This window comes from Pyrgilauda ruficollis, unplaced genomic scaffold, assembly GCF_017590135.1.
Source record: "Pyrgilauda ruficollis isolate IOZ18807 unplaced genomic scaffold, ASM1759013v1 scaffold83, whole genome shotgun sequence".
NCBI classification, from domain to species: domain Eukaryota; kingdom Metazoa; phylum Chordata; class Aves; order Passeriformes; family Passeridae; genus Pyrgilauda; species Pyrgilauda ruficollis.
The window spans coordinates 1,209,030-1,351,935 of NW_024530266.1; the positions used below are offsets into that span (position 1 = coordinate 1,209,030).

Here is a 142,906-nt window from a genome sequence, read left to right on the forward strand (position 1 = left end):
GGGACGCCGGGGATGCCATGGCCCTGGACTTGTCTTGGATCCTGGTGTCTGCATGGGGCCGTGGCGGTGTGTGTTGCATGGGACATCTCCATGCTGACCTTAGCATGTGGACTGCTGCCTCTGCCAGGGAAGGGTGCTGTGCCGGTGCTGCAGAGCCTCTGCTTGCTGTTGAACCTCTTCTAAACATTCCTTTTCTAAGGTTTTTTCCAGGTATGTTCTCCATCCCCAGATGGAGAGTGAAGTGCCTTTTCAGACCATTTTGAAGATCAGATGAAGCTGCCGAGCTGTGTTGTATTCCACATTTGGACAGACTCTCATCCTGAGTTGCAAGGCTGCATTTATTGTCACAGGCTGTCTGTCTATACCAAGAGTGTGGGATTTGGGTCTCCCCTGTGCCCACCATTGGGGGTTGGGGGGCACTGTATAATCCCTGCTGAGCTGACCTCTGTACTGTGGGTGCCAGTGATGGCCTTTGAGTTACTCGCTCTACTCTGGAGCCTGTGCTGGGAGGGGAAGGACACCTGTCTTCCCCCAGATGTGTGAGAAAAGGAGTGCTTTGCTTAATTCTCTTATTCTGTCCCCCAGCTGGTGGCATCTAGCTTCCACAAGTGAAGTCACCACCAGCCCTTGGAAAAGGGGCAGCTGAAGCAGAAAGCTGTGAGGTGGTTGGCATCATGGCACAGCCTGAGCCCCAGGGCTCCATGTTTCCCCCAACTCAGACCATGGTGCCATGGGGCATTCACAGGTCATTGTCAGAACTGGAAGTCAGATGGGATAATAAACTGCTAAGGGTGATGCAAGAGGAACTTCACTGTGTTCTCCTTTCTGTCTGCTAGTGTGTGTCCCAGGCAGAGGGGAGCTGGCACAGCAGTCTCATGTCACATGGCTTGGGTTGCCTGTCCCCAGACATGTGAGCACCATATCCACCAAACCAAGCTGGGAGCCTGTGCCTCCTCTAATGCATTTAGCCACAGAAAAATGTAATCAAGGAAGCAGCTCACTGAAGGGGAATGATCACTTCCCTCATCCTGCTGCTTACGTTTATGCAGATATGCAAGACAGAAAAAACTTATTTATTTAAGAATATTCAACTTAGGCTGTCTCAACTCAGCCCTGTTTGCCTTTTCCAAATTACGGACATCTTTACACCTGTCTGTGATATTACTCTGCATTTAAATTTCGTCTTGCTGAAACTGAATTATTCAAGTGTTGTGCGGTGATGTGTCTTGAGAGGACACGGCTGTGTGGATTTTGTTAAAATCTGCTCCAAGCTGCAATTTTGGATTAAGCACATGCAGAAGGGATCAAGTAGATACAGGATATATTCAGTACAATAATTGTTTGATAGAAACTGCTTCTTCCAGGAGTCCTCTGACACTCTTCCCAGGGATCTTCTAGAATGTTTTGATCTCTGATTTCAGAGATCCCAGGTGTCAGTCCTAGACTACTTCCAGGATGTTACCTGAGGTGATTTTTCTCCTTTGGAGAAACTCTCAGCTCTGTAATCTATTCAAGATTCATCCCAGGCATCTGGTGTCTTTTGATCTATGGTTTTGGGTCCTAACATCCTGCATGGCAAGCCCAGACCCCTCCAAGAAAACTTTCTGAGATTATTTTTCTGTTTTGGAGGAAATCTGTTTCTCAGGAGTTGCAGCACATGAAAAGAGAGATACAAATGCAGACTGTTTTTTCACATGCAATAAAAAGAGATCCCAGATTTAGCCATGACCATGGTGATCCTAAGCACTGTCTCTTGACATGATGCCACCCACTTTGTCCCACATGGACTTCCAGGGTCATGGTACACTTAGGAGAAGGCAAGTGACCCTCAGGGTCTGTACAGGGATCAGTACTGTGTAATATTTTTATGAATGACGTGGATGAAAGGATTGAGTGCAGATGACGCCAAGCTGAGGGTGCAGTGCCACACCTGAAGAACTAAATGATGCAGAGGGACCTGGACAAGCTCAAGAAGTGGCTCATGGAAGCATCATGAGGTTCAACAAGGCCAAGTGCTGATGCTGCACCTGAGTGAGGGCAACCTCCAGCATCAATCCAGCTTGGGGGAATGAAGGGATTGAGAGCAGCCCTGCCAAGGAGGACCTGCGAGTACCAGTGGGTGGGAGCTGGACGTGCCTCGGCCACGTGCACTCACCCCCGGAAACCAACCATGTTCTGGGCTGATCCCACAGCATGGGCAGAAGGACAGGGGGTTCTGCCCCTCTGCCCTGCTCAGGTGAGACCTGAACACCTGCAAAGCTTTAGGCACACAGTTTGTGGTGATTGGGAGTGGGGCTGGCCCAGCCTCATCCCCAGTGGGTGCAGCTGTGAGCAGCAGGTGAGCAGCACTGACAGCAATGAGCCATGGAGTGCCCAGGGCACTGAGCAACCACCAAAGGGAGCAGAGGGCACACAGGGGCAGGGCATCAACAGGAGGGGATAAAAGGCTGGGCTGAGGAACAAGAAGGGCAGATGCTTGCAGCCTTCTGAAGTAGTGAGGTGTTGCTCTCTATGGGCTGAAGCTTTCTGAAATTGTGTGCTGACACTGTGTATCATGGCCATCTCAACTGCAATAGCTGCCTCCAGCCTGGGGTGTCAGTACAGGAAAGACATGGAGCTTTTTGAGCAAATCCAGAGATGGCCACAGAGATATTCCAAGGCATGGAGCTCTCTTCTATGAGGAAAAGGTAAGAGCTGAGGGTGTTCAGCTTGGAGAAGGAAAGGCTCTAGAGAGACCTTAGAGCCTCTTCGAGTGCCTAAAGGGCTTCCAAGAGAGACTGAGAAGGACTTTGGACAGGCGTCTGGAGGGCCAGGACAACCGGGGAATGGCTTCACACTGCCAGAGGGCAAGGTTAGATGGGATATTAGGAAGAAATTTTTCCCTATTGGGGTGCTGAGGCACTGGCACAGGCTGCCTAGAGAAGCTGTGGCTGCCCTGGATCTCTGGAAGTGTCCAAGGCTGGGTTGGATGGGGCTTGGAGCAGCCTGCTCTGGTGGAAGGTGTCCTTGTCTGTGGCAGGAGCGTGCAATGACTCTATGACTTTACAACCTACCTGCTGCTGAGCATGCAGCACTGCCAAGCAATGGGAGACCAGTGAGGAAGCAATGGCATGAGGAGGGGGATGTGCATCATACAGGTTTCAGTTCTCTGAGGGGGAAGATGAGGAAGGAACGTGCTGACTGCTCACATCTACACTACACTAACCTCTCTGAGCAGAAAGGCACCCCCCAGGACAGAAGGAGGCTCCTGGCTGTCCACCCCTATATCCTATCCAATCCACCCAACAGCATCCCCTCTGGGACAAAGGCTTCTCTCAGGATGGAAGGAAACTGCTAATCACCTCTTTGACTCTACAGAAACCCTGCTGGCCAGGAAGGCTCCTGACCCTCCAGAACAGGCACTGAGATTTTGGGCAGGAAGGAGCAGAAGGCTGTAGCATCCCAGGTGGGTGAGGGGGAAACCAGGACGCCATGGGAGAACACCCTTCTTTGAATGACACCCCTAGACTCTTCCCCACAGTCCTCTGCTTTCCTCTGGTTCTGTATGTTAATGACCCCAGTGACATCATCCCTATTCTCCTCCCCAGTTCTGGAAAGTTCACTGTTTCTAGTTTCCCCATTGGCTTACCTTTGTAGACACTCCGCCACTGTATCCCCGTTGGTTGTTTCCTCCTTGCCCCGCCTTCATTCCACTCCTAGTCCCTTTACCCATTGGCCCTCAGACTGTGATACCCCACCCACTCCTGGCTGTTTATAACCCCTGCACCCGCCGCTGTTCGGGGCTCTGCTGTCCCTGAATGCTTTCAAGGAGCGTGTTATTAAACTGCCATTGGAACTTCATACAAAGAGCCTCTCTTGCTTTCTCTGTCAGCCTGTGTTTATCAACTGACTCTGTGAGCATGTGGTGCCTGCCTGAGCTGTCCACCTTCTCCAGAGAAAGACACTCTAGGGAGGGTGGCTGTCTCAGCATCATCTGTTGTGTGGTCACAGCTAACTACCCTTGCTACCCAGGAGGATCCCTTCCAGGCAGAAAGGCTCTTGCTGCCCCAGGACAGGAGCTGTGGTTTTGGGCAGAGCAGTAGTCATAGTACACTGTCAGCCTGTACCAGCTGCTGGACTCTGCTGTGGAGGGCGAGGCTGACATCAACTTTGCAGTCTTGTGAAAACCTGCAGGCCATGGTGGAGCAGCAGGAGCTCCCCCACCAGACTCCCCCTACTCATTGTCTCCTCACTTCCTTAGCAGTGCTTGCCTCTGTCCTCCCTGCGCAGTCAGTGGTTGAACCTGTGGGAGCAGGTCTTTGCCATTCAGATGTGATTCCACGATCCAGCACTGACCCTGGCTTGGGCAGGGGGTGCTGGATCCATCCCTGCTGACCTGGCTGTGTGATGGGCTCCACAGGGAAGGGTGAGGAGTCCTAGGCCATGGGTTTGTGCCAGGGTCTCCACAAGGAGGTAGACAAGGTGAAGACAGAACCGTCCACCATGAAGCAGCACATAAATATGAAGAAGTAAGCACATGGCCAGCTCAGCTGCCACCAGTTACCCCAGGAGGGAGCTAAATGCCCACCCCCTCCTCAGAGATTCTGCCACACCTCCTGATATCAGTGCTCCCCAGGGGTCAGAGCAGCATTCATGCTGGTGCCTATGTCACACCCCTGCGTGTGTGACATCCACCAAGCACTGAGACTGTTCCCAAAGAGGCTGTGGCATGTTCTGTGGAAGGCCCAGGTGCCCTTCCTGCTCAGCTCCATTGGTAGCTGTGGGGGCTCATTCTGCTGCCCTGAGCAGGCAGAGCAGAGGAGCAGCTGCTTGTTGTTTGAGCCGTTCCCAAAGTTCCTGCTGGGCTGTGTCTTCACCACTGGGGGGAAGGTCTTCCTTGCAAGCTGGGGCAGGTTGGGTGGGGTGGGGGTGTCCCCAGGGCACGTGGAGGTGTGTCCTAGGGCTCTTTGTGACACAGGGCACCGTGATCACCGTGGGATGGGAAGGGACAGAGTGTACAAGGGCGACCCTTTGTGACACGTCGTGACATAGGTGCTGGCGGTGACGCGGCCACGCCACAGTGCTCGGTGCACGCAACGGGCCAGGACAGGACAGAGCAGTGCTGTGAGGAGCCCCCACACAGCAACTCGTTCTTTGGTGACCTGGGGCTTTTCCAGTGTGTTCCCTGTGGAGGTGACCTTGAGGCCAGGCTGTGGGACTTGGTGATCCATAACCTTCCCATGGTTTCTCTGTTGCAGGTGCCCTCAAGGGCTGTCTGTTGGACTTGCTGAGCCAGAGCCTTTACAAAATGTCTCCTGTCACTGTGGCAGGAGGCCTTCAGACTAGACTGCAGGACTTACTGTCCTGTAGCCGTCCCAAGCCATCTGTAGTTTAGGTCCCTTCCAGCCACAGCTAGAGCACTTGCTGTCCTGCGGGTTTTCCGAGGTGTCTCTCCTGCACCTAGCCGTAAATCCAGATATTGACATGGCAGAGAGACCTCCCAGCCTACCGAAGAAGGTGGAAAAGTGCCCTAGTAGTGTCCTGCCACAGCAACGTACTGACTTGGAGCAGTTCCAGCTGCTGAAGAAGGGTGAGTGAAAGAGCTGGGCCACAGGGCTGGTGCCTGCAGCCAGCTTGGCCCTGCCACATCCCGTCCCTTCCCTGTGGACATGCCCATGGATAGGACAGTGGAGGCTCTGGGGCTGGAGGTCCTGCTGGGCTGGGGCTGGAGACCCTGCTATCCTGGGGCATCCCGGGGCTGTCCCTGCCTGTGGATTACAGGACTGGGCTGTCTTCTCTGGCTTCTCCTGCAACCTCTCAGCTCTGGCATTCCTTGCTCTTTGCCAGATTCAGCCAAGGTCCAGACACAAGGGCCAGACTCTTCCCGTAGCTGGTGGCAGTCTGTAGGCCAGGTACTGAGAGCCATCTCCACCTTCTCAGCCGAGCATCACCCTTGGAGCACTCAATGGATCATCTCTCTCTTCCCTATTGTTCATTCTTTTGCAGATGTTTACAAACTTCACTTGGTGTCGAGAGATGATCACCACGTTTACCAAGGGTGCACCAGAACCTGGCCCCACAGCCACTCAGAGCATAGCTGCTGCTCCCAGCCTGGATCTTTTTGGGGAGAGAGTTGTCTCCAATCCCAGTCAAGTAAGTGGCCTGTGACTAGGGCTGGGTGTCCCCAGGAATTGCGTGGCATCTCAAGCCAGTTCCACTGGGCCTCCTCAGCCTTTGAGGCCCAGCCCAATGTGGTGGGAAGGGAAGCACTTTTCAGGGAAGCTGGGGAAGTTGCTGCTCTGGCAGCTCTCCAAGTCTCCCCATGCCTTCTGCAGGTGCCAGGCTTTGTTAGGAACATGCACCAGAAGCTCGCGTCCAACGGGCCTCCAGACGACAGGCTGTTCATGGACATCCTGCGGCTGACTGAGGCCCACCCCACCGATGTCGCAGTGACCCTCCTGCGCTGTGCCCCATCATGTGACAGGTACAGAGCCCACCTGCCTTGAGGGCTCAGGTCTAACCAGTCTGTCAGACTGTACATCACCCTGTACAGCCAGTCCAATGGGGTCTGCTTGACAGGCAGAGAGTTCCAGGAGCCACTGGATTCTCCATTTCCCAGCCCTGGCTTGTCAGCACATAAGCCTCCTGACATGTTCCCTCCCTATGCCTCAGGGCACTGCGGTTCTGTCATCTGGGCCCTTGTGGCTGCCCAGGCCACAGTGCTCTGGCGGAGACCCCCCTGACACACAGTTCTGGTCCTGCAGAGGTGCTGCAAGCATGTGGAAGACCATAGCCTCATCAGGAACAACAGTGGAAAAGGTGCTGCCAACACTGCTTTGTGTGATGGATGGCTGGCCACTGCAAAAAATGTACACCTCTGATGGGGACAACAAGGATGTATTTGCCCTGGCTGTGAGTTTTTGTAACTGGCCTTTGCTTGTACACAGGTTGCTTCTCCAGAGCCTCTCCATCCTCTCCCCCACTGCAATGCATCTCCCTGCCTCAGGCACTGGGCTGAAACCTGGCTTAGGGGCAGGTTCAAGGGCACTAGCCAGATGCTCCCCCTGTGTCTCCCCTGGCCTCTCCCTCATATGCTCAGGTCTTCCTACTCGGTACTGAGTGCTGTCTCTAGATGGTTTATCCTTTGCAGGCAACCAGGGTGATTTGGGAGATTCTCCGCCTGCCCTGGTGCCCAGAGCCATTTGTGGAATATTCCCCCAATCTTGTTGTGTCTCTGCTCTGCCAAGTTCTCATCACTACAGAGCAGATGTCAGAGGACGTAAATACTTTCTGGAAGAGATGTCAGGAGGAAAATGGCCTTCCTACCAATCCCAACAGGTGCTCCACCCCAGTCCTCCTGTCACTCCCACATCCCCAGGGCTAAAGCCTGGGGTCCCAGCATAACCTGGCCTTTGCTCTGCACACAGCTTTGTAGTGAACACTTTGAAGGCATTGTTCCACCATCTGCAGTGTGTGGATTTACTGATGGCAATGGAACGCAAGTGTGCCTGGGACACGCTGCTCTGTGCCGACACCCACCACTATGCAGTGGGTCTGCTGGCCAGGTGAGACCTCGTTCTCCCCACCGCCCCTCTCCTCTGTGCCCGGAACAGCCCGCACAGTCCCCGTGGTCACGGGCGGCAGCGCCCTGTCACCAAGGGAGGGAGGAGCAGACTGGAAAAGGCTGGGAGAGGAGGCTGCCCGGCGAGAGCCGCCTCGCAAAGCGCCCTCGGGGCGGGGTGGGGGTGCTCGGGAGAAGCCCAGACCTCTGTGAGCCAGCCCTGGGAGAGGTTTGCCCACCCGGCTCGGGGCTGATGGTGCCTTTTTCTCCCCACCAGGGAGATTCGCCGTGCCTCCATACCCTTCTGTTCCTGCATTGCGCTGCGCCTGCTCACACGGCTCAGCAGAGAGGAGCCACGCTGGGAACTGCCTGCCCTGGCCTTCCTCGTGGAGGTGAGCCCGATGGCCAGCGCTGCTGAGCTGAGCTGCCTCCCAGCCCCCTGCCCTCTCGTAGCCGCAGCTGCCTGGCACGGTGCCCGCGCCCTGTGCTGCTGCCTTGGCTCAGCCCTGTGCACTTCTGAGCCTCCTGCCAGCTGGGCACCCCTGTCACCGCTCTGTGCCTTTCAGGTGCTGGGTTGCCTGGACTTGAATGAATGGGGTAACAGCATCCTGGAGATCTTGACGAGGCACCTACAGAGCGAGTCCATGGAGAGGTGTCGCCTGGCACTCAAAGGCCTTGTGGTGCTCAGCAGGGACCCCTCAATGGTGAGGAAGTGGCAGCTGAAGCCGTGCTGGCAGCGTGGGGCTGGGGCAAGCAGCCCCTTGGCCTTGGCTGGCCTTTGGGAGCTGTGGCAGCTGCTCCCAGCTCTCCAGGCTCGCTGTTCAGCTGCCTGAGCGCTTTGGGACAGGCCTTTGGCTTCTGCACTCCCTGGCAGGCGGGTTGGGTTGCATCACTGGAGCAGTGTTGGTGGTGAAGTTTTTCATGCATTCACAGCAGAGCCTTGTGTTCCACATAGGCCAAAAAAATGTGCAGCCTGTCTGAATGCCTTGTGGAGCTACTGAAGAATGAAGACACAGAAGTGGTCGAGATGAGTCTCTCTGTGTTCACAAATTTACTCCAGCACAAAGATATCCACACATCCAGCCCCACAGCCCCGAAACTGGCTGAGGCGCTCCGGCCCCTCTTTGACAATGTAAGGCTCTGCGCCCCCAGCCACGGGCACTTGGGTGCTGCCCAGAAGTGTGGTGCCCTGTGGATTGCTGGGCCGGTGCACAGGAGGGCCTGGAGAATCCAGTGCTGAGTTTTTCCTTTCCAACAGGACAACAGCCTTGTGCAGCTGCTCTCCCTTCGCCTCTACCAAAAGGTGATGGAATCGGTAGTGGAAAAGGGGAAAAAGGCCCTGAAGATTCATGTGAGCCAGAGCCTGCTCCCGCTCTTCTTCCACTGCCACGATGAGAACCGGCGTGTGGCACAGGTGAGGCCTCCTGGGCGCTGCTGTCCCCATGGCAGGGGGCTCAGCTGGCTCCCCACACTCTGGCACCTCAGGGGCTCCAGCCTCCTCCTGGCCTTGGCCCAGAGACGCAGGTCCTGTGCCCTGGGCTGTGTTTCCACCTCTGGGTCTCTGCTGCTCTGCAGGCCTCTCGGGAAACGCTGCTTTCTGCAGTGAGGTTCCTGAAGAGGAAGGACCTCAAGCAGCTGCTGAAGACAGACGACCCGTGGAGTTTTGCTGAGCGTGTGGTAAGGACAGCCTGGAATGTCCAGTGCAGCAGCTGGCAGAGGACAGGAGCCGAGCGGCCGAGCACCTGCGCCTGGCCCTGCCGTATATGGAGAGCCCACAGGAGCCCCTGCGAGAGGCGGCCATCAGGTCCATTGGTGAGCCACAAACCCGGGGTCTCGGTTCCTCCCTTCCCCATTGCATCAGGATCCGGGCGCGGGCCATGGCAGGCTCTCTGTTCCTAGGGATTGCCGGGATGCTCATGAGGGGACAGCCAGAGGAGCTGCAGCTCATCTGTGAGGGTGAGTGAGGCCGGCGGGGTGTCAGTAGGAGCTAATAGGAGAAGCTGCAATCTCTGCCCCAGCTGGGGCTGGCTCCGCTCCTTGTGTGGGCAAGGGGCAGCATCAGAGAGGACAGAGCCATTTGAGAGGTCTGTGGGGGGATTTGTGGCTAGCACTTTTAGCTGATGTTTGTTGTGTCCTGCTTCCTCCAGGCCATGGCAAGAGCTGGGTGGGCTGGGTCCCTTCAGGGGGTTTCCTCACTCTGACTGTGGGTCTGTTTGTTTCAGCCCTTCAAGCCCTTAGCACAGATGACAGCCCCTCCAGCACAAACCTGATAGTTCGAGTCATGTTAGATGAAAGAGCTACAGCACTAAATTCATCTTCTGGATCGAGACAACCAGGACAGCACCAGATCCCATGCAAGAGGAAACAACCTGGAGATCAGAGGAGAGCAGCTGGAGCTCCAGGCACTGCTGATGCTGGACATACCTGAGCTTGCCTTCCCTCTACTGCTCCCTACCTGCAGCCCTCAGACCCTGCTTGTTCCCTTCTCCTTCTCCCGAGCTCATCCCTCTGCTTTGCTTGCCATTAATAAACATTTCAGCTTCTTCACCTTGTTTGTATCTTTGTGGAGCTGAAGTGGAGCCAAACCTGAGCCCTGGAGCATAGAGGCCCCATCCTGCCGTTTTTTTCTCTGCTGTGTTTTGTGCAGAGAAACAAGGTAGATCATGCTGGAAAATCTGGTTTCACAACACTGTGGACCTAAGGGTCTTGCTGAGCACACTGAATGTCACCAGTAGGACAAAGACCGTGGATTTTAGAAGAGTCAACTTCAGGATTTTCTGAACCCAGCTGTGAGGGTTTCCATGGCAAGCATCCACTGAAGGCAAAGGAGCTTGGAATGCTGGAAGTTATTCAAGAATAGCTTCCTTGAAAGCACAGCAGTGGTCCTTCCCTACAAAGGGAGAGGAAGAGAGCAGAACCAGAGACCACCCTGATTTCCAGTGACCTTTGGGTGTACTAAAAATGAAGGAAATGAAGCAGCAGTACAGGGGCTGACACATGACAATGTCACTGTACTGAGCGCTGTCAGGCAGTGCTGGCTGCAGTTCTGGTCCCCACAACTGAGCAATCACAGCTCCTGCCTCACACACTGTCAGAAACCCAAACAAGTGAGACCAGAGGGAGGAGACTCTTCCAGTCTCCCTTGGGCATGGCTGCAAAACAGCTGCTGCTTCTTCCTCCTCCTGTATTTGGGGTTTGCTGTTCCCAGAGCCAGGTTGTGCTCTATTTTCCAGACTGTTCAGGGCAGGCATGAAAAGTGCTCCGTGCAGTGGAGAGTCCTGGAAGGTGCTTACAAGAGCATCTAACCCAAATCTACCCTTTTGCAGTTTAAATATGTGGTTTTCTCTAGCAAGAAAGAGCTTCTCTGGCTCTGTCAGTGCCTGTTCTGCTCCCTTTCGGCTACCTAATGTTGGGATAAGGAACTTGCACCAATTCCAGAGTCTGCAGTGACAACCAAGTTGCTGAATTTGAGATTGGTAAATTGGTATGGTGACTATATAAGGCTAAGCTGGAGTCCTAAAGCTCCTTTGATGCTGTGATGTTTTCTCAGCAGTTGAGAACTTGAGTACAATTGTAGTTTTGCTCTCAGCTCTGGGAATCACAGAATCCCCCAGCAGTTTGTATTGGAAAGTATTTTAAAGATCCTGTAGTTCCAGTTGACTGGCTATGGGCAGGGACACCTTCCATTACAATTGGACTAATCCATCTTTACGTTCCCTCCTCTGGATTTTGATTTAATGTGAATACATCAGCTGGTTAGATTGTGTAGCTCACAGAAACAGGAACAGGAGTTTCCCAATATCCCATCTAAACCCACCCTCTGGCTGTGAGAAGCCGTTCCCCCTGTTACTGAAGGCTCTTGCCCAAAGTTCCTTTCCAGCTCTCTTGGAGCCCCTTTAGGCACTGGGAAGGGCTCTGAGGGCTCCCTGGAGCCATCTTCAGGCTGAACATTCCCAGCTCTCCCAGCCTAGCAGTGTAATGCTCCAGTTCTTGGATCGCTTCCTGGTCCTTGCTGGCCTCCTCTGGACTTCCTTGAGGTCCTCTCCATCCATCCGAAAGCCACCACAGCTTGCACAGACAGAAGCTGCCCTCAGCTGCCTCAAGGGAAGAGCACACACAAACCTCCCGCTGTTGGAAACACGGAGCTGGGGAAGGGCAGCCTGACCTCCCAGCACTGCTAGGAAACTTTTCAGCTGAGGAAGGAGTTTTGTTTCACTGGAGACAGCAGCTCCCCCTTTGGCTTTAAATACAACCAAAGGCAAAGTCATTGATTAGAGTCTGAATAAAATTATGTATTCCTGTCTTGCTCACCTCTCCCTCAGGAAACTGACAGGCCACTGAGTTCAGACAACTTTTCTTAATGAGACAGAATTTTTTCACAATCATGCCATCAGAGAACAAACAGGGATAAAGCACTTTTATTTACACTTAGTCTGTAAAACCATGTGTACACCGCCATCATTTAAAGTGCAGGCTACACGTCTTCTGAATAAACTGAAGGCATAACAGGTGCTGTGTAAGATAAAATACTGCCACCAGTAGTTATACAACTAACTACAAATGCCAGTAGCATAGTTCAAACCCTGTCCAGCTTAGTGTGTTACTTCCTCTTGTATATTACCAGCCAAAAACATATTCCATTGCTTTAGATACAATACTTTCATCTTTCCTTGGAGTTTGTCTGTCAGAAACCACCTAGAAGGCAGGGAGAAAAACAAAAAGAGAAAATACAGAGAATCAGTCAACATGTAGGTAATAGTTTTTACACTAACCATTTATTTCCTCTTTTCCTAAGTGCTACTACATTTTGACAAAATATGTTTGAAATATCTTCAAAACAAGCCCTTATTCCCTGGAAAAGTGACAACTCTTTAATTTAGTATTTTTTTATTATTATTTTAGAGACTGAACAGACTGAGCTTGTACGTGAACCACATCATTAAAGAACTGACCGCAAAAGGTAAGGTCACATTGAAGTTAATGTCCGCACAGCCTCGCAGAGCTAAGGGGAGGTAACACAAAAACACATGTTCCTATTTCCTTCAAAATACCTGATAGTCACTAGTGGAAGCCTTATATGCTGTTGCAAGAGGTCTCATGGTAGAAATCCTTGCAGTATTATTTGCAGGTTGTGTTGGTGTGCTGGCAGATTTTGTAGGTGGAGTGAAAATCGAAGACATTGAGGACGTAGAGCTTCTTTCAAAGTTTTCCATCACACTCTTAAATAGAGGGTTAATATAATGTAAACAAATACTGAAAAGTATTACAACCTTTATCATCTAAAATTATCAACTATTTGATTTTTTTTTTGATAAATCATATTTGAATCCCAAAAGATAAAAGGTGTGTCAGTACGGAACATATAGGTACACATGACCACCAAGAATTTTCGTCACTGCAATCATTTACATGTGGAATTATGCCATTGTAGTGGAAGGCTGGAATCTGTTCGCTGTCTGTACTAAATGTACATGTAAATGTAGAGAATACAATACAATAGGAAATGCAATCAAACCTCAAGGCTCCATTTCGTAAGTTTGTGTTTAGAAAGAAATGCATGTAGAATGGAAGAGGTAGGAGGTGACTTGATGGGAACCACAAGTTCCACAACAAACTAGAGAAAACAGGATGGTAAATAACATGATTTAGTGCATTCAGACTCAGTAGAGCACAGGATTCCACCAGCCTAAAGACAGCAGAAATTCAGCAGCACATTTGGTAGAAAAGCACTTTCCAAAACAAAGAATAGGATTGGTTTACGTGGTGGGTGGGCAGCTGACTGCTCAGCGCAAGGGGAACCCATGGAATTAACTAATACTTTTAAATCAGAAGCCTAAGTGCTGATGTCAAATCCATCATATCTAGTTTTCAATTGTAGGAAAGTCTTACCAAAATCAATCCTTCAATGGATTAGTCTCCTGAAATCTTTTGCCTCCAAAAATACAAATTAATGACTATAGGTTTATTTATGGTATATGAAAGTGGATACTATTCACAAAAGACAAAATGAGGATTCAAAAGCAATGAAGATCAGATGCCTGGCAATTCTATGTCTTAGATCATTTCTCCTAGAGCTTCAGCTTACAGACAATTCATTCATCGATACAAAGTGGACACCAAAAGAGTAAAAATGCATGGACAGACCATCAGCAGAAGCCCACAGAGAAAAGGGCCATAGAAGTACTTGTTTCTGAATTTTACTGAGTATAAGAAATGTTTCAGACTGTGAAAACTTTAGTAATTGCAAGTTCAGTTTCTAAGCTGCCATCTCACAATGATTTACGTTGGAAAGCTTACATTACTCTTTAGTACCATATATCCTTGAAGGAGACCAAAAAAAAAAAAAAATCTGTGTAGAATGACTGAAGAATGACTGTTATTTGCTTAAGCTAATGTACAGTACCCAGTGCAAAGGGCTGCAAGTATTAAAGGTTAGGATATTGCCAATACCTAGACACTAACAGCTCATGTTACTATTAAGACTACAAGACGGCCACGTCTACCCCCAACTACTACTTACAAGAGAGTGACATGTTTTTATAGGGGCAGGTGGGAGAACAGGATTGGGATTTTCTTGCTAACAAATTTTCAGTCCAAAGTACTAAGAGAAATTCAAGAGCCAGAAGTACATAGTCACATAAAAAATAGAGAGGTACAATTAGGAGCAGCAATAGTCTTAATCTGCCATTAGGTATCTGTTGCATTCCAGTCAGGAAACTTGTCTCAATTGTGTCTTACATTATGGTTTCACTTGCTTGTCTCATACAGCAATATAATTGCATGCATTGTAACTTCCAAGGAGCACAGAGATTGCTCATAATGATCCTTCTCAGCAGGAAATGTTGACAAATATTTAAGAAAAAAACTTATGTAAATGTGTAACAGACTATATCTATATAGATGAACTACCTACAATGTCCAATTCCAAAAGAAAAAAAATCAAAAAGGTCAGGGAAAATAAAAAGAAAGACCAAAAGCAGAGTGCCTTTGAACTAAAAGCAACTATTAACTTACTTTATCTATACAAGGCTTGACACCAATCATGATAGATTCACCAAAAATTCTTCCATCTTTGCTTAAGGCTTTCCGGGCTTGAAGCTTGGACTGATATCGAATATGCATCCAGTTTCCTGTGTTGGACATCTGAATGAGACAAAGTGAAAATTGTGAAATGTAGTTTTTAAAATGCTTAATTCACAACGTTTTCTGACATAAGTGTCAAACTAAGACATACCACATGCTTTAATATGTTTCCATACTGAGCAAACTGTAGTAGAATATAGGAAGCTGATGCTTGAGGAAATCTGAAAGACAGAAAAAAATACTCAAAAAATTATGAGTAGTTTAAAAATTCAGGTGTCAAGATATAACCCTATGAAGCATTTACAGAAATCCAGAAGAGACCACTATAATATCAGAAGCAGTGACTTGAGAAATGCCACCACCTTCTAGGCACTTTACCACACACCCCAACAGCAGAATGGTGCCTTTCTAATTAGAAAAAATAATGTGTAGCTCAATTTAAGATGCCTCACTGAAATGCAGGTGTTTGCTTGCTTTAACCATAGCTGTATTTGCAACACATACCAATGCCAGACAACATCAAGGCTCAAGTATTTTTCTCCTATGCTGTAAAGACTTAACCCATGTTTTTCCAATACTTTGGAAATCAACTTACCCAAATACAGTTACCCATGTGTCATCAAGTTGATCTTCTGAAGTAAGGGAATCACCTTGAGTATAAAAAGGATCCAGCTGAGCAGGAGATAGAGTAGTCTTCTTAGGCTGCCCAATACTTGCAGGACTGAACATGCTTGAAGCTGTTAAATTGAAATGGTATTGCTGAACAAATTTCTTTTGCAAGACAGAGGTTTATAAATAATAAATTCAGTGTCAAGCATTTCACTTGTATGTGGAAGAGTTTGATGGGGATTTACTCACAGACAGAACAAGTAAGTCAATCATAACTTCATATCTGCAAACACACTAGTAAGTTTTTATGACCAGCAACCTAGTGCTCTCTTTGACTTCAAAACACCAACAGCTAATACAGTTGCCAAATAGGAACTGGTTAACAGAATAAAGCTTAGCAAGAAACCACTGGTTCATACACAAGATATCAAACCTTGTGAAGATGGAAGGCAATCCATCAATCTCAGCTCCTTCATTTAATTACAACCACCTCTGTGCTCAGTCCAACACCACATTTGGAACAAGGAAAGTTGCTTGAAACTCAGTCTCAGAATGAATGATCATTTCCTACTCATACCCACACACCGTTTGAAAAGCTAACAAATGCACCACCTCCTCATAAATTAGCAAGGAACTGATGTAGCTTGAACAGTGATGATTTTTCTGTATTAAAGAAAGTAGTATGAAAAGGGAATAGAAATTTTGACAGGACATTTACCTGCTCCCGGAGTTGATGGCAGAATTCCAACTGATGGGCTTTGTGTTAAAGTAAAGCTGGCCTGCATTAATATACAGAAAGTAACAAATTATTCTTATAGGTATACTGCTCAGATCAAGAGAGACAGTTTTCAAGTGATTTAAACATTCAGGTAACAATATTAACTGTTTACCTTAAGTTATTCCTTACTTTTTAGAAAACAGATATTTGCAAGTATATTTAACAAAAGATTGCCAAGAGCTATTAATGAAAAGTTATCTGACTACATATTTGACATATGCTTTGTGAAACAAAGTAGCTTTAAGTATCAATACTCAGAAACCCTTTGGTTTACCTTCTTAAAACAGTCCTGTCACTATTGCTGCACTGTAGTAAGTCACACATTCATGTGCATCCCAATGGGAATGATATTAGTATCCTAAGTTTATCAGCATTTTCACTGCCTAAAGGGTTCAGAAATCACGGAAACATAACCTTCCCTTGTATGGAGACTATTACTAGACTTACTTTCCTGCTCAACTATTTAGTGCATAGAAGGAAAGTATACTTTGAGTTTTAGATGGTAGCAGTTGTTTTCTTTTTAACACAGGATTTCAACACCCCAAACAATTTTAGTCTATTTTTAGCCTGAATCATGGCATTTCTTAGATACAAGATGGAATAGCCTGAAGTACCTGTAGACCTAGCAACAAAGGTTCTGATAGCTGCTCAACATTTTTTTAAATTTAATATCCAGTCCTTTAAGACACTATAGGGTTCTGTCCTTCATGGAGAACCTCAGCTTTCAGAATAGTTTTGAGAAGGCAACACTCAACACAAAGACTGCTCATTTAGTTTAAAATGTTCTCCTTGCATCAAGAGTTCAGTGAAAAAGGACCTAGTAGTGCTTCATTAGTCAGTTAAGCAGCAGAGCTTATTATAAAATTTATCTCATAGAAATTTCAGTGTTTCTCTTTCAAAATTAACCCCAACTGTCTACCCAAACTTTGATTAGATATTTTATTCAGAAAAAATTCCTTCTGTTTCCATAAGTGCCTCCATTGCCTTCTAAAAGGTAATCACAGAAACCTGGAATTATTAAGGTTGGAAAAGACCTCTGAGATCACTGAGTCCAACTGTTAACCTAATATTGCCATCCTGCCCCCTAAACCATGTCCCCAAGTGCCACTTCCATGCATTTTTGAACACTTTCAAGGATGGCGATTCTAACACTTCCCTGGGTGGCCTGTTCCAGTGCCTGACCACCCTTTCAGTGAAGAAATTTTTCCTGATATCCAATCTAAACGTCTTCTGGTCCAACCTGAGGCCATTTTCTCTTGTCCTATTACCTGTTTTACAGGGGAAGAGACCAGCCTCCACTTTGCTACACTTCCTTTCAAGCTGTGGAAGGGTCCTTCTGGCAATCAGCAGCCCAATAAACTCACAAGAAAGTGAAAAGCTGACAACAAAGCTGAATTTGAGAACATAACCGAGTCATGGCTTGCATAACTGAGGATGACTTGCATTTTTCATTTCCCACCGAACTGAAAATTGGCAATAACAGGAATTTGCTTCATGACCACAGCTCCTGTTTAAACAGGAACAGGTACACAGAACAACCCATACTAAGCAACAGCATGATCTGAAGGGTCACCACTCATTTTGCTAAAGCAGTTTATACAAATAAATTTGAGAATCCACTGAGGCAGTAAGCTGCCTCACATCTTCTGCTAAGATCAGGCCAGTACAGAAGACACTTACTGTTCTTCTTGAGGACAGAGGTGTTGATCCAAGCCCAGGACTAGATAACTCATCATATATGCTTCTAACTGGTGGAGCACCACCTTTGTCCTTATGTGAAGGGACTACTGGTTGTGGTGGAGACCCTCCTGCGAGGCAAAGGAACAAAAGTAGAGCATAAGAAAACGTGTCATTTTGCTTTGGTGCTACTTGTTCTTGAAACCTCAGTAATACATTCAGCCATGCTCTCGTGTTGATTGTTGTTGAGACTTGATTGTTTCACTGGAGGTTTGCAGAGCCATCTGTCCTACCAAACTGTTCAGGTTTGAATGTTCTAGGTAGGAACATCACAGGTGTCTCAAACAGCATCCTACAGAAGTATTATTTAGAACTTTCAGACCTCTTATTAACCCATTATATTCACTGTTTACATGTTCTTTCTCTGAAGTCCTGAGCATGGCTTTATCTTTCAATTTTAAGCCAGGCTAGAAATCTATTTTAATTGTTTCAGAGACTAACTTGCCTGTAGTACAGACGAAAAAGCAAGATTTTTTTAAAAATGAGATATCCTACATGTTAAAGAACCACACCCAAATGCACAGAGACATTGCACATTACTGTCACATTCCCACGGTCCCAATTCCTTGGCTTCTCATCTAATTTCATATTAAATAAAAATGTAAACTCTTGAGAGCAGCGACTAGAGCTTGCATATAGACAGGATGAAGTTAAACCAGCTGCCCTCCCATTCTGTAAACTTTGGGACTTCCAGTATAACAGAGAATTAAACTCCTTGAAAAGGCTTGACTTAACCCTTCATGTGGATTTACCCTAGGGAAAAAAAAAAAAAAAGTAGTTTGCATCAAGTTTTCCCTTGCAAAGCATTTGCAAACCAAGCTTTTCCAATCCTAAATTCTGAGCCTCAAGACTCCGCTCTGAACTGTTTAACACGTACAAGAACTGCTACTGTTACATGGAATAATGTGCATTATGTAAAGCACTCTCCCATCAAGGTTTGCAGTTTAAGTGATGTACTTGATCACTCCCTTTGGGAAGTCTGTGCTAGAATCTTACTGGCTCCCCTTTTCCTAAAATTGATACTCTGAGGCTATAATAAACCCTTTAAAAACCATTTGGTGAAATTCACATGATTACTTTCAATTTCATAAATATTTTCATAAGAGGTTTGTTCCCAGATGTGCAAGGGCAGGCAAACAAGAGCAAGAAGCAGAAGACAAACAAACCTCCAATTATGGAACATTTTAAGTTGGAAGGGACCTGGAAAGATCATTGAGTCCAATCTGGTCTGACATTCAAAGAAGAGAATATTTTATTAAGAGAAATTATTGGAGTACTTTAATCCTCAATTTTTCCTTCAAAATGACTAGCATATTAACACCATCAGACATTAAATTATGCCAACTGATTTAGTACAAAAGCCAAGATCACGCATGGCATGTCAATTACCCATTCTTCTCAGAGAAGAAAACAGATGTACAATACTAACATGGGGTAAGAACTTGTAATTTGATTAATTGGGTGGTTAAAGAGAAATGAGCATTCTACTAGCTAGGAAAACTGCTCCAGTCCAATGACAGCAGACATCAAGACTTTAGCTATAACCACTAGATACTAATTAAGAAGTTTATTTTCAGTTTTTCACCACCCAGTTTTTGTAAGTTTGACAACCTGTGACCTTTTAGAATTCAAAGAAATAGAAAAAATTCTGCAAAGAAATCAACAGTTTGCACAAGTTGCATTTAGTTTGCCAGCAGATATCTCTGTTTTCAATATCAATGTATGTGCAATTGACTTGTAAAGAGTCATATAATTTGATTCTGTATTGAGAGGTTTATTACCTTCCCTGCAAAACAAACTTTTCCTGATACCAAAACTGTCACATTTAAAACATTTATTATAATTGAATACACTGAGTTCACCACTTACTCAATCAGTAGAGCTTGCTTATGGAAAGATATAAAACTATAAGGATTGAAGTCTGCAACAGTCATGCAGAACAGAGACAAAACTTTTTTTTTTTTTTCTTTCAGGACAATTTTCCAACGTTTAACAAATTCTGACCTGCAAGTAGTGGAGACCTTGTTTCCATGACACCGACTGAAGGGCCGTATAAAGCACGTGGCTGCGGAGTCACTGGTGCAGGTAAGTCACCCATCAAAAACCCAGGGAGAAATTGAGCACTAGTTCCTTGTTTTGGAGATGTCGGGGAGCCAAGAGTCATTGGTTCAGCTCCTGAAAACAAAATTTTACAATATGAAAGAGACAAGAGAAAGACAAAGGCAGCTTTTTCTATTGTGGGCTCTATGAAAGAAACATAACACAAGAAACAGGAAGTGATTAAATCACAGAATCCCAGAATCGTTAGGGTTGGAAGGGACCGCTGGAGATCATCTACTCCAAACCCTCTGCCAAGGCAGGGTCACCCAGAGCAGGGACACAGAAACGTCTCCAGGCGAGTTTGGAATGTCTCCAGAAAGGGAGACTCCACAGCCTTCCTGGGCAGTCTGAGCCTCTTCCAGTGCTCGGCCACCCTCAGTGTAAAGAAGTTCCTCCTCACGCTGAGACAGAACTCCTTCTTGTTTTGGTTTATGGCCATTACTCCTCTCTCTGTGGCTGGGCATCACCGAAAAGAGCGTGGCACCATCCTCTCGGCACCCGCCTCGGAGATATTTGCATGTATCGATGAGATCAAAAGCGGTTCAATCTTCATTTTACAGGTAAGCCGAGTTTATCACAACCTTGCATTTGTCGCAATTACAAGTGGCGGCCGACGGATCTAACCCCGCTCCCCTTTCGCACCAGCCCAGCGCGAACCGCCCCTTCCCGGCGCCGTCTCGCACTCGGCTCAGCAGCACCCACTCCCCGCCTAGCGCAGGGGGTCGGTCCCGGCCCCACTCCCCTCACAGGAGCGCCGGGGAGCCCGCCGGGCGCCCCCGGCCGGGCAGCGCAGCCCCCCGAAGCGGGCCCAGCACGGCCGAAGCGCGGCGCGGCCGGCGGGAGCCGCGGGCCCCGTTCACCTGCGGGCGGCAGCTCCATGGCGAAGGCGGCCATGTCGGCCCGGAGGGCGGGAAAGAGGCGGCGGCCGCGGCTCCGCCGGGCGCTTTCAAACGGGACGGAGCTTCCTGCCGCCGTCACTTCCGACCCACCCCATGGCATGTTGGGACGAAATGGGGCGGGCGGAGCCCCGTCCGGCCGGGGGTGAGGGTGGCGGCCGGTCCGCTCCCGGCTCCTCGGCAAACGGTCCCTCAGGGAGGAGCGGGTCGCGAACAGAGCTGAGGGAACGCCGTCACCGTTACCAAGGGCTGCTCCCGGGCTGCTCCCGCGGGCTGGGAACTCGGAGCGGCCTCCCCACAGTGCCTTCCCCAGGGGAAGGGTGTCAGTCAGTGCCCGGCTGCGGCACCGCGGCCACCCGGGACAAGGCGGGGAGCTGTTCCCCGCGGACACGGGGTCAGTGACCGCGGACAGCGATCAGATACCGCGGGGTTGCCTGATCCCCGCATTAACGTTTGGCGTGGAATCATGGAATGGGTTGGCTTGGAAGGGATCTTAAAGCTCAACCAGCTCCACCCCGTGCCACAGGCAAAAAGACTTCCCGCTATCCCAATTCGCCCTGTCCGACCTGGCCTTGGACACTCCCAGGGATGGGGCGGCCACAGCTTCTCCGGGCAGCCTGTGCCAGGGCCTCCCCACCCTCAGGGTAAATAATCTAATCTCTACCTACAGCCTCTCCCGGAATGCATTCCCCCTTGCCCTGTCACTACACACTCTTGAGCGATTCACGCTGAGAACGAGAGAGGTCGTGGTTCAAACACAACCCTGTGGTACAGCTCAAACTGCTGTACCAGGACAGAACGCCAATCCTGAAACCAAACCTTTAGCACACAATTAATCCAAACACAGTGTTCTCTTTATTTTGTTGCATATTAATATATCAAATAATGAAGGCCACAAAATACTATTAAAATCTTGTCAAATTTTTTTTAAAGCATAATAGTAATTTCAGCCTGGGATCTCTCAGGAGGATGAAAATTACACATCCTATCATGTCTGTTCTTTACATATGATGTGGAATGGAGTGAGGGGACAGCACCAGATGTGACGAAGACAGTAGCATGAGCAGAGACAGATCATTATCAACATTTTTTATATCTCTACTGAAATTATGTACAGGGAAAAAAAACCCTGCTAGTTCCAAGACTGTACTCATCATGTTAGTGCACTTCAAACTACTACTAGATGAGAAACAACAGAAATACACAAAGCATTAAAGCATCCTATGCATTTTGAGCATCCTCAAAAGACCATAGTTTTAATTAAAAAAAAAAAATTAATGGCTAGCTAGCCCACAAAATTCAGTATCATCATCTATAGTTGCAATATAATTTTAAAATCCATTATATGAACATTTTATTATCTCGATTTTACAACCAACTAGGAAGGCACAGATTTGGAAAGAAAGCAACTTACCTACCTCAGTTATTTTACTTCCTTTCTCTATTGCCTGCATTTTCTGATGGTTCAGTAAGCAAATCATCATTCTACTGTTTTCTAATATTTCAAGGAAAACTGAGCTGTATCTTTTTATTAGTGCTCTGGTTTTAGGCAAAACTTCTCTGAAGTCAGTACAACACCATTTGGCCTTTTGATGACATGCTAGAAAAAACAGGGTCAAAGGAGGGTAAGAAAAAAATACATAAAGACTTGAAAATGCAAATGTGAAAGGGGATTTCAAAATGACAGATTAAAGTACATCCAACATCTCTTCCTGTATAGTCAAAACAGATAATTTCACTTCTCCCTTTAGATCAGTCATGATTGTTTATGCTTCCATTTGTGTTTAAAATCTGTTCTTGGTACTTGTGGAGCTGCTCCATGAAGCCAGGATTTGGACAAGCTGCAGGCCTTGCATTTTTCACCAAGGAAAAGGCTCTGGCAAAGCTCAGTCTTTCTGAATTCATTAGAAAACCAATGACTACAGCTGCTGCACGGGAGACTCCTGCATTACAGTGAACCAGTACCACGCCATCCTCCAAGAAAGAAATGAAACATAAGTTATTAACATAAGGATATTCATTAGGCAGATTACAAGTGTAAGAAACTTTACATAAAATTCTTGTAAGACTTATTGAAAGCTCCTTGCTGAGCTCAAAGCAAATATTTACATATATCAGTAAGTCCAAATAAAAATATAAGCATGATATAAGCATGAAATTAAGTATTTTTCTACTCAAAATGTTTTATTATTACCAAATTTGTCAAACCTAATTCAAACCACAGAACTAAAACACATCCTCTGTCTTTCTTCCTGAGGCTTTACAGCAGCCTGTCAATGTAAAAACCAAATCACAGACACCTGGGATACTGAAGTATCTGATCTATTTGGGTGCCAATTTTGAAATAGATTTTATTTGCAATGTGGAAAGGAACTCAACTGTGGATGGGTGGAATGTAGGAAAACAGAGATAGTGGTGAAGGTAATCTCACCCCTAAGGAGTTACAGCTGTGCTAATTATCAAGAATTAGGAACAGGCCACCCTTAATAGGCCACAGCTGGATCCACTTAGGATGGGCATTGTAAAAGAGTAGGTTGGCTGGTCGAGCAGTTGGATGGAGTTTGTTGGCTGTGCTGAGAAGAAGGAGTCAGTGCTGAGAGGAGCTGCCCATGAGAAATCACCAAGGTACAAAACCTTTGCAATAAGATAGCAACACTCAATGGTATCTTGTTAAAGGTTAAAAACATAGCAAGGCAGCAAACAGCTGGGCACAGAGGCAGATTTTAGAACATCTTGTAGCCCCAGTTGTGTGTTTCTTTGTGTATTCTGCAGGGAAGATTCTGGGTAAGAGGGATCATGCACAGGAACAGAAAAATTAGAAAAGACATCGTGTGATTTGCAACAGATCTCTCCCTTCCCACCCCACCACCGGTACAGCTAAGGCCGCTTAACTGGGAACTAGGGTGCAAAATCCAGAACTACTCAACCTCCCATAAACTCACAAATGCTTCTTCTGGGGTTTGAATTTAGGCTTATCCTGAATTGTATATAAAATTAATGGGTTTTATGTTACTTAAACATTTCCCACGCAACCTTTGAGACACGTGAATGTCTCTTTTTAGACACTGCAAGTTTTGTTAAGAAATAACAAGCCCAAATTAATGCAAAGACAACTAGACAATCTAGCATGTCGTAAGCAACGTTTGCAAGGCCCAGGCTTTGTGATGCTGTCGTGTCTGTACATCAGACTATGACCTGGAAAAGCCCCTCTGACACAAAAAGAAACCACCAAACCCTCAGCACTTCCATATTCTGAATGAAAATACTGAAACATGACATGATGTGCTCAGATACTTGAGGCTAAACAAAACTGATCTAGCTATAAACAGCCTCTTCTGTTTGCCCTTAACAGATACAAGTTACTTAATAGGGATTTTACCCAGAGACAAAAAGGTCCCTCTTTTAAGCACCAGGGTTCCTTTCCAGGAACTTAATAGTTTATGTTACAGAATTGGGAGCTACAATTATCTGGTATTTTAAAAAACACACAGATCAGAAAATGGTTCCTGCTCCAAAAATCTTCCAGTTTAAATAAAAAGACAAAGGTCTGAAATGGAGTATTATTATCCTCACTGGAGAAATTCCAAGCTGAGACTAGAAGAATGAGGCACAACATCATGACAGAGCTAGGAACAGTGTAAGCTCCTGCATCCCAGCACAGCAAATAACACCCCCAGCCTTCCTTGCAAGGGAAATCACACCTTCTGTGCACTGCCTGCTGGAAACTGGTCTCTAATTTTTTTTTCTTTGTATAGTTCATGGTTTATTTCCCTCTTTCACATTTAAGTCTGATGTGTCTTTTTAAGTAACTGGTTTGTTTCACACAGCCAAAAATTATATAGTGATACCCATTAATCCTGGAAATTATTGAACAGAAATTAATTTGGGCCATAATATGAAACCAACTTTAATACTGAGAATGTTTATTTTTTCTTGCTGAAGTCCATTGTTTACAGTTCATACAAAAATGAATTTGGTATGTCATTCTTAACTAATTTTGCATTAGCTGTGAATACAGAATAAAAGTAAGAAATAGACAGCAAACAGGAAATTAACCTCTATTTACCAAGAACTCCTTGCTCTGATCCTGACACCCTAAGTTTTCTTGCCCAGAAATGGTCTGTGGACTTGCAAGAACCATGTAAGATTATAAGATTCAAGACCAAGTTGGTTTTTTTTTTTTAATTTTTATGGAGAGAAAAACAAAATCATCTTCCACCAAGAGAAAAGGTGATTATACAATGGTTCTACACAGTGAGCAAAAAGTCTCATCAAGGAAAGAAATTTAAAAGAAGCATAAAGCTTTTTGTGAAGTTGAAGGTTAATGTAACTCCTTATAGATTAATTTTATTTTGCAGTGAAACTGAGGCTTTTTCCTTAGGAAAGATGGAAGAGCAATAAGGAGTGATGTTCATGAATAAGCAAAGATTTTCTCTTTGGAAACACAAGATTTCAGAAGTTTTATTATTAGATATTCAACATACAACAAAAGGATCCCTCATTCACAGTATTATGACTTGATATGGGTCACTGAACAGGTCATGGAAAACCTGCCTGCCAAGTTGGAGCTTAGAAGAAAAGTTGAGCTCTGATCAGTATCAGAATTTGTACCATGGTGTCTAGAGCCATTACAGTTTTAGAAAAGTGAACCCTGTTACAAGTAGCCAGCTGGCAGTGACTTACAGAACCGTGCAGGCTTCACTTGCATCCTCAAATTCACATGCTCTCATACCTCCTTTAGGGGGTTAAACCATGTTCTAGAAATAATTTCTCATATATCATGTTCTCTTACCAGTGAATATCTCTTCCTCCCCCATTTTAGGAGATGAAACAGTAGTGTCTCTGTGGTTACTTCAACAGAAGAGCACTTCATGACACAATTTATCATAAGCTCTTTTAACACTATTTTGACAAAGAAAATAAAGTAATTCAAGCCACCCAGAGATCTATCTCTGTATACCACTATCATGTGCTTTTTGAACTGATCCTGGAGAACAACTACTCCACCAGTCACCTTCTCTTTCATCCACCTCTTCCATCAGAAAACTACTAATGTTGTTGTGTAAGTTTTCCTGTAAACTCCTTACCTACAAAATAGTAACTGAGATATAAACACCAGAGACAGAAAGCAAAATTGTGCAGTTGTGAATGGCAACTTTCATTTAGAAATGAACTGGAAACTGTAATTAGAAACCTTGAAAAGGTCATTTAGTGATAATACGTTATCACATAGCTTGTAAATTATAAATGAGAGAAGGAAAGAACACTGCGAGACAAAGAAAACTGGGGCAAGATCATCTTTTATCCCAGTCTACATAAACAATGAGCCTGATAGATATGGTAGAATAACACCCTATAATATTTGGTTGTTGAGTTATAGTTTAGATACCAAAACAATGGTTGCTGTAAATTACACACTAAACCTGAATTTATCAGCTCTGAGTTGGGCTACAGATAACTCTGCCAAGCACCCCAGAAGGGTTTTTCAGCCTGTTTTCTACATCACATCCTTTCAGGATTTTGTGAGCAGTTAAATCACTTTTGGCCCCAAGACTACTAACACATTCTCTGGTATTCTTGGTATGTATGTGGATTCAGAGCATCTTCTTTGAGCAACCTGGTCTAGAGGGAGGTGTCCCTGCCCATGGCAGGGGATTGCAGCTAGATAATCTTTAAGTTCCCTTCCAACCCAAACCATTCAATGATGCTATAATGAAATGCACAAGGATGGTGAACAGCTGATGATAAACCACACAGCTGTTTTTTAATGATTTTAAACATAAAAATCCTGTTTCTTGCTATTAATCCAGACCAGTTTCTAATCCAAAACAACATTCCCAATGGAGAAATAATTTTTCTTCATTTCCTTCTGTCAGGGGTAGTGACTTGGATTTAAGATGCAATGGTGTCATCTAAAGTCAATCCCTGGTCCAACTGTTTTAAAGATGCATTTCCCTAAAACGCAAGATAGTCATTCTGAAAAAGCAATGCTGGAGGGAATGAAGGTTAAAAGCAGTGCCATGCCTCTAGGAATGCTTAGAAATTACTTGGATTTTCTATTTAAAATTTAAAAAGACAATGGCAAAACAACTTATTTGGTACCATATTTTCTTTTAACAAAAGAAGCTGCTTTAGTTCTTACGTAGAGTTATAAATAATCTACACAGGATAACTACTAACATCAATTATTGATAGACCGTACCTGGATCTTGGCTTGCTCAATAAACTCAAAACATTCAGGGAAATAGGAGGTAATATCAGTTTCTGGGAGGTCCAGAATGGAAATGGTCTTGTAAATAAAGTCATTGAGGAAGGCATTTTCGACTCCATATGCCACATTTAGAACGTGAGTGACCTAAGTTAAAAAAAAATAAAAAACAGGCATTTTCTGAAGATAGCAAGCAAAACGAGCAGTAACAAAGGTGCATTAATCTTTAGGCATACACAGACTCTACCTTACACTGATGCAATGTTCAGTTTTACATACATACATTGTCTGTGGTATGCTTTTCTCCAAGCAAAGTTTTGAAGCGTGCTAAAACATGCTGTGATAAATCTCAGGGTTTTTCTGAGAGGAAATGAAAAGATCAGTGCTGAAACACAGACTAAAAAATGGATTTTCTACAGATAAGGGAGTTTTCATCACATGGTTGGAAAAGAAGAGGAAGCAATAGGAATGAGAGCACAGACCACCCAACAATCACCCAAATTTCAAGCCTGCTCTAACCCATCAGCCTCATGTTCCTTCTGGTGAGTGACCAGAAACATCTGCTGAAGCAGGAGGATTTCAGAGTAAACTACACCTGTTCCTGGCAGGAGACACCACTCTGGCCTCCTGCCATCTCTGCTCTGTCCAGGCTATAACCAGGTTGTGAGTTATTTAAAGTTACAGTAAAATGACATTTAGATGGCACCAGATGCCAACCTGGTGCATGCTCTGTCCTGCAGAACCACCAGTGTCCAAAGGCCTTACCACCCCATTACTGCAACAGAGAAGAGTAAAAAGACAAAAATTTGAGACAGACTTAGAGAAGCTGCTTTGTTTTTCTAGTTTCATCAGTCCACCTAAGGCAAGGGGGAATGGTGCTGCTTAGTGTCTAAAGTGGAAATGCCTACGGCAGTGTAGGAATCTGTTCCATTAAACAGCTCTAAACAATTATCACTCTTGCAGGGAAGCAAGATTCTTTTCAGTGGTACCTAGCAACAGGATGATGAGCAATTGCCATAGATCAAAACATAAGAAGTTCCACCTCAGCATGAGGAATAACTTTAGATTGAGGATGGCCAAGCACTGGAACAGGTGCCCAGGAAGGTCACAGAGTCCCCCTGTCTGGAGACATTCCAAACCCACCTGGACACGTTCCTGTCTCACGTGCTCTGGGTGACCCTGCCTTGGCAGGGGGTTTGGACTAGATAATCTCGAGAAGTCCCTTGGAAGATTCTGGGATGCTCTGAAAGCATTTCAGCTTCTCGTGAAGCCAACAGAAACCCATCCACCTGCAAACGGAGCAGCCTTTTGAAAATGCAAGTGGAATACATTTCCCCCTCAGATTCGCTAGAGGATATTTCAGAATTTTTAGTTTGCAGGAGAAACGCATTGCGCGCATTACGCGAGATGCCTTTGTACGCCCACGAAACGTTACCTTGTGCTTCCTCATCGTCTCCAGGTCGTGAGCAGCATCCTGCGACCCTGCGGAGAGAGACAGAGCGTGCCCGCAGCTGCGCCGAGCCCCTGCCCGGCCTCTGCCGCCCGCCTCTCGCACCCCACTCACCCAGCAGCAGCCAGGGCTTCACCACGCCGACCTGCAGGTCCGCGCTCAGGTCCTGCACGAAGCCGCCGCCCGGCGCCGCCTCCTCCTCCTCCTCCATGTGCAGGCAGGCGCCGCGCCACGTCTCCACGATCCTGCGGCCGGTCAGCGTCGTGACGCGGGTGCGCTGCTTCCGCAGGTTGGCCCTGGAGAAGCTGCGGATCTCCTGGGCGAGGGAGTGCATGGCGCGACTGCCGGCAGCGCTGCGCCCCGCTCCGCGCCGCCCCGCGCCCGCCGCTGACGCGGGCCGGAGGCGGAACCGCGGGGCGCGGCCCCCCCGGCCCGTCCTGCCGTAACTCAAGGAGCCTGGGAATGGAAAAGGCATCTTTCCGGGGGCCTGCGGTTTGGAGAGCAGGCCGTGTGTGGCTCTAGTTGGGACCTGCTTGTCGGGAAGCGTGGGAAAACATTGGAAAGAGCTAAATGGAAAATTTTAGAATTAAATATATTTTTTTTGTTTATTTTTTTTTAATTTGACTAGTGACCAAAGACTAAACAAAATCGGTTTCTTATGTTTACCAAAGAGGCAAAATGAAGAAAAGGGAGACAAAGCAAGGCTGTTTCCCCCTTATTCCCAAACTTAATGCCCATGTTTTCGTGTATTCTCTGTCATGTGCCATTTGGGATGTTCCACAGCTGGTCATAGAATCACAGCCTGGTTTGGGTTGGAAGGGACCTTAAAGACCATCTCATTCCAAGCCCCCTGCCATGTGCATGGACACCTTCTGTTAGACCAGGTTGTTCCAAGCCCCATCCTGGCTTCCAGCGCTTCCGGAGATGGGGAATCCCCAGCTTCTCTGGGCAACCTGTTCCAGTGGCTCACCACCCCCACAGTAAAGAATTTCTTCCAGATATCTATTTCCCCTCTTTCATTTTGAACCTGTTCTTTCTTGTCCTGTCACTGAGGTTCCCGATGAAGAATCCCTCTTCCTTGTAGGTCCCTTCAGATAATGGAAGCCTATGTAAGTGTGTGAAATGTTTGTTTGTGAAGTGAGATAGTAATACTCTTAAATTCTGCCAGAAAAAATACATTTCAGTTTGCTAACAATCCTCTGTGCTGGTTTATAGAACAAGGAGGTATTACTACAGTATTTCTTCTCTTGTACTGTTCCTCAAACTTGTGCTGGAGGGATATGATGACTTTGAGAAGATTCTCCTGATAGTCCCCCAGAATGCAGCACAGACCAAAGGCAATCATGTAAAGAGGTCTACAAATGCCTTGGCAATTCAGGAAGCAGAGAATACTGTTAGGAAATGCAATTATTAACTGCAATTAACTGTTTATTATTTCTGGGAATGCCAGAGGCAGTTTTCTAACAGGAATGAGATATAAAATCAAGGTAATCTAAAAAAGGCAGAGTACCCCACACACTATCTGCAGCTGATGGGGTGGTAGGACGTGTGGACAGCAGCACTGCAGCTGAGCCACCAATGTGTCCCCTCTTTATGTTCTGTTAGGCCTTGGTTTGGTTTGGGTTGTGTCTGGTGGAAATTAAGGGTATAAAGAGGGGTTGATTTCTGACAATAAAGGGATCTTCTTCAGAGATATAGGGAGGTCTGTGAGTCTTTGTTCCCCATGGCTACAAGTGGACTGTGCTTCATAGCAGTTATCTTCAAGCTATAATGATGCAGAAGTTGATTAATTTGTTTTTTGTTAAGGCCTTATCAGTTATTTTGATGAAGTTGACAAGAAAGGAAGTGATGGGGAGCTTTAGTTCTGTGGCCCAAGCCAGCAATTACATAGAATTTCATGGCTGTTTTCAAGCTGTACTGGCTCACTGTAGCTGCCTCTGTGAAAGACAAGGCTATTAGGGTATCTTGCAAGAATGCAGAGAGCCTTGAAAGGGTTAAAAGCATTGTGCCTAGGTGTACTTGGGCAAGAATAAGAAGCATTGTAACCAGTGTAGAAGCTAGATGAGACTTGGCAATAAATAGAGAACAAAACTTGCAAAAAATGAAGGACAAAGCTTGCTAAAACCAGTGAGGAAATCAATAAAACAGCTAACAACAGACTGTACATGCCTAAAGGAGAAAGGTGAAAAGGACACGGTGATGAAGACGTCCAGCTTTCATCAGGAGACCACCGAGGAAGACCTGGAGCCTTCCTCAGTGCCACCATCAGGATGCGCTGTGCCTCGTGTATGCTAATGATAGTGATGAGTTTTAGGAAATAACTTCCATAACTGTGGAAAATGGATGTATAGAAAATTCTCAAAGCCTGACAGAAAGCTCACATAGTGTGCATCTGTATGCAAACCTTGAGATAAGGAATGCTGGCTTAGAAATGCCATGGAATAGGACAGACATTGTTGAGAGAGAAATGGAACTAGAAACAAGTTGCAAAGGGTGGCCTTACAAATAAGACTGGATACCTTGGAGAAACAGAACTGTGAATGCATTGCAGTGAGACCCACGAGGGGTAATTTCAGATGGTTAACTTTAAGGCACTTACAACATAGTGTAGCAAAAGCTGATAGACCAAGAAACGCTTATTCTGTATTGTAATTGAGAAATAATTTTAATTAAGAAATATTGTAATTAAGAATAGTTTTTCCTTAGAAAACCCTTCTCTAAGGAAAACTATGAATGTGCCTGAATGTAGCCATGTATTTTGATTTGCTGTGTGTGTGGTTGTGTGCCGTTAGAAGCAGTGATCCCCGCTCTGAATAGAGCAAATGCCCATTTCTTGGACTTTGTCTCAGAAGTGTCTCTTGGCCTGTTTTGGGGTGATTCAGCCTCGTGTTAGGAAATTTGCAAGCCTTAGCAAAATTTGCTTGCAGACAAGGCCCAGCATCCTCCCCTTAGAGTAACCAGGTGCTTTGCAGCCAGCTTCTGGCCCGTGTGAGTGCTGTGTAAGCATTTGCAAGGCTAAGACAAATCTGCAAGACACTCGCAATTAAACTTAATAATACAGCTAGGTGTTGTTCCTTGATCTCAGAGGAGGAAGATGCAATAGGCACGGATGCAGAAAGGCTGACTCACAGTAATTCATTTTCTGCTAGGGATGTTGATCTTTGTTATAGCTGCCTTAAACACCAGGGGTCCCTACTGGACAAAAAAAAATAAATAATCTGTGTGGCTCTTTTCTCTCGGAAATCCAAACACACTGCAGATGTTTATATGCAGAATTATTATCTTATTATTTAGTGTGTCCATTTGTGTCATAAACATTAGATCTAGCTTGAATATTCATAGACACTATTTCTTATAAAGCAGGCATTTCCATGATGATAAGTTGTTAATACTGTTCATTACAGGAGAGAAGATAATTGTGAATTAGAGTTTTAAACTGGGATTTCAGTTCACAGATGATTTCCTGTATTCATCTTGCATGCTTTGCTGAGAGTAGAAGACTTCTTTAAAGGTGTGGCAGGAGCTGAATGCTTTCTTTACTTCCTTGGCTGAATGTATTTATGGTATTTCTGGATCTTCAGGTTTTGAATAAGCTACATATCAATGCAAATGCAGTAAAGTAATTTTTAATGTTATGATTTGTCTGTTTTGTCTCTCAAGAAATTCAGCAGAACTTGTTCTATGGGTGTAAACTAAGAAATGTGTACTGTAATTACTAATTATTACAAAAAAGCAGCTTGTACATATTCAGAGAGCTCATATGGCAGTGCATCATCTCTCTGCTGTATCTATTTCCTTCACTATTATTTTCAACTAGGTACTGCCTGTACTTATTGATGCAAAAGAGCTGGCTCCCATCTGAAAAGTGATAACCAGACATTCCCGATAGCTGACTTTGAAAAACCAGCCTTGCACTCTGAAAGATGCATATGTTAGAGGGTTGAGCTAGATTGTAAAATGCACTGAAAATTGAGAGTTGATTCTTAGGTTGGTAATTTAACTGAAGTGGAGAACTGAATCCTAATTAGTACACTAATTACATCATATTTCAACCTGCATTTACCAGATGACTTTGCAGAGTAAGAGAAATGGGGGAGAAAATCAAACTATTGTCAGCTAATATCTAATAATGCCATAATGCCTCTGCTTCAGACTCTGTTCTGTGGTTGAAAATAACAGAGAAGTTGAAAATAACTCTGCACCAGTTGGTGACTGGATGACTGTGAATCATGAATGTAGCGTGGTGATGAGAAATGCAAGTGTGACAGTGAAATGCATGAGGAGGAATTTAAAACAGAGAGAGGGAAATAATAATGCCATTGTATGAAGTTCTCATAAACCTTTTTGGAAGTGCATTGTGCTATTTGGGGACCTTGGTATTCAGGAGAGTTGATGTCATACTTGAAACCAGTGCAAAGAATAGTTTAAATCTTAAATTGCACTGCATATGTCAGACTCTTATCAAAGCATTCTGTGGTACACAGACCCCTTGGGACAGGCAGCTCCTGTCCACGGTGACTTGGGAGAGAATAGCCTCCTGAAGGGGGAACTATTTCACCACCATTTGTGCCAAAACACATAAACTCTTCTGAGTGTACGTGCTTCGTGCATTCCAGGATGCTGTCTCCTACACAACCTGGAGGCTCTTAGCTGGAGCAGAGTCTTGGTTTCATCTTTGCAAATCTGTCAAGACACGATGCCTACTCCTGTAGGCACACAGTTTGTGGTGATTGGGAGTGGGGCTGGCCCAGCCTCATCCCCAGTGGCACAGCTGTGAGCAGCAGGTGAGCAGCACTGACAGCAATGAGCCATGGAGTGCCCTGGGGCACTGAGCAACCACCAAAGGGAGCAGAGGGCACACAGGGGCAGGGCATCAACAGGAGGGGATAAAAGGCTGGGCTGAGGAACAAGAAGGGCAGATGCTTGCAGCCTTCTGCAGTGGTGAGGTGTTGTTCTGTATGGGCTGAAGCTTTCTGAAATTGTGTGGTGACACTCTGTGTATTGTGGCTGTCTCAACTGTGACATGTGCTGTGATAAACTCCTGCTGGCCTTTCCCTTTCTGAAGCAGTTAGGAGTCACAAACTCAGGATAATTCACACCCTGAGCAACAGGGTAAGATAATACATGGGAGGATGGCTGGAGTATGACCTGTTCTCATTTCCCTTCAGTAGCATATATCTGTGCTCCATGCCATTACCTTCACATGGAGAGGTTTTGGCTGAGGGACAACCACTCCTTTGTTCTCATCAGTTTGTTTTTCCTCCTTTAGACTTGCCAGTATCTTGTAGGGAAGGAATATTCTGGAAGAAAACTAGAGTCTCAGCAGTGCTGATGGAGAGTGATTGGTCCTCTTTTCCAGCCTGGTTGTGTATCTTTGTCCCACATCCTGAATAAGGATGGAAGTATTAACTCCTTTGCTCTCATACCCAGTAACATGCCTGGAAAATCTGTCATAAGTGGAGTCCTGACTGGAAAGTGAGATTTCAAAAAGCTAGTGAAGTATAGACAAAATCTTGAAATGTTATTTTATGAGGAAAAATTAATTTCTAGCAAGCCTTCTTCCAGAACTTAATATAGTGGAGAGTGAGAAGTCCACAAGGATTCTCATTTTTGTGTACTGAGTTAATTGCTCTGGTCAGCTGTGAAGGCCTAAGGAATGTTAAGTTTGCCAATTACTGTGGGTTTTGGGGGTTTTCCCTAGGATGGCAGGAATAAGGGGTGAAGGCAGGAGCAGATTAAGTATATAGCATTTTAAATGTGTTGCTGTTGTAGTTGAACTAAATAAGAAGCAGGACCATGCTGAAGGCTGCGTACAGAAAGTTAACAGGGCATTCCTGCACAACGTGCTGCAGTTACACACAGGCTGTGACCTGGTTGTTAGAGAGCCAATCTTTGCTGGAAGGTGTTAGTTTGTTCTGAATTTCTGCATCTGCCAGTTTGTAACACTTTGGAAGTGCTAGACCCTATTGGCTAAACAAAGTGCAGTCACTTGTGTGTGGGAGTAGGGTGAAGCCAGAGGTGTTGGGAGTCATCTGTACATGTTTTTGTGCTTTGTTTCTTCATAACTGTGGTACTTCATAACTGTACTGCTGCAGAGGACTTTCCACTGTAAGGGGAAGGTATATATCCTAAGCACACATTTACATATCCTCTCCTCCTGTGTTCCTTTTGCATACAAATCAAAGCATCCATTAAAGCCATGCTGTATCCTTCTTGACCAGCTTTATCTATGCAGGTGTTAGGTAAGAGTAGATGATGCATCTTGGTCAAGCCCAGAAACACAGCCAGTCCTCAGCTCTCTGGAGTTTGGGGGACTGAGTTGGTGATCTAACTCTGATAAATTACAATATGGAAGCCCAGTCTGCTAAAGACTGTGAACAGAGGCCAAATGGTTGCTCCTAATAATATTATTAAGTCTGTGAGCCTTCTTCAAATGCTGCCTTTTATCCCTGGCCTGAAGGGTAGGCAGCTGCTTTGTTTAATATTTTATTTCAAGCAGCATAATTTGCTGTTTTTTATAAAGCTGTCCCGACCCAGTGGTGTTTCCACTGGCATATCTTGTTATATTGCTGCAGGGAAATCTCCCCAGAAGCAAAAGTCATGCCCAAGACCGAGGGCATGGCCCTGCAACCACCAGGGCATTCCTCTCTGCTCTCACCACACTTGGAGCAATCCATATAAATGAGCAGACAGGTTCACTATCTAAAGATGTGTGCTTTTATAGTGTGTCAGGGATTGTGCTTAATGAAGAGCGCTGAGGAACAGGGTAGGATGCCAAGCTAAAATATTTAGTAGCCAAAGGGAGTACCCCTGGGGACTGGTAAGAGGAAAATCTGGCAGTACTTGTGTCTGTGTTACATAAGTAGGATTTGAATTTTACTCCCATTTGTGCCCAATTTTCTGTTCTCCAGGTGGACTTGAACTTGCTTCTCTGCAGTTGTGTGTTAGCAAAAGCAGACCAAGATATCTATATACGTATGCACACATATATATACACACACATATATATGTGTGTCGTTCATGTAGCTTGGTGTAAAACCAAGTACGTCAGCTCAGTAGGAGTTAGACAAAGTTAATCAGGGAAAGAAACAATATCAAGAGACTACAAGAACTTTTTAACAAAAATTCATATGTATGAAACACCTTCCATTCAGGCTGGCTGCTCTGCAAAGGAGTGATGAATAACTCTGCAGTTAGCACAGACCATCAGTCACCAAGGCAGTTTTTCTCCACTACTTGTGTGTTATTTCCTTTTAAGTATACCTTCACTTCAGAAAAACCAACCTAAGGGAGTTAACCTTGCAGTAAAAACTGAAAAAAGCCTGTAAGGGTCAGGACTCTCAAAAAGAAATAAGAAAATCTGAGCTCTTCTTTGAGAGATGATGTTAATGTAAGTGAGTTTCTTTAATGCTTTCAAGTCCTTTGAAACCTGAAATGTGGCTTTCTTTCTCTATTTTAGGTGGCAGATGTGAAGTAAAAGGTTATAATTTTCAGTGGTTATTATGACTGCTCTTAGTTTGTTGGGGTGTTTTTTGTCAGAATACACAAATATGCGTTTTGACCTCAGCTTTTAACAGTCTACTGCAAAAATGAAATTAATCTGTCTCACAACCTTTCTCTACAGGTTTTTTTCAGTGGTCATTCCAAGACAGGAGAGCTACTTTAAAAAAATCCACAAAAATTTCTTTTGCTGCAAACACTGAGCCTACAGCCTCAAAAATAAAATCAAAGAAGGTAAAAATCAATTTTTATTTCAGAGTTCTTGTAGCATCTTATGTATAGCTTGTGTCATTTCCACAGGCATAATAAAATATTAATGTTACCATTTGTGCCAGGAAGCACAGCAAGGGTTTTTTTGTTTCACAGAGTTCAGGAAGGAAACCATTATAACTTCTAGTCAGGATCATAAAACAGCAAATAGAGTAGGAAAATTATTTTATAGATTAGTGTAGTTAGGCTTGTAAGTAGTACCTCTTCTTACTGTTCATCATGAAGAGATGCCTTCTATAAGTAGGGTAAAGATGAAGTGGAACATGCATAAATACAGCATTCCACATCCTGAAAAAGAAATACTGGAAAATGCCGTTCCTCTTCATACCTTTTTGTTGCCTTTCCATATCACTAACATTGCTTTGTGCTTGATATTTGTGTGCTGGAAGCAGTTCCTTGAAGGAAGGGAAGGAAAATTAAGCTGTCCAAGCCCTGTCTCTTTCTATGTCTATAGTTTGATCCAGCCAGCACAGTGCTGCCTGATAACTTCCATTCCACTCACAAGGAGAGACTTAACTTTCCCTTTTCTCTCAAAATATTAGACAGGACATGACCTATGTTATTTCTTTAAATTCCTGTATACAAGACACAGTTAAGCTAAGTGAGCCTCTGCTACAGGCCCTAGAAGTTTGCATAGGTTCATATTTCTGACACATTCATAAAAGAGAAGTAGACCAACAAGTATTAAATGCAAGACAGTGTCTCTGGCTCATAAAATCCCTGAGCTGCAATCTGCTGGAGTCTGAGAGTACACTGCAGAAACAGTGATATGTGATCATCCTCATGTTCTTCCTCAGCACTCCATTCTTTGGCCACAGGATAGAGAGAGACAGGATACTGGCTTTTAATCTGCTCAGGTTCTTAGGTTTTTATTTTCCTTCTGGTCAAGTGAATAATAAAAATTAGTAAGATCAGCCTGATGAAATTTAAAAATTCCATAAAATCATATTTTATTTACATAAAGCACTCACTCCAGAGGCTACATCTGTGACGTGGGAGAGAATGCAAATTGCAGGTGACAGAGTAAAGTGAACTTGTAAATAGTGTTGATGGGGAAAAAAACCTATGTTATCTAAATTTGTAATGAGATATTACATGTGTCAGCAAAGAAAATGGTACTTTTGGGATTTTTTTTTTTTGCTGTGAGGACTGAGACAGAGGCATCAACATTTGAAGGATAGCTGAAATTATTTGAAAACCAGGGCTTCAAAAAGAAGAAAACTGGTAACTTAAAAGAAAGACTTGCCTAGAAAAAGATGTGACATGCTGAAATATACCCACATAGGCACACTCAGAGAAAAACCTGATTTTTTTTTTGTGGAATACTCCAGAGTCAAAGAATGACCCAGATTGACCTAAACTGTCTCTTAGTGTTTCTTTCTTTTATTTTTTTCTTCAATAATGAGATAGACTGAAGGGTCAGGATTTTTAATAATGCTTTCTCTTTAGGTATTTCAGTAAAAAATGTACAGAAGCATTTTGCTTGAACTCAAAAGCTGTTCCTAAGCTTTTAGTGCTCCTTTATCACTACTTTTAAAGTAGCCAAAATTTTCCATCCTGATTACCTATTAAAGTAATTGATTCATTATTTTAATTAATATGAAATTAATTTCTGTAGAAATGTAGAATGTAGACCATAAATGAGGTTCAGGATAATGTAGCCATGTTTTCTGATTGACTTTAGAAAAAACTTGTATATCATTTAGACTTAAACTAATGGTTGAAAACTAGATTTGGATGTCATTATGAATAGATTTGATGTAATTCGTTTACTATCTTGATAACACCTTTATTAGGAGGGTTTCTTTCCTTTGGGACTGTCTTGTAAAAACAAATCCTTTCTTCCTTTTCCCTCCCACATTCTTAACCACAATTTCAAAATCACCTAAAGCACTGAGGAACAGTTCTCAAGTGTTGAAGATTTCCATTCAAGTTTGATTGACAGGATGAATGTCCTACCAAAAAGGCCATCTAGTGTTTGGAGTACCAGTCAATGACTCTTTGTGACCAGCACTGAGTGTTCTTGGCTTCATCTTAATATTAAAACTTCACAATTTTTTATAAGATGTAATGGCTGTTTTCTGTCCAACTCTAAACAATGAGCTTCATTAATTGAAGCAGATAAAATCTCTGATGCTACTTTGCTAATGGCATTCCTTGTTAATTCCTTGTTAATTCAGCAAGATAAACAAGAGACTATTTTTGACATGAACACTGTGAAGGGAAAAGATTTTTCTGGATTAGACATGATTATTTTGTGTGAGTAACACTTGCTTGATCATTAACAATTTCATTATCAACATCAAAAAAATATTGCAGGGAAAACAAACCAAAACAAACCTGCAAGATAGATACATAATATATAATGAGTTATACCTATAAGCCAAACTTTTTTCAACCATGTTAAAATGTATTTATGCTGCTACCATCCTTAAAAAAAATAAAATAGCTAAACATTACAATAACAACTTCAACACCAAGAAAACCCTAAATATATTATCACTAAAGCAATGTATGTGGAAAGCTATAAATGCAGTAGAACTAATCTGTGTAAGGAAATCCACTGGTAATGATTGATATAGATTTCTGATTAATGGTTTTATTACCTGTTAGAAATCCTTAAAATTGTGATTTTATTTCACATTCTGCTTTATAACTCTTATGTTGAAAAAAATTGTAAATACACAAAATACAAGTTGCTTGACTCATCTATACGAGGAAATTCTTTGATATCTAGTCCTCTGCTTCAGAAAGGAAGTCATGCACTGTTTACCTAGAGAGCAAATCATTAGGAAATAAATACTTTTTAAGTACTCATGCTTCCTGTAGGAAAATTACTCTGCCAGGTTTCCCCAAAAGCAAAATTTTCTGCATTTTATTTCAAAGAAGAACTCAAACTAGGCTACTTAAACAGCTCAAGTTAAGATGCACATCCCACATGAATGAGATGAATTTTTTTTTTTGTTTGTGTGTCATGTAAGTTTGATAGCTGCACATAGTTTTTTATTGTGGCAATCTTAATAACGACTGAACTTCAGTTCTCAGCTGCAGTTATTTGAACACTCCTTAGTGTTCACAGCCTTATCCTCTCTTACCTTTCCCCACACACAGCATATTGGCATAGACTTTTGTCATATCATATTCCATCTCTGGTCTAAGTTGTGTATTTCTGTGCTGTGTGAAACAACTGGGTGCTTTTACACCCTCAAAAAATTCATATTTCTTTGTTAAGTGGAAAAAAAATTACAGATGGAAAATGTGGAAGAAAACTAGTGGTTTTTCAAACTTTTTCCCCAGTTTGATCACAGGTGTGACAATTTGGGTAGTACTCATGTAATTCTTCTCCACTAGCTTGCTTTTTGACACACATTTTATCTACAAAAATCTACCATTGCACTCTTGTCACATGTTAAACCTCTAACTTATATTAATATCTTGTATTAAAGATCCCCACAGACTGGTAAATGTGATTCCTAGAATGGGGGTAATCCCCTTCATTCTTTGGATATTCCTTGATTCGAATTTTCCTCTCTTAAATGTAAGGTAAGTTTGGGCAGGGATTTTTTTTTTTTTTTTAAGTCTTTGATGGATGGATTGTAAAAGCTATTGTATTTAAGGAGGGAGGTGCTATTCCACTGGGTTCTCATGAAGAAAGGGAAAAGACAAAGTAACCTCTAATAGGTTATTTTTGTACAACAGTAGCCACTCGTGCTACCCCATTTATCTAGGACAGAAGTGTAACACAGGCTGAAGAAAGTGGATCAGAGCCCTGGAGCTGGTACATGCCTGCCAAAAAAGGCTCTGGAGGTACACAAAGATAGTTAAACTTGTAAGCCAAACAGAAGCCCTACGGAAGCTGTCTTGGATTGAACAGACAGGTGTCTGCCAAGGAAGGCAGGAGCCTCCCTTGAAATGGAAAATGTAAACCCCCTCCCTCTGAATTATTATAATTTTGAAACTAAGGGGCTCTCAGGCAAAGATATGGGAGTAGGAATAACAGGTTTTTTACTAGGAAAATTAAAAATACAAATGCAATAGTACAGGCTGCCCCAAGAAGCTGTGGCTGCCCCATCCCTAGGGTGTTCAAGGCCAGGTTGGATGGAGCTCTGAGCAACCTTGTCCAGTGGAAGGTGTTTCCTGCCCATGGCAGGGGTTTGGAACATGATCTTTAGGGTCCCTTCCAACCCAAATAATATTATGATTTTCATTCCTGTCTGAAATCCCTATAGTGATTAGCAAATTAAACTCTGTCCTGAACAGAGAATTGACTTTAAAAGAACCAGAGCTGAGCTTGACCCAAATCTGAAGTGCTGTTTCTTGCCCTAAGCTTGTATTTTGGAATAAATATAGAAAGCTGTTTAAATCTCAATCATTAATAAATCATTGAGCAAATTGAAGTTGTGTGTTTTTAAAATAATTCTTAGCCTTACTCTCTTGTTCATTTCATTTTACCACACCTGTAAGAGCTGTGCTGTTACTGACAAAACTTGAATTTCCATGTTATTGTTATGCTTGCTGTTAGACTGATGAATACAGATTGTGTGGTGCAGGCATTTTTGTAATCTAATGTGCAATAAATCTTTCTGTTGGAAAATCTACCTGTATTCCTGAAGTTTCTGTATAAAGTTGCAGGAAAAGTAGTATGACAACAGGGGCTTAATACTGCTGTCATTAAAATTGGTGACAAAACTGTGGGGTGCTTAAGTTCATACATTGACATTGACCTAGAGCTTTGTTAGAAGTCTGTGTGTAACCACATTACAGTGATAATTCAGATAACACACATCTACAACACACAAAAATTCACAAATTGGCTCAGTGACATCATGCCACTTGCTTGGCTATACACAAATTACAAATTTAGTGGTTGCTATTGTTTGAAACTTCTAGAATATCTAATATGGCTAAAATAATTGAACATGAAATTAAAAATAGGATGCTTTTGTGTTGGCTGTAGGTGTGTAGGTGAGGAAGAAAAAAAGTAGAAGTATTGGTTCTTAAACAGCTTTAAGCTGAAGGAGGATAAGTTTAGATCAGATTTTAGGGGGAAATTCTTGACTGTAGTTCTTTCCATTACAGTGGAAGTGGTGAGGCACTGGAACAAGCTCTTCAGAGAGGCTGTGGATTCCCCATCCCTGGAAGTGTTCAAGGCCAGGTTGAACAAGTTCCTGGTCTAGTGGAAGGTGTCCCTGCCCATGGCAGGGGTTTGGAATGAGAGCATCTTTTAGGTCCCTTCCAACACAAACCATTCTATGATTCTTATTTTGCAGTGCAACTGCATGAGAAACATCTTTGTTTCAAGTAGAAATATTACATTTGGTACTTAAAAAAATAATTTTTAAGGGAAGGCAGATGCTTTGTGTAAAATATTACTATAGATATATAATTAAATCACATAGCATTTTATGCTTTATAAATTTAAATTGCAATTTGAATATTTCTGATGTTTTGCATAGACTCCAGTAATAAAGAGTCAGGTCTAACAGGTCTAACCTAATTAATCTTTACAACATTGTTGCTAGGTACTCCTGACTTTTGGACACAAAGCTAAGAAATTGAATCATCTGATAAAGGCCAATGGATGAATCAATAGCAGACTTCAGATTGGAACTCTAGGTTCTTGCTTCCTAGTTCTATTCTGAATCATAGATTGTTCTGTAGTTGCTAAAGTGAAGAGAGAGGTCAGTAATAATTTAACTACATTCAGGCTTCTCATATTCATTTCTATGCTTTCTAAAATAGATTGCTTTAAAATCTCTGCAAGACAGAGTCTGATTCCGATTTCTAATGCAAAAAATGTGAACTGAAAATTAAATACAAGTATTAATATGCAAAAATAGGCACAGATGGTGGTGCCACTATAAAAAAAAAATTCGATTAGAAGGTTAATTCTTAAGCCTGTCTCTCATTCCGTAGTCTGGGGATCCCTGCATCCCAGCTGGTTGTGCTGGCCTCTCAGTGCTGAAATCATCTCCCTAAGACATCACAACAAGGGATGGTTTCCTGGAGGTCTGTTGTTGACATTCACAGCACAGAAATCTCACCATTCCTTAAAAATATATGCTTTTAATTCCTGTGCTTCAAGTGAAAAAGAAAATCCAGCAGTGATGTGACTCATCTAGCTGGTGATATGCTGTTTCTCAGAATTTGCTGTACGTTGGTCTAGAGCAGCAGCTTAGGGGGATGGTGTCAGCCCTGTGAGTGGGGCAGAGGGGCTGCAGGCAGCAGCTCCAGGGGTATCCCTGGGTTCTTCCCACTTCCCAGGGCTGGTCTGATGCTCTGGTGCTGGTGGAAGTGCCCTCAGAAAGCAAGGGATAGCAGCAGTGACAGTTGTCAGTATTACTCCATTCAGTGTTCTGCTGGGCCCCAGTTCTTAATTTCAGTTAGTTAAGTTAGAAAAAAAAAATAAAACCATAGAGTCATCCAGGTTGGAATAGACCTTTAATGTGATCCAGTCCAGCACTGCCACTGTAACTCCGAAACCACGTCATCCAGTGCCAGCTCCAGATGCCTCTTAAGCGTCTCTAGGCGTGGTGATTCCACCACCTCCATAAGAAACCTATTCCAATGCCTGACCACCTGAACAGTGAAAAAAGTTTTCTAATGTCTAATCTGAATATCCCCTGTCTCAGCTTCGGGCCATTTCCTCTCATCCTCTCGCTGGCATGGCAGAAGAGACTGGCTCCCACCTCACTCCACCCTTTTGTCAGGGAGTCCTAGAGGGTGTTCAGGTCCCCTTGGAGTCTCTTCTTCTCCAGGACAGACTAAACAACTCCCTCAGCTGCTCCTCATAGGAACGTGAGCAAGAAGCTCCACCAGCTTCCTCGCCCTTCCCTGGCCGTGTTTGAGCCCCTCGATATCTTTCCTGAGCTGAGGGGCAGGACCGGGCGCAGCGCTTGAGATGTAAAGTAAAAGTTTCGTTAAGTAAAAATAATTGAGTTGATTCAATAATCAAGTGAAGTTGTTTAAGTAAAAAAAAAAAAAAAAAATGTGGCTTTCATAGCCTCACAGAATGGTTTGGTTTGGAAGGGACTATAAAGACCATTTCATTCCAACTCCCTGCCAGGGACAGAGACAGCTTCCACTAGACCAGCTTGCTCAAAGCTCCATCCAGCCAGCACCTCCATGGATGGAGCATCCATAACTTTATTCGGGGTGAACCTTCGGAAGAATGGGCCTTCTTCCCCGTTTCGCAGCGCACCTCGGGGCCCGGCCCGAGCCCCCTCACGGCCCCTCGGCGGGCAGAGCTCTGCGCTGCCGCCGCCCGCCCGCCGGGGGCGCCCGAGCGCCGCCCCACGTGACCCGTGCCCACGCCCCGCGGAGGCTCCGAGCGCCGGGCCGGGCGGAGAGAGAGGGAGCGCCGGGCCGGGCCAGGCCGGCGGCCGCGGGGCTGTGAGCGGCGGTGCGGGCACCGGAGCGCCAGGATGTCGCGGTCCGTTCTGCAGCCCAGCCAGCAGAAGCTGGCGGAGAAGCTCACCATCCTTAACGACCGCGGCGTCGGCATGCTCACCCGGCTCTACAACATCAAGAAGGTGCGGGGGGCCCCGGCCGAGAGGGGGGGGTGAACGGGGAGCCGCCCCGGCGCGATCCTCAGCGCCGCTCGGGCTGGCGCTCCGCTGGGCTTGCGGCTGTGCCGGTGCGCCGCGGCCTAGCGGCGGGGCCCGGGAGGCTGGGCGGGAGCCGCCCGGCCCGGCAAGGGGGGCCCGGGGCTTTGGTGCGGCCGCCGCATCGATACCGGGAGAGAAGGATGAAGGAATGGAGGAGGCCGGGCCGATGGTGGCGGCGCGGGCAGGAGCGGGGCCTGGGCCCGGCGCAGCCCCCGGAGCCGCTGCCGCCCCGCTGCCGTGCGTGACTCACACGAGCCGCGAGTGGGCAGCGCCGCGGGGCTTTTCCCACGCCGAAACCTGTCGGTACCGAAGGGAAAAAGGGGCTTGGGGTAAAATTAGTAAGTTTAATTTCGATAAGTTCCAGGCGCGCGGTTGCTTAGCAGCTCTCGGCGTGAGGTGGAGCGGTGCGTGGAGCTGCCGGGGGCGCTGGAGCCGCTCCGGCTGCCGAGGGGAGTGGGTCGGTGCTGGCCTGGCTGAGGTGGCTCGGCCGCGCAGGAAGCTCCAGGTCTGGGTGTTGAGAGAAGGGTGGGTCACGCCTTCGGGTAATTTCTCGGTTAATTTCTTCGGTGCTCTGTTAATTTCTCTTCTGGAGGTATATCGTTGTGCTTTGCTGTAGGAAAGAATGTAGTTCATGGCCGCAGAATCATGAAATTATTTGGGTTGGAAGGGGACCTTGAAGATCAGCTAGTTCCGACCCCTGCGCTGGGTGCTTGTATCCTTCCCAGCTTCATTTTCCTAATGAGTGATAGACCGTCTGAAAGTGTATGGCCCCTCAACCCACTTCCAGTAATGAATACTAGTCAGGATTTTATTGCTTTGCCTTGAACACAATTATTTGAGAAGTTTTTCTTATTTCAAAGAAAATGCTGGTCATTACCTTTGGGCAGTGAGTATACCTTTGTGGGTTCAGCCCATTAAAATTTCAGTGCTTTTCCATGCTGGGTTTGCTGCAATGGCAAAGGGAGTTTGAGAATTCGAAGTGCTTACTTGGTCCTCTGACTTCTGAACCCAGGTTTCTGTCAGGAGTGACCCTGCCTGACTGATCCGAGGTAAAGGATGTGTTTTGTCAAAAGTTTTTTTCTCATATGGGAAGAAGTAAGAACTACCAGAAGTAAGGACTACCAAGTGCAATGTTGATTTTAATTAAGGTGTTTTTTCAGGGGAAAAAAGCCCCCAACAAACCAAGTGGTTGAAGTATTTAAAAGTCAGCGTTCATCTAAAGCCATTTCACTATTTGATATGCACTTGAGTGTATCTAGAAATCTTCACTGACATAAATAAGGCATTCTGACTTGATGATTGCAAATTCCTATCTTTCTGAAAGGCTCCTTTTAGTCTGTAGTTTTGTACATTGGAAAATCCCTTCAGTTAAATAATGGTAGCGATATAATTACACTTCTAACAAACAGAAATTTACGGGAAAATTTACGGGAAAAACCATCAAAATGAGGAAGTTGTTTGTGTGTGTGCTTTGAGATAAATATCCCAGATAAAAAATGAGGCAAGGGGAATCTTTCCTGAGCACAGCCCTGCTTAGCAGGGCAGGAAGGAGTACTGGAGAAATTAAACCTCACCTTGATGGCTCTGCCTTAGCCATTGTGAGCGTGGGCTCTGTTTTCATTCCCAGTGTTCTGATACAGGGACATTTGCCTCTGTTAAATGCTCCAGTGCCCACAGACGTGTTTCTGCTTGGCATGTGTGGATGGCAGAGTCCTGAGCCTGTTGGCCCATATGGTGGTAGCTCTGCTGTTCTCACGTTTAGGAAGTGATGCAGATGGACAGGCTCACTGTAGGGGAGCATCAGCACTGGGGGTGACACCACTTTTTCCTGCAAATGCCAGGAACCCGGTCCAGAATTGCTAGGTCTTGCATACAGAGAGAGTGGGCATGACCAAGTAGCTTGATTATTGTAGTTTTGCAAATGTGGAGATGTCCCAGGCACAACTTTAGTATATTCACGTAGAGATTTGTGAATTCAAATAGAAGTTTCCTTCAGCTGTAGTCAGTACTGCTTGACAGGGGGAACTGGCCAGCTCAGAGGGTGAGCCCAGAAATCTTGGGATTGATAATTGTATTTTATTGTGAGTCTCTCTTCAGCCCAGCTGCAGCATCGCTGACTGCTTGGAACACTTTAGTTTTGCTTATTTCTTTTTTTCCCTCTCTTTAAGCTGTCATTTCCAAAACTGCTCTTTAAGATTCTGTCATAGCTCTGCTGAAGATGATACCGAAACTGAAGTTATTAGAAAACCACACAATATGTGGGTTTGCGGTTAAAGGAAATGGTTAAGACTTTTTTTAAGATGAGGAAGTGAGAGATTTAAATGTGTGTAGCAGCAATAGAGATTGCTGTAGATGCTGAGTGGACAGTTCAGATCTTCAAGGATTAAGAATTTTCTCAAATGTTAGAAAAAAAGCAAGAATATTTTACTTCCCAAAGAATCACAGAAGTTGTTAAAAGCAGTTAGTAACAATGATTCTTTGTTTCATCTTCCTATACAAAGTTCAGTTTTGTTGTTGTTGTGCTTATAGCTGATAATTGTTCATAGTTTCCTGTTTACTGACCTTCTGTGCCACTGTTGTCTTTTGAAACAGTCAAAAGTTTGTTGTTTTTAAAACAGACTATCTGACTGTATGGTTTTTTTTGCCTCTGAAAGTGACATGGAAATTAGGAAAAGTGAAGTTACTAAGGTAATAGTGGATGATGAGACAGAACTTATATTTGCAGCCTATAAGGAAGTGGATTTTTTGTTGCTGTTGTTACTTTGAAGGATGGCTCTTTGCTTGCTGCTTTCAGCTGTCTTTTGCATTGGGACCAGTATTAGTAATGAACTTGGAACTTTTACCCTTGTGGTTTCTCTCTTGATTTATTCCTTCTGTTTTTTATTTATCCGTGGTTATCTAGGTTATTTTCTACTCTATAACTTTTGTCATTACTTGCCTACAACAAATCAAAGGCAGTAGGGTTTTTTCATGGCATCCTGGCTCAGGTGAACCTTGGATTTCATGATTACCTTCCAGAGCAGACCAAGTCTCACGTTGGTAAGCTTTGTGCAAACGCTGCCATTACTGTTGACTGTTTTGTTTGAGAGTGCTGGCAGCAGAGAATAATCTTTTTTGTGGGCCTGTCTTTTGTTTGTTTATAAAACCCTTGGATACCAGGATATGTTTACAGTAAGAGATTTGATCTTGAAATACCTGAAGTAGAGATTTAGGCACAGCCAATCAAGGGGGTGTGATTTTGATGAATGTTGTGGTACTACAGTCAACAGAACTGCCAGGGATGGAAGTTAAGGTTTTGAATTATTTAGACTATATGTTAATCAAACCTGATGAGTCTGTTATTTAGCATGAGTTGCTTTGCTAGCAGTGTTCTGTTGTTCTTCATAGTATAGGTTTTACCTTTGTTCACAAGACGCTTTTAAAATGTTATTAACAAAACTAATTCTTTTGAGTTTCCCAACTTGATTACATAGTATCTGAAAAATGAGGATCTTAAACCAGCTCTTGGATGTGAACTGCATCATCAAACTGATGTCACAGATGAGGAACTTAACTGTTTGCAGAGGCTTTAGCGGACTTTATATTTTCTTTAATGGTGTAGTAGTGGAAATACTGGATTTTTACTTATTTTGAGGATGTTACTACTTGAATTTCGAAGTTTTAGAAGCTAGTTGATTGTCTTATTAATAGAACCAGTGGATAAAGTATACAGTTTTGCTCGGGCACTAGAGCAGTTCTTCAGGAAACAGTGGAAGAGATTTTAGGTGATTTTAGGAAGACCGTGGGGAAGTTTCCAATCTGCAGAGATCTGAAGTTTGGAATGGTGTAGGATTAGATCACCCTTTGGACACAGAGCTGTGTGCTGGAGTGCAGACCTTTGAGCTAAGAGGAAAAGCTCACCAATAATTTAGTTTTGAATTGTAAGGTTGGTGTTGAACAGATCATGTCAGGTAATGTCTTCAGGTCACTGGGAAGTGTCCCAGGGTGGGGCAGTATTGCTTCCACAGATGTCAGCAGTTCTTTAAAGGTTATGGCAGTATATGTTTGTGTCTGTGATCTTGGAGGAATGGCTTGTAACAGAAGAGTAAGCCCCAAACTCACAGTGCTGGCAATTAAAAAAAAATTCCTTTGCTCAGGAAGCAAACAGTAACTGGTGATACCATATCATACAATTTTTTTTTTCACTCAGAAAAACAATAAAATTTGTAAAGAAACAGACTTTGTAATAAAATAAAAATGTCCCAAAAATATACAGAGTGGATTTTCCCTTTTGCATCAAGAGTAGATGCCCAGAATTATCTTGTTTCTTGGCTTACAAATACAAGTTACCTTGCCCCCTGCAATCACTGCTCATTTTGTGTTAATGCAAAACCAAATCCAGTTTTAGTTGAAAGAGATTTTTAAAGTATGCAGAGGAGACAGACCTAAAAAGTAATAACAGTTCCCCTTTGAGATTCAGAATAGACTTTCCCATTGCCTTGCTTCTTTTTATTAAGATGTTATTTTATAAACTACATTGAGGAAAAGTTTTGTGGCAGTGAAACTTCTCTTACTTTTTTTTATCCTTTGCGTTTCACCTGCCCCATATTTGATTAATAGAACCAAGACCTTAGACAGGTGCTACAAACACAAGAGGACAGTGTGAATTTATCACTGTACAGACAGTGTCAAACCCAGTATATTTCATTCATTCACAAGGTGATGGCTCACTCTGGTATGGACAGCTCAGAAGATACTTTACATACTGACTTTAGCAAGGCTGCTGACGTGACCTCATCTGATTGTTCTCATGAACAATCTAAGGAAGTGCACTCTGGATGAAGTTGTGATGGTGAAAGCAGATGGATCACCATATTAGGGAATGATTGTGAAGATCTCATTGTTGATGGGGATCACCGGGGTCTTGTTGGGGTTACCTCTGGTTCCAGTCACTCTTTGATTCAACAACCTAGATGATCCCTACAGTGTGCTTAATAAATTTATATGTAGGAAACTGGGACGAGCTACAGAATCTAATTGAAATTCAGCTTGAGCTTAGAAGTTGTAGGTATGGTCTAACAGGCTTGGAGGTGGCTGAGCAAGTATGATTGTAAGCTATTTTGTGCTTAGTGGAATTTAAAGGATAAAATGAGAAGTAATGAGATATCAAGTCTGGAGAAAATAGCTGGGAAAGGTTGGGGACATCTCAGGGCAAACAAGAGCCAGGTAAGTTCACTGCAAAAAATCAGGGATGACATGAGGTTATGCAAATGTGAGCAAGATAATCTGAAGGAAAATTAAGTAGTCTTTTTGCTCTACATCTCCTTCATTGAGATTCATTGAAAACATATCTGATTGACCATTCCTTTTAAGGAAGATGTGGAGAAAATGGAGAAAGTTCAGGGCAAAATAATAAAGACAAGTGGTGCAGAAAATTGCACCCATTAAAAAAATGGGAATGTTTTTTCAAGTCAGCTTATAAGTAATACAAATTTGTAAAAATTCAGGACTGCAGTAGAGAGATGGGGAATAGTTTATGCCATCTGGTATGACCACCAGAGATCAAGAACTGATGGATTGAATTAAATGTTGGAAAGCCAAACTGAATATTGGAAAAGACTGTGAGAATGTTTTTGAATGTAGCCTATTTGAGACCTGTAAATAAAGATTTGGCAGACATATCCCAGCAGCAGCACAGATACAGTTGATCCTACCTTGGAACAGGAGAGGTAGGTAGGCAAGTTCTTGTGGTCCTTTCTAGGCTTTTCTTCTGATTTCACATGAATTTACACTTTATTTCATTGGATTTCTGAGTAGTGATCCACTAGGATTTAAAGTAAGATGTATACTTGGGGTTCAACACAGGGAAGATATCTTGCTAACATCTGGGAAACACTGGGCTGACTGTAACACCTTCAGTTGTAATTTTGAATTGATATGAAGGTACAGTATCTTTCAAATTTGGAACCCTAGTAAATATAAAGTGCAACAGCTGTTAAACTTCTAATAATTTTGTGCCATATTTTGGATATGTCCAAGGCCTTTAGAGACTCTTCATAAAATAGTTACATGGAGATTTTCTTCTGCTTCCAGATGTTGGTTGAAACTATTAGCATTATGTGTATCAAAATGCAGGTTTACCTTTCATCATTTATGTAACTACAAGCATAAGTAATGTAATTTTCTTAGTACAAGGTCACCCTAGCTATGCTTGTTTAGGACAGTTAAATTTTAGCCATTAAAAGTATTAAACTATAATAATTTGTCAACTAATTCTTGCATCTTTTGGATAGACTTTAAAAGGGACAAGGCTTTATTCACAAAACTCATCTGAGACCAGCCTGTTTAATAAAGAACTTAGGCTTCCACAACCTAAAATACAAGCAAGCAGTTGTGGTAGGCTTAATCAGAGATATTAAAACAAATGTAGTGTGAACCACTATTCAAAGCAGCTCTTTATTGTTTCTTCCCCTCTTTCCTTCTCAGTAGTTTTGCTTTTTCAGAATTAGAGATTGTGAGTTCATAATACTCATTGTTTTAAATGTGTGGCAGAAACAAACTGTATATAATAAGTTTTATCCTACAAAAATATAATTAATGGTGAAAACATTTCTTTGACTGTTATACTTAGCTTCATTTACAAGCTGCACAGCTGGAAACCAGGCATGCAAACTTAGGGATATTTCTTAGCATGAAGTCTTTAATGCCAGCAGCTCTTCCAAGGGAAGAACAATTTTACTGTGCTGCCTTTCTGGCCTTTCAAAAGAAACTGCTGTAGTAAACTGCAAATGGGACATACAGGAGCTTTTCCTGGTTTTGGGTCTGAGCCATCCTGAATTTCTGTTTACTAATCCAAGTTACTAACTTGGGGAATGGCATAGTTTTTACTGTCTTTGAAATACCATCAATTTCCTTGTTAAATTCACAGAGTTTTGTAGTGCAGATTCATTGTAAATGAAATTTAAAGGTGATTTGTTGACTGAGATTATTTTGGAGTATCTTGTCACAGTCAAGTGGAACTGTGCTTAGCAGTGTTTTATCTCAACTCTGCAGTTACAGCAAATCTCTTGAAGTAATAAATACATTAAATTGCTGCAAAGTATGGTTTATGATAATCTGCTGGTGTAGGAGGTTTGGGGGATGAAAATACAAAATTTTTAATTCAAATGGCCTTGTTTCTCTTTCATTGGGAGACAGCCCTGCTGCTAATTTAGAATAGTTTGGTTTAGCAACAACAAAAGAAAATAAACAATAGGTTTTTCCATAATACAGTAAATATTTAGGCTTTATTTTTTTACCATCCTAAGCCATGTAGTTCAGGTGATACTTCCCAGTGTTCTTATTCAAGGGCAGGTAACAGGTTGATGTGACTGAGAGGCATGAGTGAAGTTCAGGGGTTTTAAATGCAAGTTTGGGACACTGACTACTGACAGTGATTGTACCTGAACATAAACTTCCTTTTTTTCATGCCACTTCAGCTGCATGTATATAGTCATTTTGTTGATTGCTGGTTTTTTCTTCTTCAACATCCTCTCCCCTCAAGTAGGAAGTAAAATGTTAAACTTAGATTTTTGCAGTGAGAGCTGTAACAGTATTGGGGCAAAAGGTCTCTTTGCTGTATATTAGTGTTGCTTTATTCTGTGCCAAAGGCAGTTGAACTGGATTCTGTTTTCCTGTTTAGAGGCTACTTATCTTAGATGTAGGCCTTAAGCAGATTTGTGTAGTTCATTGTTTTCTTGTTGGCTGCTTCTGAATGAGTACAACATAGAAAATATAGATCTATGTAGTATTCTTAATTTTCAAAGTGAAATGAGTATAGAAGAGCCTAATCACATCAAGTGAGGAAGAGAATCTGAATTTTGTGTAATAATAATATAATTACTTACCTCATTAGGGTAGGTAGGAAAATGCTGCTTTAATTCAAAACATATGGCCTGAACTTGTGCAAACAGTGCAGGTAGTCTGACCTCTCTGAAGCTTGAGAACTGTGCATATGATAGCAAATCACTATTGTGAATAGTGAACTTCACTACAGAAATCATATTGTTCTTGTTGGTAGAGCCACAGAATGACTTCACTTAGTTGAGAGCTTATAGCAGGGTACCATTCTAAAGATCTGTGGAAAGAAATGCTGTATAACTTGAAGAAATCCAGCATCTGAATCCATTATTTTTTTTTAAAGAATTATGTAGATTAGTTTCTAACCATAACTTTGCATGATCTTTTTCAGCATAGCTGCTTATCAGCTGTTCAGTAATATACAAAGGAATTGAGAGTTGACTGCTGGGAGATTCTTTAAGTATAATATTTTGGGGCTGAAGCAGCTGGAATCTCATAACTTCAAAACTGTATTCAGTGAATGCTGCACTAGTAAGAACATTTTTAATTGGTGAATTTCTTTTAAATGCTCAAAATTGTAGTAATTCTGGGTTGTGGGGTTTTTCCTAATAAGAAATTAATTGAGGAATGGTTATTGCAACCCACATACTGGTAAAAAGTGCTGTCTGAGGCTGAGAAAGGGCTACTGGTTTTGGCTGGTGCTCGGAATTCTGTGTGATTACTGGAGAACTGAATATGGGCAAATGACCTTTGTATGTTCTACCACAATGTTCCCACCCATTAAAGTACTCACAAAAGATTTTGTATTGATTAATTCAACTATTAAAAGAAAAAACTACATTTCTTATCTACATTCTAAGGCTGTTGCCCTCAATGCCTTTGTTCTTTTTAGAGCAAAAATCTGTTTATGTCTTACCACACTTTCATGCTTGTGCAAAAGTGCTAGGATTGGAGTTTGCCTATTAATTCTTTTATGCTTTATAGAGTAAACTCTGGGGAGTTTGAAGTCTCTTCACCATTTTGGGAGAGGTTTAACTTATGGAGACTGTTTTACCTGTGATGCTGAATGCAGGTAACTGTATGGATGAAAACTATTGATGCAACAACAGGTTAGATCTGTTAATACCAGTTCTTAGAAAGGAGTTGAGCTGCTGCTGTGGAACATGGGAGAGCGAAGGAAAAAGCATTTACCCCCTCGTTCAGTGACATCTGTTGGTGGCATCTGGTGCCCTCTTTCTATTCAGTCTAGGTAGGCTGGTACAGCTTCCTAGAAGCTGGAATTGTGGTGTGTGTGAGGGATGCTTCTAACATCTTGCAGGAATTTTCTTATTTATTGATCGGTCTAGTGTAGTTCACTAGTAGGAGGAGTTACAGTTGCTTCAAGTATGATGTCAGCTAACAGATGATGGGGAGAAGCAGAGAAGGAGCATATTCCCATATATTGAGAGGATTGCCAGTTAGACTGGGGAGAACACTTGTCTTTCCTGGCGGCTGAGTTCGTCTTTCCTGGGGGCTGAGTTCCTGAAGCCACAGGAGGATGTGCGTGTTGATGTTTTCAGATCTCTGTTTCCTTCTGAGTGTAAGGGCTGGAGTAGAACATAAGTTTTAGTAAACATTTTGAAGAAGGAAAGACATTTTATAGGAAGGAAAACATCTGTTTCTAGCAAAAATAAGGAGTTTGTGTGGAAAGAGTGTTTCAATTCAGACTGAAAAATTTCTGAAGTCAACAGTGGCAGATTTCTTGTCTTCTATATAACAGCAACCATGCTGGAATTTACCAGAGCAGTAACAGTACACAGGGGACAAATATGTGTCAGTTAACTTGTTTACTTAGTAATCCTTCTAGTAGAGAAAGTTACATGTTTGGTGGCAAGAACAACAAATTGAAATAATTTGACAAAGGTTCTGACACCCATGACACAGAGTTAATTAAAACTTCATAAATTTGTAGCACTATGTTGAATATTTAATGCCTATTTACAGTATAGTTTGTACTTTTGAATTGCATAGACTTTAAGGTGTGTACAGAATAGCTCTTTTTTGACATGTGTGGTTTGCTGCTCTAAGGAGATTGAAGCAACAATTTAATATCTAACGTACTGTGGATGTTGCTGAATTTATTTTCATTATAAATTCCTCTTATATTATAGATATGATGCTGTAATAAAGTTTAGTACCTTTGTGGGAAATTTAGCAAATATGAGCATTTTGATGTCAGAATAGTACATGAGTATACATCATGATGGTCATGTACTACTGGTAGGTGTTTTAGAAACTTTCAATAATGACTCTTTTGTTTGTTTTTTTTTCTTGGCTACCGTTTCTTTTTAAGGTATGTAAAACTTCACTGAGTTTCTCTCCTTTTTTCCCCTGTAGTTGCATGTGATGTTTGTTAACTTTTTTCCCTCTCCACCTAAACTTAGTTTGGAAGTACTGTTAGTAGTTACATGTCTCAGTATATTTGCAGTGCTTTGCACAATAGTAAAGTTCTGATAAGTAAGTGTAAAGTTGTTTGTGAGTATTAGAATAATCAACACCCAGTAGAAAGTGTGCTGACTAGAGTAACAGATGGTTGTAATGTTCTCCTGGATGTAGGTAATAGTGTATTAGTTCACGTAAATGTAATACTTTAGAATTTAAGAGTAATTTGTTTATATGTAATTTTTCTCTCTTTTTATTACACTGCTTTCCCAGCAAGGACAAGTTTGGAAGGTTTGCAAAGCTTTTCACCTTCCCTTTGCCCGCTTGCCCGCTTTCAGAATCGGTCTCATACTCCATGACTTCTGTCTCTACAGTCCACAACTCGGTCATAGAAATCAATGTGGAAAAGTTTTTAAATGAGTTGTCATTTGAGTTCACTCTGTTGTGTAGAAACGCCTAGCATGTAATTTAGTTTTGCATGAGACGTGAAACTCCTTTGCAAACCCCTCTGAGGAAAATACAACTAAATGAATATTTGAGAGAAATACAGTTTGAGCGCATATTTTGTCATGTAAGTAACGCTGCTTTTAGTGTGTTACTCCAAATGAAATGGTGTGGCATGGCTCAGTGGTCAGAGTAGCAGAGCAGTGTCTGGCAGCATGCACTGTAGCTGGCAACAGTAGGTGCTTCCTCAGGTGTCTGTCCAGAGAAGCTGTGCTGATCTTCTACGTAAGTTATTTAAGAGACCTAACACTTAGCTGTGACTTCTCATCAAAATTCAGTGAAACTTTTAGATTGCTGCTTTTAAAGCTCAGCCTATGCTGCTGTAGGAATAAAGAACATGAGTAAAACGTCAGTTCCTAGTTTAAGGAAATAGACTATGTTAGGCAAATATTGGTGGTTTGATTGTGGGATGGAAAATTGTCTTACATTTACAAGTGGAAAAAAATTAAATGCAGATTGGTGGTGGGGTGTTTAGTTTTGTTTCACAAAGGATAGTTTAATCATTTAATGTGCCCAGCACTGTCCTCCACAGATGATGACATGATCGAGTTCTCTAACAGTTTGTTAACTCCAGATGAATACAATACTACCTCAAACCAGGAATAGCGTTAAAAGGAAACATTTTTTTTTTCTCCTTCTTTTAGGACTGAGTTTTTTCCCCTCACTGCTGTTCTGCACTAACTGCTTTGATACTTCCATGCATCTTTTTCAGTAGAAGAGCATCTCTGTACTGTTTCCCATTGCATATTTCAGCTGTGACAGTCCCTGCACTTTGCCTTTCATTTTATCACCTGCTCACTAAAAGCAAACAAACGAAAAGAGGAATCTTTCTAGTTTGTCTTCAGATTTGCAACTTTCACTTAGCTTTACATGGATGATTGTGTTTCTACTTCATTTTGTATTGTATTTTTTTATAGGCATGTGGTGACCCCAAAGCCAAACCATCCTATCTTATTGACAAAAACCTGGAATCTGCTGTCAAATTCATAGTCAGGAAGTTTCCAGCAGTAGAAACACGCAACAACAACGTAAGTAATCAAATGGCTGTATAATTATTTTTCTTACTACCCTTTCAGCACAATCTGAGAGCTTTGCATTTTCTTATAAAGCATCTGATGCTGATAGTTGGAATATAGTTGTTGATTCAAATGTCTGGCAGGATATTTAAGAAGGGACTATCTTTAAGGAGAGAATATTAAACTGTAATTCTGGATTTTGTTTGGACTCTCTTTGGTTTTCTTTTTGCCTGCTCTGTTCTATGCTGTTTCAAAGAATTGTCAATGGGAAGAAATCCTTGGAAAAATAATGCCTTACTTCAATAGGAGAAATTCCTGATGACCAGACTAATTGCAGAAGATAAAAGTTGCATAACATTATTTGTGATGTGCCTTAACCAGCAGATCAGTAAAAAACACCTGTCTGCAAAGTGGGAAGAAGTGTTTGTGCTTTACAGGTATCCTTGCCTATGGAGTCAGTCCCTGTGGGAGTAAAGAATGCTTTAGTACATAAGGAGAAACATTGTGAAGTACAAAAATATGGAAATAAAATTGTTTCCTCCTCATAAAGTGAGTTCATTTGCAGAAATAAATTATGTTTTACCTTTGAGTGGCTCAGTATTGCTGAATTTTACTTTGAAGCCTTTTTTTTTGGTAATTATTAGGCTAGAGGCAGGCATTTTGGCAGGTGATGTACACTTGTTTCCCTGTTTCAATTTGAAAGACAGGGGCCCTTAAGATGTTTGTTTTACCTGCTTACATTTCTTTCCCAAGGTGGAAAGTGGAGGTAGGTGTTGGGTTTGCATGTTCCCTGCTTGCAAGTACCTGCCTGTGTGTTTGGGGAGGTTTAGGCTTGCTTTAAGCATTCAGGTTTCTGCAGAATGATAGGGGTGATAGCAATGAGAAGAATTAGTTTCTTTTACATTGCCATCTCAAATTTGTATGTAATGTCTCCAATAATACCAATGGAGAAAAAACCCAAAGAAACCAGAAGAAAACTTTAACTTACGGAGGAAACAATTTCTTTAATGTGCTTTTTTTTCCTGCAATGTGCTTTTTTAAAACTTGTACATGCTTTGCACTATTTAATATTGCTCATCTCTGTATTGAATTTGATTGTTAGTAACAAATATAGAAATTCTTTATCAAATCAATGTAAAAATAGTAAATCTGTTAAACCATGTTTGGTAAATGCTTCTGTATTCTCTAAGCTTGGGTGGCAGATCAACTATTAAAATATAAGATACATAGAATTTACTTAATGTAGTTGCATGTATGCTTTAAATGTCTTCCAGTTGTTGATTATGAATTTGGAGCTTACCTAATGATAGATATTTAAGGATTTGTTGCTGTGAAGTTTATGGAAAGAGATCAAAGAAAACTTGCTATATTTTGACAATCACAGTTTCTAAAATAGGACACACTCGTAATGTTTTGTCATTGCTGTGTGTTTATTTACTATGAGCCAGCCAGGCCTGTGTTTATTAAACAGAGTTGACAAAAGCCTACTCTCCTTATGGATGAGCACTCTTTAAAGCAGGATTTTGAGCTCTAGCAATAGGCAGCTGGGGTGTCTGTCCTGCAGTCAGAGCTGATGGCATTTCACTTAGTTATTTGCAGATGTTTCCCACAGAGTGTTGTAACTCCCAAAAAAAGAAAAGGGTGATCAGCGATTTAAAAGGGCAAAAGCTAATTGGAACAGACACATTGGTTAAAGAAATATCACAAAGGATTGCTGCAGTAGAAATAGCTAAGAAATCATAAGTTGTGTTTCTTCCTTGCAGTGAAAATTCCAGGATACCCTTTCAGAGAGGGGTTTTGGATTTTGTATGTTTGAGTGCTGCAGTTGCCACTGCCTAGTACTGTGTACCTGTGCTTTCAACATGTCAGTAGGTGATGGTGCTGAACAAGCTTGCATTCAGTTTTAGAGTATAGGTAGTGCCAGCTGTTTTGATTTTTTTTTACCTATTTTAGCTGGTTTTTTTCTCAGGTATTGTTATCTGCAGTGTTTTATTTGATTGAAGAGTATGAGCAGTGTTTGATGTAATCAAGTGATCTTGAAAAGCATGAATTTTCATTCTGTTGAAACAAGTAATTCTGTTATATTTGCTATTGGTATCTTTTACATCTTTATCCATGGAAAACCGAGTTCCTGGTTTGTTCCTCCTTCAGTGTTTGACGTGCTGAGTCATCAGAGCAATGTGTGACAGTTGCTGGTTTTCAGTATTGTACTGAAAGTTTGTGGACAGTTCAAACAGGGAAGTGGCTGATGAATCCTTGCTGATCAGGCTGGAAAATTGAATGGAGTAGTTCATCTTCTAAAGGATTAATTATAGATAATTCTGCACCTTATCAGTTCATAACTCTCCCACTGTTCCAGGGCAGTCCCTGTCATGTCTTACACCTGCCCTTTCTTTTCCAATAACCATTGTGAATCACAGTCTTGAAATTGAGCAGTTTGAAGACATGGCTCTTGAAACTGTTAATGAAATAGGCCACCAGGATAGTATTGCTGCACACTGTATGAAATAACCTGCAAAGGAAGGAATAAGCAAAAATGTAATATAAGAAAAAATATAATATAAACAAAAATTTGAAGGATTCAGAAAGTGAGAAACAAACAAGAATCCTGTTTGAAAGGAAAGTTTATTCTGTGTTTGGGGGAGCTTTACTATTTATAATTATTTTAAATTGACTAAAGCTTTGTTTTGAGAAAGCCTTCTAAGCTGCAGATGGCTTCCAAAAACTTTTTAGCACCATTGTTCTTGGTCAGGTGTGTGATCTGATTGTGCTTGTATTGACTCAGAGTAGCATTTATTGTTACTGAATTTCCTGGCCTAACTTCAGAAGGAAAGTTCCAAAGTAAGGGATGCAGAAGCAGCCTGATTTTTCTGATGGCTATTTAGACTTCATCCTCTTATAAGGGGTTGCATGTGAGGTTCTTGTCACAGTGAACTCAAAAAAATGTTGTAGGACCTAAAAGTTGCTCTGTTCTCAGTCAATGCTAATACTTAATGCCTTTTAAAACCAGAATAAAATACTTCACAATGGTGAACTGGAGATCCAGAGAGAAAGGACAGAAAATTTTTTTTTTAGGTTGTGAGTAGGATTTGATAAATCTGCTCCCTGTGCAGGTAAAGCTCCATGTTTTTGTGTGATGAAGTTGTAGCCCCCCTTCTGCTTTCCCAAACACCACATAGAACAAGTAGTGAGAATATCTGTCTTCTTTCCTGAACATATCTTTTTCTTGGTTTGTTCGTCAACCACTTCCTTGAAGAAAACTTATTTTTTTACATATCTCTGAGAAAAATTGATGTTCAGTTATTGCTTAGCACAAAGCAGACCAGTGAAGCATCACTTTAAAGTTCCTAAGTGTATGGTTAGTGAGGGAAAGATGTGCTTTCCAGGTAAAGCTAGTCTTCATCATCTAGTATGTATGTTCTCAGTAGTGCTCATGTCAATTCCATTTGTGTTTTGTATTGACTAATTTTCTGCTGTGTCTGCGGGGACTGGAAATAAGATCACTTGGGAGCAGAGGACAAACAGTGTGAGCATTTCCAGTCTACCTGTGTTAGGATCTATAGTTTTGAATTAGTTCACTTTATTTTTTTGAATTTTTGCCTTTTCCCTTTTAGATCCCAGCGTGTGTTTGGTTTGCCTCCTGTGTCTTTCACAGTTTCACTTCACAACAAGCTGGTTACATAGCAAATTAGATGGGTGTGGGAGAGGTGGTGTGGGCACAGAGTGTCTGCACCTCCTTGGCTAAAGCTTATTAGAAGTCATTAATGCATGCTTCTATTAAATGCCTTCTTCTGTTAAAAAAACTAAAACTCATACTTTACAACCAGTCTTGAGTTTTAATTTGTGATAGGTGCTTCCAGTAATTAGTCTTTTTCAGAACACTTAATACAAATAATAACCTGATTATCAAAGTTTTTTATTTCAGCTCTGAAGTGCTACATGGCATCAAGGAAAATGTTATTTGTTTGCTTGTTTCTAATGAAGCATTTAGTACTGTAATTTTCATAGCACTAGTGAAGATAATTTAGAAACTGACATCTCTGGAAAAGTAACTTTGGAGTCTCAGCTCTGCTGCCTCGTGTATTGGTAATCCCTTTTCACTAGTCATTTGTTTTTGAGGAAATTATATGGTCATTAAAGCTAATCACAGCTGTTTTCTTAAGTCTAATTTCAATTATCCCCATATTCAGGAAATGGTAATATTTTCCTCCTCCTTTCTGGGGTGTTTGATCTCTTGCATGGAAGACTTTACTTTCCAGATAATTTCCAGCTTGCTTAAGCAAGAAAAGGCCAACTCCCCAGATTCCACCCTAAAACTTAAGTGGCCTTTTCCATAAAGATTAAAACCTTCTCCAGGTAAGGGGTGCCATGCAGAGCTGTTTTTTCACCTCTGTTCTTGCTCAGGGAGCTGATAGTGGTAAAGAGATAAATTTTCCAGAAGTCACTGAGGCAGCAGTTTAGGTTATGGATGCTCCCCCTGCATGAGTGAAATCAGATGATGAGCAATTATTCTCTGTTCAGCTTTGTATGAACAGCTAAGATGTCTTGTGCATGAGAATAGAATATATTAATGATGTTTATTTCACAAGAAAATGCAAAACATCTACAAATAATAAAATTTTATCTACATTTTTACTAAAAAGTCATTCAAAACTGAAATTGTTCAGCCTTGTTTTGATACTACCATATGCTGGTAGTTGTATGCAGCAGTGTGTCTGATGTCTTCAGATTTTAAGGGTGTAAGACTGACTTAAAATGAAGTATCCTATATAACAGAATATAGTATATAAAGTTTTTCAGTCTAACAGTCATTTGTGATTATTTTTTTCATAGCAATTCTAAGAGGTCATGTGAAATCCTGAAATCTATTCAAAATGTTTTACCAAACAGAATTCTCATAATGTAACATATTTTTTCAAAATAGTAAGTGCTGTCAGCTACAAAGTTTATTTCCTTCGTTTGACCTTTGATTGGGTCTGAATTAGAGATAGAATAGCATCCAAATAGTGTATTTATTATCATTATTTGTAATAAATCACTGTAGAACCCTGCTGTAAGTCATGTAAATCCATACAAGTCACTTGCCAAGGTAAATCAACTTGCTTTCTCGTTGTTTCATAGTCTGCAATACCTGCAGAGGAGTGAATGTGTGTAACACTTCACCCTCTCCTTCATCCACTAAAACTCTGCTTTAACAATTGGCAGTTTAAGAGCTTGGCCCTTGAAAACCAAGAAAACAAACAAACTCTCACTGAGATGGCATTCAAAAAATTGCATGAATTGCAAAACTATTGCAAAAATTGTAAATGAAGGTGAGAGAATGGGGAAACTTTCTTACAGCTGAGAGGTAGATCAGTTTTTAAAGAGAAGCCTCCCTGCTCCAGTTGGCTGCCCTTATTAATTCACTGGGTATACTAACAGTTATGGAGCATCACAGGTGGCTAATTCCTTTTCAAACCAGTTAACTCAGTGCTAGAAACTCAAAAACAGACTGAAATAGATCTTGTAGGTAGACATACATTAGTCAGTAAACATGTTAAGTATTCTATCTTTTTATATGCAGCATAGTACTTCAGAAACTGCTTTTAATTGGAAATAAGAAAACCAAGGACACATCCATCATTGTAGAGTTAATTTACAGTATTTAAAACTATTTTTTTTTCATTTTATTAGATGTTTCTATCTTTCCCTGCTGTTCTGGTATGGATTTTGCAGACACAGAACTTTGTTCAAATTAATTGAGTTTTTCAAATGTTCATCTAAAGACCCTATAGGTGACAAGCATAGTGACTATAACAAATGACAGTAAGAATACTGACAGTGATGATTTATCTCTGTCTCCAGAAATTTAACAGTCAGAATTTATAATACTTCTTTTTGAGGCTTATGTTCATTCCAACTGGTAAGATTGAGTTGATGGTATTTTTGCTGAGGACATGGTAATATCTGTGGTGTTGTATTGTAGAAAACAAATACAAGTGTTTAATGATCAGACTTGCAGGAAAAATATGACACTGATATAAGCAGAAAATTCACCTTTGCACTGTCTATTTCCAGATCATGAAATAAGACATGTATTCACATCCTGCTGCTACCAGACAAATAAACATGATAAAAAATTGCAGGACTAGGGGTACCATTTGTTTTTACACACGTAAGACTCTCTGAACTACCTCTTCTTGTCGTCTCATATTTTTTGTGGGCCATTGTATTAAATTGGTATTTATTCACATGATTAGTACACCAGGGTTGCATCACTTCTTAGTTGTCTGAGCCATTCATAGAAGCTTTAAGTGAGGCTGTCTTGCATTTTCCAGTTTTTTTTCTTCTCTTAATGTACTTTAACTATAAAGAAGGAAAGGCACAAGTTAAAGATCAGTTCCTTCTCATGTAGGTACTATATTCACAAAGTGCTGGCTTCACTGTTTCTTATTTATAAATAATATTCAGACATGATCAGAGAGGTGGTATTTTGTTAATAGACAAAATAAATAATCTCAGATTAATTATTTGAGAGTTTTTTTTGATCTTGCTGTTATGCTGAAATTTCTACAGGTTTTCATAGATCTTAAATCTAATTCACCTCATTCAACAAAAATACTGTTGGTATAATTTGTACTTCAAATTCACTAATAATGAATAAACCACTTACAGCTAACCAGTCTACAAGGCATAGTCAGCTATAGTTAAAATAATCTTTTGATGTTTAAAGAGTTATTTCTTCAGTGTATTCTATTTTAGCATATACCTAGTTTTGTTGCTTATTGGAAACTTTCAATTATGAATTGCAGGCTAAGGAAAAAAGCCTCAAACCAAAAGCAAATCAATATAGCACCAGCAACTTATACACAGATGTTAGGGAATTAGTAATGGAAAGTTTTAATATTGTGGTTGTGCAAAGAGTTACACCCACATTCTTGAATGATACAAATGCAAATAAACATCCAAGACACTGCATGCTTGTAAGCTGTTCTTGTAAACATCACTGATCAGGCTGAGTTCTATAAATTGGGCTATTTGCCCTGTACTGATATGACAGTTTATATATTGTTTTATTTTGGCACTGCTATTTTAAATAAAAGTTTACTGACCCCTTTGACACTCAGCATTCAAAGAATGATCATCTCAACTCTCTAGGAAAGTTTTAGCATCACTTATGTGTAAATATTTCTGTGAATATAGGTAACAAGATAAGAATGCACAGCAGTGATTCCATAATCCTTAGCTGAGTGTGGCAAATACCTCCTTATAATCTGTACAGCTTCACAGAATTTCTGAAAATTTATTAATTATTTTGTGATCACAGTTCCCAGCACCATCTCCCTTTTTGCTGTATCTCCCCATTTCATGTATTGTGGCTTGAAATGGAATGCCCTGCAGGAGTGGCCATTCAGTTGCTATTTGTTACACCAGAAATAGTGTAGTGTACAGCAACCTGTAATCTTGAGAGTCCTTTAGCATTGCACCTTGCTTACTATGATTTAGGATTGCAGTGGAAAAAATGTTGTTAAGGAGGTGTGCAGTGGTAGTGAGTTCTGGTTTTGTTTTTTCTCTGCACAAATAATCTTACTTGTGGATCACACTCTGTCATCTCTTCCTGAAAATTCTTGAAAGGACTTTTCAGATTGATCTGGGTCACACTTGTATTAGCTGCACAGAAAAAAACCTCTATTTCTGCTTGGTCTTCTACAAACTGGCAAGAAATGCTTGAAGTGCTAGGGCCAGGGTGCAAAATTAAAACCACGCATCTTGGCTGAATTTTCATTGTGTAAGAACTGTTGACTGATGGAGCAGTCCTGAAAGTACAAAGCAGATTTTCCTCTGGAGTGGTTCCAAGTGTAGGCAGGAGCTGGTCTGAAGGTGTGCTGGAGCTGCACAGACATCCTGCAGCTCTGGAGTCTGTGTGATGATGCTGCATGCTTCATTTTCTGAGCTCAAGGAAGTTGAAGTTAAAGCTGTATACTGGAAAAAGTATAGCTTTAATCCTCATGCTGAGGATCAAAATACAAGTCTTGGGATTTGAAAACAGGTTTTCGTACAGCAGCAGATTAAGTGGGAATAACCTTTTTCCTGGTGCATGAGATTTATCAGGACAAGTTATAAAATAAACACGTGTACTTGCACCTCTTTCAATTATGCTTCAGCTGATGCCTATGTGGAAGAGACTTAAATAATACATAGGCAGGCATTCAAAGTCCAATCCTTTGCCATGGTTTAAGAGTAGGCAGGAGTATTTTATAATGTAGCCATTCTGATTTGCTCATAAATGTCTATTCCTGTCTTCCTTGGCAATAATGCAAGTGTTATGGCTCAAGACTTCTAAAACATCACCTCTAAAAATTTAGAGGAGAGAAATGAAACTTATTTTGCATGTGACACCTAGTTGTGATCCAGGCAGTTTGTTTTATGAATTTAGAGGAACTTTCATGCTTTACATAAAACTGAAAATAGAGAGCACAGCTTTATAAAAGCTCTCTTTATAAAAGAGAGTGAGTTGAAAAAGCATACTCAGTTCTAACCTCTTATGAAAACAAACTAATCAATTTGAAGCAATTTTTTAATCTGTTTTATAATTGATTGCTCTTGTTGATAAAAATATGTTATTTAACTTGATCGTCTTTAATTTAAAATCTTGCAGATTTTTGGAGGACACTTTTTCCTATTGTGACTACTTTAACTCATTTCAATTCCTGTATCAGGAAGGAGATGTAATTTGTAGCTGGATATTGCCAGTTAAATATTTGGATACTTGCAGTGCTGTGAGATTGTCATACATAAAGAGAATGGCTGTTCACTAACAGCTGCTTTTTTGTGTTCTCAGTTGTCTAAGTGATGAATCTTATTCCTTCAGAAAATCTTTAAAAATAAATAGTATTTCATTGTCTGTTTAAAATATATATAAAAATAAATCCATGTGAATTATTTTACCTTTGTATTCACGTTTGCCTCTTCCATTTTATCCACAAGTGTCTAATGCTAGTGTTTTGCTTCTTTTATGTTTCTTTATTTTGTTGCTTTTGTTTGAATGTATTATTGTGTTTATATGGAACTGGTCAAAGAACCGTTACTGTATTTTATGTTTGTATCTACATTTTATTTTGCATGCTTAACGTGGCTTTGCCTGGATATTCTTTTTGGTAAGTTCAGAATTTAAAAGCATAATGTTTTTCTGTAGTAAAGTTTGTAACCTGCCACCTTATTTTCTTCCACCTCAAGTAACATAATTATTTTGGTTTTGGCATACTGATTTGTGCTCATGTACTGTTCTGCTTTTGCAAATTATACATATGTGATAACATAACACTTCTCCTGACTACCATTTTCATCTCTAGCTGAGCTAAACAATATGACTCTGGTACTAATGTGTACTAATGTAACTTTTATCTTCAAAATGTAGTGGGCAGCTGTTAAAATGGTCAGTGCTGAGAACTCTGTGTATTTGACACACACAGAACCTCAGTCTTAGAAAACCATGTTACAGCTTCTTTGCATAGCCTGGTGGCTTCTCTACGCTTCACAGGTATTAACTTTGCAGCAGTCTTCTCAAGATCTTCTAAGAACAGTGTGCATGTTTATCTTTCTCTTTTAGCAACAGCTTGCTCAGCTCCAGAAAGAAAAATCAGAGATTTTGAAGAACCTGGCATTATACTACTTCACGTTCGTTGATGTTATGGAATTTAAGGTAAGGCATTACAAATGTGTAACTTGTTCTGTCACATTAGGTTTCTGTAATTTTATTAATGAAATAACACTATATAATGACGTAGCTGAACTTGGAGCTCTGTTCTCCAAATAAAAAAAAATGAAGCTCCATTACTAATCGTAGTAATGTGATTTAATGATATCTTTTTAAACTAAAGTTATTCCTTTGTTTTTCAAGGACCATGTCTGTGAGCTGCTAAACACTATTGATGTTTGCCAAGTCTTCTTTGATATTGTAAGTTTCTAGGTTTAAACTTTCAAAAATGTTTATATTCAGAGTCCTCTGGGGAAAAGAATTTGCTTTTCTTAGTCCAAGAAACATCACATATCCAGTTACAAATGCAAGAGAAATAAAAACAACGTGGGATTCACATTTGTAACTTTTGTAATAGATAGACCTTTCCTAGTGGGCTTCTTATGCACAATAGTAACACTGTTGTTACCAAACATAAAAATTTTTCAGTAATTTTTGATTTATTGCATCTGCAAGTTAATTCCTAGTCATCTGTATGCTTATGCCTTGTGAGACTCACAAGACAAGACTGTTACTGGTGTCCACCTAAGCTTTGTGAGGAGGTCACTTTTGGGGTTGACTAAAGCATCTAAAAGTCCTATATGTAAAACAAAACCACCAGCCTCACCAAAAAAATCAGCAAAACCCAACAAAAAAACCAAAACCTATCACCAAACAAACATAGAAAAAAGGAAGCTTCCAACACCTTTTCCTGTTGTTTTCAACTTTCTTAATGTTCTTAATGTCACCTTATTAGTTTTTGTCATTATTTTAAATGTGGCCAACTTAGATTCATGATGTGAAAAAGGAACAGGTGTGTGTTCTGTGGAATGATGTTACAAGGCCAGTGGGATATGTGCTAGTCTTTTACATTGGGATCTTATTAAAATACGCTTCACAGGCATGGCACTGCTGACTGCTTAGTAAACAAGAAAAGTTTTCCTCTCTGTCAGGTAATCTGTGACACTTAAGCCTGGAAGGATTTTTTTGGATGCTTTACTTTCATGAATGCAAATAGTTCTGGGAATCTGAATGAATAAATTAAGGTTATACAGAGTCAGAACCAGAACAAGAACTTTGTTCAAAAGACAGCCCATTGTATTTAAAAATGCTGAAAGTTGGTGGAAATGTAAGGAAAAAATGTTTTATGTTTGTTTCTAAAAGTTTTTAAATGATAATTTACTGGTTTTCATTTCTAGACTGTAAACTTTGATTTAACAAAGAACTACCTAGATTTGATTATAACCTACACAACTCTAATGATCCTGCTGTCCCGAATTGAAGAAAGGAAGGCTATCATTGGACTGTATAACTATGCCCATGAAATGACACATGGAGCAAGGTAAAAAATTGATTATATAAAAGATTTGTATGATGTTAATGATAGTAACAGCTACACCTCAGTAAATTGTTTGTTGTTGCTTTCAGTGACAGAGAATATCCACGCCTTGGCCAGATGATTGTGGATTATGAAAATCCTTTAAAGAAAATGATGGAGGAATTTGTACCTCACAGTAAAGTATGTAACTACTTTTCACAGGCATGCAGTAACCTTAACTGGGAGAAACATAGATAAAAAGTAAATGTGCAAGGGTTTGTTTTGTCAAAGGCCGTTTGGTATAAATTTTACATGAGACTTCTGCTTGCATTGACTGTCTAGGGCTGGGGATTGATACCCTATTAAAAAGCACAACCTGCAGAAATACAGGAAAGAGAAGACCCATTAGTAAGGTGCTATTCCATTCACTAAGGATTAGAAATTAATAAAAAATCAGTTGTGGGTCATCTGAAAATAGCTACTTCTGTGTTTTGTGTAGGCTTGTCGCTTGAAATTAAAGAGAGTCACAGTGTTTCTGTGAAGCTCGTTGTTTTGCTGGATTGCTGTCCTAGATGAATGTGATTTTGTGTTTTGCAACCTGAGGTGCTTTGCTTTGGATTTTCCTTAAACTGGGAATCCTGCAGATCACCACTGCCTCTTTAGCAGTAGCTCCTGTACTCAAAAGCTGACACTCTGCTGAGTTGTCTTCACTGCGTTAAAGGAGGTCAATTCCTTTAGTCCTTTCTGTACAGATGTTTCTGAGTTGCTGTTCTTACAGAACTGTCTTCCAGTTCCATGATGTTTTATCTAGGCTGTATTTTCATGTAAGAATATCTTGGAAAAGTTACAGAAGCCTTGCCAAAGTCAAAGTATATCCTGCTTTATCACTTCCCTTAGCACTAGATTTGCTGTTCTGTCAAAGGAAACTGATTTCTCTAGGATCAGGACTGACCAGTTATTATAAAGACATTACTTTCTAGGTGCTTGCAAATTAGTTGCCTAACAATTACAACTTACTTTGGAATCTTTGGTAGTACCTTAAGTTAAATTCTAAGTTACTACCTAAAGTTTTTAAGGTTTGGGTTTTTTTTACCTATTTTGATGTTTAGGTACTGGTTGTGTTTTCCTTCTCTAGTTGCTTTTCTAGATTTTTCTCAATTTCCTTAAACTTTCAGTATTGTCACTAGAAGTTCAGAGCTTTCCAGCTACTTTCCTAAGTGCTCTGGAGTGAAATAGTTTCCAATACTTCTAACTTGTATGTAATCTTATTGGTGTTATACTTTCCACAATTTCTGTCTTGTTAAGACTCACTTAGCTGTTGATGCCATTTACAAGTAATCTTTTCGGGTGCACTTTTTAGCAAAGATGCTTTACTTCTCAGTATTATCTTTGTTTATGCTCTTGTATTTAATAGTGGATCAGTCCTTTCCATTGACATTTGTCAAGATGCCTTTCAGTTTGATTTTTGCTCTTGTGCTTATTCTGTGCTAGAAGGATAAATTGGGGTCAGGGATCTTTTCAGAAACATTCTTGGGTTGCACTCTCGTGGAACTGCACACTGAAGTTGTCATTCTGTAATTCCACTGCTTTGCAGCAAACCAGGCAGATGTTTAGTCCTTTACATCAGCTTCTGCAGGTGACTTTGGGTTTTTTGCCTGTGTGACCTCCTCTGCTCTCACACTGCTCAGATCTGGCTCCCTGAGGATTCATTCAAGCACCAGTATAGATAAAAAAGTCAGGGAAAAGATTTAGGATACACTTTCCCAGATAGGCTTAATTTGCTGCAAAGATATTCCTGCAGACAGTATCTGCTAAAAACAATTATAGTTTGCTACCATGGGGAAAGACATACTAAGGAAAGTGGCAGGGAAGGGAGTAACACAACAACTGGGATGCTTGAATAAACAATTAACAACTTCCAGTTGTATGTGAGAGGGCTTTTATGCCTTGTTTTATGCCTTATTTTTTCCATGTCCTCTAATTCTGAACTCAGATTTTTGTAACTGAATAAAATAATAGAAATCAAACTCTCTTGCTTCTTTGCATCCTTCCTCTAGCCTGGAGTAGTCTTTTATATGTTAAATGAGCTAGGTGCAATGGGGTTTAACCTTACGTTTAATTTCAAAACTAGTTCACTAAAATGTTTTGATGACTGTTAGTAATAATGCTGAGAAACCAGCTCTGCTGATGAAGCAGTACTGACCATTCAAAGTAATCATTAGCCTGCTTTCTAGTCCCTTTCAGATGCTCTGATTTCACTCCAGATGGTCTATCCTCGACGAAATCTCTCAGCTGACCAGTGGAGAAACGCACAACTGCTGAGCCTCATCAGTGCCCCCAGCACAATGCTTAATCCTGCACAGTCTGACACAGTATGGTCTTTTAATTTGCATTCTGTGATAGAGTTAAGTAAGGTTTTCTGTAAAATAGTTGTCTGTTGGCTTACCTCTATGTGACTTTCAATCAGAGAAGTAAATATGCTGATTAGAACAGGGGGAAAGTTTTCTCTCATTAAGTAAAGTTTCTGTTACATTAACTCATGCCTTCAGCCTCAGTGATTTGTTGACTAGAAGATGAGGGGAAGCAATGTTGACTTCTGCAGTCATAGAGGGGAGGAATCCTGTGTACCTCTCAGGTGTTTGTGAGCCAGGAGACTGGAAATCAGAGCTGTTCCTTCCTTTAAAATTTATGTTTGCACTTGCTGCCTCAGCTGTGATATGAATGATTACCTTTCTGAAAAAAATTGAAGCTTTAATGGCTGTCAAGTTGTGATTAGTATCCATTAAAGGTTTTAATTCTTGAATATTGTTAAATATAATGTTTATTGAAAATAAATATTTATCAAAATTTGTTCAAGGTGTTGGAGGGTATGTATGGAAGCTCACTTAATATTCTAACACTCAGTTTCTGAAGTGCTGAAACTGAATCACTGTTAGTGGTCAGTGGCCTTCTGTGCTCAGCATTTAAGGCTTTGTTTGTCCCTTTTTACTAAGAAGTACTTACAACTAGTGTGCTACAAATGTTTTTTTTAACAGATGCCATGTGAATACCTGTCTCTGGATGCAATGGAGAAATGGATCATTTGTGAGTAAAATATTCTGAAACAGCTCATGCTTGTATTAAAAAAAATCAGTTAACATTTAAAAGACTACTTGTTTTCTGTACTGTACAATAGCTGTATTAATTACAGCTATTAATTACAATTAATAGCTTGATTAAATTTCATTTGTACTAACATGCAGTGAAGCTAGAATTCAGCATGTGCTGCTGGAATAGAGTGTGTCGTCAGTTTGTTCCAGACTTTGACTGGAAGTGAGGGCTTGAGTAATTTTGAATTTTGAAGTAGTCAAGTAGTATCAGCATAAAATAATTAATTTCACACAAATATTGCAGAAACACTTATATTAGAAGTGGGGAGGGAGGTTTTTTATGTATTAATGATCTATGCAAACCATATAAGATTAAATACGTAATCATCTCACTGTTCTCTTACTGTCTTTGTGCATCTGATTTGTGACATACATCAACATGAACTTTTGAAGTTGGATTTATTTTGTGCCATGGAATCCTCAATAGTGATGCTACAGCATTGAATCTTTGGAAACTTGCACTTCAAAGCAGTTCTTGCTTGGCTCTGTTTCGAGACGAAGTGTTCCATATTCACAAAGCTGCAGAAGATTTGTTTGTAAACATAAGAGGGTAAGTTTTTGTTCTCCTTTCAGAATCTCTGCTAAAAAAACCCATATTTCTTGAAGAACTGTTTCAAACAGATTACTTCTGTTTCATATAAGTTCTGCTTGGGTACACAAACATTTTTGCTTGGTATCTTGACTGTTTCTTTAATGCATGAGTTTTAGGGGCCTGATTTCATAACCACCACACCTTTTTTATCTCAGTTCTGAAAGCCTGATGAATCAGTCTCTAAAATGGCACGTCTCTAAGATTAATGATCTCACCCACAAATCTTGATTTACTGAAGGGAAATGGTGTTACGAATGTGGGGTTTCCTTGAAAAATTGCATCTTGCTGCCACTGTTTCTGCAGTGCATTATATGAAAACTCAGAAACAAAGTTGAGACCTCTAGCAGCAAACATCAGGAGTACTTCAGTAGAAAGTAGTTTTGGTTTGGACATCTAGTTTTGGCATTTAGCTCTGCTCAGGAGCCGGTGTGTGTTTTCTGCTGTATCCTGCTTGCTATAACATTGTAGCTTCTCTCAAGTCCCACTCAGCTCTTTCTAAAATGTGCTGCTGGTTCTTATACCCCATCTGATTGGTTTTTACTTGCAGCTACAACAAGCGTATCAATGACATCAGAGAGTGCAAAGAAGCTGCTGTTTCACATGCGTAAGTGTCTTCAGAAGTTTTTCTGACAGATTTTAGGATTGGTTTTCTTAAAATTATAATGATTGTACAAACAGAATTTGTCAAATGCAGAATTAGTCATGCATTTTCAAATGGATAATTTACTGATTGTTCTTTTAAATCTGGATTTGCTTAATGTCAGTATCGATTTATCTTCCCAAGTTTGGGATTATTTTTCAAATTATCAGCACAGAAGTATTTAGTTCATTCATTAGTTATGTTTTGTCTGATTACAAAAGGTGAAAGCAGGTGAAATGAAAATGTTTTAATATAGTCAAATGCACATCACAGAAGGGGCAGAGAACTTGGGGTTTAAATTTATTGATGCTTCAAGAATATGTGGTGTTAGTGATGAGGATGCCAAATTTTTGAACCACATTCTTCAAAATACTGAACTTTTGAAGTTGGTATAATATAATCTGCCTATGCCTGGTCTTAAATGCTTTTGAAAATCAAGTATTCTCTGTCTGGCATAGTGGATGATGTATGTTCTTTTGATGCAGCGGTTCAATGCACAGAGAGAGACGCAAGTTTTTACGTTCTGCACTCAAAGAACTTGCCACTGTCTTGTCTGACCAGCCAGGCCTCTTGGGTCCCAAGGTAATGAAAGCTTTTATGGTTTTCATTTGTGCAAAAACCAGTCTGTTTCTCAGTGGTAAATGCAATATTTATTTTCTATGAGGGGGAAAAAACACCTCACTTTGCTGTGAGAAGACCTACTTAGTTTTTTAAGTTCTTGGGTTTTAGAGTCTGGTTTCCTCTTGAGTGCACAAACTGTTCAGCTGTTGTGTGTGTATTGATAAGCTTGTGAACAATTCTTGTTTTTCAGGCACTTTTTGTATTTATGGCATTGTCCTTTGCTCGTGATGAAATTATTTGGCTTCTTCGTCATGCAGATAATATGCCAAAGAAGAGCGCAGATGATTTCATAGATAAGTATGTTCATTTTTAGTGCAGCACCTTCAATACTAGAATTTCACAGACAAAATAAATTTGTAGGCAGTGGAATCTCGGAAAAGGTTGGCTATATGAAGCAGCTGAGAATGTTCAGAAAATTTTTACTTGGGAATAATAAGTGTCCCACCAAAACAGAAAACTAGAAATACTGTCCTAGAAATTGGAGCACATCAGTGAAAATTAATTTATAAAATAAAAATACTTTATATAAGTTTTGGTTTTTTACTTTGAATAGGCAAAAATGAAGCTTTTTCATGTGTCTTCACTGATTTTGCATTGATCAAATCAATGAAGGAGGCAAGAAAACTTTCAAAAAACTTTTATTTGTTGATTCATAGATTGTCGCTTGCAGCAAAACTGTCTTTTAAATCAGCTAAGCTTTAGTTATGTAATATAGCCTGTCACCATAAACAGATGGTAAAAATGAGAAACATGATTACAAGATTTTACAAGTGTGGATAGGCAGGAGACTTGTCAAGATTATTGGCCACATGGTTGAACTGAAAGACTGCAGGATTTTAAACAAGTAACAATCACAAGGCCATTTATAGAGCTGGAGTGGGAATATCTTGGATTCTCTCCAGTGGATTTAGGTGCTAAGGAAAGATGGAGGTTCCACAGCCTCTCTGAAACAACCTGTGCAATTATTTAACCATCCTCATGGCTTGGGAAAAAAACCAGAAAAGCAGCTATTAAACTTATATTTTTCAGGTTTAACCACTTTTTGAGAAAAACATTTTTTCAAACTGAGCTGTACAGAAGGGCTTCTTATTCAGAAAAAGAACTGAATAGTTATACAGACCTTGGAGGATTACTATGATGATACCCTGCTTACTTATGTCCTGTTGAGTGGATTTAACCTTGCAGAGAAAATTACTTTTGTAAGCTCCTTTCACAACATTAACAAATATTTTCATACAGAAATTAGCTATTGATAATCGTTTTAAAAGCATGGTATAGGAGGAAATTCCCATGATAGAAATTTGTTTTAATATTTTGAGTGACATCTCTAAGCTTTTCCTTGTGTTTTTGTCTAGGCACATAGCTGAGCTGATATTCTACATGGAGGAGCTCAGGGCACATGTGCGGAAATACGGACCAGTGATGCAGAGATATTATGTACAGTATCTCTCTGGCTTTGATGCTGTGGTCTTAAATGAGCTGGTGCAGGTATGGCAGCATCATGGTTCTGCTTTCTCAAATGCAAATTTTAACAGGGCTTTTTGTCCACAATGACATCATAAAATGCATCCCAGTTTGTGGATTTTGATGAGCTTCACAGAGTAAAACAAATTAACTTACTGTTTAATTCTGGGATTTAGAGTTTTACTTGTGGCTTTTGTATAGAATCACAGAATATCCAGAGCTGGAAGGGACCCATAAAGCTCATCCAAGTTCAACTCCTGGCCCTGCACAGGACACCCTAACAATCCCACCGTGTGCCTGAGAGTGTTGTCCAAATGTTCCTTGAGCTCTGGCAACCTTAGGGCTGTGACCCAAGCCCTGGGGATCCTGCTCAGTGCCCAACCACTCTCTGAGGGAGGAACCTTTTCCTAATATTTTCCTTTTCCTAATGTCCAACCTAACCATCCCCTGACACAGTTTCTGACCATTACAAGTGGTATGAATCTATATACTTCAGTATTCATATATGAATATTATGAAGCACTGTTATGTTTAGAGACTGTGAAACTGGTACTGTCACTGAAGGAGTGTAGAAAGCTTTTCTTATTTAGCCCAACCAAGAAAGGATAAACTTTCTGAAGTGCTTTGGTTTTTATTCCCTGGTGACCCCACTAGATGGAGCCCAAGCTGAAATGAGGGGAAAAATGGGCTTGAATTTTAGTTGTCATTAATTTATAACAGCTGTCAAGCATCAGATTAGACAAGTGATTGAGTGGTAATTTGGATTTTTTCAGCCTTTAGGTTTCAATGTCACTTATTGCTGGAATTATGAGAAACTTCTGCATTGCATTACTTACAGAAGTGTGGTCATATGGCTAAAACTAAAAAGATTTATGTTGCATTTTGTAAAATTTGAATAATTAGTAAAATAAATTTGAATTTTTAATAAAAAAACTTTGAGAGAGGGGCTTTTTGGAGGTAAAGTGATGCTGATGTGGGCTCCATTATATCCTGCCATAGCCAGGTTTTCTTTGCAGACAGGACAGAAAACGTAGTATTGCTACATTTGCTAACAGATGTTCCCATTTTGAGCTGATACTGGTTTGGAAGCAATCTTTTCTAGGTATTTGTCATCAGCCAATTAATTAAAAAGTGAAAACTATTAAATAGCACTATTTGAAAAATTCCATCGATTAAGTTACCTCTTGTAGGTTTTTGAACATTTCAGAGTGTAGCTGATAAATGGGGCATGGATATTGATATTGTTTCATAAACCAAGTTTAAAGTAATAACAATAATAATAGCAACAACCTTTCTTTTAGAATCTTTCCGTGTGCCCAGAGGATGAATCAATCATCATGTCCTCTTTTGTAAACACAATGACTTCACTAAGTGTGAAACAAGGTGAGTTTAAATGATCTTGAAAAATTGGTAACAGACTGCCAGATTCCTCTGAAAAGTTTCTTGTAATTAGTAGAAGGTGATAAACTGCATTTGTTCCCTTGTTTCTCTTTCATTTTTGTATCTGCTTCTTGTGGTGTGTCCATTTTCCAAAGGATGCTATTGGGTAGTAATCCTGCCTTTTAATATAGAAAACATACTGCACATATTTTCATCTAGATATTTTAATTCCTTTTAATGCAACTGTACTGAATCAAAATTCTCGGGTAAAAACATGAAGTTCATTACCTAAATAATTCTTTAGTACTTTGGGTTTTTTAGAAGAGTATATCTGAATTTGTTACTGTTTTCTAAGGGTATTCTGTTCTATATTTTTCCCTGATGTAGTTGAAGATGGAGAGGTATTTGACTTCAGAGGAATGAGATTAGATTGGTTCAGGTTGCAGGTAAGAATTGGTAAATATGCATGACGTTTCACTAACTTAAAATCAAAATCTTTCATAAATTACTACTGTTCTAGGTTAGTCTCACACTGCAAGTGGGTGACAGGCTATCTAAAAACAACCTACTCTTAAAATCAAACAAATACTTCAACAGATAATTTGCTATGTTTTGATATAACTTTGTCTGCTTTGGGTACTTCTTGCAAATCATCCCTTGGGGTGTTTATAACAGTTCAGAAATAGAATGCGTTGAGGCTGAGCTGTTTGGTGGGTGTGCAGAGTGTGATTCAACGTGTCTACACTGGTGAGGGAGAGATTACAAATTTGTGTTTTGCCAATACATTTGTTCAGCAGTTTATCTGTGAATTAGTGCCATATCCAGTGGTTGTTTAGAGCTTCACTGAAAGGCAGTTTGCTGTTTTTTAAGCTCTAGTGGAAGGAGAAGAATCCCTGCATGGTCTTTAAACACACAGATGTCCTATGCATAGCACAAACAGTATTTAACATTGGTGTTGAGCAATAGCAATGGAATTTGCACAAAAGCAGCTGCAGGTATAACATAAAAATTGTGTTGTCTTTCCAGGCCTACACCAGCGTTTCTAAAGCTTCACTTGGCCTTGCAGACCATAGAGAACTAGGAAAAATGATGAACACAATCATTTTCCACACAAAAATGGTAGATTCTTTGGTGGAGATGTTGGTGGAAACCTCAGATCTTTCTATCTTTTGGTATGCTACTAAAGTGACTGTACAATTTATTTATTGTTTGTTCTGTCCTTGCAAGTGTAATTTTTAAATAGCACACTTTGTAGGAAGATAGGCCAGTGGAAGAATCAATTAGAATTTCTGGTTTCTAGCAGAATTAGTTTGAAAAAGGTATTTAAGAACATCTGTCAAACATGTTCTGACAGTCATTATAATTGATCAGGAATCATTTGCAGATTTTTCCTTTGTACTATTTGGGAAAAAGGGCAAGTTTTTACAGTCCCTATGTGGCAAATGTCAAAATAAAAATATGTTTAATAATAATAATAATGTAAAATAGATGTGCAAATAAAATGCATAAGAACTGAATGCAGAAAACAAACAAAAATGATGAAAGAATGGGGCAGTTTTTGGTATACAAAATGTTTATGGTCACATTTGGTTTGTGGGAAGTAAACATTATTAGCAGCAAAAAATATACGTATAGCATTTAAATGTCTGATTAATAACTGATCAATTCTGTTCAGTTTTTATAGTCGTGCTTTTGAGAAGATGTTTCAGCAGTGTTTGGAGCTTCCCTCTCAATCAAGATACTCAATTGCATTCCCACTGCTTTGCACTCACTTTATGAGCTGTACCCATGAACTGTGCCCTGAAGAGGTAACTTTTAAATTTAGGTTATTTTCATCTCTTATTCAACAAAGAGTGAGCTAGAGGTGAACACTGCAAGAAGGTGTTTGTTATGGCAGTTTAACATTTGAGGGAGGAGAGTGCTAAAAATATAAAAATGGAAGTAAAACAAGTAGATACCTTGTTAGATGACTCTTCATGCATAAATCTCTAAATCCTTTTCTCAACTGAGAAAGGATTTTGATCTTTGCTTTAAAGAGGGATTAGCTAGGGTACAAAAATTAGATGACTTTTCAGGCTTAGATGTAATAAATCCCATATGCCTGTTAAAACTTAGAAGCAGCAGTTTTCCTGTTAAATGATTTATAAACTCATGGTTGGGAGAAGGAAATACCAAGTTGTTGTATGGCTTGTTATGGCTTCTTCAGTGAGGAAAAAAAAAGTGATACACAGTATAATGCAGGCATTTGTTTTGGTCAGAACTGGGTAATAGCAATCTTGTTGGTTAGAGTTAGGATTTAAAAAATACTGTGTTGCTTGAAGAAATGGACTCTTTGTTAAAGGAAGCAGTTAGAATCTGAGGAAATTCTTTCTATTTTTGTTTTAAGGGCATAAATCCTTTAGTATATTTCCTGTATGTTCATTGACTTTGGAATTAGTCTGGGAGTTAACTTGGCCGTTTTTATCTAGTGCTTATGAAAATGTTGTTTTCATTCCTAACAGTGCTCATCAGCAATTAGTTGAATAAGATTTATTGTAATATACACAATATGGGGTTTTCTTATTTAAAAATAAAATTCTTTTCTGCTTAACTTCATTACAATATACATCTATACAGGTATTTTCCTTGTATGCTTTGCTTTAAATAGCAGCCAATGCTATTTATATTAGACAAGCATTAAAAAGTTTCCTGGACAGCTGAACCCTTCAGTACAAGAGACATGTTTGAGAACAATTATAGTAACAGTAAGAAATCAGTAGCCAAAGTCCACTGGACACTAGTTACTGTGCAGCTGCAGCAAGCACATTTTGCCACAGCCAGCAGAACTTGAAATTCAATATCTGAATTGTATGCCTTGGTAGCCATTATCATTTTGGAAAAATAATCTTTGCTGTGCTGTGTACAGTGTGTCTTAGTGTGACTGATAGAAAGTAAACATCAGTGGTGAAAGGAGGATTTCAGCAAGACAGAGACTGTTCTTGTGCAGATCCAGTGAGAAAGGAACAGAATCCAGAAATTAATGCAGCAGGGATTTATTATTGACTTTCTCAGTGATTTGAAGGACACTGCTTTCTCTATAGCTTGAGTTGCATGCTCTTTTCCCCCTAGACTTAGTATTGGCACCTATTAATGAAGAGGACATTCACAGAGACCTTGGAATATTGGACACATTAAAGCAGATTTGGTTCAAAATTAAATGTGAAAACCTACTTCTTCAAACTTTTTTCTGCGTCTTTTTACAAAAAAATATTTTTAATGGTGACTTTGAAAATTTCATGGTTCAAACTGCTTCCAAAAAGAAAAAAAACAGCCAGGAGTCAAGATTGAGGACTAATTAATTTATTATTTCCCATATCCTAGTTATATGATTAGTGAACTGTTCTCTGCAGTGCTGTAGGACTGATGGGAGACTGACAATTCTGCTTCCTTTTCTCCCTTTTTAACAGCGACATCATATTGGGGATCGTAGTCTTTCCTTGTGTAACATGTTCTTGGATGAAATGGCCAAGCAGGCTCGAAACCTTATCACAGACATTTGCACAGAACAATGTACACTGAGTGATCAGGTGAGTATGGTTGTGTCTGTTTTAATTCTCCTTTGAGATTTTCTCCATTCAATTGTCTGGATATTTTCTGTTCACTTTTTTCTCTGTGTTTTTGGGTAAACTTTCTGTTTAAAACATTGAAGGTGATTTGAGCAAGAATTTTTAATACTAGATTTGTGGCAATGAAATGTGTTATTTGTGTGATGTGCTAAAAAAACCCCGGATTTTAATTTGGAGGGGCTTTTTCTTTTTGTTTACTAGTTGTTGCCAAAACATTGTGCCAAAACCATCAGTCAAGCAGTGAACAAGAAGTCAAAAAAACAGACTGGAAAGAAAGGAGAACCTGAAAGGGAGAAACCAGGAGTAGAAAGCATGAGGAAAAACAGATTGGTTGTGACAAAGTAAGCTGCTTCTTCTGTTCTTTTCACCTTGAATCCAAAGTCAAAATGTGTTTCACACATTTCAATATGTTTTACATATTGAATGCTTCTTGCTTAATTTGTTTGAATAAATTTAATTGGCTGTAAGTTTGACAGCTTTGCAGTTTGTGATGCTTCTGTGGCTTGTATAGAGACTGAATTTTGTTGCATAAGTAATAGGAATGTTTATCACTTGAATTTATCTCTTGGCTGTTTCCTTTCCTGAGCAGAAAGAATCCCTGTGCTGTAGCTAGGCTTCCTGAATAGTCATACTAACTGTGGGCATGTGAGTCCAAGGAGTGGGTGGCATCTTTGATTCTACCTTGCTTTAGCACTCTTAACTACAGGCTTGACAGGAAGTTCTTGTTGTCTTCTAGATCACTTAAACATCTATTTTTTTTTTGGAGGGGGATAAAAAAAAAATAAATCTATATATAGATTAAAAAATATCTCACATCACTGTATGCAATGCAGGTCAGTATGCAGTTGTAGGATGTGGTCTTGGCCAAAATATTTGTTTTTAAATATGCTAGGAAAGTGTCTCAAAGCAGAACGTGATAATGAAGAGTTAGACCTGTACTTGCTTTTGAAGCATTATCCATTCTGTATGTGCCTTCCATGATAATATACACTTCTGTTACATTAAATATTTTTCTAATTTCTGTCTGTTTCAAAGCCTGGACAAACTGCATACTGCACTTTCTGAGCTCTGCTTCTCAATCAATTACGTACCAAACATGGTCGTTTGGGAGCACACGTTTACTCCAAGAGAATATTTGACATCTCACCTGGAAATCCGCTTTACCAAGTAAGAAATATTATAGAGTTAGAGGCATTCATACACAAGATAAACCTTTGCTAGTTTATGTTGGAAATACTGTGTACTTACTACATTAAACTAGGTTTTAAAGGTGGAACCAGGAGTAGAGTCCCAGCTGAATGGTTATTAAGTTTCATGTGTAGAGATACACAATAGTTCCTGTTTTAAAATATAATATGTTGAAATCCATATAATCTATTTAACAGTCAGATCCTGTGTTCCCAATCCTGTGTATTTTGTAGGAGCTGGTGATGGCTGTTTTTAGGCATGTATGAAGACATGTATTCCCACCATTTTTTTTGCACAGTGCTGGAGTGTTTTTGAGTATTTGAGTCCACTGCCTTGCTGAAAGGAAGTTTAAAAATCAGAAGTCAATATCTAACAAAGCCAGCTGAGAATATGTGCAGTAAAGTAATGTATTACTTTATTATGATTAATATGCAGAAAGTAATATATTACTTTTTTATATAATGAAGTGTTGATGTTTGATATTCCTGTCTGTCCTTACCTTGATCTTCCCATAATTTTTTACAGAAATAGGCAAATGGCAAGTTCTGGAGAGGACTTCATGTTAAACCAGCCAGCTATCCTACTTTTTATACCAAAGATTACTGGTTATATATTTCAAGCAGAATATAAGGCTTAATCAGTTTAATCATTAAGACATAATATTAGGTCACTGGAGCATTCCATCAGTCAGATAAGGTGGCATAAAAATGAAGATAACTTCATAATGTTTTAAGAAGTCAGCTCTTCAAGTTCATGAACTTTAAACCAGTGTTGGTCACTTGTGCTTATTCTTTTGATTTGGGGGAGGTCAGCTTGTGGCTGGGGCTGAAGCAACAGGAACATTACTTTCAGAGACTACTTTCCTTTTTTTTGCTTCATGAAAGAAATGAAACTTGTTAGCAGAGCAGAACAGATATGCAATTTATAATTATTTTTCAGACCTTCAAGTGGCATTTCTTTCAGAGGCTTTCAGTGTTCCTTAAAAGACAGTGTTAGTGTCTCACTGTTAGGGTTTGTTTGCTGTTCTAAGCTCCTCTGTGTTGTGTGTAATTGGACTGGAGCTTATTATGCCACTTCATCTTGTTATTTTATCAATTTTGAATTTATTTTAAAATAAGAGACTGCCTCAGAAACAAACTGTTGAAAATACTTACGTATGTCCAAGCAACAACAAAAAAGTTACTCTAAATAGTGTGATGTTCTCCTCCAGAGTAACTCATCCTGTTTACCTGTGGTGAAGGTCGTGATCTACCGATTTCTTTTTTTAATTGCTATTCTGTCTTTGAAAAGTACATATTACTTAAAAGCTTAGCTCTTAAAAGTCTGAGACCATTATAAACTTAAAATAAATACTGCAACAAGTATTTGTTTACTAAGACTGCATTTAAGGATCCCCTGACACACTTTTTTGAGGACCTGATTCCAGCGACATACTGGGTATGGTCCATGTGCGTGTATGTTAAAATGCAATATACAGTCCTTTGTTCAGTTCTGCTCTACCTTGGAAGCTGGCCTGTGACCATCTGTTATTAGAAGCCTGGTTTTGTTTATAGTGAGAATTTGAGCAAATTAAAATATCTCCTGCCATTTCTTGGTTCCTTGATTAAAGATAGAAATCACTGTGTTAGCTGAAGGGAGATGTATTTTTCATAATAGGATTTCTGTTTATTTACTTTACATGTGTATTTGATGTATTTTTCAATTCACACTATACTATAGCTATGTGTTTTTTAAAAAAGATATTTCAAACTATAACAGCAGCTTTGGTCAACTAATTTTTTGTGATAATATGCTTTGAACACTTCATGATTGCTCTTGCATTTTCCAGAAGTTCTGCATTTTAAAAGACTTCAACAAAATTAATTTATTTGCTGAAATAGTTGTTACATAAGCCTTGCACAGTGTGGGTTGCTCATATACCTGTGGGGGAGAAAAAACTTTATTTAAAAAGTGCTTGGTGAGTATTCTTAGTCTCATGAAATTTTTACTGGAACCACAGATACGGTTGTCTTTGGAATCCAAAATTTGGAATCCAAAATGGTTTTTAAAAGTGCTGGTGTAGCATGTGCATTGGTCAGAGTTTTATACTTGAGGATTTGAGAAGTTTTCAAGTAAAGTGAATATTTTCCATGCTTGAAATGTTTCAGACCAGGTTGGATGGAGCTCTTGGGCAGTCTGGTCTGTTGAAGGTGTCCCTGCCCATGGCAGCAGAGGTCAAACTAGCTGGTCTTTAGGGTCCCTTCCAACCCAGGCCATTCTATGATTCTGTGAAAATCTGTGGCTATAAAATCATCTTTATAACTGCATCTTTGTTGAATTTTACTAAGAAATGAGTTTGTTTCCTACCCTTTTGTTTCCAAAAGGTCAATTGTTGGAATGACTATGTATAATCAAGCAACACAAGAGATTGCAAAGCCTTCAGAGCTGTTGACCAGTGTAAGAGCCTATATGACAGTCCTGCAGTCAATAGAGAATTATGTACAGATTGACATCACACGAGTGTTTAACAATGTTCTGCTTCAGCAAACCCAGCATTTAGACAGTCATGGTGAGCCAACCATCACCAGTCTGTACACAAATTGGTAAGTATTTTATGTTGTTAGAAGTTTTTTAGAGATTTTTATTGTTGCTGTTGTTTAATGAAAAACCTAGAATTGGAGAAGTGGAGTTATTTTAGATACTTCTAACATCGTATGTTTACTTCTCTCTGTACCTGTTAAAAGCAGCTTGAAATTTGCCTGTTGGCAAATTTAGACTTTTTATAGGGATGAGACATAGAGTAAAATGCAGGCATTAGTTGAACTATGAAAACAAAGCTTCGGTGTATGGGCTTTGCTGTCCCTTGTCACACAGCTGTACTTCACCTGCATAGAGTGCCCATGAAGATGTGCCTTTTCACCTAAAACATTTCCCCTTTCTGATAAGGTATTTGGAGACTTTGCTACGGCAAGTCAGCAATGGTCACATAGCCTATTTCCCAGCTATGAAGGCATTCGTGAATCTGCCTACAGAAAATGAATTGACATTTAATGCTGAGGAGTACTCTGATATATCAGGTAAACTTTGATGCTTCTACTCAATATTTGTGAAGGACACTAATTGTATTGCTTGAGTAATTGGAATAACAGCAACTCTCAGAGCAGCTGTTACTGAAATAACAGCTAACTCTTACAGTTAACAGTTGTTAGCCTTCAGTGTTTTAAGGACATTTTATTCTTGTCTTACTTTTCCTATTTTTGGTCAAAGTAGCATTGCATTTAAGCTAAAGAGATGGGTATATTATGTGTTGGTGACTACTGCTTCAGTTTACTACCATACAAATTCTTGTCTTTAAAATTATACTCTGGGGTAAAATATTTTTGCACTTAAAGCACCATGCTAGATACATGATGTGCTGCAAATAAATGAAGATGAAATATTGGGAGTATAAGAGTTTCTTTTATTTCTCAGAAATGAGAGCCCTTTCTGAACTTCTGGGACCATATGGCATGAAGTTCTTGAGTGAAAGTCTGATGTGGCACATCTCTTCACAGGTTGCTGAGCTTAAGGTAACTTTGGAAACTGGTGGGTGGGAAGGCAGTAGTTTTCTGGTTAAACTTCCTTTAGGATATTTAATACCTCTGTTTCTGCATGCCATCTTTTTAAAATGACTGCATCAAACAAACCAATAAAGCTGTGAGTTTTACTCTTTTGTAGTAAGTTTGCATAGGCAATATATGTGTATCCCACACTCTTCAACAGTTGAATGTGCAGGACTTTATGCAGACTGTTTGTTTCCGTGTTAGATACTCTAAGTTAGAAGTCAGCTCTCTTTTGCCATCAGTGGGAAGAGAAATGTTTTTGAAGATCTCCAGGTGTTTGTGGAGCCCTTACCCAAGACTGTTGACTCTCCAAACATTGCAGGAAAATCTCAAATCTGTCTTAGTAATCTATAAGGGCTTATTTCTCAATGATGTCTATATGCATCTATTATTTAGTTCACATGGGTGAAAGACTTTAGGTCCTTTTTTCTTTGTTAGTTTTCCTCGTTTTTGCATATGTCTTTCCCTCTGCCTCAGCAGTAACCATTTATTATAAATATCTGTGTTCTGATAAGTAAACCTCACATCTACTGCACTACAAGTAATGAAGTTGATGCAGTGAAAAAAATTGAAAATGGGGGCATGTCAATGAAGTTCGTTTTATGTATATTCAAAACAGCAAACAGTGACAGGGGAACCACTTGGTACTTGTGTAACTCCTTCTGGAAAGAAGTTTTAATAAATACTACTTTCTCTGGATAGTCATACTATTAAAATGTCACTAATTGTCCTACATATTCTTTGTTGTGACTTGTTTTTTTACTGTAATTTCCAGATTTAATTCTAAGATGTTATTACATATCATAATTTTCAGTTTATTTAATTACTGATTAAACGAAGGGATTTTTGTAACTATTCATGCATGCTGTATTTCTGAAAAAGTACATGAATACCTAAGAGATGTAAGGAACGTCCTTTCTTTCTTCAATAACAATTTATTATTAGCATACCAGACCTTGAGAATTGTGTGGTTTTAATATATCCTGTGTTGCACTTTCAAGGATCTTGGTTTTTTTGTAAACACCTTAGTTGCAGTGCTGCTGAAAGGCTGAGATGTATGATGAAAAGGTGTGAAGCCTTTTATTCACTGTCACAGTTAAGGAAGAGGGGCTGCTTATGCTTTCCAAGCAGGCCTAAGAGCATGCAGCACCCCTGACCTGAGTGCCCAGCCTGCCAGGGTAATTCATTCCTTATGCCCATCCCTTATTCCAATTTTTGAGTTAGAGCATGAGGCTTTCCAGGTGAGAATGGTGGGGTTTAACTCCTCACTATGCACAAAGTGACATCTGTCACGTTCAAGTGAAGTACAAAGGCCTTTATCAAGTGTTTGTTGCTGTACTATTTGTTCACTTACTCAGGAGTCATCATATTTCCTCAAAATCAGCACAATTTGTGTTGTAGGTGTGTGTATTTTTTAAAAAGCAGCTTTGAATTGTGTCTGAAATCTGTTGTTTTCTGATACTGCTGAGGGTAAGCAGAGCATGATGTAAATCCATGTGTGCATGACCACATTTTTGGTGGAAAAAACAAAGTAATAAAATGTTCATCTCTTTGGCTGAGATAGTTGGCTTAGCAAGAGAGCCCTGAGAAGCATCTGTGTTTGGGGGAAGAAAGCAACAAGAGGAGAAAATGGGAATTTATTAGAAGTAGAGTTCAACATGCTTGCTTTGCTTCCTGCAAAGTGGGACCAGGTGTCAGTTTTATATCTGAAGTTTAAGACTGGGACAAGAAGGGAAAGATTGCCTCATTTAAGCCACTATTTGAACTACATTCCAGCCTCCTCCTTTTAAATCTTAAATTAATGTGCTGATTATTCTTTGTGAAGCTGAAAACTTGACTGAGTAACAATGTGCTATTACCTTCAGTCTTGCGTTCTGGAGAGCTTTGAGGGATTGAAAGTAAAATGCCAAGTTTTGATACATTGGATGGTTTAAAATTGCCCATCTTGATTTCAGCACAGAGCACTCTTGCTTTGGCTTTCAGCATAAAAGTGTGTCACATCCATGCACATGTGCACTCTACTCATAGTAATTGCACAGTTTGAGTTGGAAGTGTTGCCTACAATCAAAAGAGAAAAAAACCCTTGCAAAAGTGTTAAAATAGGAAAGTAAAAAGCAGACCTTTATTGGAAGCCCCCTGGTGTCCCAGTGGTGATGGGATCACCACTGGATTTCTACAGTTTGATAAGGTTAATTAATTAGGATATCTAACAGGTAAATCCAGTAGGAGCTTGGGTTGTCCCAGTAACCCACCTCTGGGTCAGCCCCTTGGAGTTGGTCCAAGGGCTTCTTTGCCCCACTTCTTGTTATGACTTCTCAGATTCTGGTTGGAAAAACAAAAATGTTCATCTTGTAGGCCCTCTTCCTGACAATAAACAGTATTTTCAGGAATGTATTACATGTTAGCTTTTTGTTCTAAAATCTAGGGGAAAGGGGTAAAGTACTGGATATACAACCATGCATTAGCAATCTACAAAGCTACAAATGTATGAAAAATGTGTAAAAAGCTTAGGCATCAGAAGGGAAGGGACCTCTACGAAATGCAGCAAACTAACCAAGAATCTTCTAGCTTATTTCTTTCCTTGCTTTTGATTGAAAATAAGAAAGTAGGGAGAGTGGGTGGATTATGGATAGACTCGAGCTTGTTGGGAACAGCATGATCATGATACAGTGCAGTTGTTGGACAGATCTGCTTTGCACAGGCTGCTTACTACCAAGTGGGAGTAAACACAGACCACCATTTATTTCATAGCAGCATTATAGATTGTGTTGTTTTTATTCTCCTCCTGTGGTCACAGGAATATTTACTCTAAAATTTCATCTGCCTGCTTGCCAGGTGCTGTGGTTTTTTGCCCTGTTCTCAATGTGAGTTGAAATGAAGTAAAATAAAACTATTAAAGCAGCTAGCAAAACTATCAAAGGTTAGATCTTTGTGAATCCTTAGTAGTAGGTTCCTGCAGGTATACCTCTTAGATTTTTATAAAATATTTAATTGTGTTCCAAACTTAGTGGCCTATATGTTTGATGAATATTAATTTTTCCTGCTGCCTCCTCTGGAAATTAAGATGGATTGGAATGCACCTACTTGAAAAATAAAACTATTAATAATCACTTTGGAAGACCACCCCCAATTCAGAATATCTTTGTTTCTTCCTTTGTCCTTCAGGGTTTTTTTTTACGTTGTCTTCATTTAGTATACAAAACATTAATTGAAGTGTTCTTTAAACAGAAGGAAAACCATTTCAATGTTTAACAGAACACAAGAGATGTGCATTTTCTTAGCTGTTCATTGTCCTCTATAGAAGTAGACAGAATAACTTTTCCCTTTCTGAAGTAGGGTACTTAGCATTGAGACTGCAAAAATTTTTTTTTTAAGAATAAACTATCTATTTTTTGCCTGAAGATAGTTTAAAAACGCAGCTTGGCACAGCCTAAGTTCCTCAGCTAGCAGGAAATTTGGATCTGACATTTTAGAGATGTGATTATGCAATCTAAGTTAAATTTTAATCTGATAAATATTTGGAGAATGATTTCAGGAAAGTTATTACATGTACTCTAATCTTACAAGTTGCATATATGAGAGCTGTTAAAAATTAGAAACAGACACATTTTCTTTTGGCCAAACTGAAATGAAAACTACTGCACTTCAGTTTAACTGTTTCAGGCTAAAGTGTTGGGACTTGGAGATATGTCTTTGCTTTTTCATATTCTAGTGGAAGAAAATTTCAAGTAAACTGCACCAAAGTTTCACAATCTCACTTCTACTCTTGATTACATTTTTTAGTTTTACCAACATTAAATTTCAGCATAATTAGTGAAAGCAATCCCAAAGAATTGATTACTTTGTGAATTGATTTTTTTATTCTAATATATATACTTCTAAAAAGCTGAGCGGCATAAGGTCCTATTATCTGATTTTTACAGAGTTAAATTCCTTTAAGATGTGGTATACATTGCTCAATGCAAAAATCATGTTCTAAGGGCTGTCTAATACTCTGCTTTTTGATTCAGGGCTTGCTTTTGTGTATAGTAATGACTAAAGATAATATTGATACTGGAGTCCCATTAAGAACACAGTGGATATATCTGTGTTCCCTGGGGTTAGTCGCTTTTCTGTCAAGTTGAAATGTCCCAAATCAGGCATTTTTCCAGTTAACATGCTGAAATCTATAGCTGACATGAATCCTTGCTTCTTTATAGAAACTTGTGGTGGAGAATGTTGAAGTTCTAACACAAATGAGGACCAGCTTTGACAAGCCAGACCAGATGGCAGCACTCTTTAAAAGATTATCATGTGAGTATCTAACAAGATCCTAATAAGATACAGTTATTTTCTATATTTATCTTTGTAAAGAAAATGGGAAAATTAATTTCTCTGAATTGAATATCCGTAAGCAGCAAAATGTACGTGAGCTCATATAAACTGATGGCTCATTTCAAACATTTCCAGTCTTCTCCTGTACAAAGTGAGATTTCAATGTTATTTAATGCACAGGCACTATATTAGTGATGAGTTTTGAGCATCATTTCAGGGATGATAATACCTAGCAGCAGTAATGTGGAAGCCTGGTACATAGCTTTAGAATGTGAAACAAAAAATAATTACAATAAAGAGACATTTTTGTTCTCAAAAGGAAAAAAGAAAGAAAAGAAAAAGAAAGAAAGCACAGAATCAGTGCTAGCATCCAAGACTGCCAGCTGTGTATACTAGGTTTCATTCCAGGAAGTGGTAAATGTGATAGTCTTCTACTGAAAATCCCATTGTGGATTCAGCTATAAAAACCTACTTTAGCACTGGTTATTTTGGCTCTTTTAAGGAATGGCTTTTTCTCAGTACCTTGTTGTTTTCAATATTTTGTTAAATATTTTGTTTCTCCTATTGAAGAATTCAGCTTGTAAACTTCATCACTTTGTCCATTGTTCTCTTTTCAGCTGTTGACAGTGTTTTGAAGAGAATGACAATTATTGGTGTTATCTTGTCTTTTCGGTCATTGGCACAGGAAGCACTTAGAGATGTAAGAAACAACTGAATATTTTCTGAATAATTTTCTTTGTATTTTACTTAATGGAATGTTAGGATATTTGAAGCTTAACTGTTCAGGAATGCCACCTCTTAAAAGATTGATGACGTGGGTAAAATGGCAATACTCAGTTGTAACTGAACTTCAAATTGCAGCTTGGGGTGAGGCAATCTCTTCTTTGAGTACTGTTTAGAAACTGTTATATTAAAGCATCAGATTTAGTTTAGATCATGTTTTCTGTGTTTACTTATTTTAAAGGCTTTTATTTCTCTTCTTTATTGCAAACATTTATTAGGCTTTAATGTGTTAAATCTATAAACAAATACAAATGTGTAAAATAAAAACCCATTAAAAAAGAAAGTAAGCCAAGTAAAATAATGGTACTGTCTAACAGATAATTAACATGGGAAGCAATTTTTCTCATTTTGTACATATTTGTGTCTCTTAGGTCTTATCCTACCACATTCCTTTCCTTGTAAGTTCCATTGAGGACTTCAAAGACCACATTCCAAGAGAGACTGACATGAAGGTAATGTTTGGCTGAAAGGGTGGTAGAGTAGTTTTGGAATTTACTGAAAATATGTAAGTGACAAGACTTTCATGTTTAGTGTTGAACATCCAGACACAAAAAAAACCACAAAGAACACCCTTTTTCTATTTTTTTTTTTTGTAAGAATTTAGTAAATGAGGATCTGCAGCCTCTTAATGTTCTGGGGAAAAAATCACAACCAATTGATAGAATAAGCACAAACCTCCATTTGCCTGTAATCACATTTGAGAACTTTGATAGACTTAAGAACAAAATTTATCAAGTGTTAAAACATGACAAGAGGAAGAATGCTGAGCTGCTTCACACTGAGCAGTACAACTGGTAAAACAAAATATTTCAAGAACTCTTCATATGTGGTTGGAGCTCTGTGCATATAATAGTGACAAGTCTGGTTTTTACCTTAAATTGAAATTTTTTGTGAACTGACTGTAGGAAATGCTTGAGAAAAAAAAGTTAGCAGCTTAGATAAGGTACCTTTCTCCTGAATGAGAGTATGTTTCCATCCAAAAACCCTTGTTGGCACATCACATGGCTTCTGGACATGTATGCACAGTAGCTGAAGTCTAGATTTTTAATTTCTTATTGCAGCTTGGAAGGATTTCAGCTGCTTAATGGTATTGCAGCAGTTTGGTTTGCAGAGAATGTGCACTGGGATATACAATGTACATCTCTTTTACTTTTCCAGAAACAACTTTTAGAAATCTGCTCTCAAGCAAAGTATGGTTTTTGAGGGCCAGAATATGTTGTTATCCCTGAACTTGAAATTCACATTTTGCTGTTAACTCTTGAGGAAAGTAACTAAGTTCTCTGTGTATGAAAATTCATTAAGTTCAGAGTCCATCATTGTGAGCTTCATGATTTCAGCAGACACAGTTGAGTAGTTATATTCTGGCTAATTTTCAGTTAAAATCACTGACATTTTACATGTATGCTAGTTCATTCCAAAATATAATCACATGCTGTTTGAAACTTGCAATGCTGATAAACCAGCCATGAATGTCTGATGTCCCAGAAAACACTGAAATTCATAGATCAACAGAGGAATTCTGTGGAAATGCTAATTTCACATGTACAAGCTCGTGATAAAAAACTGTGTCAAAATGATGCAAGTTGCCTTTGCACTTATCAAGAAAAGCCCTTCTAAAATTCCCACTAAAATGTAGTTGTGGAGAAAATTGTTGATCATCAGAGCATCATGTTCAATACGTGATTGATCTTGAGGAATCTGCATCCAGAAGAGATGAGATGGGAAGTTCACTGCTTACTTTGCTTGATTTTTTCAGAAAGTATCTTACACTCTCTAGTATCAAAGAAGTGCTGAAAAGTAAGGTGGGACAAAGCTTACAACAGTAATCATTCAAGACAGTATTTTACCATTAATGTTTTTGAGGTGATGATAACAGATCATTTGAAACAGTTTAGTGGATCTCCAAAGACATCACTGAATTCCTTAGTACCAGCAGATACAAGAGAGTGTAGTGATTGCTGCTTCTTTTCTGGAAATTATATATATATATATATATATATATATATATATATATATGTACAGTCACTGGAATCATTTAATGGAAAAAAAAAAGCTATCAACTGCAAAAAAAATCCCTGCTGAGGGCTGCTGTCTGGCTCTTGCCACATAGCACTACCTAGTTGCCTTCTGCTTCACATAATATTTGGCTGTTGGCCTTCTTTGTCTCTGCTGTAGTTCTCCTGGAATTCTTAAATATACCTATTTTGTGTGTTGGTGTTTTTTTTAGTTGTAAATGTCTGAAATAAATTCTAACCACTGTGGATGTGCTGCACTGTGCTGGTGTTCACATGATACCAGCCACAGATGCTATGTAGACTTGTTGGAGAGTTCATGGCTTGTCTGGATAATGTTGGAGGACTGTGCATGGAGAAGCCAGACCTGGGTAATCTTGTCCATAGTGCCTGTTGTGAATACTGGAAACTCTTGATATGTACTCCCCAACAACTCTGCCAGAGCTTGGTCTTGGAAACATCTTATTGGAGGAGCCAGGAATGTTCTGTGAGCCTGCTAATAATTAAACCCAGGGGACAATTAGCAGCTTACTGTCTGAGCTTTTTCCTTGCCCTGTCACACACAGCTGAGCAACTGTAGGTAACAAAGTCTTCTTTTGGGACAATAAGGCAAACTTTTTTTTCTGAAAGGCATATTAAGAGACAGATCTTTACAAGGTTTTGTACAGTGGATTGAAACAGTTACGCTATTGGGCATATTTTAGGACATAATAACATAGTAATTTCCTGTGTACTGAATTTACCAACCAAAGTATAAATAGTTTTAAAGCTGTAGATGAAATTTATACTTGTTATGAAGTGTTATTTTATTTTACTATTCCCAAAACATATGATTTGGTGTGACTGTCAAAATGGGGATCTCTTCTCCTTTGATTTGGATATTTTTAATACTAAATTCTTGAGGTGTCTATACAGGCCTTTAGAAACAGGCTTACATTTGTTCCACTGTGCATGTGGTGACAGGACATGGGGGAATGGCTTTAAGATAACAGAGAGTGGGTTAAGATTAGATATTAGGAAAAAATTCTTGACTGTTAGTGTGGGGAGGCCCTGGCACAGGTTGCCCAGAGAAGCTGTGCCTGCCCCATGCCTGAAGTGTTCAAGGCAAGGATAAACAGGGCTTGGAGCAACCTGGGCTAAAGGAGCAGGTATGGGCTTTAAGGCCCCTTCTAATGCTAACCATTCTGGGATTCTATGATTCTTTTGAGCCTGGACTGTGCAAACAGCACTGTTTGCTTTTCATACCAAAGCTTGCCCTCAGGGAGCAGGCTGGAGCAATAAGGACAGTCTGCACAATATTCACTGCATGGAGCTGCCCAGCTGTACAGGAGAATTTATGGGAAAAGTGTGAAACTTGCCAAATACTAATGGCAGTAAGACATTGCTAATATTCCCTGCATTCATTTGTATTTGGTGTAGACCTGCTTTTGCAGAGTGACATCTGAACTATGGTTTTAGAAACTTAGTTGAAATAGTAAATGGAAAGAGAAAACAACAATGTTGAGTGCTTGTTAATGGTAACAAAAGAGACATCCTGGGATGGACTGGGAAATGGAATACATTTCAAAATGTTCTTAGTTCCTGCAAGTGCTGTGGCCACTTAGAGTCTAATTTTTCGTGCCTGGAGTCAATGAACACTGAATCTGTGTAACATTTGCATCTTCTAAGATTTCTCCATTAGTCTATTTCACCAGATTGTGACTTTTGGGTTTTTTTTTTTTTTTTTTTTTTTTTTTTTAATGCTGTTTTTGTAGATGTTAGCTGATACTTTAGATTTGGTAGAGAAAATATGTCAGTTTCTTTTGAACATTAAATAAAGATGTAGAAATAGCTAATTGCAAGTCAGGGTGTTGCTTTGGAGATAATGTGGGAAAGTGTATGAGTTTTGTTTGGCTTGACACAACAAAATTACCATCTGGTGCATGAAGTACAGACAGAGCTGCTCTGTGGAGGTTAGAAACAAACAAAATCTACAGTCTCTGTCTAACATTTGCCAAATCTCTGAAATTCTTTAGTGCCTCAAACTTGTTTTAAGCATGACAGCAAAACCTGCTTCATCATCTTGACATGAAAGCATTCAGTGTTGTCTTTCTTCTGGTCCTCAGGTGGCAATGAATGTATATGAACTGTCATCAGCTGCTGGATTGCCTTGTGAGATTGATCCTGCCTTGGTAGTAGCACTGTCTTCCCAAAAATCAGGTGAGAAGTTCCAGCTTCAAAAATATAAATGTTAAAAAGAGAAAAGAAGTGTTTAACGTGCTGGGAGGAACCTCCTTTGTATTCCTTCAATAAACTTCATAAAATGGCCTTACTTGTGCCTGTTTATGGGTGTTAGCTTGAGAATCTTTTCAAATATGCATGAATGGATGTGCTGACCTAGAAGAGGATAACAGGTAGATGTAGAAGGAATTTAATGGTGAGCACTGCTGTAATTTAACAACAATGACCATAAGAGTGTCTCGTGAACAACTCCATCAGTTCTGTTGCACAGATGTGGGACAAATCTGTCAGCTAAGTAAGCATTAGGAGCTGAATGCAGCTTGCGAATTTCACAGTATTTTGTTGCCAGTGTGTCCTACAAATGTTAACATGAAGTTTACAAGAGAAAACAGTAAAATAAACATGTTAAACAGTAAAATAAAATAAACATGTTAGAGAATTAACATGTATCATGCTTCCTCTTTGTTGCTTTAAGGCACTGCTGTCTAAGCTTTTCAGATTTGTTTACTCTGGCATTTTCAAAGCCATGAATTAAGACTCCTAAGTGTTTTTTGATGGTCTTTAGCTTTTTTTCCTATCTTCCTTACTGAGCATTTCATTACCTTTTTTTCTCCCTGTATGTTTTAGATAGTTGATGTTAGAATGAGACCATGAATATTTTAAATGCTACCTAAGTTGTTTCTTCTTCCTTCAATTGTAGTTATGTTATATTTGATTTATTTAAATTCAATATTTGAATTTAAGTCCCAAGCATAATTTTTTTGCACTTAGAAAAATTGCATCCCAAAGTTGTTCTGTCTACATTATATGTATAATATACAGAAGTATATTATTGTTATGTATCTGGTATCTAAAATGCCATTTAAAATAGATTATTTTCATTGTGGTACAGCTATGAATTGTTTAAGCTAGGTCAACAAAGAGAATTTCTGTATTATATATATATATTCTAAATCTATATATATTTCTGTATATTCTCATAATGGTTTATGATCTTGTATTTTGATTGTTACCTTTGGAGTTTGAAATATTTTGCTTTTATTCAGTTTTCGTAGGGATAAATTCTGCATGTCACTAATTGTTGACTTTTCTTAAACTAATCTTAGGCTGATGTGTGATGATGCTGCTACTTTTTAAGCACAAGGTTTTAGTGTGAATTGACATGAGTGCACCATCACCTTCTGCTCTTTTGCCAGAGGGAGATGCAAGAGAAGCTCTTCTCACCTTAGAGCAATAACTGGATTTATACCAGCATGAAAAGATCACTATTCTGCTCATCATATTAAAGGCTTAGTAACTAAATAATGAGAAGTAATAGCATAGCAGTGGCTTCTTTTTGTTCTCCTACATAACAGACTGGACATTTTGCAGCTCTACTCTGTTTCTTTTGGTCTGTTTCTTTTGGCAAGACTGACATTAATACTGCTCATTTGACAATATAAACATTGACTTTGTTGGATTTTGCTTTAAATTTCAATTTAGTCCAAACATTTTACTTTCTAATCTACCTGCAGCTGAAAGGAAATATTTCAAGATTACTTCTTTAATTAAAGAACTTTATTATTTTTGTTTTCAGAAAACATTAGTCCAGAAGAAGAATATAAAATTGCTTGCCTCCTAATGGTCTTTGTGGCTGTCTCCTTGCCCACTTTGGCCAGCAATGTGATGTCTCAGTATAGCCCTGCCATCGAAGGTAATGTAGAGTCAGCTCAATATTTGCTGGGAATGCTCTCTTCACAGTAGTTCTGGTAGTGTCTTGAATACATTCACCTTTAATATTTAATTCTATTTTATAGTGAACAGATTTAAAAAGCAGTTAGCCTTAATTCAGGCAAGTTCTTCTGAAAGTACTTTAAAAAGCATTTACTTAACTCTTGTCTGAAATGACTTTCTATGAAAAATTAGTTTGGTACTTGAAATTTTCAGAACAGTTCAGACACTGCAGGGGGCAATCTTGACCTAATGTGGAAAAATTCTAGCACACATTCTGCATTAATGAGTGTGACACTATTTAATATAATATATTCTAGTAAGTATTAATGTTTTAGTAATCTTTACCTTGGCCTTGGGCCAATCATACAAGGTGTCCTTTCTGTATTTTATGTGCTGTGTTCATATTGCTAAGCATAAAGTTTTGGAAACAGAATCTGGAAGGTGTAAGTGGTGAACAGAATTATTTCCTACACAATAGTTCAACTTTCTTATTAAAAAAAAATAATCTTTACCCCAACAAAATTCTTTGCATGTAATCCACAGTCTTCTTTCTCTTTTTAAGTTGAAGAAAGACAGACAGTACTGTTCAAACACATACAAAAGTCATCTTTTGGCTGTTCACGCTCTTTCCTCTGTAATGTGTAACATGACTCACATAAAAGACCATGTTAACACTGCTTCCATTCACTGGGATGCATGTTTTCTCTAATTAGTTTTGAAACTTGCCTTATTCTTAATTTGCTCAAAATTGTAACTCACAAAGTAAGTGTGAACTGGCTTCTGAATATTTAAAGTACCAGGAATATGCCAAAAATTTTGAAAGCTTTCTGTATCACTGAATGTAGCATGCAAATCATGTTTTTTAGAGACACAGGATTGTTTTACATGGAATTAATCACCCTTTTCTTCAGTTTTGAATTATTAGGGATCTGTTGACTCTAGTTTCATTTTAAAACAGCTAGCATAGACTTCTCCAGTTGTGGAAAATGTTAGATAAATCTGATGTATGAGTAGAACTTCAATATTGCTTTGAAAATCAAAGAATTTTCAAGTTAAAAGTTTTTTTCTGATGAATGGGGAGAACAATCTCTAACCTGCAGAGTTGTTTCCTGTTATTTGTGTTCTCCTAGTATTTCTATTGCTCTTTGCAAACGTTTTCTAAGTCATGACACTTGAATAAAAATCTTGAAATATAGGTGAGAGCAGGGAATATCTAATCTGATTGGTGAGCTGCATGGGTAGAAACTTCTTTGTTTGAAGACTGTCAGGTTGACTGTCTTCACTCAATCCAAATGAACTTGTTTATGTGAATGGAAGATCACATCTCTTTAAAATTACCTTATAGTTATAGTTTTGTAAAAGAAATCCTCTGCGAGCACTTCCTGCTACCAGCTTCTCCTTCACTCTAGAGTCTGTATGGCTTGCCAGGGGGGCAGTACTAAAAGTTTTACTGGTGTTTATATTTTCACATTTACCCCTCTGCAAATTGATTGCTAAGAATATGTCAGGCTAGCTGGAGGTTCTCCAGCAGTTTAAATCTCAGGTGGGTTTGCCCTCCTCAAACTTCCTCTCTTCCTGAGGCCCTCTTAGTCATCATGTTTTTAGCAGGCTGAAACAACAGATAATTCTTCTGTTGAAGATAAGCAGATAATCTTCTGCCTGTTTTATATCATGTAGCTTAAATATCCCAGTTTATGTGGTTTCATTTGCATTAAATAATTCTTAAGGTGAAGTCAGGCAAAGCCTTGTTTCAAAATGAGTACAGTTAATAAATGACATGAAGCTGTGACTGGAGAGAAGTTACATCTTGCACTCAAATAAGCCCATATTAGAAGTTGCTACTGCTTTTGTGAGATGTGGCCTGTGTATTACTTAATTTTTTACTGAGTGGGCTCTTAATTATTGAGAGGAAAATGTAGCAAAAGGTATACATAAAAAAATGTTCACTTTACAAAAATAACTGAACAAATAGAGTAGACTTTGTGATTCCTGCTTTCCCTGCATAATACTATTTTTCTTGTGTTCTGCTCTTATTGTAGAACATCTGGCTTGAAACACTTAATATAAATGGTATTTCCAGAATGTGAACTTAATAAATTCTGCTTTATGAAGTAAATTCCCTGGACAAATCCTGAATTAATCCATCAACGAGTCACAGATTTGAAGGAGTTTCAGCTTTCTAATCTGGCAAGACATATCTCCCAAATACAGACAGTGCTTGGACAGCTGTAGCAATGTCTGTATTCCCTCTGTCTGCTTCAAAATCAAGTCTGTTTCTTCCACTAGTTCCAGATAAAGGCTCAAAGTCTAACAGACCTTTACTTGTGTTTCCAGTACAGAATCTGAAAACTGCTAGTCAAATACCAGGCTAGAGGTCTAATTTCTCAACTAGAGGGTAGGATAGAATACTAGTCTGCAAGAGCCCTAGTTCTTTTCTAAATACTTGAAACCTGTTGTGAGTTGGAACACAACAGTTCTTTTGTTGAATTCCTTTGTTGATGCTTTTTTTACAGCTTGAGACATAAAAATTAAGTCTCTTGAATAAAATGAGCCTCTTCAAAGACAAATACATATTTGAATCAGAATTAAGCAGAACAGATTTTCGTGACTGATGCTCATGTAAAAATAGGAGGCAAAGCTGGAGTATCAAATCTGGGGGCCCTGCTGAAGGAGATCCACAGGGATCTTCTCTGGGACCTACTGGTCAGCACATTCACAGACCACCTGGATGGTGGGGCTGAAGAGTGAGGTGAGAAAATCTATATCTCATGTGAAGCTGTTGAGGGTGTTAGAGGAGTGAAGAGCTGCAGAGAGGTATGATACTGAGTAAACTGGGCAATAAAATGACAGCTAAAAGTAATTTTAGGTAACAATAGTGATGTGCATGGAGAAAAAATGGATTTTTCTCATGTGGAGTGATGCGGTCCAGCTGACCTCACTATTCAAGCATGAACTTGGAGTTATAGTAAATGGCTAAATGAAAAGATGAGCTCATTGCTCAACAATGGTCAAACAGTAAGTTAAGAATCAGCATGCTTGAGTACTTGTTAACTCCTTCAAAGACCACCCCCTTTTCATATGCTCACACTTACCTAAGATACTTGCCCAAGTGTATATTAATTTTGTATTAAAGTGGTATATTTGACTTAATTTGCCTGGCTGCTCTCTGTGAAAACTGGTGTCATTTAACCACCTTCCAGGGCTCTGAAGCCTGGGTGAATTTTAGGCAAGGTGTTACATATGAAAGTCAGCAATGGAACACCTTTGTTCTTGAGTACCTGCAGATCTCTTTGAGTGATACCGTCTAGGCATGAGATGTTCATTTGCACAGAGGGGGCAAGAAATAGTTAGCTTGTGAAAATCCTGTCTTTTTGGCCTAGTCAGGTGTTAACACTTTAAAGTTTTATAGAAACCAAAAAATCTTCCAATATATCCCTTATTTCTAAAAGCCTCAGGTTGTTTCTCAGGTTGCTGTGACCATTAGGAATTGGAAAGCAGAGCTGTACTTCTGGTGACTTTCCTGATAGCAAGCTCAGTGTGGAAGAGCTCCTTGCTCCCATTGTGTAAGATGCTAAAAGTCCTTCTTTCATTGCCACAAGTCTCTTTAGTATTTGTTGACATTTTCCAAAGAATACTGTCTTTTCCAACATGGTGCTGAGGTGATTTGGGTATGTTTTCATTTAGGGCATTGCAACAACATTCACTGCTTGGCAAAAGCTATCAATCAGATTGCTGCAGCTCTGTTCACCATCCACAAGGGAAGCATTGAAGACCGTCTCAAAGAATTTTTGGCTGTATGTATAACTTCATTCCATTTGTTAAAATGTACTGTTGATTTGGGATGCAATGCAATTGATTTCACAGAAATCTGCTTTTGGTGCACAACAGTAGAATATTTTCTATATGTTTCTATATACAGGTCTACACATAGATTAAATTTTGCAATAGTTCTTTATAAACACTTGTGTGTGATGTTGGAAAACTAGAGGAGCAAATCAGTGCAAGTGGCATAATTTTTTTCAGTACAATCTTCAGTATTTTAGCACCTACCATTTCTCACATTTTGTGGCCCATGAGCGAGAAAAAAACATGTTCAATGCATATAAAATCAAAATTCTGTCTAGCTGACTTTTTCCCATGATGTGGTGGATACCTTAGTTAGTTACATTCTTTGAAAAATGAAGATAAACTTCAGAGTGGCTTTTGGGTTTTACCTTTTGACATGGCTGCCCTTCTTAAACATGAACAGCTAGGTAGCAGCAGGGGTATTGGAAGAGGAAATTTTTTATGCCTCAGAGTAGATTGAAGATGAAAGCTACTGAAATCTTTAGTGATGCTTAGGAAAAAAATCAAAAGCTTTTAGGTCATGGTGACATGTTTTAAATACATTTTGGTGTGCTGCTTGAGCAGAAATAAATTTTTTTAAATGGCTCTTGATTAGCCAGTACTTACAGGAAATGAAAGGCTAAAACAGCAGTATCACTTTAATGAAAAAAAAAATACTATTGATTTTGAGTGGGTTTTGATTTTTCTGTTTGGCATTAAAATGTGTGGAGAAAAAGCCCCTTCCTCTTTATTTTAGGTAACTTTCTGTAACTAGAAGTTCACAGAAACAATTTTTTTTTTCCCCACTTAAGAGAATCTTTCACTTGTGGAAATTCATTGCATTTTGTAAAACAGAAAAAGCCCCTATGGCCATTGACCTTGTCTAATGCAACTGCTGGATGTAAAACATGAAAGAGAAATGGTTGTATCAAGTTGCATACATTTGACAAGTGAAGAAAACCAGTATAGTTTCATGTGATAAAAACACTTTTGGTATGAGGTTTGCATTCTTTCAGTGTTTATGGACTGCTTTCAGACCACTGCTTTTACTGCACAGACTATGACTCGATGGTTCAGATATTTTGTTAATCTTTCTTTTTTAACACTTACTGTTAGTCTGAAAGAAAAACATTCTCTTGAGAAGGAAATTACTGCTGGAGATGATCTGCTTTCCTGTCCAAGTTACTTAAATATGAAAAAAAAACTTAGGAGGTTCTTTAATGCTGATGAGTATGTACCATGTATCTTTTGAAGTATACATGTTGACTCATATTAAAAATTGATTCATGACAGCTTTTTCAAGAATAATGTTGAAAAAAATCTATTTTTAAAGTTAGTATTTTAATTTAAAATCCTTTTTTGGTAAACATGTGGTTTAGGCATGTTGCCATTGCTTGGTGTGAAGGCCAAAATTATGATTGTGCATCTGAAAGTTGAAGGGGTTTTTTTTCAAATTTCTGTAAGGCATGAAAACATGGTGGCTCAAGGCATCTACAAATTGAGTATTTTATTATATTCTGTGATCCTGAACTTATAAATACCTAAGTACATGTTAGAAGTTTCTAGGATATATTCTAAAACTGGGAAAACATGGTTGCTTATGGCAATGCCTTTTTCAGCCTAGAGATAATATTGGCATGGGAGAAAATATAAAAGTGGATCTTCGTTGGAGCTCCAGGGGTAGTTATGGAAGAATGTTCCCAAAAGCCCACCCACACAGGATGAATACAGTTTTTATAACTGTAGCAAATTAGCAAAATTGACAAAAAGCATCAATTAGGAGGACAAGTGGTGATGCAATCTCCCCACCAGGTCAAGCCCCTCCCCTTGGTACTACCTGTCCTTTGTTTATGGAAAGGTTCAAAGAGTTGTTCTCAACCCTGGTAGCCAGGAAGAACCATGACAGCAGAGGGGCCTTGTGCCCCCCAGGGCTTGGAGCTCTGGAATAAGTTTTCTGTGTGGGGAAAGGGCATGGAATAGAACTGGGAAAACAAGCTAGAATACAATGATAGGCTACAGAGCTCCAAATATATGTGTAAAGAATACAGAGAACACATAAAAGAAAAAAAGACAAAAATCAATAGGCATCATTTCCCCTCTTTTTAGAGACTATCAAGGCTCTACCTTGTCTAGTCTCTACTCCATATTTAATCATACCACCAGTTTACACAACTGGCTAAGATACAGATGCTAACTATAACTACAGCTACTATGAATATTTTTTTTTATCCAGGCCCAGTTTGGTAACCATGAAGTGAGTGTATACTGAAGGTATATGGATAAAGTATTATTGATTGACAGTTAAGATGACATTTCTTCAAAACTTCCTCTGTTGCAAAATGAGTAAAATTTCAAACAATAAAAATTTTAATCACTTTAAACCTTACAAAAATGCAGTAAGTTGAAATGTATATTGAGAAGGACAGAAGTGAGATCTTGATCCCCTGGGAGTTCCGTAATTGATTTCAGGAGCCATCATAGTTGTCAACCAATAATTACAACAAAAAGTTCTCCGCAATAAATTAATTCACTTTTTACATTAAAATAGCACATGTCATTTATTAAACACTACTAGGAATAAGCCAATATGGCACATTGATACTAAAGCCCAGTGACGGTTCATGTGCTCAGGATTGCTTGCTTCCCTTTGTCACTATGAGTACAATGCAGAGCCCATTGGCTTTGTGTAATAAAATAGCAGAAGCTCATCAATGCTTTTTTTTATTTATTGCTTTGAAATACTCATTTTATATAGCTTGCATCATCCAGTCTACTGAAGATTGGCCAGGAGACAGACAAAACTACTACAAGAAACCGAGAATCCGTTTACCTACTACTAGACATGGTGAGCATTTGTATGTTTTATTAGTAGCTCACAAACCAGTGGAAATCATTTTATGTTCTTCTTCCTGGCATTCTAATGTCGGTATTTTTTTTTTTTTCATTCCCCCAACATGCACATATTGTTGCCATCATCCTCTTGCTTAGAATGTTGTATCACCTTGTTCAGATAATTTTCAGTGTTCACTTGGTACATACCATACGTTTAAGAAGCAGTGTTCAGAGTGTGTAGGAGAGAATCCTCTCTGCTCAGAGATTTCCTCTCAGTACTCAGTATCTTTTGGAAGATAATTGTTTGTACAGGAAAGCAAAATACTTGCTTCGAGAAGCAGTGAGTTTAAATGTTGGGAGTTTAAATGTAAGGGGTTTTGTAAGTTGTTTGTTTTTTTGTATGCTAGTTTGTACTGTAGTTATATGTAAAGATGTGTTTAGTTTATTATAAGTAGATAGTATTTCTCCAAATACTATCTCCAAAAATGTACTATACATATACTAGGGAGGAGCACTGCTATAAACTTGGTGCCATTTATTTTCGCTGTGAAATATGTGAGTGGTAATGTGATGCAGGCTGGAAGGATCTACATGAAACAGATTATCAGTAGCAGGCAGCAGAAGGTGCTCTGCAAAACTTTGTGTTTCTGGTATTTTTCAGATTGTGCAGGAGTCTCCATTCCTGACAATGGATCTCTTGGAGTCTTGTTTCCCTTATGTCTTGCTGAGAAATGCATACCATGCTGTCTACAAACAAAGTGTTACATCCTCTGCCTAAGTATCTACTTACTGGAGATAAGACATAGCACGCATCTGTGTGGCCTCAGTTTTATCTGTAAACTGTGGAGCTATTTTACTCTATGGCCTGATGAACAGTTTTGTGAATTATAAACTTTTTCCATAAAGTTGTATTCCTAAACAGTGGTTTCTTAATATGGTTGTACTACAATATAAGCTTGGTTGATTTTAGGTTGCACACTTACGGAAAATTTCTTTTCTCATTCCTTTCTTTTTATTTTTTTTTTTAAACTTTAGAGCACCAGTTATGTTTTAAAAATACTACTTCTGCTATATGTTTTTTGATATTGATCATGCAAAACAAAAATTGCTTGTTTATTTCCCAGAAGAAAAATGTATGTAGTGATTATTTTACATAGAGTAGCTTTCATCTGTGTGTAAATTATTTCAAATAGGGAGAGTTATAAACTTGTACCTATTGTTCTTATGGAAAACAAATATTGGATGTGCATTTCTGTGAAGTAATTACAGCATTTCTAGTTTTATTTTGAAACCTTCACCAATCTACGTACTATGACACTATCTAACATTAAAAATGTTATAGGACTGCTTATCCTACAGACAGTGATCCTCTCCCAATACTCTTAAACAACTGCAAGTGGTGGTGTTTGTATAAAGCATAGTGGAAATTTTTTTTAAACTAACTTCTGTGGTGCCCTGTTGGCATTAACACTACCATTGTACCCTGCTGTATAATAAACATTCTTACACATTTATCATATATTGATAAAATGTTAGCCCTTAACCACTTTTTATATGTTTTAAATTTTTGAAATTCAAGTGTACCTTCCATAACATACAATAAACACTAGACTGTATTATCTGTAGGTGAATTATTTTTAATATAAATGTTATCCTAGTATTTTAAGCTTTAACTGTGCTGTTGTGCATTGATTTACATCTCACAGTTCATTAAATATCAATCCTTAGAGCTTTTATGTGAAGACTTCTTTTAATCCTTCACCTTTTGCCTTTTGCGATAGCGAATCTTGTAAAAGGTTGGAAGAAGGAATTAAAAACAATGTTAAAAATGTCAGTTTAGTGCCATTATCCTTTAAATTCTTATTTTTACATAATAAAGCAAGAAAAGCATTTATATAGTATGTAGCTATGCCAGTTGTACCCATAGAAATAAGTGTATTATTAAAGTATGAAACTTGAAATGATCCTAGAAGGGGCGAATGTTGCTAAAACCATAACATCAGGCATGACTGAGACAGATGTATAATAGTCCCTTTTTTATCAGTCATGCAAATTGGCCTTGCAGGGTAGCATGGGCTCATTTAGCCTGAAAGCTGACCAGATGGTTGTGCTCTGTAATCCCTGATGTATAAAGCTGTGTGTTCCTCAACAGGCTCTGGACATTGTATAGAGCCCCTGTTCTTGGTGCAACTTCTGTGCATGCTGGTAACTTTTTCTGTTATGAAAGAGCTGTTGTGTGCTCAGTTACAATAGCTTCCTCTGTCCAGAGGAAAAAAGTACTGGAATAAAATTGTCCTAAGGAAGTAAGACAGTACATCTATATTTTTCCTAATAATGCATTTTATGTTCTAACTATGGAAGTGTTTTTAAATTGATAAGTTAGTACCATAATGAAGAAGTTTGTTCATAAAGTAATTAGCTTGAATGCAAGACTTTTGAGTTCTTAAATATTACTCTGTAATATTTATAGTCTAATACATTCAAATGTTCTGATTTCAATTAAGATTTTGATTTTGATGTAGCTTTTTGTGGGAAAACAATGCCTATTTTCAAGATGGATTCTTGAAAACTCAAGTTTAAGAAATAACTTTTGTGCCTTTAATATTTTTAAATACAAAACAATTGTATGTGTCCATTTGCCTCAGATCCCAGATTTCCATTGTCTGTGGTGTTAGTGAACCACACATCTAGAAAACAGGTAATCACTGACAAATAGGTAATGAGTGCAGTATCTCTGCAAGAAGCTGCTTCTGACACACGTGGATGAGATTTAGGCATGAACCTTTTAGACATGGTAGTTTTTATGGGAGTCCTTACGTGTGTCTGGCACACAAATCCCTGAAGTGATGCCTTTTTAACTGCACTACTGCTTTTTAACTTGGGCAAGATCAGAGCAAACCACACAAGGGAAAAGGTGGGGAGGAATCATGTGGACTCATCCATGTGTTGGTTGGATTTGGGCAGGGCTGGAAGGGTTTCTTTGTTTTGTTCTTGCTGCATTTCATGTTGTTCCTGGTTTTAGCTGAGCTACCCCAGAACTGTTTAGGGTTCAGCCTACTCGTGGAAGGCAGAGCACATCAGGCCTGGTCCTCGAGGCAACCTGTGTCCATGCACTGCACAAACTGTCACAAGCCTGGTGAACCCAGTTTGTTGGGAAGGAAGATAGAGAAGGAATTTTTCCTCTGGAGCCTGCAAGACCATGTCCACAACTTAGTAAGTTCAACACTTGCCACTGTATATATGGAGTCATCTCAGGTGGCCTTTTGTGCCATTACAAACAAAATGTGTTTGTAATTCCTGGAGCACGAAGCACAGATGGCTGGGCTGAGTTGGCCCCATATGGAGCCAGTTTGGATCAAATGTCTCATTCATGGGGGAGGGTTTTGCCTCATGTGAGAAACAGTGCAGAAGAAGAATGTCCTGTTGCTGCCCACAGAACTATTTTTATAGTTTAAAAAGATCTGTCTGCCAGGACAAAAGATTACCTTTGAAAGCAAGGGCTACTCCTAAATCTTTCTTTGCTATAGTAATTTGATTTCTGTATAGGAAAAGGAATTGATAACACTTGGACTGTACCACTTTTTATACACTGAAGAAAGGCATTCTCCCCAGAAAATGTTGGAATGAGGCCAGTGATTTGAAGAAAGATATGAGCCTTCTTCAGCAGGTCGTCATGGGCTTGTATGACTTCAGAACTTATTCATTCCAGATTCAGGAATTGCGGACCATGAGTAAATATGCTTGGCCTCTAAGCTGCATTTTTTCCAAAAGCTTCCCTTGTCCTGAGATTCAGCATTGTGATTCTTACTAAAAACCAAACCCTCAGTTACTTACTAGTAACTTACAAATTCTTGAAGGTCAGGTGTGTCTGAACTAATGCTGTATTTTTTTTTTTCCTGTAAATTGCTCCCTCGAGCTGAATGAAACTCAAAGCTAGGAATTTAGGTGTAGTAAGTCATCCTGTTCAATCAGTGAAAGAGATTTTTTTAGACATTGGCTTCAAATTGGTCTCTCATCTGAATTCAAGCATTCTTTAACATCATAGTGCATTTTGGATACAATAGAAGTAATTTATTGCAGTTGTGTTCACTACTAAATGGGGCTGATAAACTAAGGACTGGAAGAATACAGGGATGTGCTTCCATTTCAGTCCTTGTGGCCAGCCCTGAAGCATGGACACAGCTGGCTGTCCATAGCAAGATAATTGAAATGGCAGCTACACACATATATGAATTGGTTTCATGGATAGGAATGGTTTTCAGTGTTGTCAAATAACCAGTTTTCAAAAATACTGACATTCTACCTGTATTGTTCTGTAAGTAAGTATAATTTTTTTAATAATTTTAATGATAAAGCTAAATCTTTTTCTGAAATGACAAAACTTTTTTTAACTCTAATTGACCACTCCTTGTATGCTTTTGCTGTTTGTCATGTTTCAAAGTCTGTAAATATTTGTACTAACTCACAGCAAAATCAAAATGTCCCCCTGACCTGTGTCCAAAACCATATTCATTTGCTATTAGTCATGCTTCTTCTAGCACTCCTGGGTCAAAACGACCTGTTCACTGGATATGGTGTCAGTGTGTCTTAGACAATTCAGGAAAAGAAATTGAGTATTACATTCAGAATGAAAAGCCTCTATTGAGCTTTGCATGAAGTAAGGGTATTTTGAGTAATTTCTCATGTAGACTTTAAGGTTATTTCCCTGCTCGTGATCATAGTAATCTTATGAAGTGCCTTCTCACAAAAAGTGAAGGTAAGCAATAAAAATGATACTGGTACCTGTGTGTAGAGAGATGTGAGCTGCCAAGCTGTTACAGCTGTGTCAGCCCCAGGGCTTGTGAGTCCAGGTCACTTCCCACTGACCACAACTTTCCTGTCTTGTCATCGTGTGTCTACCAGCACATGGGAAAGACCAGGTCGCCTGCAAACTCTTCCTGCCCTCTCTGCCCTTGTCATTAGCCTTTGAGTCTGGCTGAATTTGAGGGAATCTCGATGGGCAGCCAGTGCAGAGAGGTCTCTCTTTGGTAACAGCAGTAGTACTTAATACAAATTCAGCTATCTTTTTAACCATAGCAAGGACACAGTCTCAGCAACAATGAAACCATTCCTGGCATAGTCACACAAAGGAAAGAGAAGTATCACAACAAATGCATTGTAAACTAAGACTGTGTAAATACTGAAGTGTATTGAAAAGAAAAGGGAGGTAAGAGGGGAAAATGCTTACCACAGAGCCAGCAGAGAAATTGGAAAAGACATTGCTCAGTTACTCTGATTCCATTTAGTGACTCTGAAGTCACTGGATGTTTTGTGGATCAAATCTACATTGTATCTCACAGACTTCAGAACTGCATTTAAAAATTTCAGCTGGTGTATCCTCTTTATTCCATGCTGCACATGAAACAAACTTATCCAGCCTTGGAAGTATTTGTAAATAAAAAATCCTTGCAAGTGTAAGACTTCTAGGTGTCTTACCATGAGCTTTTGTTTGCCAAGACCAAGTCAGCAGAACTGGATAGGACCATCTCTCTCAAGCCTGCTTGTCATGGAACACTAAAGGAGGTATGTGCTGTTTGGATTTATTTCCATGGATGTCTACACTGGAAGATGTTGAGTGTTACAGTGAGATCAGGTAAGTGAAAGAGTTCATCTCAGCAGTTTCCTATTCTGGATAACAAATCACTTCAAAGGGCTGAGAAAGTGGGTTGAGCCTGTGGCACTTGTTTTTGAGGTAACTTTAATAGGGGAACAATATGTGAACTTTTATCTAGTAAAAACTCAAAAAACTAGCAACAAGGAAGTTACAATGCATTTGAATTTTATCATATAATGCTAATTGTTTGCTGGCTAATCCATGGTACCCCAGGCACTGGTTGGAGGTGGTCTCAGCCCTTTGCTAAGGGATGTTGGGATCCTGCAAACAGAGGATGGGCTCATTGGGTATTTCATAAGTCCTTAGTGAGCAGGTAAAATACACAAGCTTTTCTAAGTCAGAAAGAGTTGATCACGTTTCTTCCTGCCCAGTTAAACTGGCAAATATTTGTGTGTATGCATGTGAGCTAAATTACTACAAAAAGATTTGTGGTTCCAATTTTAGTTTGCAAGCCTGTGGCTTCAGGGAGGAGGGAGAACACAGCATTATTGTAAGAACAAAGGTTCTATAAAGGTGGGGACAAAAAACCCAAACAACACACCCTACCTGAGAAAAGCTTGTTGGTTAGTTTTATGGATTTTGTAAAAGCAATACTAGAGAGGGACAGCGGAATGGCCACACTTGAACCTGTAAATAATTCCTAGAAAAATGCCACTGGCTTTTCCCCTTGGTATTAGTTGAACTATGGAAGTTTGTTGAGTAGAGAACTAAAGCAACTTTAAAATATTTAGTTCTCAACAGTATTCTCATCCTATTATTTAACATTTTAAAAAAATGGTTAGTTTAAAAAAATCTTAGTATCATCAGGATATAACTGGAGAAAAATAACCATAGTAATAATTTACTGGCTCTGATTTTTTTTCCTACCATAGCTAAGGTGTGTGTGGGATAGAGAACTCAAAGTCCCAAAGTCCCAGAGTTCCCAAAACATCCCCCAAATCACTGTTTTGAGGGGGGTAGGGCTTCAGCATAGCGTGGTGCATACTTCAGAGGGACTGTAAATCATTAGATATGCTGTGGACTGCTGCAAGGGTCTAAAAGATCTGGTGGGCAAGCAAAGGCTTCTGCAGAAAAATAATATTTTCTAAGAGATTAGGCACTTATTTTAGACTAGGCTGTGGATTATGTTAATATATAATGGCTTCACACTGAAACATTGTGTGGATTTATGCTCGTAGACCACTTGCTCTCCCTTAATTTTGGGGGTATCTTTCTGTTTTCTACTTTCATTGCTATGTCTCACAGAAGTAAAAATAAACTGGCAAAACATGGAACACCCTGACAAAGTCACAGCAGCAGCTGCAGCCTCAGCAACTCTCCCCAGTTTTAAAGCTTTTCAGTAAATCAGAGATAGGATGAGAAACTGAGTTGTGAAGTTAAAAATAATGCACCCAGGAGCTACTCATGTGAAAAGCCCAGCTGTGCAAGGGTCTGACAGAGCACCAGGCAAGTGAAGCACACAGGTAAGGCAATTGGGAACCTTCATCTGGGAGAATTAAGAATTTCTCTGTGTGGGTTAGCTTTTTAACATGAGATTGTTTTTACAGGGCTAGATTTCATAGTTTTCAGCTTGCTGGAGCATCTGCTGTTTGTATGGCTCAGCAAGCGTGTAAGAAGCTCTCAGGAAAGGTGATTCTTCTCCCAGATTTGCTGAGGTTTCCATAGTGAACACTTAGGGATCCCAATGGCTAAAAACATGAGAGAAAATACACAGAAACTGGACTGGCTTCTATTTACAGGTATTACTTGTTCCTTGGTGCATCAAACCCAATCAGCTCCCACTGAAATGAGCAGTGAGTCTGAGTTTCAGCACCTGGTGATATTGGGCTGTACTGCAAAACTCAGCTGTTTGTGCAGGGCTTATTTTTAGGCATGGCTGTGATTTGGCACTTAATATTGCAGGGCACTGCTAATAAATCTGGGTAAGCAGCAGCAGAGGCAGGCTCAGGCCATGCAACCAGAGAGGCTGTAAATCTGAAATAGTAAATTTATGGTTTAACGAAATTAAATTCAGAGTGGTTATGGCCTTTAAGCTAGGCCTCTCAAGTTATTTCTGCAGGGGCCAGACTAGAAATGCTGTGTAATGTGTAGAGTATTATAGACCTCTGTGGGTTTGGGGTTTTTTGTCTTAAACACTTCATCTGGAAGCAATTATAACTTGGAGAGGGTTCAGTGGATGTGGTTGTGTGTCTGTCGTGGCCCACAGTGGGAGAGAAGGATGTATTTTTTATTATCCTCGTGGTCATTGTAATAGGGTATAGCAATTTGTCACATTAGAGTAACAAATTGAATGCATATTGAAATTGAATGTGTGTTCACAATGCTACCACGGATGCTATCTCACAGTCATAAACACTTGAGCAGGAGTTTAAAGCAGAAAAATGAGAAAAACCTGTATGCTGGCAAGCAAAGCAGCCAAGCATCCTCCTTTGTGTCCCCTCCCATGCAGCAGCAGGACAACCAGTGGAGCAACAAGACACTGATTACATGTCAATCAGTACTGTTAAGTGACTATAGAAGGTTGTTCATCTTTGTCCTGGGAAATTGGTGCATTAAGAGGAACAGTGGATTAAATGAAAATGGAGCTACGTTGCTCTGAAACACATGAAAATGCTTTCCCAGTTTGAAGTCCAGGAGCTTAGGTACAAACCAACTACCTGTGCTTTTATTGCCTCTGAACTGAAGATGTGCTCTCATTTTTAAGGAAAAAAAAGGCAGCTGCATCCTTTGCTTTAAGTGACTGCACTTTTGGTGCTAAACCAGGGGTCAGGCAAGCTGTTGACATTGTAATTCAGCTGCACAAGGAACAGGAGCATTTCTGTTCCACCACAATCTCTTGGCTCACATCTGCACAATATTTTACAATGAAAATGAGCTGGGAGGATTTGGGGGAAGGTTGCTAAGACACATCAGGAGGTTCAGCTTTCTGCCTTCTGCTCTACGTCCCTTCAGCATGGCTTAGTGCTCTGAGAAACACATACAACTTGCAATAAATCTGGCAGTGATTTCCCACAGAAGCACTGATCCAACTTCCAATGTCCAGGTGGGAAATCAGCTTTGCAGGTAGCAAATTTCAGTGTTGAGAAGCTGTAAACTCTGACATGGCCACAAAAATCTGGGAAAAATCCTAAACAGCAGGCAAAATCACTCTGCAAAATGAGACTGCTGTGAGAGAGACATGCCAGTATGTGTCTCTGTGGATAGACTTAAAGCCTGTAATACAGAATTGGCATGAGGTTGTCTTTGAAATGCATGTCAGTTAGGCTTCTTGGTGTTTAAAGATAAAGCAGCATATTCTCCTAGTCATACTACTGATTTTACCCATAACATGGAAGCAAAACACTGGGCAAATAGGTGTTTGGGGTTTTTTTCCGGGAATTCAGGAACACTGGCAATTTGAGCAAATATTACTATGAAAAGAAAATATCTAGAAAGCATGTAGACCCCAAGAGCAAGGGATAGTTAATAATGGTCTGTCTAGTAAAAACAGCCCCAAATATTACAGTCTGAAAAACTGCATTAAAGGAATCTTTTCTTCCTTGCTACTTCCACACCATCCATGGAGAAGCCTGAACGATTATTAGAATAGGTTAGTAGTCCCCTGTGTTTTATCTTCCTGAGGGAGTTGTAACAAGACCCTGGCTGAAACAGGAAATATACAATAAATCCCATTTTTATTACTCTGTAAGTCAATGATTTTATGGTTTTAGTAACAGGCATGTAAGAAGTATTTTAGGGTTTAGTTTTCAGTGAGTTGTGTGGTTGTTTTTGGTTTGTGGTTTTGTGTTTGTTTTTCTAAGGCAGTGTATATAAGCAAATTAAATCACATGTAATCCTGGGATTGCCAAAGAAAGATTCAGGACAACAAAAACCTCTTCTAAAGAAGTATTTTTCTCTGCTGGTTTTATTCTTGGGAATGTCCTGAATAGATACAGTCACACCTGCACCTTTTCCTCAGTTGGAATGGGCAGGACCAGACCATAAAGAAGTCTTGGTTTACAAACAGCAGCCCACTGGGTCCTTGGGCAGCCTGGTGAAATGGTCCCTGATGGGATGATGGGAAGCTCCCCAAGCACAGAGTGAGCTTGCATCTTCTGTAAACACTGCCACAGGTCACTGCTCTGAAGGGTCTGGCAGAACATGCAAACTCCAAGTGGAGAGATGACTTGTTTAATGTCAGCTAGAGCTTACAGAATAAGCTGTTCCCTCCAGTGCTAGTGAATTCTGTGGCATCTAAAATAAAAATGTGCCTGCACACAGGCCTCTGCATCTTCAGGGCAGTTGTTAGACCAGAAAAAATAACACCCTTGTTCTGCATTTTTTTCCTGATCTCTGATTTTCCTTTTCTGAAATTCACAGAACCATACAATGGTTTGGGTTGGAAGAGACCTTAAATACAATCTCATTTTATCCCTCTGCCGTGGGCAGGGACACCTCCCACTATCCCAGGTTGTTCCAAGCCCCTTCCAGCCTGGTGTTGGACACTCACAGGGATGGGGCACCCTGTGCAGGGCATCAGCACCCTCACAGGGAAGAATTTCTTCCAGCCTAAACCTGCTTTCTTTCATTTTGAAGCCATTTCCCCTTGTCCTGTCACTTCAGGTTTGTTCTAGACACATGCTCATTTCTCAGCCACTTGCAGATTATGGAATTAAATGCATCCACAGTAAGTACTTAGTACCTCTTCTCTTAGAAATGTAAATACAGATTTGTTGATCTGCTGAGCTCTGCCCCAAGCCAGAGTAGGTGGGACATGCTTTGAGCTGGTCCTTCATCCTCCCTGTGCCTCCTCTGGCCTATGAGCATCCCTTGCCCATAGAGGTGAGATGCTCAGGTGTGTATATGGGGGTGTTTCTTATCTCTAAAGGGAGACTGTAACACTTCAGGAAAGAACTGATGCTAACAAATGCACTTGGGACTGGGATAAAACTGATTTTAACAAATGCACTTTGGACTGGGATAAAACTGATGCTAACAAATGCACTTGGGATTGCCTTGAGTCCAACATGTTAATCTTGACCAAACCTGTATGTGTTTCTTACTATTGCAAAGAAAGCTTCAGATTTCAGTTTTATTTTTTAATGAGGTCATATTTCTATATTTCTATCCAGTAACATAGTTACTCCAGCTTAGATTTGAAATACATATATTTCTGTATTTCAAGCCATGAAGGTTTTCTGATGGACAGCTCTAACAGTGCAGCTGGACATCAAAGCATCTCAGAAAGCCAGCTCTTGCTCTCTTAAGCCTGTTGCTGTTTATCTGCCTCCTGCAAGAGAAAAACAAGGGAGGGGGAAATAGATACTGCGTAAAGGAAAAAATAACAAATAAATTAATGCCAGGTGTCTGGAAGCAGTTCCTTACTTAGCTTCCTTTGGGGAGAAGGTGAAACAACAAACCCTACAATCCCTTTTTATCTTCTCTGCAGCCTTCCTCATTGTGCTCTGTTTCTGTATCCCCAAATAAAGTTGGTTGGCCATCCCCAGAGCTGTGCGGGTTATCCTGCCACCTCCTGCTGAAATCCATCCTCACGGCACTCCAAGGTAACCAAGTTGGGTCTTTTTGGGGTTATGGATGAGTAAGTTGGACCTTAGGCACTATGCACTGTTGTAGGTTACTGTGATTCTTGTGGGGAATAATAATAACAATAATGATAATAATAAAACAACAACTTTTTCTGTAATTTTTATGAGCTACTGTAGAGGCAAATCCCTGCCTTAGGCCTGAACCCCACTGAGTTCTTGTTTATTCTAGAAAATGACTTTGTGTGATACTATGGGCTGTATTATTATTCTTTAAATTTATAGGCTTGTACCAACCCTCCAAAGTGTACCACGAAACTCACAGGCATGCAGTGCTGATCTCAGTCTGCTGCTGGGCACACTTTTATTTAGAAACTCTTGCTGATCATGCATGACATCAAGCTGATAGAATGAGGATACCTTAATTTGACTAAACCCTTTTGGAGTTGTCCAAGATAAGGAATTTGATTCTTGTCCCAACCCAGCCCCGAGTTTTAGCACTGCCCTTTTTGATGGAAGCTGTAGAAAGAGATTTTTTTCTTCATAAATCTTAAGAAAGTGGTGAGAGAGAAGGGGGTGAAATTCCTGACAGCACTGTGGTAGCACCCAGAGTAAAAGCTACTTTGTATTTTGAGACTGGTGGAAAATTTCAGGTACCACAGCACATGCTTTCTCAGCTAACATACAAACTCTCACCATTTTCAGTATGCACACATATTATAGTTCCAGTTAGCAGTACTGGTGTTGTGCAGCAACTGCACATGAAGACAGGGAGTAGGTTGGCAGTCTGCTCTTCTCCTCTAGCCATTTTATTTTCCTCCTAGTATAACTCTACCTGCAGAGCAGAGCACCGCAGCTGCATTTTGACAGTATGAAACCACAGCCCTCCTCTTCACTGTCTCTTTTTCTGCTTTACCAGTCTCCTTGTCTGTTTAAAAAGGTGTCAAGACTGGCCATAGTGCTTCTGTATAACAGCAAATAACTTGGCAGACACGGGGGGGTGTAAATGTTTGGTTAAAGTAGCAATGTTTCAGGTCAGTAATCAGATTGCCTAGTTCCAGCCAGAGGTGAATTTTTACCACCTCGTATAAGCTGATTTATAGTGGAAGCATGAAGAGGTAATGAATGCAGACAGCCCTGCAGGCCAGCAGCCCCAGTCCTGCCAGCAGCCCATCCTCTCCCAGGCACCAGCTGCACCAGCAGCTTGCCAGCAGGGCAAGTGGGCAGTGCTCTGCCAGCTCAGTGCATGGGAGGTATCAGTGTTCACACCAGCCCTGGAAGATGTGAAGCCAGGTTGCATAGGAATGTGTTTTAGTGTTTGTGATCTCATGGGAATGCCAGCATTTGCTGTACTGAAAGAATTTTGAGGAATTTTACTCTTTGAGTGAAGAAGTACAAGGTCGTCTCATAGATCTTGTAGACTTGGGGCTAAAAAATTGAGCTTATGGACTTGATAGCCTTGTTGCAGGCATTGGAATATTCTCTATTGTCAATGCTTTTTCCTGCAAAGCACAGGAAATGTTTTTAAAGCTGATTTGTGTAATTATGAATTGGAAAAATAATTAACAGAAATACAATACAGAGATGGGAGAATTTCACATTGAAGTAGAAAGTACATTCATTTATGTCAATAGGTGCTTTGCATTGCTCTGGCCCATTTCATCCCCCTCATTCTCAGGGGTGCACTGCTCTCACACTCACTGCTGTGAGGTAAGGTCCCAATGTATTCAGCTCTCAACCACCTGGGTAAGGTTTTTATTACACCACCTGCTTTTAAAACATGCATTCTTTTACACTGCTAGGGAAAACTCAAGCCTGAGGCTTTGCTGTGACTAAATTTGAAGAGCTAGGAAGATGAGTAAAAAGAGTTGTCTCTTGAATTCCCCCTGCAGAGGAGCAAGCTTCCCTTTGCAGGGAAAGCCCTTTCCCTTTCCTTTGCCTTCGTGGCTACTTTGCAAGCCTGGATGCAGGTGCAGGGTCATGGGCAGCCTGACTGATGGCTCCTAAGGCTGTCACATGCACATGTGTGAGCACTTCTGCCTCCCTTTGAGGCCCAAATTTTCTTCTAGGAGTGCAGGAAACAAGGTTTGGGTCTTTGAAATTAGCACCTGCAGAGGTGGGCAAATAAAAGGTACCTGTACTCCACTGGCCGTATCACAACTCCTTGTTTGCTTGGCATGTGCCTTTGCTGGAACAAGGACATTAGCAGCTGAGTTAAAGGGATTAGGGTTTCATCTCGAGTCATAAAGTGAAAAACTGCAGAAAAGCCTTACTAGGCTTAGGACCCTGTGTTTGTGGGCCTGTATCCATGGTTGCTTTCACAGCTTGTTCACATTTTTGGTCTGGTTTCTGAGCACTGGCTTGTGGTAGGTGTGTTTCTACTCACAGGTTTGATTTAGGGGCAGAAGCTGGAATAATAAATGCGTGATTGAGCAGTTGCTCGTATGTTTATAAATGAAAAGAATTTATTCAGCTGATAAATGTTAGCTTGTTTTCTCTGTGCAGCCTGGTCCAGTGGAAGGTCCCTGTCCATGGCAGGGGGTTGGAACTCGACGATCTTTAAGGTCCTTTCCAACTCAAACTGTTCTGTGATTCTATGATTATATTGAGGTGCATTTTTTCAGATCAAGTCAGAACTCCGTTTGCTGCCCCACTGTTATGCAAGGTATCTTTAAGAGTATCCGGCCTCTTCAGGTTTTTTTTTACCCTTCTGAAAAGAAAGCATCCCCAGCTGCTGAGACAAATCTCCCTCATTTTTAAGCCGCTCAGCATTATTGCTCTCCTCTAAAACTGCTCGCTCATCGCTATGTCTAGGTGACATTCTTTTCGTGTGCACCTCCTGCTTAAGCATTTGCACCCAGCATAGTGTGTACTTCCCCCCGAAAAATTGTTAAAAAAAAAAAAAAAAAAAAAAAAAAAAAAAGGTCTTTCCTAAAAAATACGAATGTATCTCCGAGAGACTGCTCTGAAATCCTGTTTATATTCCCAGTAAGTTTTTTACTTCGGGGAGAACTCAAGCTCTCGCCTGCCTTCCGGCGAGGACGAGGCAAACGTCTCTCGGGTTCTCGGCAGCAGCAGAGCCCCCCCTCCCCTGCAGGGCTCTCCTTTGTTCGGGGCCGGGCTGCGGGGCGGAGAGGCGGGCCGCGGTGCGCGCCCGGCGGGGGCAGCGCGGAGGGGCCGAGCCAGGGCGGCTTACCGTCGGGCCGGGCGGCATGTGGCGGGGGCTGCCGGTGCTGGCCCTGGCCGGGCTGCTGGTGCTGGGGCGGGCGCCGGCGGGCCGGGGGGCGGCCTGCGAGCCGGTGCGCATCCCGCTGTGCAAGCCGCTGCCCTGGAACATGACCAAGATGCCGAACCACCTGCACCACAGCACGCAGGCCAACGCCGTGCTGGCCATGGAGCAGTTCGAGGGGCTGCTGGGCACCAACTGCAGCCCCGACCTTCTGTTCTTCCTCTGCGCCATGTACGCGCCCATCTGCACCATCGACTTCCAGCACGAGCCCATCAAGCCCTGCAAGTCCGTCTGCGAGCGCGCCCGCGCCGGCTGCGAGCCCGTCCTGGTCCGCTACAGCCACGCCTGGCCCGACAGCCTGGCCTGCGACGAGCTGCCCGTCTACGACCGCGGGGTGTGCATCTCCCCCGAGGCCATCGTCACCGCCGAGGGCGCGGGTGAGTGCGCGGGGACCGGCACCGGCGCGGGGACAATGGGCGGCGGGCGGGGAGGGCAGCCCGGGAGCCCTGCCTCCCCTCCCGCTGCTCTCGGATTCTCTCTGCTTTGCCCTCCGCTCTTCTGCTGTCTTTTCTCTGCCTTTAGCAGCAGCATCGCTGCTGGAAAAGTTTAGCTGTTGGGCGCAGAGTGTGTGTGACAAGTGACAGCCCCGCCACCGTTCTGGGGAGCGCGTACGAGCGTGGGAGCTGCGGCTCTCGTTCCACACGAACGGGAAGCGTTTCCACACCGCTCTCCGGGGATCCAGCGGCAGCGCTTGCTGGCAGAGAATGAAGAGCCACCCAAGTGAGGGGCAGCCCCCAGGCTGCCGGCTCCCCCTCTCCCCCCCGCCCCTCTGTGCTCATCTCCAGCCGCTCCCTCCCAAAGCAGGTTGCTCCCTTCCCACACAAGGCCACCACTCCACAGATCTGGGGAAAGATCAGTGCCCAGAGGAGGCCCAGACAGGAGCTGGGGGGCCGGGATCTCCCCAGCCACTTCCTATGCACACCTGGAGGGGAGAGAACACGCTCATCTTGAGTGGTTAGCACCGAAGGTGCAGTTACAGCACAGATTCCCCAGCAGGTCCCTGGGCTCTAGAGCTGTAGCCAGGTGAGGAGTGTAGCAAAGTGCAGCCTTCCGTTGTGTTTTGTTCCCAACATCCCTGAAGCCAGCCAAAGGCTGCATCCTGCACCCGAGCCCTGATGCTGTGTGACCACTGTGGTCTCACACTGCTCAGCTTTATCTCTGCGTCCTGTTTCACCAGCTCAGCTCACTGTGATCCCACAGGATGGCTGGTGCTGGCTGTCTGACTGCCATGCAGCACTGCTGTCAGAGGCAGGAGCATCTCTGCACAGTCAGGTGAGGACTGCTGACTGCTCAGACCATGCTACAAACCCGCTGTGGCTCTGGGATCCTGCTCTTGTCACAGCTGCCTCTGGGCTGCAGGAGTTGGCAGGACACCCCTCCAATGTGGTGAGCTGAGCACCACAGAGATATTGAACACAAGGAGCGATTGAGCAGGAAATTAAAGGAAGCTGGTGGGTGGTTATCACGAGTGAGCTCTGACCTTTTACAAAGTGACTACAGTTCCTGTGTACTTTCAGGAAAGCGTTTGCTGCTGGTGGGACCAGGCTACCATTTTCTTTGATGCAAAGTTCCAGTGCTGGTGGCTCTGCCAGAGCTCTCCATCGGAGGACTTGGAGAGCTGTACTGGGGTGGGAGAGCAGACCAGAGGGGTCAGAGCAGGGCAGCACCCATGCACCCCACGAGCTTGTTGTGCTGCTACCTGTCTCCTTCAGTGCCCACAGCTGTAGTGCTGGGTTTTGGGAGCTCACTGACAGGCAGTGGATCTCACCTCTCTGTCCTCCCCCAGCTGTGGCCTGGGAATGAAAGGGGGATTTTTCATGCTGTGCTCAGCACAGTATTTTACTGTGCTTCTGTCCCACTGCTAAATGTTTTATGTATCCCACTGCCAGTAATGCCAAACGCTGTAAATCCTGTTTTCTTCTCCTAACAAAATATCATGCTTCAGTTTCCTGACCGTGCTCCCCAGCTCAGCCTTCCCAGGTAAGCTGCTCTCTCTGTCTCCATTTATTTACAGGCCAGACAAACCCTACTCCATCTCTGACTCTATTCTCTTACCCTCTTCACCTCTTGAGACCTCCATACCCTCATATCTCCAGTCATTACTGCTATTTCTAACTTTTAGCTGCTTCCCTCTTGCCTTTTCCTACTTTCTTCCCCAGCCCATGAACGTAACCATCTATTTTTGCCATCAGCTGCTGCTCTCCGAGCGCTGCAGACCTGCGGGGGTAGTTTTGGGGAGATGTGGTTTTGAGCACCTTTCTCTGCAGCATTGAGGTGCTTTCAAAACCACCTTAAAAATGGCTCCAGCGTGAGCAAGGTTTGGCAGGTCTGCAGCAATTTGAAAGCAATCACATTCAAATCTGGAGGGAGGAAGCTTGGCTGAAATCGCCCCCAAGTTACCTATTTCTGAGGACCTCAGCAGTACAATAACCTCTTTGAGGGATTCCAGGGCCAGATCCATGAAAACTCTCTTTCAGTGAATGAGAACCTGATGACATTCTCATTTCTGGGCTGAATATTTTGAACTGATGCATTATGCACCAGACTGAAAGAATCCTTCTTGAGGGAATAAAACTGTTCTTTTAGAAAGCAGAGGGAAGGATTCCTGTTCTAGGAAGAGGTAAGGTGAACACTTTCAAATCCAATTCTCCAAATAAAGGATTGCAGCTCAGTAGAACACACAAATAACCAACTGCCTGATGAGTAGCGTGCAGAATCCCTGCTCTTATTTGCTTTAATTTATCTCCTAAGCATTCTAGCCCCTTCTGCTGTCTGTAAACTACACCTAATAGAGTGGGCAGAAATACAATCCATTGTTTTGTGGCTTTCTCTTGTAGAAGGGGCTTTTTTGTTTTCTTCAGAAGTGAAATCTTGTTTTTGGCTTTCGTTCTTTGGCTACCTGTAATAGGGTTCTGCTCTTTCCTCTTGAGGTTTCTGCATTATTGCTGGTGAGCATTAGAACGTTTGTCCTGTCCCTTCCATGAGAGAGCCTTAAGGATGATGTAGTCAGTGTTTGCCCTTGTCAGAGCAGGGACAGGGTTCACAAGCCCAGTTTCCATCAGCTATATTCCCTGCATCCCAGTAGCCTGTGACTGTTGCAAAGTATGGAGGAACTGTGGTTGGTAACATCTGTGATAAATTTCAGTAAGAAGTTCACTTTCAGCTGTTGAGGCACAGTCCACCACAGACATCTTCTAGGACCTGTCTCCATTTGAGTCCAGGTGTGAAGAAGATGCAGACGCCTCCTGTCACAGCACCAAGGGGCTGCTGACGTGGTGAAGGGGTGAGGCAGCTGCTGCTTTGTCTGTGATGGAGATAGCTGACAACAGTGCTGTGGTTTGGGCTCAGTTAGAGGAATAGCTGTGCACACCCCCTGGGCTTGTGCTGGTCTCCAAAACCCGAGTGGGAGTACTGATTGGGAGGTCTTAAGTTCCTCACGTTACAGAGACTGACTTAACACGTGTGGGAAATGTATGTTTCTGGATTTTTCATGCTCTTTGGGAAACATCCGAGTTCCTTCACAGCCAGAAAGCAGAGGGATGCTGCAGGTATGGTGTGGGTGTTCTGGAGGCAAGTGTCATGCTGAATAATTTGGCTTTTTATGGAGGATCCAACAAATCATCATCCAGGATGGAGAATGAAAGAGCATCTTGACAATACATTAACACCCCAGGTGTCAGATTAGTGCATGCTAATGTCTGCAGTCTCCTATGGCATTTATCCCACATCCCTGTCCTGGGCTTTTTGGAGGTGAAAGTGGTTCTGTGTGCTGACATTAGTACAAGTTGTGTTACATCTCTGGGAGGTCCTGTTCACTTGCTCCATATATTTCATATGCATATGCTCATTCTTCCTCCAGTCTATCAGATTATCTTCTTCCCTCATTCAGGGCCCTATCAAACTTCCTTAGGTCTGTGAAGCAGCAGGAACTGCTGAGAGAGAAAATTGTCTCAAATCTAGAATTTCAGAGGCAGGACCTTTTCTTTAGTTTTGCAGGTAATAAGTGGCCAGTGTTGGTGTTGGGATGCTGACTGAAAAAGCATCTCCCATGTGGCTGCTACTGCCTAGCAGAGTGTTTATGTCTCAAGTGAAATGTTTATTCCTGTTTTGAAGAGGGAACTAGCAACAAAACCAGAAGAGTGTCACGGGTGTTGTGCATATTGGAAGTCAGATCTGTCAGGCAGGTTGTCTCACCTTATCTTACTTAGATAAGAACATAGCTTGAAGGCATGTTGGCCTGTTAATAAGATGTTGGAGAAAAGGGAAACCACATTACAGGGTATCAACCGTGTGTAGTTAACACCCAAACTATCATGAGGTGTCTAAGAAGAACTTTGAAAAATTTTTTTTAAAAACCATCTCTTAAACATTAAAGAAAATTATAGATTATTCACATGATGGACACCTATTTTCTTAAATCATATGTGAACCCATGATTTCTCCATGTTGCCCAAGTCCTCCATGTCTGTCTGGAAGAGTTCATAGTAACCCAGGATGTTAATTTGGCATTGCAGGCTTAAAAGGCAAGTGAACAAGTCATTTCTCATGCTTGTTTCTTATGTATTACTAACTTAATTTCCAAAACAGTGGTTTCCAAGCTCCAGATCAAATTTGTTCTGACTCAGTCTTTGCCTAGCTCTGCTTAGAGCAGTCGATGTGCATGGCAGTGCTGGGGGAGTGTTACCGACCGTGCTGAGGATGAGCAGTCGTGCCCAGGTTATCATTTATAAAGTTGGGATTTGTTTAGGTCTTTGCCTGAAACTTGGGAGCAGCCTCATTTCTCAGTTAAATAACAAAATTATTACAAGCTTCAAGCCTGAAACAGGACAGGAGAAGCAAATAAGTTAATTTAAATCTTAGTAATGAAGATACGACCAATGGTGTTAGGCTCACTACAGTTCAGCTGCCTTTGTAGGCTGAGTCCCCTGGATTTTACAGTCTAAGCATTTAGTCAATACCTGGGCCATTAAATGTCATCAAAACCTGGTGGGATTTGTTATGAGGAATAAAACGTTATGTGGAACAGCCATGTTGCTGGCTGCTCTACAACTTGGGAGTTTGAGTTCTTTGCCTTAAATATTAACTAGAATAAATTTTCCTATCACTTGCCTTTTCTGTGCATGTTTTTGCAACCCACTTAGCAAAGATCCTCTCTGTATTAATAGCTGAAATGAATGACAGTGAATTCATGCACTGTGGAAGGGTTTCTTAATTAATGGGGCTCACAGATGTCTCAATCTGAAGAAGGTACCCAAGCAGCAGCCACTGGCTATGGCTTAGTTCTTTGGAGCACAGTGCCTGGAGTGGCTTCAGTAATAGCTGGGCATAGTCTTTAATCATAATGACAATCAGGATCATGTTATTTTTTGCCTTTCTCTGCCTTTTAACATTTTTATTTATTTAAACAGTGCTATAGGAAAGATGTTTGCTCAAAATTAGGTATTACCAAGTTGTTTCTCTGTTCCAAACCTCTCATCTAAATCTGTGGTTGCAGGCATTGTTATTTTGTACACTTACTGTGTACGTGGCTTTTATTTAGCTCTCCTTGTTAGTGTTTTGTTTTGGTTTTTATTTTATATAGAAACCCTCTGAAAAGCAATTAATTAGGATGGTGTATTGGAAAAAAACAGTTTGGATTTGTCCCCTGCTCCTAAATAAAATTTAATAGGAAACTTTTGGATTGGACCTCTGGATAGTATTCTTCTCTTTGGCAATCCAGCTACCCATCGCTGACAGGTATTTATTTCAGGAAGATAGCTTTGCACAGACAGAACTTGGCAGAGGGTTTGCCTGTGAAGAGAAGTGGAACAATAGGAAGTCAGTTGTTTGGGGGATTTTAAATGGCTTTTTTCCCCTCCCTCTCTCTGCGTTGCAGCTGAAGGTCTCAGCTTGGTGGAGAGAGGCCTGTGTCCATCAGGCTGCTGGGGACAGGGGCTGGGTGGGTGCTCCCCCAAACAACTGACTTCCTGTTGTTCCACTTCTGTTCCACACCTGAGACCTGCCACGTAGCTGGTGGCAGGCCTGGGCTGGACCCTCTTCCAATCTCCTGTCTGGTAGGTAAGCAGGGACCAGACTTATGAGCCTAACTGGGGAAAGGGTCAGGGAGATGAGAAGGGTTTCCAGAGAGGTGTTGTTGGGTGGCAGTGTCTCCAGTTCCCTCCATAGGCCTGTGCTCCTGTCCATCTGTAGAACCAGTCATCCCTGAGTAGGCATGAGTGCATTGGAAGGGATGACCATCAAGGCAGGTCAACACTTGCCTGGCCCAAGCCCTCCCAAGTCCAGAACTGAGCTCTGAACTGATGTTCACCCCTGCTTTGCTCACCCTTGGCTGTGACACCAGGCTGCCCTGCTGCCTCTGTGCAGGCACACAAACAGGAGGCACTTCCACTCTGCACACGCTGTCTGGGTTCCTCTGGCTGCACACACAGCTCATTCACTGGGAATTACTGGTTTGGGGTGGGACAGGTGACCTGGCAGTGCAGAGTTAGGAGATGCCTCGAGGCTGTGGTGTGCTGGAATTTAGTTAAAAATAAGTTGTGTACCCATGGGTGTGTGGGAAGATCTGGTGTAAAGCAGGTCAGTTCCATGCTTGTTGGAGTGTTTATACTGCCCATACCAAGCTCACTGGTTCTCCTCGTGTTGGTGTGAGCTCCAAGGACAGTTCCTCAGCCAGTGCCCGTGGGCATTGTACTCCACATGGGCCAGGGAAGGCTGTGAACCCTTTACTGGGCTCTGCTTTATTTTGAGGTGTAATTTCAATGTGGATTGGGCTGGGTTTGCTCAAGCACCATGAAGTCATGCCTGCTTGGATCCATCCTTGGTTTAGGTAGGGACAGTGCACTTCAGGGCTTCTTCTTCCTTCTGTGGATGGGAGATGGTAAACATTTAATCTGATACTTCTCTTGTCTTCTCTGTCATGAAGATTTTTTTCTGTCCCCAGTAACAATTTTGATAGAATGGAGAATGTGCTTTGAAGCTATGAACAAACTATCCCTGAAATACCTGTTTTGGGAGGAATTTCAGCTTGCTGGGCCGCCTGAAAAACCAGAGGAGTTGGCTTGGTCGTGTGCAGCTGGCCTTTGAGAAAACCTGAGAAGGTGGCCAAGGCAGCTGAGTGGGAGGGGCAGGGAATCTGGAGAGCTTTCTCTGCAGGGGTTTGGGTGCCCAGAGGGGGGAAACACCTGAGGCCAGCCCTAGGTAGACAGGGAGCCTCTGTGACCCCCTCTCTGTGGCTGGAGGGTTCTGCAGATGTTTTGTGTGTACTTGGAGCAGATGGGAGGATTGTCAGACCAAAGACCTCTCTCTATGCTTTCACCACATCAGAGGGAATTGTAGATTTAAAGCTACAGCTTGGCTGAATGGACAAGACAACAGGTAACTGACCCAGGAGGGGAAGAATGAGAAGTGTGATTGTCCTTTTGTTTACCATTTGCAAGAGGGAAACCATTTCAATTCCTCTTCCATCACATCCTGGAGTACCAGAATGCATTTGATGCAATATGAAATGCATTCTTAATGCACTGAGGATAACTCAGGTGAATAATCAAAATCAAACATGTAAGAAGGAATCAGCTTGGGTAGTCTGACTTGTTACAAGGCAGCATGGTGAAGATTCAGAGGTTCTGTGGAAGTACCTGGTTGCAAAGATCAGATTGACTCCATAAAAATGTTGGGTTTTTTCTCTACAAACGAAAATCCTGTGGTAGTTGGGAACTTTCTTTGCAAGAAAATGGATATGATGTTTTATTAGCAACAGGATATTGAATATAAAAGAGCATCTATTCAATCTTCCTTTGCTATTTTCTATACCTTTTGCTTTTTATGTTGATTAGAATAATTATTCCTGAAGTCTCAAAATTTTTTAAAGTGAACTATTATGTTGTTTTTCAGCTTTACTCTTGCCCTGACTGTGATTTAGCATGTAAATGAAGTTTCATGTTGCTTTGAGTAGTATAGGTATTCATTAAGTGGAGATATAATTTTTTTTTTTTAACAAGGATGGGAAAATTAGAAGGTTAGCTGAGTAATATTATTTTTCTTGTAAACAGGTATTACAGAATTTGTTATTATATATATATATATATATATATGGCCCTTATAATTTAAGAGAGGAGCTTTTGCTACATTTGTTCTACATTGCAAAGGCAGCTGTGATGCCTCCATGATTATGTAATAATCTAAGTTGATTGTAGGATACCAGATTCCAGAACTGGAAGAGCAGCATAAATGAACAAATGTGCAGAATTACAGAAGGGCTTTTTCTTTGCAAGCTGATTTGTTTTTCCATTTTATGTGCCATTCTAATAAAGTGTCTTGCCTCTCTCCCAGTTCTTGTTCCTCTTGCATTTATTTTGTCCTCAGCTCATTCAAAGTTATATGCATTAATATACTTGTTTTTCATTATTAAATATATGTATAAACCCATTAAATTGTGTGATTTAATAAATAGGTTTGAAATGATGCATTTTACTAATGTGGGACACAGTCCACTTATGAAGGCGTCTGAAATGTATGAAAAGCAGATCTTTGGGCATGGTGCCTTTTTAAACTTCTGTTCCTTATCTGTCCTTCAGAGTAATCAGTGTGTTTTTAAACTGAGGGGAAGGGCTGGAACATTTATTTTGGCATTTGCTTCAACAGTGTGATTATGGTTGCTTGATTTGATTTCCTCAGCAACCAAAAAAAAATCCCCAAAAGTAATTTCTCCTTCATCATCTAATTAAATGCAAACACTACACGTGTTTTCTGTAGTTGATCAAAATTCATGGCATAAATGTCAAGCCTTGTCTGAAACCTGCCAGTCTGTAGCAATGGAAATGGGATATTTAGTCTGCTTCAGCATTTAACATGACATGCTGGGTTCAGGTGAAATTTGGGTAAGACATTGTGTCAACTTTACTGGACTGACCTCTAGAATATTGCAAACTGTTTATTAGTCAAGTTATTAAGTTTCCACATACTAAATGTTAGAGAAAGAGAAAACATTGTGATGTATGTGTAGTGAAATAATCCAATATTAAAAATACTAACATTTCTTTGCATATTTTAAAAATCCATGCCAGATTTCCCTATGGACTCTAATAACGGCAACTGTAGAGGTGCTGGCATTGGTAAGTACATTTTTATAAAACTGTATAATAAGCTGTAGCCTTTCAAATCCTTTAAATATTTAATTAAGAGGGGTACTAAGTGATAAATACTTAAATACTTAGTCTTGACTGAGAATACTGTAGATTGTGCTTTTGCATTCCATGGGCAGGTGGGATTTGGGGGCTGGTCAGCCTCAAAATGTCCATCAAAGCAGGAGGGCTGTGCTGATTTTATTAAAAGTTCTGTCTTGAACAGAGAGAGTAATCATTAAATTGATTTTTCCCTGGGCAAAACCACTGAAGATAATGGTTCATTTTGACCTTAAAGTTCTCAAATTAAATTTAGTACTCTTTGTAGATAATGGCAATACTCCTGTTAGCCTGAGGAGGTTGAGAATGGCACCTTCTGAGGCTGGTTTTATTCCAGCAAGTCCCCTTTGCTTTTTATTTCCGTTTTGGTTTTGCTGGAACTGAATAAAACTGAATAAAACCCCTTGAGCCTTACCAGTACTTGCCAATGCAAAGAAGCAAAGCCCAGGATGGTGGCTAATAATTATAGGAATGTGAATCTTTTGCTTAAGCAAGCCAATGACTGTAGATTTCCTTGGATTTTATTATGATTCCATCCAAAGTTCTCAGGTCTTTGTCAGGAAATTGAGACTTGGAAGCCCTAGCACTGACCTCCATGTCTTTCCTTCTGCAGAGGGGCTGCTGAACTACAGTGTGCACTGATGTCCACTTCAACAGCATAAACACCTAAAAGGTGTTGAACCTAACACTGGATACCTACAGATGTAATTTCAGCACTGAGCTCTGTCACCAAATTGCAAAACTGTATTAGTAATGACCAGTTTATAATACAGTTTAAAATTTTAATCAGTAGGTCCCAAGGTGCAAGCAGCTACATTTTTGCAAAACGTTCTTTAAATCACAGTGCATACCCTCTAGAAGCCCAGGTGCAGTTAAAAAACCTCATAAAAGCAAACCCCTTAGCAGGCTTTGCTTTAAATTGTCTTGAGCATGGGACCATGTCTGAAGGTCTGGCTAAAGATACTTGTTACTAATGTTAGTATCTTCATAGTTTGAAGCCATTTTCAGTTGTGTGGCATTGAGAAAGTAGGGATTTCATGCATGATGTGGACTGCACAGAGAGCGTACAAGCTTCACTTTGAGCATGAAAGCAAAGCTGGATGCTCTCCATGTCACCTTATATCAAAACTATGAGGCATATCTTCACTGCTGCCTGTCCTGGGGCAGGTAATTCCAGTGAGTGACCCTGCAGTGCAAGAGGAAAGTTTGTCATGTTACTGCTGTGGTGCTTTGAAGCCTGAAAGCAAAACCAGACCTAAAAAAATCACATCTAGAACATAGGGTAAGGATGGACAGAAAAATTGCTGATGCAATATCTGCTGATGTCACTGCCTTTTACTGTGCATACATCAAATTAGTGATTTTTCTGCTTTTTCTGTACAAACATGATTTCGGGTTCAATGTGCTGCATCTGTCTGAACTGACAAACACAGCTGGACCACCTAAAAGGCCATGTTTCAAAATGGCTTTATTTATGTGTTCAGTAAAGTAAATTTGTAGTTTTGCCATTGTAAATAGAGACTTTTTGTTTGTTTGTTTTTCAAGTAGCAAGTTGATGTATTTTTTACAAAATCCTCTTCTCAGCTTTGTGGTTTCTGCATCTTACTGCTTGTGCTGCTGTGCATGGTCACAGGGAGCAGGACTCATGGGTTATCCCTTTTTGAGACACCTTTTTTCCCTGTCAGTGTCTGCTGGCAAAACCTTCCCTCTGAGTCTGCAGGGGGGTTTTTTGGGTGTCCTTTTTTACCTCTGTTGGCAGTGAAGTACATTGTTTTCTGCTTCATCACATGCTCAGGTTTCTTAGAAGATTTTCTAGAGTGTTTATTTTTTATCCTTTCTTTGTCTGGGAGGTGTTTGCCAGGTTTAAGTGCCTGTACAGGTCAGGATTGCAGCCAGGTTTTCCATCATGCATGCACGTATATTTCAGATGACACAGATGTTTCTTGGAAGCAATCCTTGGGGAAAACCATTCTCTCCATGTCTTTTGGCATTTACAGAGCGAAGTTTTCAGAGACAGAGGCTTTAAGCAGTTTGTAATCCTGTATTTTCTTGAAAAGAAAATTTAATGGCTGGCTGTGACCTCAGCCAAAGCCAGTCTCTGCTGCCTCTGTGCTTGGGACGTGCCATTGTTGTGGTCTCAGAGCTCTCCTGGCAATCCTGGCAGCTTCTGGGGAGGCTGTCAGGTAGGATGGGATTTTCCCTCAGCATCAGGTGGTGCAGTACATTTTTACAGCCACCTTTTGTGGGTGTTTCCACTCCCTGGGGCAAGGTCAGCATTTGCCTTCCTCGGAAAATCGCTGTACCAGGGACTGGGAGAGAGGAATTGGTTCTGGCTCTGACTTTGTAACTGACCTTGGCAAATGACTTTTGTGCTAGTTTCAGTATCTCTAAATACTGATTAGGAATAATGCAGCATTTTGTACAGTTCTTTTAAATGTAAATTTAAAAAGCATGAGGGTGACTTGGAGGTTCTTCAATAAGAACATGGGCAGGTCTGTAATTTAGAAATAGAACTAGACTAACAAAATATATTCTAAAATTAATAAAGTAAGCCCATACTGCCTTAAAACTGAAGGAAATGTGAGACTGTCCTGCAATTTAGTCTATTTTATTTTGCCTGGGACACAGTGCAAAGTTCTGTAGAGCAGGAGAACATTTCAGTGTGCCACTTGTTGGGCTTGAGTGCTGAGGTGCCTGTGTGAGCGTGGGTCACAGGAGCACATCTTTTATTCTCTGCTCCAAGGCAGCTGTGATTTGGCCTACAGTATCCATGAGCTCACAAAGGCAGAAGGGAAGCCAAAAATCACTTCCCTTCTCTGCTTTTGTTATTTTAACACAAACACATAGAAAAGTTCAAGTCTGTAGGACTATATATAGGTTCCTCAGGATGTGTTTGAAATTCAAGGAAATAATATACTTTTCTTTTGAAATGTTTTCCTCTTTCCTGTATTTTTTTTTTTTTTTGCATTTTCAACCACGAAAATTCTTCCAATGGAAAATAATGATTCCATCAATTTTGATTTTTTTTAATATGCAGGAATCTTATATAATCAAATAAAAGTTCTTTTTCAGACTCTTCATGTTGGATTTAACTAAATCACTAGCTTATATGCATTGATACTTAGGGTGATGGTGCATAGAAATAAGCTGCATTAAATCTACTTCCATTTATGCCAAATCAAATGTCAAAATAGATGCCCATGCACATGGAGTACTGGGATCTGCTGTTTGAAATTACTCCAGCAAGCCACACTTAGACACTGGTGTAAAATAAGTAAATATTTGCAGAAGGACAAGCAGCCCTGAAATACCAGTGGTGTTAATGAACACCACTGTGGGTCTGGAGCTTCAGCATTAGCATTCCCTGGGCACTAATGAAAATGGTTTTACCTCTCTTAGAGTTCCCAGCTGGCTGGCATCTGCACCTTTGGAAATGCTGCTCTGACAGTGCTCATTTGTGTTGGTTTTTTTTGTTTTTGAAGGCTATCTTTCTGGCCACAAGGGCTAAGAATTTCTCTGTTTTCATTAAACTTGGGCTTCTGGGTCATAATAAAATGGTGTAAAATTTACACCATTCCTCGTGGTGGACTGGATGGACCTCTCAGCAACCTGATCCAGTTGAAGATGTCCCTGCTTATTTGCAAGGAGGTTGGACTAGGTGGCCTTTAAAGGTCCCTTCCAATGCCAAATATTCTGTAAATTCCTGCTAGCCAGAATATCCCAGTTTGCTAAACTGACTTAAAATACATAATATTCAAAAAAATGTTCAGTCATGCACTGCCATAGTGTTTCCTTTCTGTGTCTCTGTTATGGTCTGATAAAAGGAACAGCAAGGAGGGCATTCCTTAAGTCTAGCACTGAAGAGAGAGCAGCATTGCAAGGGTGGAATTACAGCACCTGCAAGCACAGGATTGAACATTAAACTGGCTTAAAATGATGGTTTTGTCACTCCAGACTCAAACTCTGTGTGTCTTTGTTGTTGTGCTGTGGTTTGGTTTTCTTTTTTTTTTAATTTTTTTTATTTTAGAATGCCAGGTTTTTCTCCTAAAAAACATTTAAGGTCTCATGGACAGTTCCACATCTCCCAGCAGAACAGGCCAGGAATGCCCTGTGGTTTTTAGTGTTTCACTGTAATAAGCAAGTCACTTCAGTGAAATTTTTGTTAGGTGTTTTTGGATTTAACCCTTTTCTGACTTAGAGATGGGGTAGCTGAGAGGTGTTTTAAAAACTTGTGTTCCATTTTCAGTCTCATGAGAAGGGTGAGACAGTACAGGTGTTGCAATTCATGCCATCACAATCAGAAGCCAACTATTTCCTAATTACAAAACACTTACAGTGTTTCTTGGCTTAACAAGATTTAACAGATCAAATTAAAACAGGTGATAGATCACAGTTAGATGACTTATTTAAAAGATAAAGCTTTTTACACCTTAGCTAAAAAAGCTTTACAACATAAATTTGTATGCATTAATTAGTATAATAACTTCACCGTACACAGCAACCAATGAACAAAACCATCACATTTATTTGATTTATCTTCTATGAATCCAATTTCCACGCTGTGTGAGCTCCAGCCTTTGGGAAGGTAGTCACTGAATACATGCTCTTTTCTTTCTAAACAAAGCTTTCTGTTTGTGCAGAGCGCTGCAAGTGCAAGCCTGTGAAAGCCACGCAGAAGACCTACCTACGCAACAACTACAACTACGGTGAGAGCAGCTGCAGGGCCAGCTCCCAGCTCTTCCCAGCCTGCAGGAAGGGGCAACTTCCATTAAAAAAGCCTAAAAAGTTCACTGTTACTGCTGGTAACCCAAGATTACTTGTTGCAGGAGGAAGGGGTAGCTGAAACGTTTCCAAATTGGAAGGATGGAGGGGATTAGCTTGATGTGTTAGTACAAGGGTATCTTTGTTATTTCAGTTTTAGGGCAGGCATTTGGGGTTTGTGTACTTCTCTGGTGTGAGCAGTGATGCAACAAAAATGGCACTGTGGGCTGCTGTGCCTGAGCTGCCTCTGTGATTTCCAGCATGCTCAGCTTTTGCAGAAGGGGATCTTTTAATGGCTTTCGTGCCCAGTAGCTCTCCGTGAGATCAGACAGGTTCTTTTCCTTCTGGTGTATGGAAGCCAGCAATGAGCATCTTGCCAGCTGTGTGATGCTGTCAGTGACAGCTGTAAAAGTGCACATGTCCTGCTCTTCAGGCACAGCACAGCTCCAGCCTCGTCTTTTTCTTCATGCTGCTTGTTTCAAGCAAATTAGGCCAATGAAGCCACTGAATACTTATCACAGGGACTGGACCATGGGGCCCTTCCCTATTGCAAAAACCAGCCCTTTTTAAGCAGTTAAGCCTTTATCAGTTACACAGTTTAAAATAATAACAAACATAATCCAGCCATACCCCACAATCTGAACACATCATGGTTATATAACTCCTTTTTCTACCCCTAGTTCAGCTGAGTCACTTTCCCAGAGTCCTCTTCTGCTTAGCCAAAGTAGCAGGCCTGAGCCATGATTTTACAAGGGTAAAAAGGCCTCTATTTTATAAGGCTTTATCAATATGCAGCACTTCCCTTTTTCCCATTAATCAGGTGAGGAGCCTTAGGTTCAGCCAGCTTTAAGGCTTTATTTAAATGGTAGCAGTTGCATAATATTTATTAGTATTATGCATTTATAAAGCCAGAGTCAGACAATCTTCTTTTAAAAATAGTTTCTGTTAAAAGCTAAAAAATTACAACTCCATTCAAACACTTTTTTGGTCACTAGTCAGCTGTATGTTGTTTTGGTGGATTTGTTTATAAAAAAATTAGAGTGACTATTCTCTGGTCAGAAACTGCATACGGCAGTCATTGAGCATGCTCCTGTCCATTTTCTCAAGCTTCTGAAATTAAATAGGTTTCAAAAGGCATTTGAAATATCCCCAAATTAAAGCAATATTTTATTTTGAGATCTTAAAAGGTTTTGAGGAAGGGAATCACTTGGGGTAAATTGTGCATACTAGGTGCACAAGCTGGTGTTTGTTGGCAGCTGTATTTAATGTGCCTGCAGTACATGGTGGCTAATGGCTGTTATGGGCAATGCATGTGGGGTGAGGAGATGTGCAAGTCCATGGTTTTCTTTCTTCTATATTACCTTTTTCACATAGGAGACATTTGGAATTTGGGATATCTCCTATTTATAGTGTGGAAAGGGACTCTTTGAATGGTGTGGTATTCTCTAGAGCATGGCCTCTGGGCTGGCTTTGCATTTGTATGTGGTATCAGTTCACTGGTCACCATGAGAGAATGGCAAGCTTTGCCTTTGAAAGGTGACCTTTCCTCCTGTGCAACGTGAGGCACAAGGAAAGGCCCAGAGAGGAAACAATTACAGAGGTCGTGGGGTCAAGATCAGGAGCATTTGAAGTTCAGCAAGAGCAGAGCAGATTAGTGCTGGGTCACTGGAGAGAATCAAAAAGGTAAGGGCCTGTCATCCAGCAGAAGTAGTGATCTGAGAAGTTTTAATGCACGTTCCCTTGTTGCGTAAGGCTCAGAGTGATAAAGTTGGCTCATCTGTACTGCAGGTAGTCAGAGAGGGAACAGCCACAGCTCAAGGGAGAGGGAGAGCATACGAGAAATAGATTTAATATATTTAGCATGGAAAGGGTGAAGAAGACAGGAAGGAAGGAAGTCAGAGCCCAGCTGAAACAGGACATAAATGCAGCTGGCACATAACTGCTGCTCCTGACCTTGTTATTGAGGGGCACACTGAGCTTCCTGGACCTCCTTGGTGGAGGGTGAAGGAATGAAGGGAAGAGATGGAGGCAGAGACATTGCAGGAGTTCAGCTAAGCTTCTGGTGAAGGACCATGCAAAATCTAATGCCAGAGGTCACCAAGAACAGCTCGGGGGTGACCTGCATGATCTGCTGCTTCTAACAGTGCTCTTTGTGGCTTCTCCCCAGTCATTCGGGCTAAAGTGAAGGAGGTGAAGACTAAATGCCACGATGTCACTGCAGTAGTGGAAGTGAAGGAGATCCTGAAATCTTCCCTAGTGAACATTCCAAAGGACACTGTAAACCTCCACACGAATTCTGGCTGCCTGTGTCCCCCCCTCAGTGCCAATGAGGAATACATCATTATGGGCTACGAGGACGAGGAGCGCTCCAGGTAACTCCTCCTGTGCTGTCCTTCACTGTTCCCCTGTCACAGAGCTGAAAGTCAGAGCCAAAAGGAAGGAAAACCTGGTGTGGGTGTCTGTACATCTCCTTCATGGTATTCAGGGAGGGCAAGGCACACAGATCTTAGTCTTGTGTGTGTTGGGTTGCACAGCCTCTTGATGGGGTTGTCTCTGTTGTGCAGGTTACTCTTGGTGGAAGGCTCCATAGCTGAGAAGTGGAAGGAACGTCTTGGTAAAAAAATAAAGGTAAGAAAATACCTCACCTGAAGTCCAGCGTTGTGGGTGCCACAAAACATCTACCTGTCTTTTCAAAATAAGGGAAGAAAATTCGTGTGCTGCCTCCAGTTAATTATCAAAAACTAACTTGGTGTTTTATTTGCTGTATTACTTAGAACTGCATGCTGAGTAAATAAAAGGGATACATTGAATTACTCCAAAGTATCCCAGTGTAGCAGCAGTCAAAACCTCTGCCTCAAAAAAGCAAATAATAGCAAATAATAGGGGACTTTTAACTCTGTGGGCAAGCTGTGTGTGCCACAACACATGCCTGCTTAGTTGGGGCTGTGATATGAGTTTTAAAAAAACCAAACAGACCGGGGGGCTTTACAAATGTTTTTCAGACTAAGTCATGGGCAGGGACACCTTCCACTCTCCCAGCCTGCTCCAAGCCCCATCCAGCCTGGCTTTGGACACTTGCAGGGATGGGGCAGCCACAGCTGCTCTGGGCAACCTGTGCCAGGGCCTCAGCACCCTCACAGCCATGGATTTCTTCCCTATAGCTAATCTAATCTAATCTAATCTAATCTCTGTCACTTCAAAGCCATTACCCCTTGTCCTGCCATTACATGCTCTTGTAAAAAATCCTTCCCCATCTCTCCTGCAGTCCCTTTAGGTATTGGAAGGTCCTCTGAGATCTCCCTGAACCCTTCTCCAGGCTGAGCAACCCCAGCTCTCTAAATGAAAATATATTCTGTTTTTTTCTTACTTAGATGTTTTTAATGCCTTCCAGGTTCTGGAAGGATTACCTTTTTATGTTTTGATGCACTGTAAAGTATCAGTGGTTTTGACCTTGTCAGGAGTGTCACTTTACACAGAATATTCTTATTTTGACACAATTTCTCAGCCATTCATTTGCCATAGTGGTTTTGCCTGTGCAAACCAGTCTTCTCCTCCACTCAGCACTTTCTTCATCAGTGTGAGGGTCACTGGCAGGAAAATACTGTTGTGTTTATAAAAGCACATTTCTCACATCAGTGGAGATTACAGGAGTGAAAAGATACAGGGATCTTATTCCAAGTTGTTGTTTGATTTGGCAGAACCCTGGGAAATCCAGTGCCACAGAGAAAATAACATTTTGCTGCCATGGGCTGATTTCTGCTCAGTTTCAGCTCTTGGGTGGTAACATCATTGGCTGGAATTTTTTTGGGGAGCACACTTACTTTCTCACTTCCTTCCTTGTTGTCTGTAACCTGCTGCTTCTGCCCTCACACCTGGCCTGGGGTGTTGAGGACCCTGCCACATCACCACTTCTCATCATCATCTTCCTTTCCAAGAGCATCAACACTTGTGCAAATTATATTTATTAATATTTATTATGTCTTTTTTTTTTTTTTTTACTGTGGTTTCTGTTGCATGCAAAAATAAATAATAATGCTTTTTTTGAATTAACAAAAACCCCTTAGCTGTTTTTTCATCCTTTTTCCCCAAAGACTGCATGAATAGCTTCATTTAAATTTTATTATTTGGAAGGTGAGTCCCCCTTGTGCTGAAGCCTTGTATCAGACCCTTCATTCACAGAGGCTGCAGGAAAGCCAGGAAACACTTTCCCTGTTTAAATGACTTTTCCCAGTCAGCTCTCATTGCACCCCTGAGCCCAGTGCAGGGTGACGTGGTGGAAACAGCAACTTCTCTGCTTTTGCTGCTGTTTGTGAACACATTTTCTGTGTGAAACTTGTGAACATGTGGATCTGTAACCTCTCTGGTAATTTCTGTACCTCTCTGCTAATTTCTGTAAATTACCAGAGAGGTAATTTCTGTGGTAATTTCTGTAAACTCCGTGGTAATTTCTGTGAACTCTCAGGTAAGTCCTGTATCCTCTCAGGTAATTTCTGTAACTCTGGTAATTCCTGTACCTGTCTGGTAATTCCTGTGACTCTCAGGTAATTTCTGTCTCTCTGGTAATTCCTGTGACCTCTCAGGTAATTCCTGTAACTCTGATGATTCCTGTAACTCTGGTGATTCCTGTAGCCTCTCAGGTAATTTCTGTATATCTCTGGTAATTCCTGTAACTGTGGTGTTTCCTGTAGCCTCTCTGGTGATTCCTGTAACTCTGGTAATTCCTGTGACCTCTCAGGTAATTCCTGTGCCTCTCTGGTAATTCCTGTAACTGGTGATTCCTGTAGCATCTCAGGTGATTCCTGTAACTGGTGATTCCTGTAGCATCTCAGGTGATTCCTGTAACTGGTGATTCCTGTAGCATCTCAGGTGATTCCTGTAACTCTCTGGTAATTTCTAGAACTCTGGCAATTTCTGTAACTCTGGTAATTTGTTTAACCTCTCTGGTAGTTCCTGTAGCTTCTCAGGTGATTCCTGTAACTCTGGTGATTCCTGTAACCTCTCGGGTAATTCCTGTACCTCTGGAGATTCCTTTAGCCTCTCAGGTAATTCCTGTGCCTCTCAGGTAATTCCTATAACTCTTAGGTAATTCCTGTAGCCTCTCAGGCGATTCCTGTGCCTCTCAGGTAATTCCTGTGCCTCTGGTGATTGCCTTTAGCCTCTCAGGTGATTCCCTTTAGCCTCTCAGGCGATTCCTGTCTCTCTGGCCATTACCCCCTCGCTGTGGGGTAACGGCGGTGCCTTTTCCCGCAGCGCTGGGACCAGAAGCTGCGGCTGCCGGGGAAGGGGCGCGCGGAGCCGGGCCCCAGCGCGGCCCCCAGGGCTCGCAGTTAGGGACACCCGTGGATGCACGGACGGACGGACGGACGCGTGGATGCTGCCGTGCCGCGGGGGACGCGCAGGGGACTGTACCAGGACTTCGCTGTTGGAGCGGCAAAGGAGAAATTGCACTATTGCACGTTATATTCTATTGTTTACTGCAAAGTAATGGTTTAGCTTTTATTAGGTTTTGTTCTCCCTCTTCGTTTGCCACCTGTTCCTTTTCGGATGTGTGCAAGTTCTGGAAATGTGTATTTTTTTTTTCTGTTGCTAAGAACTGTAGAAAACTGCCCTTATGAGGTGAAGAAAGACACGGATGTATTCGGATATATTCAATTTACCTTTTTATCTCCTGAATTTTCTTTGGGAGAAAATTCTGATGGGAGCAGGAATGAAATCTGGCCAAGACCATTGCTTAAAGTCATGACTCACACTGGCTTTCCCTGTTCACTCTTTCTTGGTCACTGTTTGCTGAAACTTGCTCTGTTTTGGGTAGGTTGTTATTGGGTTTAAGTGTATCATTTTTTATTCTGAAATATAATTCTGAAATACATTTTTTTTTTTAGTCAAGAGAACTGTTTGAATCAGTATTAAGTTTTCTTACAGATAAACCACTTGCATAAGGCAGAGTCTAACTTTAAATATTTCATGCAACAAACACAGTGTGCATATTCACAGAGAACCTGGGTTTTCCAGTGCTTTGGGCCTTAAAGGAAATATTATCTAGTTCTGTAACCATAATTTATAACTAAATTTATGCTTCTTCTCTTATAATGGCAGTTTTTCCCCCTTTTCTCAGCTGAGTTATAGGAGTAGACAGACTCACCAGGCCTGCTTCTCAGTACAGGTCTGCAGTTTAGCCTTTTGATTTTGTGGTGTTATTCTTAAATCCGTGCCTACATAAACAAGTGTTCAATGCTCGGTAACATATGTCCAATAAAAGAATTGTAGTTGCCAACACAGACCTTACCTGACTTCTGAACCAACATCTTATTGTTGATACTACTCTTGAAAATATAAAAACAAACAAAAAAACCCTTTAATTTTTGTGCTTTAATAGAATTCTTTGCAGATGGTGCCAACATATTGGAAATTATCTTTGTTTTTCTACTCTCCCATGCTTAAAAGAAATCAAAATGGGGTCCATCAAAGAACAATTCTCTTTGGTATAGTCTGCAGAGGGGAACCAGCTGTACTTAAAAAGAGCAAGTGACTGTTGTGTTCCAGCTGTCAGTACTGTCTTTAGCACACTAGGGCTGCCTTTTGTAAGAAAATAGTGTTGAGTTGTTGGGTGGTTTGAAAATATGATGAAGATGAGTGGGACAGAAGTATCTGGGAATGTTATAATAATGATGTTTAAAGATTTTGGTCAATAACCAGCAGTCTTGGGACAGGTTTCCCATTGGGTTAGATACCAAGAAAGTTGAAAAAGAGCAACATCCTGCAACACTCACATTTTTATTTATAATTAAAAATAAAGGGATAATTTAGGGGAAAGATTGGTTCTGAGAGCTGGCAGAAGGATATCAATTCTCTAGGTATTAAATCCTCAGTATTCTCTCAGAATTACAGAGACCACAGAATTATTTAGGTTGGAAGAGACCTGCAGGATCATCAAGTCCAAGCTTTGATTGATCTCCACCATGCCAGCTGGACCACAGCACCCAGTGCCATGTCCAGGCTTTTCTTGAAGACCTCCAGGGATGGTGACTTTAACAAGCATTTCTACTGAGCTGGTAAATAACAGAACCATTTGTTAAGCTGTGAACAGCTTGTTAAATAATGTTAAAAACCTCATTATTTACCCCAAAGCACCCACTGAAGTCCCTTAGAGGAGTGCTGGAGTGGCAGGGTCAGCAGTCACCACTCATCATGTCATGTTCTGCTATGAAAAGAGCTGTGAAATCACCAAACCCTGTTAAAGATGTAGAAAATCCCCGGGCAGCTGGGAGTTTACCCTTTGCTAGCCACCACTTGTGAAGGTGGCCTGTCCCATTCCATTTCTCTGTGATCAACAGCCACCTTTAATCCAGTTGCAACCCCGTACTGACATTAGTTGCATTAAAAATTGCCAGAGCAGAGCACAGGGCTGCACTTCAAAACCTCAGGAAGAGAAAAATGAGCAGCATTTGTAACAGTCACACACATCATGATGTTACAGTGAAAACATTTCCCTAACTGGAAGCCACCAGACTGCTGTTTTTCCAGAGGAATTGAGCATTTTTCATTAGCACATGAAAAATGAGGGTGGCATGATGGGCTCCTTGGAAGAGGCAAGAGGCATTTTTCACAATCCCTTAATTAACTGAGGAGCCTTTTACAAACTCTGGCACTGCTTTTACCCCATCACAGTGATTTCAGTGACTGAACCTCTGCAGCACCACCCAGACTCACTTGTGCTGAGTGTACAAATGGCACTGAGTTACAGATGGCACAATATCAATTATTTCAATAGCTTTGAGCAGTGTCTCTCACATGTGTTTTGTGGCCTGGAGCGCTCTGAAATGCTCTGTTGCTCTAAAGCTGCATTTACTGCTTTACCACATCTTTGAGGGCTTTGTGACCAGCCAGACTATTCTACTATAAAACACTTTAAAGTGTTTTAAAGTGACTTTATTTAAATTATAGTCTTATTCATTTGACATAGTTGTACGTTATTTTCTTGCTTCTTCCCCAGGAAATCCTTTCCTGTCCATTTTGTGCCCATTTTTGATGTGATCCTACATTAAACTTTCAAAAATGCACCAAAAATGCATTCTTCTGTAGAAGCACACAGCCCTCAGCGCAGTGTTTTCAAAGACTTCCATTGGGATGTGACTTTGCTTCAATGTGTAATGTTTTTTGTTCCTCCAGTTTTATTACCTTATGTAAACACAAAGTCAAGTATGTTCTGAAAGTTTGGTTTGTGCAAAGTCGTGTTGCTCAGCTGCAAAGGAAGTGGAGTGTGGGCTGCAGTGTTTGCCTGGTGGAAGAGCCCCAGGAATGTTGTATTTGTGGGGTGCCACAATGAAAGAAGGAAGGATGAATCTGACTCCATGCTCTCAGAAGGCTAATTTATTATTTTATGATCTATATCATATTAAAGAATACTAAACTATACTAAAGAATACAGAAAGGATACTTACAGAAGGTTAAAAAGATCATAATGAAACATGTGCCTCTCTCTCCAGCATCCCGACACAGCTTGGCCCTGATTGGCCAAAGAGTCAAAATAATTCACAGCAGAATCCAATGAAACAATCTCCAAACACATTCCAAAGGAGCAAAACACAGGAGAAGCAAATGAGATAATTGTTGTTTTCCTTTTTCTCTGAGGCTTCTCAGCTTCCCAGGAGAAGAATCCTGGGCAAAGGGATTTTTCAGAAAATGTGACTGCCACACGGGAACCATCACACAGGTACAGCAAGGGAGGGAAAAAACTGCTCAAAGTGGCCACTGTACCCCAGCGTGGCTGAGCTGGTCCAGGCTCTCCTCCCTCCTGATTCCCAGTTCCTCCTGCATCCTGAGCCAAGGCTCTCCTCCATCCTAACCCCTGGGGATTCCTCCCTCCTGCTCCCAGCCCTCTGGGGAGGGTGGGAAGAACTGTTCTCCACAATGCCTGGGCACAGCACAAGGTGACAGAGCCCTGAATGCAGCCCCTGAGGCCACAGCAGGCACACAGCAGCCTCTGCTGCCATCCACCCACCTGCTGCCTGCAGGGCACTGCAGGACTTGCAAAGAGGATCCTGAGTTAAATAAATAAAAGTTACTGAAATAAAAATTACTTAAGCAGCAACATGGCTGTTCCCATTTGGAAACATCACTGTGGTGCATTTTGGAGATTGTAGCTGGGTGCTTCCATTCTCATCCACACCGTTGCCTGGTTCCTGTGTTTTCCAGATGTGCTGCAGCTCTGCCTGTGGTGGTCACAGTGAGTACAGCAAGGTGAGCACCATCACTGAATCAGCAAATCCTATGAAGCATGTTGTCAATCCTATTTAATTACTGGGCTTTGGGTTTTATTGTTTAAGTACTCAGTGACTATCAGTTAATGTGAGAAGGAAAATCTGCGGCACAAAAAGCCAAGAAAACCAAACTTCTGAGTTAATCATGTTCACTACTGTCCTCCTGTCCTCACTCTCAAAGCCTTTGGAGAAAGCAAGGTTTGTTATTTTACATCTTGCCTAAGTAGGTCTCTGTTTGAGATTCCTGTGTCAGGAAAATTAATCCATGGTGTCAGAATTTTATGTCCAAAAAGGAGACAGAGGAGTCCTGTAACTTTATTTGAGCAAAGGGAGAGGCCATGGGGAATTTCCCATGGGGTCTCTTGAATTGCTGGAGGATGCAGCCTCCTTCTTATCCCACTTTCCTGGCCACATTTCTCTTTCCCCATTGGCTGAGGTACTTGAGAGGTACAGACTTCCCAAATCACCTAATGCAGACCTGCCTTTTCTTTATATCTCTGTTCTTCTTCTCTAAGTCCAGGAATTTAGCACAGCCTTGAGTGACAGTCTGAGCCAATTAGTGGAATTCCTCTGGAATTTATGGTTCCTCCCACTGCTTCTTTCACCTATCAGTATCTGGCTTTATCTACCAGCAGGCCCACAGTTTGTTTGTAAAGACACATCCCTGGCATTCCTTTCACCTGAACATCCCATGCAATTTAGAACCAGAGACTGTGGTGTGAAAATGTGGTGCTTTTTTAATCTTCCCTAAACTGGGTGGAGCTTTGCCTTATATTCCCAATCCTGCACTCAAAGTGGGTCAGTGTATGCTAACAGGCAGTGTTTTATTCAATTAATTTGTAAAAGTCCTGCTTTCCATCCAGCATCTGTTTCATTCCTCTCTTAGAGTAAGGTACTCCTACTTCACCTTTCAATCCCCATAGCTAAAGCCAAACTAAAAATAGTGCTGTGTGAGGATGAAGAAAAGGAAAATTTGTAGCTGTGAAAAAAAAGTGCTCTGTAGTCATTCAGAGTGTTTCCTTGTTTCATTTCAGAACTGGTTTGTTTGGAGGCAGCACTGAAATCCTATAAGAAGGGGGCAAACAGAACAGCATGTGACAGCCAGCCTGTTGCTGGTGCACAATGTGGTTATTTTACTGGGGGATGCACATAATGCACATACCTGCACATGCACATGTGACCAGGTATCATGGGATCTATGGAAGGGTTGGTTAAAACCATGCCTTTCCCATATCTGGGTTAGATTAGTCCAGAGAGAAAATATGCAGCTTAAAATCTCTGTGAATAATTAGCCTGACAAGTTGCTTCTCTGGTGCAGCTCAGCAGATGAGGAGGTGGGAGGAATAAACACCAAAGTTGCTTATTCACAAGAAATGCCCTTAATTTCTGGCAGGGGGGTCACTCATGGCTTTAATAAATCTGCTCTGGACATGTTGGCAGTGGCCTGAAAATAGCAGAGCTTGATTTCAGCCTGGGAATTATTATTTTGGAGTATATTTCCTTCCACTGAAGCCAATAATTATTACAGTCTATAGGGTGAGGACTACTTGCACATTTTGAGAGGAGCACAGAGAAAAGAGCCAGTGAGAAGAGCACAGTTCAGTGGATCAGGGTTGCAGAACTAAACTGGAATCAGGGTTTTCTTTTTTTATGATAGTCTAGAGTCTGAGAGAAGCATCAGCTCAGCACAGTATCAAAGATGGGATGAAATATATCTACCCTGAGTGACACCTTAGACTTGTTCCTCATTCCCTGGCACAGCAGCGTAATGTGTAATTAAAAAAAAACAAAACAAAAAACCCCACAAAAACAACAAAAAAGTCCTGTCAGGCAGTCCAACAACTCCCTGTCCTGCAGGAGAAATCTTAGCAAGTCATTCTGTCATGCATGGAGGGGTATTTGCATTGCCTCTGTAACATGGTACAGGATATTTTATTATTATTCTCTTTGGACAGTGCTGCTGGGGCAGGTGGGGGTTGCTGTGCAGCTGCCCTTTCCTTAGGATAAAGAGCAGAGCCTTAGGCACAAGATGCATTCCTGAATGGCTGCTGTGCCACAATTATGGAGGGAGACACCAAAACACAGCATGGCCAGAAAACTGGTTCAGTGTCACTGACAGCCCCACAGAGGTCAGCTGCAAAAGTGCTTGGGCTTGACCCTCTTTGTCAAAATGTTCTTGTTCTCTGTGTTTTGTGGGAAGAGAAGGGAGAAAGCATAGCTTTTTTTCCCTGTAGGGTTGTTGGGTGGCATGGATTTGGCTGCCCCCCTGACTTGCCACACTGGGAATTGCAGTTCCCCATCCTGAGCACCGGGTTATTTAGTGCCTGGTTCTTCCTTTGATTTTCCTCTGGAAAGCTTCTGCCTGTGTTCCAAACCTGGAGCTGCCTCACCCAAGGCTTCCTGGGCATTTGCTACACCCCAGTTCTTCAGGAGAAATGATGTAGGTGCAGAATTAGCTGAAGCCACCTTAGGAGCAGCAGCAGCTGTTTTGGTGGGCAGCTTCTCTTTGGTTACAAAGTAGGGCAGATGAGGACAGGAAATCCTGAGGCTGAACTCTGTAATTTTTACTCTCTCAGTCTTTTTTTTTTTGTTTTTTACAAATGAGTCTAGGTTATGCTGCGAAACCCATGGGAAAGACTCCACATCAGCCCTGATCCCACTGCTGCAGTCCAGGCAGGGGATGGCAAACCAGGTCACTGCCTCCTTCACAGAGCAGCTGAAATGCCTCCATGGAGCCCGGATAAGCCTCGTCATGCAGGAGAGATTACAGGCTCTGAATTAAACCTCCTCTGGCCTGCAGGGTGCTCTGGGGCAGCCAAAATGCCCCTCACCTGCTTCAGGGCTTGGGAGATTTAACAAGTGATAATGGAGGGAGATGGGGAGGGGTAGAAAAGGAGTTTCAGGAGGAGAGCAGCAGAAGAAAATGAATTGTGACTCTGCTCCTGTGGCCCTTTGGCAGGCAGTGCATTGTGAAAAGCAAAAATGTGTTACTGAGTGACAAAAGGCAGCATCAGGCTGTCACAGGTGAGCAGGGGAGCTGAATGCATGTGCCATCAGCAGGTCTAATATCAGGACTTGCTGAATTTTGAGTGCTGAACACTGCCAATCTGACCTTCCCATGCAGTTTTCTAGGGTTTGAAATAGGTCAGAAGATTTTGATCATTTTATCCTATATGATCCGTTTGGAAAAGTGATTTGCTTTTTCCTCCACGTGGACCTGTTTCTATCTCAGGTGGTGTGGCTCCTTCTGGCCCTCTCTTTGCTTTGCTGAGGTAGGAAACCCTGCAGCACCTTTTTTTTTGGTCCCAGACTGAGTATCTGAAAGTGTACATTGGTCACCAGGTTTTCCATGCACAATTCCAGCTTTTTCCAGCATTAACCTCTGGAAGATTGTCTGAGTGACAGGATAACCAGTCTCCATTGCCCCAGGGACTTCACCAAGAGGCTCACAGTCTCTCTGCTGCCCTTTGCCAGCTTGTCCTGCTGCTCCTGGCCTTGTGGAACCTTTACCACTTGCACTCTCACTCTGCCACGCCACCTGACATTTCCTGAAGGCTTCCTTTCTGACACAGGTATCCCTCCTGTTCAAAACTGGCTCCTGGTTTGCTTTTTGCCTTGCAGCTCTCCCTCTCTGCTCCTTGTGGCTTTCTGCTCCTCTGCACCCTGTGTGTTTCCTGGCTGCTTATCTCCTTTTCTTCCTCTCATTGTTCCCCATTCCTGCAGCTAGGGCCAAGCCTCTGCCACTGCCTGATGGCTACCAGGGACATTTGCTTCCTCCCATTGCCTCACATCCCCTTCCAAGGGGTTCTCTGAAGACCAGTAACAGGGAAATTTAGCCTATCTCTTGGAGAACTTAAACTAAAATGCCCAAGAGTCCTTGGTACATTGTTGATTTAATGGAAAATTTCTCACACCATCCCAGAGTGCCAAGAAATTAAAAGTGCTGGAGCTGCTGAGACAAAGCTCTGGCTTTTCCTCGCCTGTGTGGGTGGATGAAGTATTCCTCCCTAGCTTTGCCCCTGGAATTGTGTCTGAAATCAGAGCTGAACAAATCAACTCAAACAGCTGATATTTAATACCTCAGGCTGTGCAACTGTGCATTTCCTAAATGTCTTGGTGCAGAATTATGGATTGGAAATGGAGAGCTGAGTCTTACTAGAAGTAAAGGGCAGCCTTAAATCCCTTGGTGGAGGAACTTTTTGTCTGACAGCTAAATACTAAATACCAGGTAACCCATTGTGGACAGTTTCTTTTGCAGCCCAAAACACAGCACAGGGTGCTCTTAACACACTGCTTGAGGAAAATCAGGGGGGAAAAAAGTTAGTGTTTTCCAGCTGCATTTCAGTCCATGATTTTAGCACATTTTTATTCCTGTGAGAGGCTGAAAAGCAGTGGGAGTCTGGAGGGGAAAAGAGTGCAGGTTGAAAAGGGATGGGAGGCCAAAGAAGTGTGGAAGACTGGAGGGCAAAAAGGGGAGGCTGAAACCTGGGGAGAGGTTAAAATACTCTTTAGAGTATTTTTATTTAAAAGACACTAAAGAAGTCTTTTTGTGAAATGGAGTCTGAGAGTCTATTGAAAGAGTGGGGGAATAAGGAGAAACCATAAAATAGAGTGGAGGCTTAATATAAAGCCCTAAAGGGGCTTTAATAGGAGACCCTAAAGGAATAGAGGGACAAAAAAGAGTGGGAGACTGAAAAAGAACAGAAGGGTCAGTGTAGAAGGTAGAGGGGAAAAAATGTGGAAATGGAGTAAA

General features: G+C 40.9%; 5 protein-coding genes across 7 annotated transcripts in view; 3 read left to right on the forward strand and 2 right to left on the reverse strand.

Moving 5' to 3' along the window:
* The window catches only part of LSS (lanosterol synthase), an 8,641-nt gene extending 8,514 nt beyond the window's left edge, over positions 1 to 127 (forward strand). The window contains exon 22 of the mRNA XM_041487726.1: positions 1 to 127. This exon is cut by the window's left edge and continues 196 nt beyond it. The gene's annotated coding sequence lies outside the window, so the exon portion shown is untranslated.
* An 11,815-nt stretch (positions 128 to 11,942) lies between these two features.
* Positions 11,943 to 20,807, reverse strand: NUP35 (nucleoporin 35). Of its 2 annotated transcripts, none has more exons than XM_041487721.1 (9): positions 20,708 to 20,807; positions 19,752 to 19,922; positions 17,691 to 17,818; positions 15,951 to 16,011; positions 15,219 to 15,360; positions 14,775 to 14,844; positions 14,555 to 14,683; positions 12,592 to 12,759; positions 11,943 to 12,235 (listed from the first exon to the last, which is right to left on the reverse strand). In XM_041487721.1, the coding sequence occupies exons 1-9, from the start codon at positions 20,739 to 20,741 to the stop codon at positions 12,158 to 12,160; spliced, it is 981 nt and encodes a 326-aa protein (XP_041343655.1). In that variant the 5' UTR covers positions 20,742 to 20,807; the 3' UTR covers positions 11,943 to 12,157. The 2 variants fall into 2 exon arrangements, with proteins under 2 accessions (XP_041343655.1, XP_041343657.1); XM_041487723.1 differs by having other exon boundaries at positions 20,712 to 20,802.
* A 772-nt stretch (positions 20,808 to 21,579) lies between these two features.
* Positions 21,580 to 28,787, reverse strand: DUSP19 (dual specificity phosphatase 19). Its single transcript, XM_041487727.1, has 4 exons — positions 28,516 to 28,787; positions 28,387 to 28,433; positions 26,946 to 27,098; positions 21,580 to 22,717 (listed from the first exon to the last, which is right to left on the reverse strand). Exons 1-4 carry the CDS (start codon positions 28,733 to 28,735, stop codon positions 22,496 to 22,498), a joined length of 642 nt encoding a protein of 213 aa, XP_041343661.1. The 5' UTR covers positions 28,736 to 28,787; the 3' UTR covers positions 21,580 to 22,495.
* A 14,704-nt stretch (positions 28,788 to 43,491) lies between these two features.
* NCKAP1 (NCK associated protein 1) lies at positions 43,492 to 102,796 on the forward strand. 2 transcript variants are annotated; one of them, XM_041487688.1, is made up of 31 exons: positions 43,492 to 43,703; positions 55,439 to 55,549; positions 65,127 to 65,219; positions 65,418 to 65,474; positions 66,452 to 66,594; positions 66,681 to 66,771; positions 68,805 to 68,942; positions 69,606 to 69,654; positions 70,113 to 70,269; positions 70,859 to 70,915; positions 71,437 to 71,533; positions 71,763 to 71,869; positions 72,928 to 73,060; positions 74,338 to 74,419; positions 74,804 to 74,862; positions 75,443 to 75,588; positions 76,092 to 76,224; positions 77,863 to 77,982; positions 78,223 to 78,362; positions 79,057 to 79,188; positions 81,573 to 81,791; positions 82,135 to 82,265; positions 82,660 to 82,757; positions 86,990 to 87,083; positions 87,722 to 87,804; positions 88,259 to 88,339; positions 92,005 to 92,098; positions 93,696 to 93,812; positions 97,517 to 97,626; positions 100,413 to 100,502; positions 101,151 to 102,796. In XM_041487688.1, exons 1-31 carry the CDS (start codon positions 43,596 to 43,598, stop codon positions 101,265 to 101,267), a joined length of 3,387 nt encoding a protein of 1,128 aa, XP_041343622.1. In that variant the 5' UTR covers positions 43,492 to 43,595; the 3' UTR covers positions 101,268 to 102,796. The 2 variants fall into 2 exon arrangements, with proteins under 2 accessions (XP_041343622.1, XP_041343623.1); XM_041487689.1 differs by having other exon boundaries at positions 65,133 to 65,219.
* Positions 102,797 to 114,856: 12,060 nt separating this feature from the next.
* FRZB (frizzled related protein) lies at positions 114,857 to 135,171 on the forward strand. The gene is made up of 6 exons (XM_041487725.1): positions 114,857 to 115,330; positions 124,016 to 124,063; positions 128,773 to 128,838; positions 131,061 to 131,265; positions 131,458 to 131,521; positions 134,144 to 135,171. The coding sequence occupies exons 1-6, from the start codon at positions 114,877 to 114,879 to the stop codon at positions 134,222 to 134,224; spliced, it is 918 nt and encodes a 305-aa protein (XP_041343659.1). The 5' UTR covers positions 114,857 to 114,876; the 3' UTR covers positions 134,225 to 135,171.
* The last annotated feature ends 7,735 nt before the right edge of the window (positions 135,172 to 142,906 follow it).

Bases quoted from the DNA above. Each gene is read 5' to 3' on its own strand.
- NCKAP1 (XM_041487688.1), top strand. From the start codon at position 43,596: ATGTCGCGGTCCGTTCTGCAGCCCAGCCAGCAGAAGCTGGCGGAGAAG. The intron at 87,084-87,721 runs GTGAGTATCTAA...TTCTCTTTTCAG, and splicing joins ACTCTTTAAAAGATTATCAT to CTGTTGACAGTGTTTTGAAG. The intron at 97,627-100,412 runs GTATGTATAACT...CATTTTATATAG, and splicing joins GTCTCAAAGAATTTTTGGCT to CTTGCATCATCCAGTCTACT.
- NUP35 (XM_041487721.1), bottom strand. From the start codon at position 20,741: ATGGCCGCCTTCGCCATGGAGCTGCCGCCCGCAG. The intron at 19,923-20,707 runs GTGAACGGGGCC...TTTTGTTTTCAG, and splicing joins CATGGAGCTGCCGCCCGCAG to GAGCTGAACCAATGACTCTT. The intron at 14,845-15,218 runs GTAAGTTGATTT...TCTGTCTTTCAG, and splicing joins ACATGGGTAACTGTATTTGG to ATTTCCTCAAGCATCAGCTT.
- FRZB (XM_041487725.1), top strand. From the start codon at position 114,877: ATGTGGCGGGGGCTGCCGGTGCTGGCCCTGGCCGGGCTGCTGGTGCTG. The intron at 124,064-128,772 runs GTAAGTACATTT...CTGTTTGTGCAG, and splicing joins CTGTAGAGGTGCTGGCATTG to AGCGCTGCAAGTGCAAGCCT. The intron at 131,266-131,457 runs GTAACTCCTCCT...TCTGTTGTGCAG, and splicing joins GAGGACGAGGAGCGCTCCAG to GTTACTCTTGGTGGAAGGCT.
- DUSP19 (XM_041487727.1), bottom strand. From the start codon at position 28,735: ATGCACTCCCTCGCCCAGGAGATCCGCAGCTTCTCCAGGGCCAACCTG. The intron at 28,434-28,515 runs GTGAGTGGGGTG...CTCTCTCCGCAG, and splicing joins GAAGCCCTGGCTGCTGCTGG to GGTCGCAGGATGCTGCTCAC. The intron at 22,718-26,945 runs GTACGGTCTATC...TCTTTCTTGGAG, and splicing joins TTGAGCAAGCCAAGATCCAG to GATGGCGTGGTACTGGTTCA.